At 48.3% G+C, this 133,010-nt stretch overlaps 2 protein-coding genes, 2 non-coding genes and 1 pseudogene across 5 annotated transcripts; 2 read left to right on the forward strand and 3 right to left on the reverse strand.

Moving 5' to 3' along the window:
• Positions 1-3,253: 3,253 nt before the first annotated feature.
• On the reverse strand, positions 3,254-35,001 carry PTCD3 (pentatricopeptide repeat domain 3). 2 transcript variants are annotated; one of them, XM_030837451.2, is made up of 24 exons: positions 34,862-35,001; positions 33,004-33,056; positions 32,858-32,894; positions 28,640-28,685; positions 23,422-23,490; positions 22,823-22,927; positions 21,143-21,266; positions 19,200-19,315; positions 18,605-18,675; positions 17,405-17,492; positions 16,732-16,792; positions 16,400-16,485; positions 15,225-15,369; positions 14,519-14,569; positions 12,316-12,405; positions 12,026-12,054; positions 10,990-11,096; positions 9,988-10,066; positions 9,799-9,889; positions 8,128-8,213; positions 7,511-7,659; positions 5,982-6,023; positions 5,400-5,558; positions 3,254-5,115 (listed from the first exon to the last, which is right to left on the reverse strand). In XM_030837451.2, the coding sequence occupies exons 1-24, from the start codon at positions 34,963-34,965 to the stop codon at positions 5,025-5,027; spliced, it is 2,079 nt and encodes a 692-aa protein (XP_030693311.1). In that variant the 5' UTR covers positions 34,966-35,001; the 3' UTR covers positions 3,254-5,024. The 2 variants fall into 2 exon arrangements, with proteins under 2 accessions (XP_030693311.1, XP_030693317.1); XM_030837457.2 differs by lacking the exon at positions 33,004-33,056 and having other exon boundaries at positions 34,862-34,980.
• On the reverse strand, positions 6,462-6,597 carry LOC115842569 (small nucleolar RNA SNORD94). Its single transcript, XR_004035358.1, has one exon. It is a non-coding gene; the product is annotated as a small nucleolar RNA SNORD94 (small nucleolar RNA).
• Positions 35,002-35,348: 347 nt separating the features above from the next.
• POLR1A (RNA polymerase I subunit A) lies at positions 35,349-111,973 on the forward strand. The gene is made up of 34 exons (XM_030837474.2): positions 35,349-35,511; positions 42,474-42,678; positions 44,023-44,172; positions 45,596-45,703; positions 47,253-47,338; positions 47,731-47,834; positions 53,021-53,107; positions 54,402-54,507; positions 54,792-54,954; positions 57,757-57,927; positions 58,066-58,188; positions 60,833-61,063; positions 67,623-67,877; positions 72,526-72,717; positions 84,631-84,780; positions 85,803-85,986; positions 88,548-88,630; positions 88,735-88,893; positions 90,698-90,796; positions 91,806-91,958; positions 93,233-93,315; positions 95,130-95,295; positions 96,141-96,362; positions 97,247-97,461; positions 98,510-98,677; positions 99,546-99,681; positions 100,196-100,353; positions 105,215-105,341; positions 106,633-106,743; positions 107,317-107,610; positions 108,359-108,559; positions 109,784-109,901; positions 110,389-110,553; positions 110,937-111,973. The coding sequence occupies exons 1-34, from the start codon at positions 35,435-35,437 to the stop codon at positions 111,035-111,037; spliced, it is 5,151 nt and encodes a 1,716-aa protein (XP_030693334.1). The 5' UTR covers positions 35,349-35,434; the 3' UTR covers positions 111,038-111,973.
• Positions 51,673-51,745, reverse strand: TRNAE-CUC (transfer RNA glutamic acid (anticodon CUC)). The gene has a single exon. It is a non-coding gene; the product is annotated as a tRNA-Glu (tRNA).
• Positions 111,974-117,022: 5,049 nt separating the features above from the next.
• On the forward strand, positions 117,023-117,470 carry LOC115842559 (small ribosomal subunit protein eS19-like; annotated as a pseudogene).
• The last annotated feature ends 15,540 nt before the right edge of the window (positions 117,471-133,010 follow it).

Below are 133,010 nucleotides of genomic sequence, written 5' to 3' on the forward strand. Positions count from 1 at the left end.
TTATATGAATGTATACATGAAACGGTTTCTGGAACCATTGCTTCTCCTTTCTACTTGTGATGTACTGTGTTCTGGTCTGTGGCATTAGAAAAATGTTGGTGTCTTCTCTACCCACAAATTAATTCCACAGCCCTCAGAAAAGTTCATGGCTCCCAGTTCTGGAACACTGGTAGTTGACCTTGCTCCTTTCTGGTATGTGGACTGTGAATCTCTCCATTGAAGTGGGGGTGGGGAGCCTGGAATCTTAAAGGGGTTCAATAATTTTGTGGTATATTTGAACTGGATTGCTGTAAAACCCAGAGAACTTGCTTACATAGTTCACTTCTCTGAAGATTAGAACAGTTGCCATATTGGGTAAACATTAACCAGTGTTTCACCTTTCATTTTTTACTTCATGAAGTTACCGTCAACATATTTTTTCAAAATCATGATTTTTTGTTGAGGTTTTTTTTTATATAAATTTATTTATCGTATTTTATTTTTGGCTGCGTTGGGTCTTTGTTGCTGCGCGTGGGCTTTTCTCTAGTTGGGGCGAACGGGGGCTACTCTTTGTTGCAGTGTGCGGGCTTCTCATTGCAGTGGCTTCTCTTGTTGCGGAGCATGGGCTCTAGGTGCGTGGGCTTCGGTAGTTGTGGCACACAGGCTCTAGAGCGCAGGCTCAGTAGTTGTGGCTCACGGGCTCTAGAGCGCAGGCTCAGTAGCTGTGGCGCACGGGCTTAGTTGCTCCACGGCATGTGGGATCTTCCCGGACCAGGGCTCGAACCCATGTCCCCTGCACTGGCAGGTGGATTCTTAACCACTGCGCCACCAGGGAAGTCCTTTTTGTTGAGGTTTGTGTGTTCATAAACAGATTACTGAAGAGGCATTTTTATCTGAGCAGCATATCTGGAAATCATGAGAAAGGGTTGTCTATGTATTTCTGCAGGCCTGTCCCGGCTCCTGATGGTTACATTCAGGTCTGCATGGCGCCCGACGTCCTTTGATTTGGGGACCCAGTGGTTCGTTTGGTGTTATTAACGGTCCTTATGTTCCTCCTAAGTGGATTCTTAATTCAGCACATCTAGTTTCTGACTGGAACACACACTTTGTGTGATGTCCTTAATCTCTGCAGGTAGAGGTACTCTCGGCACCTGTGGGCCATTAAGCTTTGACTGGAAGATAATAAGGCTGTTCTAAATTAAGCCTTTCTTCCCTTTGGAATAGCATGAAATTGTAGAATACATTAACTTGCAAAGCTGACTAACTTGTTTGTCATGTTAGAAGTGTTCATAATTTTTATTTTACTCAGGAAATGTGTAAAACATTACAGATTAGAAGGAAGTAAATTTCTCTAGGAGCCCAGGAATAACTTCCTTCGGATGTGATTATCTGAGCTCACAGGAAGCAAGCAATACTGAGCGGTTTATTTCAGCTCTCTAAATCAAATAACAAAAGCCACTGGCTTTCAGTTTTAGTATTCCTTTAGCAAACCTCCCCAACCCTCACTGCATATTGAGAAACAAGATGATGTTGAAAGGGGACTCTGTTTGTCCAGACCCTGATTTTTCTTCCTCATGCCCAGTAAGAGTCACATCTTCCTGAGCTATCACTCAGCAACCCCTTAGGTGAAAAGGGCCTTCACTTGGGCCTAAAGAGCCTTTACGTGGGTTCTCAGTTCTACCTTCAAGTAGGTGGAATCATTAAAACTCTGATATTTGCCTTAATGTTGTTTAAAGTTTCTAAATCAGCAAAGTAAGTAAAATGTAAATTAGGCAGTCTCTTTTTTTAAGGCACGGTACTTCTGTGTTCCTTAGTATTGACTTAAACCCTCTGCTTTCTTAACAGGTTCTGCATAAAAGCAGTCTCCAAGTCCCAAATTAGTTGTCCCACCACTTTTAAAGTAATCTGAACTCAGTGCAGAAGATAATTTAACATAAACAGGAAATAAAAAGTGATTACATTTCAGGCAAATCACTCATCAGGTCCAGTGGGCAGCATGTACCTGAAGCAGGGCTCGGCTCAGCTCCCCTGGTTTCCTCCCTGCGGATGCATTCAGGGGCTGGGGGACCTGAGAAAGCAGAGGGAGCACTGAGGAGGAGGGGCTTTGCCTGGGCACGCCACCCTTTTCCACAGGGGGTGGTGCCACGGTTTCACAGGTTGGTCCAGGTTAGCTGTACGGACGCTGCCCTGGGGTCTCAGGAAGAAAGAGGAGGGGCTCTGGAGGGACTGGGGGCACAAGCCAGCAAAGGCGCTGCTGTTGTGGGAAAAGATGGTGCTGGTATCGGCAAAGCTTAGGTTTTCCTGGGGATGAGTTCTATTGTGACCTTCACTTCTCTTGGACGTTCTCAGTTTTCAAGAGTAAAGTCTTGCTGAGCTCTGTAAACTTGGGTTTGATCTCCAGTGTTCCTTCTAAAATCTTCTATAAAGTCCACAGCTATGCAGGTCGGCTAGACAACTTTTTTTTTAAAATAAATTTATTTTACTTATTGATTTTTGGCTGCGTTGGGTCTTTGTTGCTGCGTGCGGGCTTTCTCTAGTTGCGGTGAGCGGGGGCTACTCTTCCTTGTGGTGCACGGGCTTCTCATTGCGGTGTCTTCTTGTTGTGGAACATGGGCTCTAGGCGCGTGGGCTTCAGTAGTTGTGGCTTGCGGGGCTCAGTACTTGTGGCACACGGGCCGAGTTGCTCCGAAGCATGTAGGATCTTCCCGGACCAGGGCTGGAACCCATGTCCCCTGTATTGGCAGGCGGATTCTTAACCACTGTGCCACCAGGGAAGTCCAAGGACAATATCTTGATGTTGAAGGTGATCATATGGGTGATGGTTACTTTGTCCAGGAAAGGCCCTAGACAACATTCTTTTACAGGTTAGGCTCCTTCCTGGGCCAGGCTGGAGCCTCCTTCACCCCCACTTTGTGTACCTTACATTTGCTCACTCCATGTCCTAGCACACCGCCTTAATCAACCGAATAAAGTATGCCCATTTCTCGGGTAAACTGCCACTCTACCACTGAGATCTAATCTAAGTGATTCTGTAAACCTTGCCCTGCCCATCCACACTCCTGGTGACTGCCACCTTACAGCGCGTCCTTTTACCAGCAGTAAAATAATTTACATCGCCGTCAGGTACACTTACACGTGTTTATCAATATGCATGTGTCTGTGGTGCTGTAAGAATGTCACACAACTTGAACGTATGCAATGTACTTAATTTTCTAATCCGTTTCATTAAAATATTCTAGTCACCTTCTGCAAAAACTGATTTCAAACCCTGCAGTTTGAAGGATGTAAGACAATCCATTTTATTAAGAGTACTCAAATGTTCTATTGAACCCAAACCAAAATTGATAGGTTATTAACTTTGGCATAGAAAAACAGAACACCTTATACTATTAGAGGGTAAAGAGAGAATGGAGACCAATCCTACAGGCTTTCCTTAATTTTTTTCTGAAAAGCTGGAAGCAGTTGTTTTGCCCACAATAGGAATCTGGAATGTCTGTAGCACAGAGTTAAGACCACATGGCCACAACATCACCCACTTGGAAAGTCCACTACAAATTCACGTGCCATCAGCCCAGATGGACCTTTCCCCCATCAACGCCATAGCTGCAAAGCACGATGCTGAGGACTGTTCTCTGGCAGGATTCCCCGGCAATGTAAGTGTTCTCCATCTGTAAGGATTGCACTGAATGCATACTCGGCCCAGAAGAATCAGCCATTTCCAGGTGCTGATGAACCAGAGGGAAAGGGAGGGGCCAAGTTTACAGAAGCTTCCAGGCAGCCAAGTTCTCTTTGCAGGTTTTAAGGCAAGATCACAGGCTAATCTGCCCTACCTATCCCTTTTGCTCATTTGCTATGTCAAGGGGCTACTGGGGCGATGCACATGAATACTTAAGTAGCTAGTTGCTGTCACTTCCCCTGCCCTCTGTCTCTCACTTAGATGTCTTAAATTCTGGTGATCTAGGAGAAAACATGAGTCAATACTTAGGTTTCTGAGGATGTATGACTGACTGGGTCCTGGCCAGAGGATAGCCAAATGGAGATGGGGACAGGCACATGTTACAGACACATGTACAACACAGTAGCCCATAAATGGCAACCCCGGCAGGGTAAGGATGAAGTTGCTCATCCGAGAACTCCTGGGATGCCTGGGTAGATCTGGCGATCAGATTATGAGCTAAGCAGCCTGCGCTAGAAGCCCTTGTGAAGCTCCTGCAAGCCTCACAAGCTCCTGTTTGCTTCCCATACCACTTGCCAGTCATGAGAGAGGCTGGAGTAGAGGTTCTCGACCTACTCGATTACCAGCAATACACAATTATGTCAAGAAGACACTTCAATCCTCTTGTCATCACATACATTTAGGCCACTTTAAGTACAGCACAACTGAAGGTGCCAGCACACTCACAGAGAGAAAGGGGGAGATGAAACTCTCGTGCAAGCCCCAAGCCTAGTGGGAGGCTGTGGGCTATTCTATAAAAATAATGGAAATGCATACATACGTACCTCAGTTACAGTATTTATTTCCAGTCTGCATCTTCCCAGCTGTGCAGCCTAAACTCCTGATGTTGTTTAATCAGTTCTAAGATTAATAATTTCCCACATATAAATATCCCTGAATTTGGCTACTACTGACCCAGTATCAACTGTGATGTAATTGTACAAAAACTTCCTTTAGACGCTTTCTGAGTCGGAGGAAGTGTCAGGTCATAGCATCAGCCAACAAAGGCTACAGTCCCCAATGGAGGGGACTGGGGGAGGGGCAAACCACACCGACATCAGCTGACAGACACTGCAGTTGTGCGGAGCTTAACATCACAACGTGTGTCCAAAGAAATGAAAACGGCAGTGCCCTTTCTGTTCACGTGGGAACCCTGGCATGGATGGTTTAGTTCAGGAATTAAACGTAAACAAGTGAGCGTTGTTATCAAGATTCACCAAATCTGTATTCTCTTGTTTTCTTCACATTACAATTAAATACTAACATCTCAGTTCTCAAGTGTAATCACAACAGCCACGCTAGGCCACAGTAGCTCCTGATTCGACCACTTTTATTTGCCTTCGCCGACGTCATTGTCACTGTCACTGCTGCTGTCACTGTCGCTGTCACTGGTCAATGCAGTTAGATCTCCCAGGGCTTCCCTGTAAGAAAAATAAATGGGAGGGTTACACTGCAACTCAGGCTTGGGGCTGGGGGACTCTGCAGCTGCACTAAAGCAACAAAGGGAAAGGTTCCAACCAGCAAATAAACCTATAGGCCTCCCTGACTTTTATGACAAACGAAAAATATCGTTAAATCCTGACTTTCTGCAAGGAAAGGAAGTTCAGGGGGTAGAAAGCTACAAACATCTGAATGGGCAGACAGACAAATGGTCTGCTCCATTTTCATAACTTTCCTTGATGGTGATGATACAGGACGCACTTACTTCTGCTCCTGGCTGAGGGTGAAGTCAGCCCTTAGTCTCTGGGTGAGGCTCTCACAAATAGGTAAGCTGAAGGCACCTGCCAGCTTCACTATCTCAATGGCCTGGGCAGGGCTGCCGGATGCTTTTGCACTGTCCATAAACTCATTCAGCAGCTCATTCCTGTGAAAGGCAAAAATGTCAACATTCCCTAACTAAACCCCTCAAAGATTCACATACAAAATCTAGTACCTTACAAAGATCAGTCATAAAATCCTCAACAGTAGCTTTGCAGACAGTTACATGGAGTCTGACTTTAAAGGGCCAAATAAACAATGAACACTGGTTCATTATGCCTTCACTGAGGATCCAGCCAATGTATCCCCAGCGTGCTGTGATCACTGAGCACAGATTGAAAAAAACAGCGCTTGCCTCAGGGTGCCTTAGATGGTAGGAGTGACCGATCACCTACCTGCCTAACAGAAAAGTGCCCAATTGCCATGGCTGAGGTATGTGAGGAAATTCCAACCCCCTTCCCCCAATAAGAGTTAAACGCATGTGGCTAATCCAGGATGTCCCCAGGCAGCCCTGTTAACTTGAACTTACCCAGGGATCTTATTATGTTTCCTGAAAAGCCCCAGCATTTTCCTGTTCAAGATGAGATAGGAAAAAGATTATGAATACTAATAGAACAGAAGGCAACCGAATGACCATAGCTTTTCTCCTGGACTCAGAGACCAAGTGTCCTTCCTGACAAGCAGAGGGGAAGCTCCTGGAGACACGTCTGTGAGCTCCACCAGCTCCCAGCCCTATCTTCCCATCAGAATCACCCCAGGTGCCTCAGCCCCCTCTTCCCAAATTTCATATATGCACATAGCATTACAAATTTCAAAGGCAAATCTGCTTTGTTGCCAGCATTGAGAATTGCTGAGGCATATCCTCCAGAGGATCACTTCTGTCCCCCCAGGGAGGGAATGTATGATATCATGTGGGCAGTGGGAAGAGAGGGACGCAAATACAATTTGATCTCTTTCCTCTTACAATCCAGTGTGAGCTCAGTGTGTCCTAAAACGACGTTATGAAGAGCAGGCTCAGATTAAGGCATCAGTCTCATGTAAGTGCTTGCCGTCATCCTGCCACACGCAGGACAAAGGACAAACACATACACTCAGCTCCCATGATCAGCTGAGGTCCGTACCCCTGCGCCAATCATCACAGCCTGATTCATAACAAGCGTGTGTCAACCTGCCCTAGTCGACAAGTCCAAGCATCAAATGTTTGTCAGCAGCTGTGTAGCCGGCTGTGTGATTTGCCACCAGTTATGATCAGAGGAGGCAGCAAAACCTTTAGCAGCCTTTCGTGGAGAGAGCAAACATCCACACCGTGGACTGACCATCATGTTCAAATTAAGGTCCTCTCTAGTGAACAGCCAGGCACAACAAGCCCTGTCACTGGCTCTTAACACCAACACACGGTTATATCCAAAACAATACACATCGGAACCGCCCCTAGCAAGGACTCTCACTGACTTCTCCACTTTTGGAAAAACGACTATGCATAACGTCTCTATTCACAGTTAAACACCAGAAATTAGTATGTGAGTGAAGTGCTGATGAACACACAGAACTAGAATACAGTGGCACCAACCAAAGACAGGTTCTAGTCAAGGCCAGGTTTAGTAAACTGGTAAAATGCCAGGTTCCGGAAGTCCCAGTACACAGCCCGCATTTTAGGCTGGGGGGTGGGGGGGGCGGAGAAGCACCCATGAGATGAATAAACCAAATGACCAAAACATTTTCAAAATTAAGATTCTCTAATCACTTTGTTCTACTCAAGTGAACGGAGAAGTGACTCGCCCACAAATACAGAAAACAAAAACGGAAAGAGAATGAGCCCACTGAACCACACCTTCTCTTAAACTCATCATGTATACTGGTTCCTCTTCCCCAAGTTTGCTTTTTTAGTTGGTATTTGGAAATTCCTATAGAAAACACAGTACGTAGAAAACTCATTTGTCTCCTGATAAACTACACAGTGTGCAGCCAAATTAGAGAAACTCTAATGACCGGGTAAACGTTCTCTGAGATCCAAGTACAGGTGCTTCCAGTGACATGTGTGGCATGTACTGTACTCACCAGGCTTCCTGGGTTCTCCCAGCCCTTAAGAAGAGGACGGCTATGTGGTTCAGAGAGCTGGCCAGCCAACTGGGAGCCGTCTGTCTGGCATCCTGGCTTTCATAAGTCGATTTGATATCTGCAGCACAGTCAGCAAACGCCACCTGCAGCTGAGACGCTCTGAGAGTCAGCGGAAATGCCCAACTGGTTTTATGAGAATTTAAGTTCGGGAGACTCCATAGGACCATTAAAATTTGTAAGCAATGCATTTTACCGTTGGAACACATCACATGTACAGCACACAGTAATACAGTATTTAAGGAAAAAAAAAAAGCAAAGCACTCTGCCCTGGGGTAATAATGGGATCAGCCACATATTTCAAATCCAACTACGGGTTTTCTTTTTAGAGAGAAATTTACAAGAAGGCAAGCTGCTATTAACTGTCAGGATCGAGAGGATCCATTTTCATGCTGCTTGCTTTGGACTAGAGGAATAAGAGTGACTTTAGATGGCAGAATTCTCCACAATGATAGGTAAAACCATGGAAATGACCCTCACCGGCTGTCAGTATTAGAGGATACACTGGTTAGTATACACCTAATAACGACAGCAAAACCTGAGTGTCAACACAAGCCTACCTCTGGTGGGTGCCGATCCCTTGCCATAAGCATCAGAATCTCTTCTTTTAGGTCACGGCGAAAAGTATGACCATATTCTTTACTATCTAGAAACAAAAAAGAACAGAGTGAGAAGTCACTGGCATGTAAAACCAAGACTCTTTGGCTGACCTTTGTCCACTGTCAGCAGTCACCCATATTTGGTTGGAGGGGTGAACATACATTGCTGACATGTATTCCAGGATTCCAGAAAACTAGCAGGATGATTCATGGTAGGAAAGGACAAATGAGCAGTGAAAGCCAGCACCAGTAACGTGCTCCCAGGCAAGTGTTAGCACGGCACGTGCACCACACTCCAGCAGCCACCAGCTCCACGCAGTTCTACAGCACGTGGGAATCGTCAGTAGTCCTCGTACACTATCATTAGAGCAGCCTTGTAAGGTAGGAGGGCGGGGCTATAGTCTCTGTCTCAAGGCAACCTGAGGCAGACGGAAACTGAGTTTATGATCAGTCACCTAGCGGATGACATACAGCATCTTCTGCAGCCAATTTACACACAACCACACACACAAACCCACAGTCATGGCTGTTTCTTAGAAACCTGAGTATCACTGACTGTTAACTTTTTTTTTTTTAATTTATTTATTTAACTTATTTTAAAATTCTTGGCTGCGTTGGGTCTTCGTTGCTGCATGCGGGCTTTCTCTAGCTGCGGCGAGCGGGGTCTACTCTTCCTTGCGGTGCGTGGGCTTCTCATTGCGGTGGCTTCTCTTGTCGCGGAGCATGGGCTCTAGGTGCTCGGGTGTCAGCAGTTGTGGCACGCGGGCTCTAGAGCGCAGGCTCAACAGTTGTGGCGCACAGGCTTACTTGCTCTGCGACATATGGGCTCTTCCCGGACCAGGGATTGAACCCATGTCCCCTGCACTGGCAGGCGGATTCTTAACCACTGCGCCACCAGAGAAGCCCCTGGTTAGCTACTGAAGCACAGTGATGCAACATGGTATAGAGGAACGAACGGTACAGGCTTCGGGGGTTGATATTTTGGGTGTCCCAGGTAATTAACACTGATGTCACACAACTGCACAAAACCCAGCCTTTTCTTGTCACAAAGGAACCAATTTAGGTCTTTTCCACTACACTGTCACTCACGCAATCCAATATGTAACATGAGCAAATGACCCTGAAGTAGACCTCAACTACTGCATTCAATTTAGTCAAAAATGGAAGTTTTGGGGACTTCCCTGGTGGCACAGTGGTTAAGAATCCGCCTGCCAACATAGGCGACACGGGTTTGAGCCCTGGTCCGGGAAGATCTCACATGCCGCGGAGCAACTAAGCCCATGCGCCACAACTACTGAGCCTGTGCTCTAGAGCCTGCGAGCCACAACTACTGAGCCCACGTACCACAACTACTGAAGCCCGCATGCCTAGAGCCCATGCTCCGCAACAAGAGAAGCCACTGCAATGAGAAGACCGCACACCGCAACGAAGAGCAGCCCCCTCTCGCTGCAACTAGAGAAAGCCCGCGCACAGCAAGGAAGACCCAAACAAAGCCAAAACATAAATAAAGAGTAGTAATAAATTAAAAAAAAAAAAAAAAAGGAAGTTTTCTTCCCTAACAGTGTTAACATGCTTGTTAATCAAAACATAAGACAAAATGAGATGGGTCGGGACACATAAGCTGAAACTGACCTTTCCAGATCTGAGGAATCAATTCTAGCCGATTGGCCACATCTAATGCTTGGAGAAGATCTATCAGTGTTTGGGAATGTGGAAAGAATACCTGATTCAGAAAAATACAAATACATTTTTTAAGTGTTACTCAGCAAAGACAACCACAAACATCTACAATGATAAATGGTAAGTAATGAATCATCTTACTGAAGGTATCAGGTCCTTATACCACTTCAAGGTGACATCAATTTGTTCCATTAGACAAAGCAAACCAAAGAACTTGGAACTGTAATGGAGAAAGAAAGCATGTTTAGTTTAAAATCCGTGCTTATAGGGGAATGACAAAATTACAGCACAGTCATATGATGACGCGTTACACAAAATTTAAAGACAGTAAGTTACACACAATTTCAAGTTACACAGGCCAATGCTGGACCCAGGAGGTGCTGCTAACTGTGCTTTCTGGACTTCCCAGTTAACACCTTCTAATCCTCAACCAGTCACTGATGCCACCTCCTGGTTATACTCTCAGCTCATGGTGAGGAGAGAGCAGATCTCCTATTCATTTTAAAAGCGTTCAACGTAAAGCGAGGATTTGGACCACATAGAAGAGAACCATCACACACCTATAAACAGTCTGCCTCCTTAAGTTCTGGTTTTTCTCTGTTTAAAAGCAAACCCATTTAAGGAGTCTCTTTGGGCTCCAACATGTTCATCTTCAAAAACAAATGAGGCTGCAATGAAATCTTTAGGGACCCACCCTCCTATGAATTCAAAAACATAAAATAGGAGGGTTTACAGGGAAAAGATATATGAATTTAAAGTGTTACAGGGACATCCCTGGCAGTCCAGTGGTTAAGACTCCACGCTTCCACTGCAGGGGTTGTGGGATAGATCCCTGGTCATGGAACTAACATCCTGCACGCTGTGCGGTGAAAAAAACAAACAAAAACAACAACAAAAACCCCCAAAGTGTCACAAATAAAAACAGCTTAAAAGATACACAGCAGACATCTCAGTCTGACAAATCAGTTTTACCACTGCTTGACTCACTGCTTGACTCTTCAAGTGTTCAGTTAACTTACACTGTTACGTCAGGGTCAAGCTGCCTAAAATTAGGCCACCAATAGCCTCCCACTGGCAGAACTGACTACTGGTTGCATACAGGTGCTCCGTTAATGCAGAAGGATACATTTCCAATACACTTACTAGTAGAAATAACGCCGATGATCCGGTCCAATGAATTTCCGGTTGTCTCCAGTGTTTAAAAGGTCATGGACCTGGTAAGCAAGTTCTAGATCTCTGAGAGATGAGCACTGAAAATTTACAAGTAGTAAATAAGCATCATTCTGCGATCCTTATCAGCCCAACAGTGGCTCATTACATAAAGAGCTCATTATATAAAGAAGTACAGTTACCTGCGGAAACATCTATGCTGATTTAACATTATTATTGGTTGACAGCAAATGAATTACAAGAAAATGGGGGGGAGGGAGGAATCAAAACAAATCACCAAGTTCTGTGAAATTTAAAACAAAATAACCTTAATCTAGTAATTATACCTATATTTAGTAACTATATGAAAACACCTGGTTGCCATGCACAAGACAGCTGGAGTGCTCACTCCAGCATCACTATACTGGCAAAAAACCCATGAAGTAACTCCAAAACCCACCCACAGGAGAAGTCCTTCCCTCCTGTGAAATAACTGTACTGCTGTCAACAAACAAGATAACATGGAAATGAGTCTGGACGTGCATGTCTGAATAACCAAAGGAGAAAACCTGGAAGGACACTCACTAAAATGTAAAGCAACTGTCCTTAGGGAATAATATATATATAATAATATATATCCTTAGGGGATAATAGGATATGCTAATTCATTCTGAAACTGCTTGAAAATTTTCCTGTGATTAGTATGATAAGATGAAAAACCAAACTTAAAAACCATCAATTTAAAAAGTTACCAATAGGCAAATATGAAATACTCTGAAACCTTACTTTCAAACCTTACTTTCTGAAGAAAGGTATGAAAAAAGAAAATGTATACAATAAACACAGGGCAGGAATGTTGTGACTTTGTAGAGATTTAAGAGGAATAAAAATTAGAACTAAAGACATGAATATAAGTAAGAGTCAGGAAGTGAAAGAATCAGGGAGAATCCCCCCACCTCCCCAACGATGAATTTAGGAGATGGATAAAAGAAAAAAGGAAAACAAAAGTTAAGCAAGAAATTGTACTTACAACCCTCATGGCTGACTGAAAAAACATATCTGAAAATCAAAGTTCACAAGAGCCTTGGTTACTATGGATAAAACGTTTTCAAGTCAGTAACATTAATAAAAATCCTGGCAACAAAACTGGTAACGTGTAAGACAAACCTAACGGCGTAAAAACTCAGGAGGGGAAGCACAGGAAGCATACAGCTTCCAAGAATCACTAAGCTAAATTAAACCCTGTCCTCACAAGGCTCTAATACCCGGCAGTCAGGAAAACAGGGCTCTCTGTCTTATACAAGCAATTTCTGTACATACCGTCATCCGGGTCCTTTGGAGAAAATTTCTTTCCCGTTAATTCATTCATGATGTCATAGATGATGAGGGACGATCCTTTTGAAGGGTTTTCTGCAGAACAAGAAGGCAACTGGGTTTTCTCATGAGTTCACTTCCTGTACAACCACCGGGTGTGCAGAACTAGTCCTAAGGCCGCATTTCTCCTTCCTCCACCCAAGGCACGGAGCTGGCCGGGCACATCCCTGCTCGAGCAACGAGCGCACCCTCTGCACGGAGTGCAGCTCTCCCCAAGACCTGGGACAGTTACAGGTGCTCCCAACAAAGACTCCACCCTTCCTTCTTAGGCTCCTCACAAGGTCAACTTGCATTGAAACAGGAGACAGACAGACCCTCACTAAGCCTGCATACTTAGAAAACAAACACGTTTTTGCTAATAAACATTTGCGCTCCTTTTAAATATAACCAGGATGGGAGCCAAGAAAAAGAAAACTGTAGAATTAAAATGCAACTATGACATTTCCAGTTAAACATTTCACATTATTAATCCACATCCCTTCCCCACCTTATCCATATGCAAGTGATAATATACTTTCCGTGACAGCACAGATGTACTTTTGAAGTTCCTCAAGCATGTTTTCATTTGTTAGCAATCCTAATTATTCTGTTAGTTTTATAATAACCTATTTTATATGTATCATTTCTTCATTATTTTAGGCTTTCTCCTTTGGGTAAATTCCTAGAAATTATTATTACAGGCAGCCAATTTATATCCCTCAGACACACCAACACTCCTCCCCCCACAGCCCTGGGTATTACTTAGGAAGTACAAGTACCAATGACTTTAGTTAGCAACGGAACCAAAGTGATATGTGATGTTGAGGAGAAATGGAATAGGCTTTGGGGTCAGAAATAATAGTTTCAGCAAAATGACACCAAAGTTGAGTAAAATTTTGGAAGACAGAATTACCATGGAAACTGTTCACCTGTCTTCAAGATAAAGTCAGTTAACTGCCCTTACTTCCCGACAGGTGAGAATGTGAATTTTGTAAAACTAGCCCTCCAAAACAGATAATCGAGGTTTTCTGTTGTTTTCACACATAAAGTCTACCACAGGACAGAAGGACTAGAATTGTCATTTCTGAACCCAGAGGTTCTTTCTCAGGTTGGGGCAAATGGATAGGAACCAACAGACTGTGAGTGCCTACTACCTGCCTTCCAAGCACAGGACAGGACACTGTGCATAATTCATTTCATCATTACACCGTGATGGCATCACTCAGGTAAGGTATCCAGTTCCTTCTGACACAGGTGGTAAATGGTAGAGGTGAAATTTCAACTCAGGTGTGCCTTGCTCCAAAGTCCATTCAATAGAGCACAGCTGACCTAAAACTAGGTGACAGACAGAGCCTCAAGGTTCTCCCATGAGGTTTCAAAAGAAAGTTAAGGTTACTGTGGGGCAGCACCGTCCAGCAGCTTCCTGCAAGGATGGGAATGCCCTGCACCTGCATCGCTGAACATGTAGCCAGCAGCTACAAGCGGCTACTGAGCACTAATGCCATGAAGGAATTTTTAATTTTATTTCATTTTAATTCAATAGCCATGTGTGGCTAAGTAGCTACTGTATTGGACAGCACAGCTCTGGAGAGCAAAAGGAACTCCAGACTAGTTTCTCCTGACCAAAACTGTACACCATCCTTTCTTTTTTTTAAAAAAATAATTATTTCTGGCTGCACTGGGTCTTCGTTGCTGCACACAGGCTTTCTCTACTTGCGGCAAGCGGGTGCTACTCTTCGTTGCGGTGCGTGGGCTTCTCATTGCGGTGGCTTTTCTTGTTGCGGAGCATGGACTCTAGGAGCATGGGTTCAGTAGTTGTAGCTCACGGGCTCTAGAGCGCAGGCTCAGTAGTTGTGGCGCATGGGTCTAGTTGCCCCGTGGTATGTGGGACCTTCCTGGACCAGGGCTTGAACCCGTGTCCCCTGCATTGGCAGGCGGGTTGTTAACCACTGTGCCACCAGGGAAGCCCCACCATCCTTGTTAGTACGTTTAATGACCTCCCTCCCCTCCAGCTCAAGTTTTACATCACAAACAAGATGTTACTCTCCTCAAGAATAACGGTTTGCTCAGGCTGTAGACAATGTTATTTTGTGAACTGTCTAGTCTTAATTCATAAGCAGTGAAGTTAGCCTAATTTCTACATAAATTAGTAGCATAATGACATACATACCATGTTGATAAAACAGCTGAATAATATAGTGATACGTTGCAAGCGAGGGTTCTTATATTACCAGGTACATAGAGGAAAAAAATAAAATAAGTCAAACACAGCTATACAAAATACAGCTCACTGAGGCACACTGATCTAAAAACATATTAATGTTGGTATTTAAGTAAAAGATACATTTCTGTTCCTCTGAACAAAGACATTTGCTAGCTCATATGATCAATGTAAAGATGGAAAGGTGTCAGAGATTGAATCCCTCTTAGAAAGTCCAGACACCTATTACAGCCAATGCACAATGAGTTTCATTTAAGAAAACTAAAGCATACCAAAGTGAATTGATTCCCAAAACATCCTTCAATAAAGTAATTACTGAAAAATATACAACACACTAGCACACAACTGGGTTCAAATACTTAATTATGCTAGAAAATGTCACGAGTTTAAAACCAGCCAACTGTAGGAGAACAATTCTCCCTAGAATTAAGAAAGCCATAAAAAAGTACCTAAAATACTAAAAGAATGTAACTTCCTATAGATGATAAAAGAGTTCCCATCATAATAAATACACGTAATTAAAATGTGCTAGAAAGGAAATTCCCAACATACTATGTAAACAGCAAAAGAGTTTACAGTCTCTTTTTTGCTTGTCTGGACCTGAAACCTCTGGTCAGCACTGTCTTCAGTGAGGGACACTAGGACACATCCTCACCAATTCCAATGGCTTTCATTTCCCGTAAGGTCTGTAAGGCTGGCAATTTTCCAATTGCATGAAATCGTCGGAGACATTTCAGAATAGTATTAAAAGTCTGTAGGTTGGGTTTCACGTTCTGTGCAACCATTTGTTTCAACAGGTCCTAGTTGAATCAAAAGCAGGAAGTATTTTTTATGGCTGGTAGGAAATTTATCCAATAAACTAATGTAACATACTAAAAAAGACTTGGGGTCTCTGCCTATGTTTAAAGTAGATTTATAAATACATCCCCAATTTCAGAACTATCTAGTAACTAGCAGGACAAGTAACTCTGCCCCTTAGAGAAGCCCCTCCATCAGTTACCCTGACAGCATGTGATCAAGGTGTCCCAACTGTCTTTAGCGGCCCAGTGAGTTTGAGACTGAAGCAAGAGAGCAGACTAGAATGGATTGCGTTTTTTCCTTTTTTACATGCGCAGTATGGTATAACACGGTTTCTATTCCTGTCACTTCAATCCAGTGATTTCAATCTTTTTAAAAAATTAATTTATTTTATTTTTCGCTGTATAGGGTCTTTGTTGCTGCTGTGGGCTTTCTTTAGTTTTGGAAAGCAGGGTCTACTCTTCGTTGCAGTGCACGGGCTTCTCATTGCAGTGGCTTCTCTTGTTGTGGAGCACAGGTTCTAGGCACACAGGCTTCAGTAGTTGTGGCACGTGGACTCAGTAGTTGTGGCTCAAGGGTTCTAGAGCACAGGCTCAGTAGTTGTGGCGCACGGGCTTAGTTGCTCTGCGGCATGTGGGATCTTCCTGGACCAGGGCTCGAACCTGTGTCCCCTGCATTGGCAGGCAGATTCTTAACCATTGTGCCACCAGGGAAGCCCCTCAATTTTTTAAATCTTAGCTAATAAATTTTTGCAATAAATGTGTCTCATTTTAATGAAAAAACCATTATGAGAAATAAGTGAATAGAGCAACCCAGGTCTTCCTGGATTCGAGCTGTATGCTTGGGTCACATGTCAGATACACCTACGTAAACTACAGGGTTGCTGGAAGGGTGTGAACAGGTCACCATGAGCTGAGCGCCCAGCACAGTGACTGCCATGAAGATGCTCAGTGAATGCTGTCTCCAACCCACGTACTCCTAGCAAAGAATATTTTAGGCCTATTAGAAGACAAAGTGAGAGTTCCTCCTTACCAGTATATTATTCCATTTTTCTTCTGATTTCTCATTCGCCATGAATGCTGTTGCTTCTATCAATGAATTGAAGGTGTGCACATCAGCTATAAAAGAAGAAAACTACTTTAACAAAATCTGGGGTTGAAGATTAAAGGCAAAGACACACGCACATGTCTACAAAACTAGAAAACTATTCTTTTCTCTGGCTCTGGACTCCTGCTTCAATCACCAATACCACAGGAAAAGATTAAGAATGAACAAATGACTGAGGTAAAATCCTGAGATTTTATAGATGCCTGAGAGAAGGAAAGAAGAGGAAGGACAGAGGGGAATTCTCCAAACACACTTACCACGAAGTCTGTTGTTTAATAATTCAGTGTACAAGTTTAATGCCTGCGTAGGAGCTCGGTGCTGGAAAAGGGAAAGTATGAAAATTAAGGATCATCAAATTTGTTCATTTAAGAAATATGTGCGTATCGACTGCTCTAGGGTTTGGGAACACAGTAGTAAACAGATATGGTCTCATTCTCAAGAAACGTATCCTCCGTGCAGTGGTTCTCTACTGGGGCAACGCTGCTTCCCAGGAGACACTGAATAATGCTTGGAGACATTTTGGCTGTCACAGCTGGGGCGGGAAGGATGCACCACCGGCATGCAGTGGACAGGAGCGGCTCCTCAACGCCCTTCAAGGCGCTGGACAGCTCCACAAGAGCAGATTATCTGGCCCAACGGTGAACAGTTCTGAGGTTGAGAAGTGCTGATTTAGGGGAAGATAAAGATATATAAAACAGAGTTTCCCTGGTGGCACAGTGGTTGAGAGTCCACCTGCCGAGGCAGGGGACGCAGGTTCGTGCCCCGGTTCGGGAAGATCCCACATGCCGCGGAGCGGCTGGGCCCGTGAGCCATGGCCGCTGAGCCTGCGCGTCTGGAGCCTGTGCTCCGCAACGGGAGAGGCCGCAACAGTGAGAGGCCCGCATACCGAAAAAAAAAAAAAAAAAAAAAGATATATGAAACAAACGTTACCTTCACCATTCCTCGGATCATTGTGCAGTAGGAATGTGCATTTTTCTCTGGCATTAGAGCAAAGATTCTCTCAGCATTGTTTTTTGCTCTAGACACAAGAAAGTAAATGTGAACCAGAGGAAACAGGAAAAACCAGTAATAGCCACCAACTTACCATGTTCCAGGCACCGTGCTAAGCATTTTATGTGTATAATTCCAAGTAATTCTTGCCACCCAGAGTGGAAGACATGGTTATCATCATTTTGAAAACAGGAAAAACTGAGGCTCAAAGACCTCAAGTTGTCCAAGGCTTTACAGGCTAAGTGGCAGAACCAGGACTGAAAAGGTGTAATATATACTCAAGGTATTAAACAAAAAGCAAACTGCACAGCAGGGTACATAGTGACGTTTCCCCACCCTCTTTCAATTGGATACAATTCCCCAGAGGCAACCACAGACAAGCGGTGTCTCTAGAATCCTTTGTCCTATTCTAGCCTATCAATGTGCCATGTTATACAAATCATGCTCTACCTTGATTCTCCCTGTTACCAGTATGTCTTGGAAATCAGACAGAACCAGGATTTGGGCCAAAATGGTGCTCCACAGTCAATGCTCTTAACCACTATGAGAAATTATTAATATCTACTGAAAAAAATTAATTTTTGATTCTATTCATTTTATCACTTCAAAAAAGACTTTAGATATTAATGGTAGCTTCCCTTTCTCAGACATCCATATGAAATACCTTTCTTTTATTTAGAGCTTCTACTCAGTTAATTTAATTCTGAAATGTTAAATGATATTCACCTTTTGTTCGGAAGTGAATACTTCTGTTTGCTGGCCACTAGTCTGAACTTAGAACTATGCTCTAGCATGTGTATTCTAACATAATAAAAAACTGTGAATCTTTTAGAATTAGAGGTATATATTGCAGGGTAGGACTACTGATGAAACTACCAAAAGAACCATAACATGAAGGTTGCATGGAGTTAGATGGAAAAAAGAAGTCAGGTGTCAACCTTGTACTGCTGGCTGGAGGCAAAGATCTAATGAAAAACGGTCCAAAATCATATGAAAACCAACTGAGACATTTATACTGCACAATGAAAACAAACTGCATTTTAGAATATTCCAGGATCGTATCTTCTTCGGGGCTGATGGGGAACATTCCACGCACTGTACGGAGCCATAACACAAAGTTCTAATCATGCTGTAACACACCTCCAAGTAACTCCAAGCTGATGACCAGCCTTCCTCTTAGGTTTCTCGTTACTTCCCTCTGTGGCCTCTTCCTGAAATGAACCATCACCAACAGATATAAAACAAAATATGACAATGGAATGCATTCTCTGAGGAAACTTCAGAAAAGCAAAGGAAATACAGATCCAATAGAAGGCAAAAAGGAAACCCAGTGTTTATTAAGAAATATTAATTTCTAAAGTGTAGAGTATGCTCACTCCTCTCTGCCCACCTACGTATGAATTTTTGAGGGGGCTGGAACCAGGGGTTTTTGCCCCCGTCCCTTACACATCATACTATCACTGTAACAACAACAAAGGGGCCTGTCCAAACGTTTCTGGTCAAAGGTTTGCTGCATGTGGCAGGCAAGGTCAAAATATTTTTAAGGAGGGAACCAGGGCAAAACAATTGTTAAAATCCGTCTCCTTCTCCACATTTTTGTCCAGGCTATGTACCATGCCCCACCACACCTCAGAACAAATCTCTTCGACCCTAACACATGGCACAAGAACCTGCCTTACTTTGAGGAGGTGTTGCTACCAAAAGAAACTTTAAAAATCACTGCCAAAGCCATTACCAACTCTTCTGCTTGTTCACGTTGTTGAAAATTATAATTAGTTGAGGGCTCTTGGTTACCATAGTAACATAATAAATCCAAGAGACGGTTAGTTGTTTCCAGAGATACGGTGGTTCCTGTGGGTAGTGAGAAAAAAGGGAAAGAAACCTTGAGGCATCCAAGAACTAGAGCCTACTAGATGAAAATTCTTCACTTTTCCATGAGCTGTGGCCTTCCTGGCCACCTATTCAGTCTCAGCCATCACCTTCTTGAGGGATGCGTGCGCACTCCACATCAGCTTAAACACGCGGAGCGATGCAGACAGGACACAATCTCTAACAGTGCCGTGTGACAGAAAAGAGAAAACACAAGATCAAGTTTGACCCTGTGCTCATTTATTTTATGGACTCATATCCCCAGAGAAATTATCTCACGGTTCTAACTATCATCTTCAAACTGAACCCTCTGCAAATGACTGCCACGTCGTCCCCCGGGGCCAGTTCCATTTTTACAAATGCAAGCAGAACTATTCCACTTGGACCCAGGCCCTCACTGAAATACCTGCCTAGAAATACTAGCATAAATGCCTAATTATAGTAGCCTTTAAAAAATTATTGCTCAAAACATTATGTTCCCATCTTGACTCTTATGAAGGGGGAGAAAAGGGAACAGGAAGAAGTATGAAACATAATTTAGTGCTTTAAAAGAAAACTAACTGCATTTGTCTAAAGAAAATATACTGATAATACAAATGCCCATCAGGAAACTTAAAAGCCCAGAAAAGACAGCATGGCAGAGTGGACGGGACACCGGTGATGGAGTGTAACTTGACTGGCTCTTACCATCTCAAAGCTGTGTAACCCTAAAGATTACCTGTAGTCAGTTTCCTTTATAAAATGGCGAGAAGCACACCAACTCATAAGGTGTATAATTCAATGCCTAGCAAAGCGCATGGCACTTATTAGGGCCTGATAATAAAATTTTGTTTCCTCTCCCAGTATGCTGCCTCATTCCATTACTGTGAATGAGTCGAGTGTTACGGGTTCGACACACTGTCTGTAGTAATGCTTACTGAACATCTGCATGTGCCTACACCACACAGCGTGTAAAACCAAGGAAGACAAGTCTTAGCACTAAGATGTTTATCGTGCTCAACCAGCAGGGGGAAAAGCCTCCCTAAATGATGACCTGCATCAGCAATTCATTTGTACACCCGAAGCTTTAACAGGCTACACACCAAAATTCTCAAATCAAACACAGCTTTCTGCAAATGTTTCTTGTTGTGTTTAAGGCTGTATTGAGTGACTCAGTCCAGTTTCTTGCACGTTTGGCTGATTTTTCTCCTAAATCACTGAACAGCACTCGGGATTCTAAAACTTAATGCTGCTGCCTTCCATGCTACTATAGGTACATTCTCATGACAGCTTACAAGCCCTGGCACCTACATCTACACCCCGGGAGGTTCATCCAGATCAAATTCAGAGCCGCAGGATTTGACAGAAGTGACTTCTTCGAGGCCACAGTGCTAACTGGTGCCAGAACCTATCCAAACCTCTGATCCCGCAGCTTAGCGCTCTTTCCTTTTTAAGTATTTTTTTGCCTGCTTTATGCCTTCCAAACATACTTAAAGAATATAGGAAATGTGAATAGAGTATGTACACACCTGATGTTAAAAACAGAAGCTAAGGAAGAACGGCTGTATAATTTGTCTGCCTCTGATACAGCACAAGAGGACAAGATACTAACAAAGTTGCAACTCTACCCCACCCACGGTTTTAAAATGATGCTCAAGCAGAACAAGAAATATGACTTATTAAACTATAAAGAACACAAACACAGCCACTGAGCAGAGGAAGTAGCACAGCACTTGTAACTTCTACTCGTAACTTATCTGGATCACATACGTAACTGTGGCCCACTGCCAAGCCCATGTTCCCAGAGAGGCTGCAAATGAACTTCGTCACCTGCTTGCAAGAGCTGATCGAACATGTCCACAGAAGCTTTGACTTTTCTGAGCTTGATTCGTTCCTGCAGAGCAGCCTCACTTATATCTTCAATCTGAGGTTCAAAGTACTCAGGCATAAAACACTAGGAAAACAAGATGGCTAAAGTTACTGCAAACAAGGCAATGTCAAAGGTAACCGGGTAGGACAAAATTTTGATCACCAACACACCAAAATAAAACTTCACTGCTCCGATTCATGCTTCATGTACCAGATACTATATTTTTAACAAGAATACCTCTGTAGGGAATATAACTTATTTCAAAAAACCTCTCCAGTCTCCAAAACAAGATTACTTAGCGATCTCCTAGCTTGGGGCGGAGAATTTAAAAGCACCCAAACATAAATATTTAATCCATATCTGAAGAATCTAATTTCCAACCAAACTTCCCAATTTCAAGGTGAACTTATTTTCCCCTTGCTAAAACCATCCTTCCTACTTTCCTCCCAATCTTGGTTAAAAGTGCCACAGGACACCCAGTTTGCAAAGACAGAAACCTTTCATCCTTGATACTTCTTTTACTCTAAACATTTAGTACTACCAAGGTATGCTGATTTTACCTCACTCACCAATTTACCCAAATATTTATTGAAGGCCTACTACTCGATGCCAGGCACTAAGCTAGACACTGGGGATAAACAGACAGAAGTCATTCTCTACCCTCAAGATGCTCACAATCTAACAGAGAAAGCAAATAAGGAATAATTATGATACAGCGTGAATGATAAATGATGTAAGAGGTCTCAGAGGTATGCGAATGCTGCCCGCCATGGGGGCAGGGGATCCACGGACAGCTTTAAGCAGAAGTGAGCTAAACATAGAAGAGTAACTGTTAAGTCAGAAACTTAACGGGGAAAGGATAGCCAACAAATGATCATTCCACTGCTGCCACTGTCTTAGTTCAGGATTCTAATATTTTTATGGACACAATCACACTGACTACCTAATTTGTCCCCAAGAGTCGCTGCTTGAGAAGCACAAGAGGGTGTGTCTGAGTGTGTGTGTGTGTGAGTGCTTCGGAAAGTAGGGAGATGTGAGAGGGAGCAGTTTTAGACATAATGAGTCTGAGTTACTATTTCCACTAATAAACTCAGGAGGGCAGAGCCCATGTTTCGCTCACCACTGTATGACACGCTAAGCACAAGGCCTAACACACAGCAGGCCCTGCACACTCCTCATGACTACAGAACAGAGGTAGCTGGAAATGCAATCTGGACTTCAAAGTAGAGATACCTAGGCCAGATATACAAGAATGCCAAATGGAGTATAAGGGTCACTGAAGCAGGAAGATTCTGAACAGAAAAAAGAGAAAGTGCCTGAGCATGGAACCCTAAGAAAAAGACACCAAGGCTTAAGGAGTAGATAGAAAAGCTAATGAGGGAAACGAAAAAGGAACAGTCACAGAGGTAAAGATCTAAGAGTCTGGTGTCACAGAAACCAAATGGGGAAAAAAAATGGAGAGCAAATACATATAGTTTAATAAAGGTTAGTATTGTAAGCAAAGATAACCATAAACATTAAAAGACTTTTCACCCAAATACTGTAGGCATTCAAATAGCTACTTAAATATGAGCCATAAAAACTTAGTTTAAGTTACAATTACACAGTATTATCTGAAAAGTCCAATTACCTCTCCTTACCGGTATATGAGGTTCAGCTATGTCTTTCTGAAAATATTTGGGATACGAATTAATAATAAACTTTGCTGCATTCTCCCCGGACTTCTTTGCCAACAAAAATGAATGCTATATAAAGAAAAAGATTTAGATATAAATTGATATAACCTCTAATTTAAACTCAAGAGATCAAAGTCACACCCTCAGCAAAAATTATTCTGCCCCCCTTAAAAAAAAAAAGAATACAGATACACAGAATCCCAATTAGAAGTTAAACTACATAATTATTACTTATCTACCTCTGCTGAGTGTGACATAATTTCAGGTCACATCTTATATACAGCTTGAGGTATATAAAAGCAAAGTGCTTAAACCGAGTGGATTGCTCTATAGTGGGAAAGAGCCCTAAGTACTAAAAACCCAAACCAAATACCCTCTCCACAGGCAACCTCTAAAACTTTTTAATAAAAGTAGTAAAAGATTCAGAAAATCTACCAATTTATCTATCAGCACCTGTAAACTTTTCAAAAGTTTTTACAACTAAGCCAAGTTATACATGTACTCTTGTACCCAAACCAACAAGATAAAACATAATACTAGAAAAGTTTCATAAAAATACTCACAGATTCCATAGAGGATGTTGGTATGAGATAAGGATCATCTTGAAATGCGTAAGGGGCAGCTGTAGCATCCTGTGGAGAAGACACAGAAGTCTCTTTAACTAGATTTTTATTAAGAGGACCTTGCAGGTTTTGGTGATGACTAAAAACTCTGTAAAGTGAGTTTAAACTATACATGTATCACAGAAGCAGAAATATGTAAGTTTGCAGACACTAATACCTACACTGTACCCGTGGCTCTGTAGAGTTGTTTGTGATTATGCACAACTTAAAGCAAACAATGGCTCAAACCCCCATGACTGCTTTTTAATTGAAGGCTGCTATCACCAGGGACAATTGCTGTTTTAAACTGAAGGTCAAGAGCTTCTGAATTAACTAGCCTGGGCACCAGCTTCCTGCACTAAGGTTTCCTGCAAATGGAGGAGAGTAGTTACTGGGCCCTCTCTGGAGGCAGGAACTGCAGCTTCTCCCCCGTCCTGTTGCCCAAGGTTCTATACTTCCAGGTAGAACCCTGAGCAAAATTAACTCTCCGGCACCACTAGAGGCTCACTTAGAACAGCCCTCAAGTTACTTCTTCTGGCCTTCTCCTATCCCTTGCAGCCCCCTTCCCTGGGCCTTCTGGCAACTCTGTTCCACAGGAAAATCTCAACTTGCATCCTGAATCTCTTCTGTCCCCCTGATGCCTTGTCTTACTGACCTGGATTCTCCAGGGGAAAGCCTCCCTGCGGCTCTCACCGGAAGGACGCTCATACCTAGGGCGCGGAGGCAGTACTCTTTGGGGTCCTCGCTTCCTGATGCCTGATGCTGTATTCCCTTTATACTCATTTGAGCCTCCTTTCATCTGGTTATACCACTCTCTACCAACATGTGGTGGGTATGTAATGGCAACGCAGAGGAAGCAGTTCTAGGGCAGTTGCCCTGGACTATTACTCCTCGATTACCAACTGCTGCTTGGCTCTGTCCTGTCCACCATCCTCATCAAATACCTGTTTGGGGCCCCTAGTTCTGTGACATGCTGGACTTCCCTTACTAGACTTACTCTTCCTATTTGTTTCCTACATTTTCCTCCCTCAATGATTTCCAAGCCCTTCATGGTTTCTGAGAAACAACTTCTCTACTCTGGGCCTGTAGCTCAGATGCCTCACACTAAATTTATCCTCAACTGAACTTCCCTGACAGAGCTCCTTCTCCCTCCTATCTTCTCTGTCTCAGTGAATGGTACCAAGCACTCTGCAAGCCAAGCCAAAGATCCTCTCCTACTACTTCCACTCAACTAACCTGTCACCAGCTGTGGTCAACTCGAGCTCCTTAACATCCCCTACCTACTCCACCGTCCCTTATCCCCACTGCCACTGCCTTAGTTCAGTACCTTCCTTATTCATTCATTCCATATTTACTGAGCACCTCGAATGTGCCAGGCATTATTCTAGCTACCAAGGAGACAATAAAATCTTATCCCCCACAGAGCTCACAATTTAGTAGGGAAAAAAATCTCCAAACAACAAAAATAAATAAAACATATAATAATTTTAAAGGCAATAACTGCTATGAGAAAGAAAGGAAGGGAGGGAGGGAGGGAGGGAAAACGAACTATCAGAGAAAAGAACCATACATTTATTTATTAATTCTTTTTTTTTTTTTTTTTTTTTTTTTTTTGTGGTACGCGGGCCTCTCACTGTTGCGGCCTCTCCCATTGCGGAGCACAGGCTCCGGATGCGCAGGTTCAGCGGCCATGGCTCACGGGCCCAGCCGCTCCGCGGCATGAACCCGCGTCCCCTGCATCGGCAGGCGGACTCTCAACCACTGCGCCACCAAGGAAGCCCTAATTCTTTTTTTAAATTAATTAATTTATTTATTTTTGGCTGTGCTGGGTCTTCGTTGCTGCGCACAGGCTTTCTCTAGTTGTGGTGAGCAGGAGTTACTCTTAGTTGTGGTGCACGGGCCTCTCATTGCTGTGGCTTCTCTTGGTGCGGAGCACAGACTCTAGGCGCATGGGCTTCAGTAGTTGTGGCACACGGGCTCAGTAGTTGTGGCTTGCAGGCTCTAGAGCGCAGGCTCAGTAGTTGTGGCACACGGGCTTAGCTGCTCTACGGCATGTGGGATCTTCCCGGACCAGGGCTCGAACCCATGTCCCCTGCATTGTCAGGTGGATTCTTAACCACTGTGCCACCAGAAGTCCCCGAAACATACAATTTTAAATGGTGTGGTTGAGGAAGGCCTCAATGAAAAGGCTTAAAGAGATGAAGGAGGAAATTATGTGGATATCTCAGGGAAAAATACTCCAGGCAGAATAAACAGCAAACATTAAAGCCCTGAGGCAGACCCAGGCCTACTAAGAAACTGAGAATTAGCCAGGAGGCCACGTAGAGCAGAGCCATCAAGGAAGACGGCAGGAGATGTGGCAGCGGGGGTGGCGGATGGACACGCAAGGCCTCAGAGGCCCTCGGATGGGCTTCAGCTTTTATTTGAATTATGACAAATGAGAAGCCATTCTATGATAAATGAGAAGACAAATGAACTCTGAGTAGAAGAGGGATGTGATTCAACACTGTAGCAGGTCACTACGGCTGCTTAATTGAGAACAGTCTGTAGGGGGCAGAGGAGGTGAAGAGGACAGAGACTGTTGTGATTAATCCAAGATGGTAAGAGATGATGGTGGCCTGGATGACCAAGGTGATCACGGTGATGACAAGCGCTCAGGATTTGGATGCTGTGCAGGAAGAAAAGTTACCAGGCTTGAAACTGCTATTCTTAGAAAGGCCTGCTTACAAGGCCTGGTGGGCATCTGGGAACTTGGATTTTGGAGGGTTCCCACCATTCCCAGTACTGATCTAAACTGTACTATGTGGTTTATGCTAAACTCCTGCTTTCCTTCTGGGAGTGTGGAATTCTGGTATGTGCCAGACATAGACTCTGGGCACTGAGTCTCTAAAGAGCTTTCCTGGTAGACTTTCCCACGTGTTGTCAACTCTGCTGGAGGAATTACGTGAGTCCTTTGTGACTGCACTGGGAAAGCTCTTGGAAGCTTTCTCCTGGTCTCCTTTGGACTTTACCCCACGTGCCTTCTTCTTTTACTGATTTTGCTTTGTGTCCTTTCGTTGTAATAAAACATAGCTGTAGGACCATATGCTGAGTCCTGTGAATCCTCCTAGCAAACCACTGAACCTTGGCGTGGTCTTTGGGACTCCGTACACAAATATTTTGATGGAAGAAACAGGATTTACTGAAGTGCAGCACATGAAAAAGAGGAGCACCTAGAAGCATGGAGCTGCCATTAATGAGATGGCGAAGAATGTGTGAGTTTTAGAGAGAAAGGGGCTGGGCTTTGGACATGTTAAGATCATTATTATATATTTGAGAGAAAAGGTTTCTCGTATCCACATTGCTGTCTTTCCTAAATTTTTTTTTTTTCCTTTTTGCGGTACGCGGGCCTCTCACCGCTGTGGCCACTCCTGTTGCAGAGCACAGGCTCTGGACGCTCAGGCTCAGCGGCCATGGCTCACGGGCCCAGCCGCTCCGCGGCATGTGGGATCTTCCCGGACTGGGGCACGAACCTGTGTCCCCTGCATCGGCAGGCGGACTCTTAACCACTGTGCCACCAGGGAATCCCCCTAAAATTTGAATGATTATGTCACACCACTGCTTAAAGTCTTTCAGTGGACTTGAATAAAAATCAGAAGACCCTAGCATAGCATTCATGCTCTTGCCTCACCTCTCACTGCTCTACCCCACAAATTCTTGCTTCCCCCATACAACCTACTCATTCTATGCCTTTGTGCCTCTGCTCCTGGTGCTGCCTCTGCTAGGAATGCTCTTCCCACTATCCTGGCTTCTCATCTCCCAAGCATCGATCCGATACCAGCTCTTCTGAAGTCCTTTCCCAGTCTGGGTTATGCACCCTCTCCTCAGGGCTCCTTCAGCCTCCCTCTCTAGAAACCATGCAAGGACTCTGTCTTAATTCCACAACCAGCACAGCGCCTGGTAAGCACAGTTAAGGGCAGAATGTGTGGTTACTGAATGAATGAATGACTATCCCTTGGATTTTAAGTGCCCAAACAGACAAGTCAGACAACTCCACACATAATTCTGTAACTTCTTTGACCTGAAAGGGCCCTGGGCCATTCTCATTAAAAAACTGAGAACAGTCTCAGAGGCCTATTTCAAGAGTTTACATTTCAGGTGCCTATTTATGGATAAGTGAGCTGGAAATCTCAATGTCTTGCTAGTGTGGAGATGCAGTATTTAAAAACCCGTCCTCAGATACTGCTAGGGTCGATCAGTGCATATTTGGCCTGACAGCCTGTAAGTTTAGCATCTACAATAGAAGAAAAATTCTGGAAATCTGTGATAACGGTCTCAGGGAGGGTCAGAATCCACACAGACATTGCAGCAAAAAGAAAGGACTTAATTACTTTAGACATTTCCCCCACAGCTGAAACTGAAAGTACAGTTTGCAGCTAATGAAAAATACAATCAATCAGAAAGTTCCATTTCTAAGGCATTAACCAGGGTTTCAGTTTATCTATCAAGACTACAGACTCTATTCTTGAACTGTCAAGAGAGCAAATTACTCACAAATAAATCACCAAGATAGCTGGAGCAATAAGGAAATAGCTAGCACTTACCGAGCATGTCCTTTGTGTTAGGCACTGTCCAAAACCCTTTCACGTGTACTAACTTATTTAATTCTCACCCAAACCTCAAGGTTTGGTGCTATAATTAAATCCCCATTTTATAGATAAGGAAACAGAAGCATCAAGAGAAAAGGTCACTTTGTGATAAAGATGAAACAAAACATTTGGCTCCAGGACCCAGATTCTTAATCACTGAATTACTTCCAGCATGGTGGGTACACTGTTCCCAAAGTTGGTCTACAGATCACTTGCATTAGAGTATCACACCCAAACCATTCCCCAGGAACATGCATTTCAACAAGCTCTTCAGGAGGTTAAGTTTAAAAATCACTGGCATAGTATAAAAACACTGAATTTGGAGAAAAAAGACATGGTACTAAGTCAGGGTTTTAATATCCTAAGTAGCCCTGGGCCAATCACTTTAAAAGCTTTAGTTTTCTCATTTGTCACATGAAGGGACTGAACTAGATATTTCTAATAAGAAACTCTCTAGATCTACAACAGTTTAATTGTGAATCATGCAGAGATATGAACATAACACTTATTATTAGCTGAGTTAGATACAAAAACCTAAAATTCCTACTTACCCTGTGTACCGTGGATGCAAGTGCCTGAAGAACAGCCACTTTATCCCTAAGAATGAGAATCACAAGTTAACCCTCTGAGGGCTTTTCACACTCACAAAGCGAACAAGTGATCCTACTCTCAGAATGGACTGGCCAACAACAAAGTTCAGGTCTCAAGTAAAGCCAGTTCTGATCTCTCAAGATCACTAGAACAATAAGTTAGAAAATGAGAAAACTGTTTAGTTCTCTTGCCCAAAGGTGGTTAGTACACGTTCCATGCTACGCTCTCTGGCCTGGTCCCTATAACCATCACCCAGGGCTAGCAATTTTCACCCTCATCTCATCAAACTCTCTAACCTGAATCTTTCCTCCTCCTACCCAGTTTCCTATGCATTCTTACTGTAGCTTTCTGTAATATTCTTGCCTTTATTATCCAAACTGGTGGCTCTTAATGCAGCTATATATAAGAATAAATCACAAGCCGCACTCTGGACTGTTGAATCAGGACCCCCAGGTTCTATGGAGAACTGTCACATTCATTCTTACTGAATTCCCAGATGATTCGAGTTTGGAACCTCTCAACTATATAACCTTTATAAGAAGTTCAGGCCAGCCACCCACTATGACTATGGGTAGAGACATTCACTAACTACTGAAAAGAGGTTTCACTGGAAAAATTGACAAACAAAATAATTTGGTTTCAAATGTATTTTTACTTGTGTTAGATTTTGTGTTTCATTTCAAAAAGGGAAATAAGAATAAACTTAATAAACCAAATGTATTTTTTAAATAAAGTTTAAACATACACTCATAATTTAAGTCATTTGAAAAAAAAGAAAACACGTAGGAAATTTTATACTATGTCAAGACTAATTCCCTGACATACACAACATCTACTGGATTTTCTAAAATCACACTTACGTAATTTCAGTGAGAGAAAGATATTCTTTCATCTCTCAGTATTCCCTAACTAAATGCTACGTTAGCATATTTAAGTCGTATCAAGTGAGTACATCTTTACAACATATTGAACAAATGTAAGTGAAAAAATTATGAACATTCAGATCACTCACTAAAAATAACCTCAATGAATACATTATACTTAAAAAAAAAAAAACTAGACTATTATATCTGGTGTCATTTTGCGACCCCCTCCTCCTCTACTGTAAGTTTGGTGTTTATAATTCCAGAACTTTAAAGGGTACTTTTACACACATACCACCATAAAACTAAATCGAAAACATATACTGTCATTCTGGATACGTGCTTCCATAAGTTTGACTGTATTATCCATGCTACGATGTGTAAATCTAATTAATTCCTTAAATGTTATATAGTATAATAACTGCTTTTTATTATCCCCTTACATATGGGCATTTGGGCTATTTCAATTTCTTATTATTCCCAAGTTGTAAAGAACACTGTCATCCATGTCTCTCTGGGCGTATTTGCAGGGGTTCCTCCAGAATGGCTAACCGATAAGGTGTACACATTTTAGGTCGTGGTTCTGCCCACTTTCCCTTCAAAGTGTTGTTCCACTGACTGCCCAAGCAACAACCATATCTGAGCAACCATTTCTCCACATCCTCTTCTGGCCAATCTGGTAAGTTTTAACATCCATTCCTTTAATGAGCCCAGTTACCTATGCACCGATCATAATTGGGCTCCCTGCCCTCTCTACAGTAACTACACCATCCAGATTAGCATGCTCAGAATACTCTATCCTGTCACATTCCTATATGAAAACTCACAGTGACTCTCTACAATTTGTTAGTCTTCTATGGCATCTGTGATTTGGGAAAGATACCTTAAAAGCATCTTAAGAGCCTTAAAAGATGCTTCATCTCTCAAATAAGGCAACAGGAATTTGTAGTCTTTTATGGCTTCTTCTAGGTCTAAAAGCACAAATTCCTGAGCCTGGAAAGCAGAGGCTATCAGAGAGCCTCTATCAATCGCTTTGTCTATAAAGGAACAGACAGTAAGTATTTTCGGCTTTATGGGCCGTGAGGACTGTTGCAACTACCCAGCTCTGCCTTTGGAGCATAAAAGTAGGCACAGATAGTAAGTTAACAAATGAGTGAGGCTGTGTTCCAAAAAAAAATTTAACTGACACTGAAATCTGAATTTCACATAATTTTCACATGTCATGAAATAGTCTTCTTCTTTCAACTATAAAAAATGTAAAAACCATTCTTACCTCATGGGCTGTAAATAAATAGGCCTCAGTTTGCTCTCTACCAACTACCTTATTTCTCCTATTCTAATAGAGCATTTTTCACAGGCCTGCCTGCATGGTCTCCTACTACCACCAGACAGATCATGATCATGTCCCACCCTACCTTACTGTTTCTGTATCTGTGGGGCTTATAGTTTAGGGTTTATAAGAATTACCTGCAGGAATATGTATTTTAAACAAAATTCCCTGGTGATTCTGATGCCAACAAAATCATCTGACCCATTTTAAGGTACAGCTAAACTATGTTTTCAATAAAACTCACCTTGATTACTGCAATACAACCACTCTTCGTTCCATCATATCCTGTGTAGCCCCTAGTCATGTGTAAACAGTTATGTACACATGTAAAGTGGGTGTAAGACATAAAGTATAAAATATGCACACAACTCAACTAGACTTTAGTCCACCTGAACATATCCTCAATACACTCCCTCTCTTGTATTCCCTGTGGTACCTTTGTCAGGGATAGAGGCACAATGAGTTGGTAAAGTGCACTGGGCTGGAATGTCATTCAAGAAATGCCTCATTCACGATATGTATATTCCTACTCTTATCTTGGTTCTGATTCTCAGTCCAGGGAAGACAAAAATGACCCTGAATATAACCATATAATAAAATACTATGTAATCATTCAAAATTTAAAACAGAGTATAGAACGGTACATCTAACAAATCAACTCTGCTAAACTAAATGTATACGTACAACTTCAAATGTTACATTCCAGAACTTTAAAATAATAGGTATCACCTATTGAGATCTGATTCTGTGGCAGGAACTGTTCAAATGCTCATTTAATCCTAAGGCAGGTACTGTATTACCCACATTCTACTATGGCACAGACAGATTAGGTAACTTGCCTCTGAGTACAGTGATTGTTGGTAATTTTATTTCCTTTCTGCATGTTCAATTTATCCCACTGAACAATAACCATTAGTTACCTTGCTAATTAATGGCAATAACCATTAATTACTTTAGTAATTTAAGTTTTTTTTAAGTGAGCCTGAATATTCAGGTCATACTCAAAAAACACCTGGCTTTTTGAAGGATCTTTTTTTTTTTTTTTGCTGTACGCGGGCCTCTCACTGTTGTGGCCTCTCCCGTTGCGGAGCACAGGCTCCGGACGCACAGGCTCAGCGGCCGTGGCTCACGGGCCCAGCCGCTCTGCGGCATGTGGGATCTTCCCGGACCGGGGCACGAACCCGTGTCCCCTGCATCGGCAGGTGGACTCTCAACCACTGCGCCACCAGGGAAGCCCTGAAGGATCTTTAAATGCATTCAATAATATCATTACTACACAAACTTTTGTAAGTTTTAGTTCTTATATATTCAACAAATGTTTACTATATAAGGCAATTTGTTCAAGGATCTATCAAGTGAGTTAAAAAAGCTAAATTTTGCAGTGTGCACCATTTGTTTCATCTTACCTCAGTAAAGACCATAAAAATAATTTTTTTTTTTTTTTGCGGTACGCGGGCCTCTCACCGCCGTGGCCCCTCCCGTTGCGGAGCACAGGCTCCGGACACACAGGCTCAGCGGCCATGGATCACGGGCCCAGCCGCTCTGCGGCATGTGGGATCCTCCCGGACCGGGGCACGAACCCGTGTCCCCTGCATCGGCAGGCAGACTCTCAACCACTGCGCCACCAGGGAAGCCCCCCATAAAGATAATATTTTTTTTAATCTCCCAATAACGTGAAAACTTCCTTAAAAAAAAAAAAATTACTCTAATAATGATGCTCATAATTGACCATCACTACGTAAACACTAACCCAAATTTAGTTCAGGTCTTTTAACTCTTAAGTAAATCTCATTCCCCACTCACACACTACTCTCTACCTTCCTCTTCTATGTTCTTTCAGACCCCTAAGCTTTTCTCTCCTCAATGGTTCCCTCCCCAAGAATGCTCTCCCATTGCTATTCCCACCACTAGCTTCTTACCTAACAATGTTTTGCTCATAATAAGCACTTAACCACTTGCTGAATGAACACTGATGGAATACTCACCAAGTTTTCTTTTTTGGAATGACCACTTCTTCAGTCCCTTAATGTGAAAAATAAAACAAAGTGAATCAGTTTCCTAATACTACTACTATAAATAAGTATAATGCATTAATATAAAAATTGAGTTACTTCAATATATTTTTATATACCTGTTGCACCAGCTCCTTCAACCTCTGGGACGGCTGCACTTCCAGAATAAAATCTACAAAAAAATAAAAGCCCTAAAGCTAATACACATTAATGAACTTCCCAGCTCACCTCCACTTATGTGAAACTCAGCCAAAATTTTCCAATTATCACGGATCAAACCAACTGGATAATTCATGTCAACGTATGCTGAGAAGACGTGGTCTCAATGGCAAGTTCAAAATGATTACAAAATATGTACCAGATATCAACATCATATTGCCAAAAAAATTTTAAATCAGGCCATCTCATTAAATAAAATCAGGGGAAAAAAGGAAAAATTTAGTAGCACTTGAACATTTGAGCAGCTTCTGAAATATAAGGAACTTTCACCTTTGAGAACCCAAAACACTGAGGCTAAAAGGGATGATGTAATGAGCTCCTGATTTTACATGGATGATGCCCTGATGACAATAAAAGATTATCCCACTTAAAGCAATTTTGACAAATTATGAAACTAAGATCACCACAGCCTTTCATTGCACTTCCTTCAACAATCAGGAATGTACCAAATGTACGTGTCCTAATTTAAACTTGGAACAATTTATATTATTTTTTTAACCCAAAATATAGAATCACTGACCCATGAATGAGTTTTAAAACGTTCTGATCATGCTAAAAAATAGAGTCAATATACCACACAGATAATGTACACTACCTTGTAAGTATTTCCTTCCTAAATAGCATTGGTACCATTCAGAAAATTGTCAAGATGTAATTAAATGAAGAATTACTTCCTCTACTAGTATCTGGTCTCGGGCATCATCTTAAAACAATACCTCTCTGCTACGGATCAACTTCAGAAAGGGATCAATTCTTTCAAATCATGCTGTTTCTCGTGACATGTATGTCACATACACCACTCTTGTCTTGTGGGTGAAGACTGAGGGAGAGATGCTGCTGCCAAATCAAAGGAAATGGGTAGAAAAACAACAACACTGGGCACCACCGGGAAAAGGACTGGGATTGAACAGCAGCATTAAGGCTCCTGCACTACCAGGTGGAGCGTCTTCTCTTTTGTGAGGACTGAGGAGGGAAGATGTTACATATAAAATGTATATTGTAAATTACACACCTCACTTATTACTCACAATTTTCTGATGGCTACTACTAGCTCCAGTTTACACATAAGGGAATTTGTCTACTATCACTTCACAAAGGAAATGGCAAACATCGAATCCAAAATTAGGCTATTCCCAAATTTTCACAACAAATTCCCACCTCATACTTCCACAACGCCAGTTTGTACCTAGTGAAAAAAACTACACAAATGACACATGCGCCAAGTTTTAACAATCACAGCAATCCTATCCAGATTGTGTTCAGATCTTTTAGACTTTCTTGTTTTTATAAACACCTGTATAATTTCTTTGGCCAAACATCCCCACAACACCCAGCATACGGTGGAACTCGTAAACTGCCTTTAACTTGGGAAAACCTGATTTTCTCCCCTTTCTCCCGGTGGGTGAAAACGGGTAAGGGCGGATACAATTTTTCTTTTAAAACTTGGGGAGGCGTTGCCAATACCCACACTTACTAGAACGCAAGATCCACAACAGTAGGATCCTGAATTTTGCCAAGAATTCTAACCCCGGGGTAGGCGAGCCCCAGCAATAAATATCCCCCTAACCAGCGCGTTTGGAGCCCTTCTTCAAGTACGCGGACTCCGCGTGCCAGCTTCTCGGGGCACGCAGCCGCGAGCGCACGCGCGCGCCTTCCACTCCACCGTACCTAGTTCCCCAGCTCTCCGGGGGTAAAGGGGATACATATGGCCCAGGTGATCCTGGGGTCTTTCTCATGGATTCTCCAAGCTTCTCTTACCTGCTACTGGGGGCCCGTCCGCAGAGACCTGCCCGTCGACCCGTCAGCGGTAGGCAAAGCCCGCGGCGGACCCTCAACCAGCGAGCCGAATGTACGGCCGCCATCTTTGGCGTCTTCGCACAGCATACGGGGAAAGCATGCCCTCCACCTAAGGCTGTGGGGGAGGGGGGAGGGGGCGTGGAATAGCTCGGCTATTGGCTGAGACGGAACAAGACGAAAGCAATCATAACATAGGAGGTTACAGTCCCATGGTTTGAAAGATTTTGCTTCGGAAGTTAAAGGCTCAGTACACCTCATTTGCCTCAAAGATATTTCCTAAAATATTATTTTAATGTCTTATATGTATTCGATTATTTTCAAAATAAAAGGGCGAGTGAGAGTCGTGAAATTATTTCCTTCCCCCCCTAGATCGGAAATGTTATCGTCCACGTAAATCTTCCCGCGAGCCTTTCTCGCGCGCGCAAGCGCAGTTTAAATCACATGGTGGCTGTGGGCCGGAGGCAGCGTTGAAAAATATACCCGTGGTGACTGGAATTTCTCTCCGGGTGTCAGAGCTCGGAACTGACCTGGAGGATGTTGGGCTCAAAGAACATGCCCTGGCGGCGGCTGCAGGGCATTTCTTTCGGGATGTATTCGGCCGAAGAGCTCAAGTAAGGAGTTGGTGGGAAGCGTGCAGAGCTTCTTGGGGTCGGGGCCACAAACTACCGTTCCCAGAAGGTCTGGCGCCCAATTTCTCCTCAGAGTCCATGGCTGTCTGGCGCATGGCCTGCTGGGACCCGTAGTTCCGGGAACGTCCCTGGCTAGTGAGCACTGCCTAGAACCCAGTGGGGCTAGGGAAGAGTTTGCCCTTGGGAAGGTGGGGGTACCCAGATTGCGGCGTTATCATCCGCCAGTCTCCTCGTTAATTAGCCTGCGTTTGTGTAGTTACTATAATGTCTCTGACGTGGTTTATTAAGCTAATGGTTAGTCTCTTCTTGTCTATAAAATGATGATCGTTCGAGACTCAATTCATGCGACAACTTCTCCTTGCTAGGACCGCTTATATTCTCTGCCTAATTACTAAATCAAAGTGGCCCTCTTCAGTCCTCATTTTGATCACCGTAGCATTTGACAGTCTTTCTCTTTTCCAGCACCTTATTTATTGTTTTCAGGTTCTTTTATTTCTGTGACAAGTACTACTTCTTTCTTCCCTTTATCAACCCACAGACATTTATCCATCATCCAGTTTTTGCCAGGCACTAAGCTAAGCATTCAGGACACATTGGTGAACAAGGTCCTTGCATTCGTGGTTAATATTCGAATTCGTCTCAGGCTCCTTAGCTGATTCCTCTTTTACTTAAATATTGCTGTTCCTTGAGATTCTATTCTGGTCATACATGCTGCTTTTCTTGTCCTAAATGTCCTCCCTAGACAATTTCACCACTTTCCTGAGTGATACTCTCAAAATTTAAATCTCCAGACCAATTTTCGTTTCCTGAGTCTTCAGACTCATTGTTTTCAGCTGCTTTTTGGACATCTCTATTTGAATTTCACACCGAGTTCTTAAACTCCTATACCAAAAACTCAACAACTACTTCCCCTAAAGGGAGAGGGAACTTGCCCCTCCAAAGTGGTGTACCTAGACTAGTGCAAGATGGTCAATATTTTGTGACAGGACAAATATTCTATATCTGTTTCACCTGACATCTCATTTACTTATTGGGCTCTTACTGTGTGTCACTTACATGTCTATTCGTTCTATAATCTCCTTTCAACACTACTGTTACTGTCTTAGATCATACCCTTATCTCTTGTTTGAATTGTCTTTTTCTTCCGCCTCCCCCGCACTTACACCAGTCCAGTGCATGCTCTACATTGCTGTTAAAATTATTCTTCCAAAGTGCAGATGTGATCATGCTACTCTCACCCTTAAAACCCTCCAGAGGCTTTCCATTTCCCAAAGGTAAATGATAGTTTCTTAGCTTAGCCTACAAGTTTACCCATGAGCAGGCCAATGCTGATTTTTGCTAAAGCATCATCCCTTCGCCAGCCCTACTAAACCACTTGCACATTCCATAAAGTGCCATGAGGTTTCAACGTCTGGGCCTTACCTCAAGCTATTTCCTCTGCGTGCATTGTCCTCTCTGCCAGAGGGATCTGCTTCTCTGCTCTTGCCCCCAACCCCCAGCAGACACCTGGAGAGCATCTCTCCCCCTCTTAAGGCTCAGCTCAACCTCCCTCATTTTCTGAGGTCTTTCCACACCTAGTACAGCTGTCTATTATGGTGCCTCAGTTCCTTTTTTGTTTATATTTCCGCCTCTCTCCACTAGCCTTGAGCTTCCTCATTCCTTTCTTTTATCCTCAACTCTGGTCGAATGACTGGATGAATAAACTGAGCTACAACGGTATGCTGGCCCAGAAATGTCAATTATACCATCACTAGCCATACATCCTATTTCATCCAAAAGCAAAAGAATTGAATTTTTACAGGTTAATTGTGGAGTTTTTAGACAGGGAAGTGCATAAGCAAGTTTATACCCATTACTAGCATTGTAGACCTATTTGAGTCTGGGGTTGGCAAATATCAATCATTATGCTGCCTTTTATTGTGTTAAGTTCTAGTAGCTTCCTAGGTCACTTGGAGTAAAAGCCAAGTCCTTAAAATGCCTTGGAAAGGTCATTCTGGCCCTTGCTACTTCTCTGAACTTAGCTCTGTACTCACCCTGGCCTCTTTGCTGTTCCCAGAGCACCATAGTCACACATCCACCTCAGGGCCTTTGCACTCCCTGCTTCTTTCTCCTGTAAAGGTGACCGCATGGCTCACTCCCCCATCTCCTTCAGGCTTTTGTTCAGTATAACCTTCTCAATAGGGGTTCCCCCATCCACTGGCCCACTCTATTGTCCTTCCCCTTTTCTGCTTTACTTTCTTCATAGAATGTTCTGCCATCCAATAGACTGTGTGCTTATTTATCTTGGCTTTTGTCTGCCTGCCTTCAATAGGATGTAAGGCCCATGAGCACAGGGATTCTGATCTGTTTTTCCAGCATCTAAAGGTGTGTCTGGCACATAATAAGCACTCAGTAGATATTTGTTAAGTGCACTCACGGGTGGATGGGGGAGCTATCTGTTCAGTGCTTGGTACTACCAGTCCTTATGCAACCATTCGTGTTGGTGTCTGCAGTTACAGGAGAGGAAATTACTGTCCAGCAAATAAAATGACTCTCTAGGAGGCAGCAAAGGTCATCCTCAAACCCAAGTTTGCTAGTCTTAAACTCTTTTCTCTCCAGTGGACTCCTTGCTCTTCCCATTGCATCCCATTCCTGCAATGATCAGAGGAGTTTTCTCCTCCTCCCCAGCTAGAGAGAGGAACTTTGCTCCTTACCACACAGAAAGACTTAGGATGAAGATAAAAAAAAAAAAAAAAATACATTCAGTTTTGGATGTGAGCTATTTGTGTTGCCTTGACAAGCACAGGACACAGTTCTTCTGCCAGTTGACACAGGTGTGTGCCGGCCCCACCTGCGTACTCTTTTTCCATCACTGTAGGCTCCAGGCAAGGGAAGTGAAGTACCAACTTACAGAACATGATAGAAAGAGGATCTAGTGGTACAAGTCTTTGCACCCAGACCTAATTAATTTGTGTTTGCCTTATGCAATAAATGTTTTCCTTGTTTTTAATTCCAGTTAAGTTTTTTTTTTTTTTTTTTTTGCGGTACGCGGGCCTCTCACTGCTGTGGCCTCTCCCATTGTGGAGCACAGGCTCCGGACGCGCAGGCTCAGCGGCCGTGGCTCACGGGCTGTGGGATCTTCCCGGATCGGGGCACGAACCCGTGTCCCCTGCGTCGGCAGGCGGACTCAACCACTGCGCCACCAGGGAAGCCCCCAATTAAGTTTTAGAGCTTAGTGTAAAATGAATGAGAAGGAAATGTAGATGAATATTTATCCAACTTCGAAGGAGGAAGACTTAGCCCAAAGGTAGTGGAAGAAAGCAGCAGTGAGTTTAACTCATTAAAAAATTTTAAATTATGCAAATAATATCATGAAGAAAGTGAAAAGATGAGTCGGAAGAAATATCTGCAAATCATGTATCTGACAAAGGACTTGTATACTGAATATACAAAGCACTCTTACAACTCAATAATAAAACAGCAAACAACCCAATTACAAAACAGGTGAAGGATTTGAATAGACATCTCTCCAAAGAGGATATATAGATGGCCAATAGGTACACAAAGATGTGCTCAACCTCATTAGTTATCAAAACCACAGTGAGATACTATGTCACACCCACTAGGATGGCTAGAGTCAAAAAGTCAGGTCATAAAATGTGTTGGCAAGAATGTGGAGAAGTTAGAGCCTTGGTGTATTGCTGGTGGGACTGTAAAATGGTGCAGCCGCTTTGGAAAACAGTCTGGCAGTTCCTCAGAAAGTTAAACGTAGAGTTACAATATGACTCAGCACTTTCATTCCTAGGTGTATATCCATGAGAAATGAAAAAAATATATTCACACAAAAACTTGTGTACAGGACTTCCCTGGTGGCGCAGTGGTTAAGAATCCGCCTGCCAGCGCAGGGAACACGGGTTCAAGCCCTGGTCTGGGAAGATCCCACACGCCACGGAGCAACTAAGCCCATGTGCCACAACTACTGAGCCTGCGCTCTAGAGCCTGTGCGCCACAACTACTGAGCCTGTGTTCTAGAGCCAGCGTGCCGCAACTGCTGAGCCTACACGCCACATCTACTGAAGCCTGCGTGCCTAGAGCCCGTGCTCTGCAACAAGAGAAGCCACCGCAGTAAGCCCGCACACTGCAACAAAGAGTAGCCCCTGCTCACCACAACTAGAGGAAACATGCACGCAGAAACGAAGACCCAATGCAGACAAAAATAAAAGTTAATTAATTTTTTAAAAAAAAGAAGAGTACCCAGGAAATTTCCAATGCATTTGTAATTAAAAAAAAAAAAAAACTTGCATGCAAATGTTCCTGTCAGCATTATTTATAGTAGCCAAAGTATAAAACTAACCCAATAAAATATGGTGTATCCATGCAATGGAATATTTTTTGGCTATAAAAAAATGAAATACAGATACAGGCTGCAACATGGATGAACCTTGAAAACATGCGAGGTAAAAGAAGCCTGCTATAAGAGACCACATAGCATATGATTTCATTTATGTGAAATGTCCGGACGGACAAGTCTCTGGAGGCAAAAAGTAGATTAGTCATTGCATAGGACTGTGAGGGAGGTAGAGACGGATGGAGAGCGACTGCTAGGGTTTCCTTTACTGGGGACGAAAATGATATTGTGGTGATGGTTGCACAGCTCTGTGGATATACTAAAAAACACCGAGTGTATACTTCAAATGGACGAATTGTATAGTACGTGAGTTACAGCTCAACAAAGCTGTTCGAAGAATTTATAAACTTTCACCTGTGAAAAATGACAAAAGACATCACAAGCTAGGAAAGTATTTGCCACCAAAAAAGGTTAATGTCCTCATATGTAAGGAGCTCACGTAGACAATAATAAAAAAAGTTAAGATTTTAACTTAAAAATGAGTTCAATTTTATTTTTTTAATTAAGTAAAGGACCAAAATGGCCTTTAAAACAAAACATAATGAAACGATTAATTAACGTGACGGGGAAGGGGGTGGGTGGGTTGCTGATTCACTTCGCCGTACAGCAGAAAGTAATGCAACATTGTAAAGCAACTGTACTCCAATAAAAAATTTTAGGGCTTCCCTTGTGGCGCAGTGGTTGAGAGTCTGCCTGCCGATGCAGGGGACATGGGTTCATGCCCTGGTCCGGGAAGATCCCACATGCCGCGGAGCGGCTGGGCCCGTGAGCCATGGCCGCTGGGCCTGCACATCCGGAGCCTGTGCTCCGCAGCGGGAGAGGCCACAACAGTAAGAGGCCCGCGTACCACAAAAAGAAAAAAAAAAATTTAAAAATTAAAAAAAAAGATATATTCTAATTTCTGTTAAAAAAAATTTAACATCACAGTGGGTAGCATTTTTTCACCTTAAATTTGGAAAGTTTTTCAGTGCTAAGACTCAGTGCTGGTTAGGACAAACAGACAATCTATTGTTAGCCCATGTTTTCTGGAATACACTATGGCAGAATATATCAAGAGCTTCAAAACAGTTCACCCTGGGACTTCCCTGGCAGTCCAGTGGTTAGGACTCCAAGCTTCCACTGCAGGGGCCCTGTGTTCAATTCCTGGTTGGGGAACTAAGATCCTGCAAGCCACGCAGGAGGCCAGAAAACAGAACAGTTCGCCCCCTTTGATTCAAGGATTTCCCTTCACCAAGGAACTAATTATATTTTTAGGAAATAGTTAAAAGTTTGAATTATGCTATACAAAAATCTGTATACAGATAGGTGGCATGAGCTTACTTATAGTGGAGTTTGGCTAAATGAATTATATTAATTGACATATAATGAAAGATTTGGTGATTCTTTATTTTTGGCTGTGTTGGGTCTTCGTTGTGGCGCGCAGGCTTCTCATCGCGTTGGCTTCTCTTGCTACGGAGCTCGGGCTGTAGGCACGCGGGCTTCAGTAGTTGTGGCTCACGGGCTCTAGAGTGCAGGCTCAGTAGTTGTGGCACATGGGCTTAGTTGCCCCGCGGCATGTGGGATCTTCCCGGACCAGGGCTCGAACCCGTGTCCCCTGCATTAGCAGGTGGATTCTTAACCACTCCTCCACCAGGGAAGTCCCTGGTAGTTCTTAATTACAGAATCTTTCCAAAGAATTTTTAGTGACCTGAAAACACTTAATGCTCAATGAAAATGACAAAGGCAATGCTAGAAATGGCAAATGATCCCAGTTACAGTTTTTAAAAATGTATCCATAGAAAGAAGTCTGTTAGCGGTTTTCTCTACATTGTGAGATTTGGATTTCATTATCTTTATTTTCTAATTTACAAAAAAAAGGAAGTTTAAAAGCAAACTTGGCATGAACGTAATTTGGGTAAAAGTAGTTAGGTGTCCTATGGGAGCCTGCTTTCAACCAAACATAAAATACTGCAATGAAACCTTTAGTAAAGCAGGTTATACTTCTCAAAGGTTTGCATATTTATGTTTAACTTTTCTCAATTCACTATTCCTACATACTGGGATTATTCCCTTTCTTGAACTCTGTGGGTTTGGGGTTAGGTCTGGTCCATATCTCACCACACCCCCACCATTCTGGGCTTTGTCACCTGAATTAAATCACTAACCACTCTGAGCCTGTTTCCTCTTCTGAAAAACGCATATAGTGATGCCCATCTCAGAGGGTTCAAGTCAGACTAAACGCTGCATATGATGCGTTTGGCATGTAAGTCGGTACTTCTTTGTATAAAGTCGGCCAGTGTGTTCGGTTAGCGCAAGATTTGCACTAAATCTGGGTTTTGAAGATGTTACCACTCACTGCTCTTCGTTCAGCACGTATTCATTGAGCACCTGTTGAGCGCAGGCTCTGGGCTAAGTGCTGAGCTGCAGTGGGGAGCAAGGCAGACACCGAGTCTGCCCTCTGGAGCCGTCTGCACGTCTGAAGACACAGACATTAAACCATCCCTTTGTAAGTGCTGAAGAGGAAATGTCCTAGAAGTTGGGTAACCTTGTCTCACCTGGTCTTTTTTTATCTCCCTAGGAAATTAAGCGTTAAGTCCATTACAAACCCTCGGTACCTAGATAGCCTGGGGAACCCGTCAGTGAACGGCCTGTACGATCTAGCTCTGGGCCCCGCAGACTCTAAAGAGGTGTGCTCCACCTGCGTGCAGGACTTCAGCAACTGCTCCGGGCACCTGGGCCACATCGAGCTCCCGCTCACTGTGTACAACCCTCTCCTCTTCGAGGTAGGTTCTGGCCTGGGCTACCCTGGCCGCGTGGGTCTCGGTGCAGGTGGGATTTGTGAGTGCCACCCCTCTGCCTGGGGCAGGTGTCTCAGGAGGTCAGCTCCCAACACTTGGAGTGAAAGTGCTCTTTACTTGGCAATTTAAAACCTTGAGGAGTGAAATTCAGTACATTCAGCTTGGCCTCGAGCCCTACCTAAAGGAACTTCAGTTTGATTCCCATTGAGAAGAGCCACGGCTGGATTCTGTTTACACAGGGGGGAAAGTGTTCAGATCCGTCCCTAGACCTTTTGTTCTGAGGGCTTTATGTCTTTCAGAAATGTGGGTGGGGCTTCCCTGGCAATAGAGGACTTTGGAATTCTCCAGGCCTCCCTGAGCCCTTCAGGTGGATTTGTTGGCTCTTGCTTAGTGGCAGGAAGAGCAGAGCTCCAGAAGGCCCAGCACTGAGCTGAGAATGAAGTTACTGTTCAGTCCTACTTTGAACACTTTTGGCTTCTTACATCAGTTAACCCAGCCTCCGGGATTTGTACATGGACATGATTTTTGTCTGTTAATCGTATTAGGGGAAGAGAATTGTCTTAGTTAAATACTAAACATTTGAAACATTATTTTAAATGAAACTTTTTTTTTTTTTTTGCGGTACGCGGGCCTCTCACTGTTGTGGCCTCTCCCGCTGCGGAGCACAGGCTCCGGACGCGCAGACTCAGCGGCTGTGGCTCACGGGCCCAGCCGCTCCGCGGCATGTGGGACCTTCCTGGACCGGGGCACAAACCCGTGTCCCCTGCGTCGGCAGGCGGACTCTCAACCACTGCACCACCAGGGAAGCCCTAAATGAAACATTTTAATTAAACGTTTTCAATATTTAGGACTTCCCCGGTGGTCCAGTGGGTAAGACTCCACATTCCCAATGCAGGGGGCCCCGGTTTGAACCCTGGTCAAGGAACTAGATCACACATGCTGCAACTAAACATGAAGCAGTGAAGATCCCACCTGCCACTAAGACCTGGTGTAGCCTAAATAAATAAATATTTTAAAAAAAGTTTTCAGTGTTTAAATGAGTACTAAATTTGATATTTAAATAAAATAAAGGTAGTTCCCGACCTCAGACCCAAAGTAAATTTCTAGTGTTAATGGATTAAAATGAAACCGTAAGAGAACATATAGAGGAATATTTATCGAGTTCTTAAGGTGAAGAAGGACTTTCCAGGTACATAGGGTGAAGTAGAATTCTTAAAGGAGTAAACTGACAACATAGAAACAAAAATCGTAAGTATTTATTACGTTGAAAATCACTTTGACTGCTATGTCACGTTCTAATATCCTGTCTCTCTTATTCCCTCTCTTCAGAAACTCTACCTGCTGCTCCGGGGTTCCTGTTTAAACTGTCACATGCTGACTTGCCCCCGGGCTGTGATTCACCTGCTGCTCTGCCAGCTGAGAGTTCTGGAAGTCGGGGCCCTACAATCAGTGTACGAGCTGGAGAGAATTCAGTACAGGGTAAGTGGGTAGTGGCTGTCGTGGCAATCAGACAAGCCAGAGTGGTGGGTACAAGAGCTATTTGTGTGTGGCCCCTAAGAATAGTCAGCAGAATGCTTGAGCTTTAAGTCTTGTGACTGGGTACAAATAGCTAGGTGTGAAAACATGAAGCCATAAGAATAATTAAAGGACTTCCCTGGTGGCAGAGTGGTTAAGAATCTGCCTGCCAATGCAGGAGACACGGGTTCGAGCCCTGGTCCGGGAAGATCCCACATGCCGCGGAGCAACTAAGCCCGTGTGCCACAACTACTGCGTCTGCGCTCTAGAGCCCGTGTGCCACCAGTACTGAAGCCCTCATGCCTAGAGCCTGTGCTCTGCAACAAGAGAAGCCACCGCAATGAGAAGCCCACACACCACAGTGAAGAGTAGCCCCCACTGGCCGCAACTAGAGAAAGCCCGCGCGCAGCAGTGAAGACCCAACACAGCCATAAATAAATAAATTTTTTAAAGAAGATATTGTCCTAGTCTCCAGGAACTCCCTCTCTTTATCCTCCTTGTATACTTATTTTTGACAGTTTGTCATTGTACTTAGCAAATTCTTTGTAGGAATAATTTGAGGTCTGGGATGCTGGCTGCCTTCCTCCAGAGAGGGTTCTTATTGCTTTTGCCATATGCTTGGTGACCTGGGACCATCGTCGTCCATGTTCAAGGCTGGACTGCACTGCAGGCTATGGGAAGCCAGGTGGTTCTGTTCCAGGGCTGGTCTAGTTCCCAAGGACATAGCCCTTAGGGTCCCCAGCCTCCTGTGTTTGTGGGGTGCGATATGGCAGGAAGATATCCTGTTAGATTCCTGTCCTTGCACTAACTCTAAGCTTTCATTTCTCTCCGCTTTATCATTTAAGACTTTCAAAATGAAAAGTTCAAAATTTTTGGATTGTAGAATGTTTCCAAGGCCAGGCTAACGTGTTGTGCAGCTCCAGGGAGCATCACAAGTCTGTCAGCATCTTCCCCGGAGGGACACAACTACCCTGAGGGTTGCCCCAGAGCTGTGCAGTGCGGCATCCCCGCCTCAGAGCAGCCCCGGCCCCTCTGCTCTTTGACCTGGATTCCCATTTTCCCTTCAGTTTGGCCTTGGTTATCCCTCACTGTCCTGTCAGTTCTTCGGAGCTTTACATTCTTTTAAATATTTTATCCTGTCTTGGTTCTTTTCGGTTTGATCTGAATAATCCAGCCGACCACTACTGGAAGCAGAATAGTCTAAATTTTTATTTTATTTTTTTAACAGCAGCGTGGCCAAACTTTGGAAAATGCACCACAGCAGCCATGAGGTTTCTTTCTCTCCCCTCAAACGAAACTCTCCTGTCCTTGGAGAGGCTGCCCCCTGCTGCTGCTCATCATACACTTGCTTTACTTTGATCATACAGTTTTTTTCTTTGTTTTCCAGTTTCTGGAAGAAAATGCTGATCCTACTGCCTTTGAAATTCAGGAGGAGTTAGAACGATATACAACCAAAATCCTACAGAACAACCTCCTGGGAGCCCACGGCGCACGTGTGAGTTATCCTATCTCTCTGTTTCCCAAACACTCGGTTTTTAGCATAATTATCCCAGTTGCCTCCGCACTGCACTGTCTTTTGCATATCCTTTAGCTTCCCAAAGTTTGAATCCGAGCGCTGCCTCTCGTGAGGCCTCTGACCTTGTAAGTTACATAACGGTCCCTGAGCCACTGGGTCCTCATCTTTGATGCTTGCCTGCAGGAGAAGGTTAGGTGAAATTAGTGGCTTGGGTACGGCATCCAGTGAGGCTTATGCTCTGGCTTACGGTCTCACCTGGAGAATAAGGCCCACGCCCTGTGCTGCTTTCTCCTTCCAACACTGCTAAATGACTGCTGCCTCCCTGTCCCCCCATCACACCTGCGTAAGTGTTAATTTGTTCAGGGAATGAGTTGTGTAGGTAATCAACCTGCAGGGCTCATCTTGAGATCTGATTCACCTCATGCCCAAGTTTCACACCAGAGATTCTGATTTAATTGGTCTAGGGTACGGCCCCAGGGGAGGGTACAAAAGCCCCCTGGGTGGGTCTCATTTGCAGCCAGTTCAGAACCACTAGTGTAGCTTAACTGTGGATGTGCCTTCCCTCGGAACTTTGAGGTCCATTCAAGGGAGGCAGCAGCTGCATCCAGAGGGGTTTCTTTTTTTCTTTTTAACATTTATGTATTTATTTGGCTGTGCCGGGTCTTAGTTGAGGCATGCGGGATCATCGTAGTGGCATGTGGGATCTTTAGTTGTGGCATGCAGTATCTTTAGTTGCAGCATGCAGAGTCTTAGTTGTGGCATGCAAACTCTTAGTCGCGGCATGTGGGATCTAGATCCCTGGCCAGGAATCGAACCCGGGCCCCCTGCATTGGGAGCGCGGAACCTTAGCCACTGGACCACCAGGGAAGTCCCCAGAGAGGTTTGTTTTATTTATTTATTTATTTTTAATTTATTTATTTTTTACTTTTGGCTGTGTTGGGTCTTCGTTGCTGCACGTGGGCCCCCTCCAGTTGCGGCGAGTGAGGGCCACTCTTCGTTGCGGTGCGTGGGCTTCTCATTGCGGTGGCTTCTCCTGCTGTGGAGCACGGGCTCCAGGCATGCGGGCTCTAGAGCGCAGGCTCAGCAGTTGTGGCGCACGGGCTTAGTTGCTCTGCAGCATGTGGGATCCTCCCGGACCAGGGCTCAAACCTGTGTCCCCTGCACTGGCAGGCAGATTCCCAACCACTGTGTCACCAGGGAAGTCCAGGTTTGTTTTAAATTAAAGTAGCATTTATTGATCCTTGCTGTATTCCAAGCCCCCCGCCTCCACTGCATTCATGATGTCTTTATCTTAGTAACAGCTTGGTAAGGTGGTTATTATTCTCATTCCCATTTTATGAATGAGGAAACTTAAGGAAAGAAGTCGCTCAGTGATTGGTAGAGTTTGGCTATATTAGGGTTCTGTGGGAAATTTTAAGAAAGGGGTGGCTTCCTCTGGCTTTTCAAAAAAAGGTGGAAACCACAAAATGAATACCTACTGGATTGTCTTCAGAATGGCACTCTGAGTTTCCTTGCTTTTTTTTAATAGGTAAAAAATGTCTGTGAGAGCAGAAGCAAACTTATTGCTTTCTTCTGGAAGGCACATATGACTGCTAAGCGATGTCCCCACTGCAAGTGAGTACCTTCCTCTCTGTTGTTTTTTTAAATTTTATTAAAGTATAATTGATTTACAATGCTGTATAAACTTCTATATAGCAAAGTGATTCAGTTATACATATATATATATATATATATTCCTTTTCATATTTTTTCCATTTTGGTTTATCACAGGTTATTGAATATAGTTCCCTGTGCTGTTTACCCGTCCTATACATAATAGTTTGCATCTGCTAATCCCAAACTCCCAATCCTTCCTTCCCCCGCCTGCCATTCCCCTTGGCAACCACAAGCCTGTTCTCTATATCTGTGAGTCTGCTTCTGTTTCACAGATACGTTCATTTGTGTCGTATTTTAGATTTCACATTGTTTGGTTTTTTTTCTCTCCTCAAAACCGTCCTCATGTCCAGAACCGGGCGGTCAGTTGTCCGAAAGGAGCACAACAGCAAACTGACAATCACGTATCCGGCCATGGTGCACAGGAAAGCTGACCAGAAGGACACTGAGCCCCCGGGTAAGCAGGCCGGGCCCCAGGAGGCCCTCGGCATGTCTTTCACGTGTGACCATCAGACGTGTCCCGAGCCTTGGGGATCCCTGGTCCTCCGCACCACGTGTTTCTCAGCTGCGCGTTTGTGGTGGGCCAGCAGATGGTAGGTGTCCAGGCCCTAGGGCCAGTGGGCATCCTGGCGAGCTCCCAGCCCCGGCCTCTCGCGCAGAACTGCCGGCTGGGCTGCAGGGCGAGGCAGCTCCTCGCAGGCTGAATGACGCACCTCTTGCCACAGGTGGTTGGTTTTTTGAAAGATTTTTGAGGAAGAAGTTAAGATATTTACCTGGCAAATATTTCACGCTACTTTGTTGTCAAACAAGTGTGGATTTATTTTGAAGTAAAGTGTAGGTGAATTTTAAAGAAAAGCTGTGAGCAGCCAGAGAATGTTAGCGCCTCCTGCAGGCTGCTTCTGACTGTCCTGTCAGATCCCTGGAGTAGCTCTGCTCTGCCCTTGGGGGTACCTGGGAAGAAACTTGAGAGACTTGGTACTCCTGCTTTTTCATTTTTGTAGTTGTAAGTTTGTTTAAAGATGCTTTTTGTGTTTTCTTTTGAAGTGAAGGTTGAATAAGGTGTTCCATTTGAAGTACTGAGACCAGTGCCTGCTACGTCTTACGTGCTCTGTAGATATTGACCGTTTGTTTTTTGTTATACAGTCAATGTGCCAGGGCGGGAAAAGCATCACCTGTGATGGACACCTCACTCTGCTGCTTATTCTGAGGGGCTTAGAGAAGGTCGCTTCTTGGACCTTGGGTTTCCAACTCTATGTAGTGGCAGCGACAGAACTTCTTGCCCAGAGTTGAGGAAATTTCATGTGCGAAAGTCAGTAGCATATTGTTTCTAAACCTTATTCCAGAGTTCAAGAACACAGAGTAGGCAAGGAAGTAAGTTCTCTTCCTGGAGTTGCATGATCTGTCTTTTGCATCGAGGACTGTGGCAAGGCCTGGAGTAACTGCCTTACCCATTTGGGCCGCTGTAACAAAAGTACCATAAACCAGTGGTGTTTATAAACAACAGACGTGTATTTCTCACAGTTCTGGAGGCTGGGAAGTCCAGGGTTGTGGTGCTGGCACATTCGGTGTCTGGTGAGGGCCCACTTCCTCAATGACAGCCAACTACTCCCTGTAACCTCACATGGTGGAGAGAGGCAGGGGAGCTCTGCTGGGGTCTTTTCATAAGGGCACCAGTCCCAGTCACGAGAGTTCCACCTTCATGACCTAATCACCTCCCAAAGGTCCGACCTCCTAACACACCACCATTTGGGGGGTTAGGATTTCAACACATGAAACTTGAGGGAATACAAACATTGAGACCATAGCAATAGCAAATGTGTTTATTATTACTTTTTTTTTGCGGTACGCGGGCCTCTCACTGTTGTGGCCTCTCCCGCTGTGGAGCACAGGCTCCAGACGCGCAGGCTCAGCGTCCATGGCTCACGGGCCCAGCCGCTCCGCAGCATGTGGGATCTTCCCGGACCGGGGCACGAACCCGTGTCCCTTGCATCAGCAGGCGGACTCTCAACCACTGCGCCACCAGGGAAGCCCTATTATTACTTTTTAAATAAACCTTCTACTTTAGACTAATTTTAGACACATAGAAGGGTTGCAGACATGGTACAGAGAGTTACTGTGTACTCTTTACTCAGTTTGCCCTAACGTAACATCTTAGATGACCATGGTGCATTTGTCAAAACTAAGAAATTAACATTGGTCACTATTAACTGAACTACAGACTTTATCTGAATTTCACCAGTTTATCCAGTAATGCCCTTTTTATGTTCCAGGATCCAATCCAGTATACCACAATGCATTTAGAAAGCCTGTTCAATGGTTAACCGTAAACCACGAGGGTGGATTTTTCTACACTATATATAGCCCTTAAACTAATTTTTAAGGTTGGAAACTGCTGCTCTAGCCCTTAGGGCACCTTAGAAAATGTTCACAGATTGAGAACAAAGATGGTCAGAAATCTAGAGGATACCTGTTTCTTTGGGGCAAATATCTAAAAGTTAGGTAGCCTTTGTCAAATCCATTCTTTGAAGTAATCTTCACTGCAGCTATGAGAATATGATCGTGCCACCCAAAATTCTGTGCATTAGGAACAAGTCAGCCCTAGTCTTCGATAGTTTTTGGATTGGGTTTTTAGTATTTAGCAGACATTTACCTGTTGGGCGCTCAGCCTCGTGCCCAGGACCCAGCCTCTGGCCGAGTCCAGTGCCAAAGTGGAGACCTGACCTTGTGGCCTGTGCTCTTGGGGGAGGCTGTGGATGACGCAGGTCAGTAACCCCAGGGGGAGGTGATGTGGAGGCAGGTGAGCATTAAGACAGGGGTCTGGCCACGTTCCTGGTATCGAAGGGGGCCAAGCAGCGAGGCCTGTGCCTCAGTGATCTCCACGCACTGGTGATCCCATGAGGGGCGCCATAAGCTTGTGAAATACACGTTCACTCCAGAGTGTTCCTCAAGCCCCAAGATGATAGCATTTTCAAATGAGAATTCTTAAAGCCGGGTACTCCACCCACTGTGATCTTGTCTTCCCCAAGTTATTTGACTTCCCGACATTTGTTTTTGACATGGCAGCTCTTAGAGCTAAACGAAACACACATTAGGGCCGTTCTGAGGTCCCATCGAGGCAGATTTCATTTTTTGCAGGCTGCAAAAGTGTCCCGTTAGGAAGGGTGCGGTCCGTGTGAGGAGGTGGCATCCCACAGGTCTCTTCTGACTCCAACCCAATGAGGGAACAACGCCAGTCTGCTTTAGTCTGTGACTGAACTGGTGGGGTCACTTCCTGCACTGGCAGCTCTGGGTCAGGAGCTGGAGAGCACTGCCAGATGCAGCTCATCTTCCTCAGCTCATCAAGCCAGTTTAGTAAGAGCGGGGTTCTTTCCAGAAGTGCCCGCAAGGGCTTCCCTGGTGGCGCAGTGGTTGAGAGTCCGCCTACCGATGCGGGGGACACGGGTTCGCGCCCCGGTCCGGGAAGATCCCACATGCTGCGCAAAGGCTGGGCCCGTGAGCCATGGCCGCTGAGCCTGCGCGTCCGGAGCCTGTGCTCCGCCAACGGGAGAGGCCACAACAGTGAGAGGCCCGCGTACAGCAAAAAAATAAAATAAAAAAATAAACATTCATAATCTTAAAAAAAAAAAAAAAAGTGCCTGCAAAATGGTTCTTTAGGTTAATGGGGTCTTTTCTCTCCACTGAACGCACATAGCTTTCTAACTCTGTGGTTTATCCCTGAAGGTCAGAGCCTCTCTTCATTGCATTCCCCACATTTCCTTCAGTTGCATTAATGAGTTGAAATGTTTTGCTTTTATAGGAATCAAAATTTTAGACGTGTAAACTCTTGACCTAGCAATTCCACTTTAATGATTTTATCCTAAGAATTAGGCATGCCCACAGTATTAAGTCGTTTAAAATTGGAAATGACTTCAGTGCCTCTTAATGGAGAGTAATTAAATTATGGTACATCTATTAATTGTTCTCCAAGTTACAGATTTCTCTAAAAACTTTCAGTGACGTGTCTTCTGCAGTTGGTAAAGAAACCAAGTAGAGAATTGGAGGTGGAATGAAGCTGGATTTTACAAACGTGGAAAAAAGCAGAAGAGTAGGGTTTTTTAAATACAGTTTATCTTACGATATTTCGAACATGTATATTCAAGCCAGTGAAAATTTAGTATCTGCTGGGTCCTAGATACTGTTAGGTGTTAGGAACACAGACAAGTCACAGTTCCTGCCCTGATAAGTACATAAAAAAAGAATACTGAGCAATTAAAAAAAATTTTTTTGGCCACCCTGTGCAGGTTGTGGGATCTTAGTTCCCTGACCAGGGATCGAACCTGGGCCCTCAGCAGTGAGAGTGCGGAGTCCTAACCACTGGACCTCCAGGGAATTCCCAAGCAATATTTAATTTCAGTGAATGTATTCCAAAAGAAGTTGATAGTTTTGAACCTAGACTGTCACATTACTTACTTATCTTTGTTAATCATCTCAGTGCTTGGGGCCACACCTCCTGAATGGCAGCCCCAAGTGTGATTTTTCTGTCTTACTCTGGGTATAGCTGATAAACATTATCCCAGAGTGATCTTGCTTAATCTGAGAGACCAAAATGAAACTACTTCTTACGCACCAGCAAGATATTTGTAAGAAGAAATTGAATATACGTTTACCCATAAAAATATTCATCCTCATTTATCCATAATTCTGCTGTGAAGCTTTCTGGTAAAAGCCATGTGCATAAAGCTATTTATCACAGTGTAACTTATAGTAGTAAAAAGATTGGGATCAACTCAGATATCCAACTATCGCAGTGTGGTTCAGTCACTCGGGAAACATCCTTTCCGAGGGATATCATGCAGCCATTAAAGATGATGGTGATTGGCCTGACTAGTGCCCTGGGCCAGAGCTTCATCTTCATGACAGTTGTGTATTTTGGTCCCCTGACCTGCTCCATGATCACCACAACTCGAAAGTTCTTCACCATTTTGGCCTCTGTTATCCTCTTCGCCAACCCCATCAGCCCCATGCCGTGGGTGGGCACTGTGCTCGTGTTCTTGGGTCTCGGTCTCAATGCCAAGTTTGGGAAAGGAGCCAAGAAGACATCCCAGTAGGAAGAGAGAGACTACCTCCACTCCAAGGATATTTAAGTTATTTTCTGGAACAGTGACATCTCTTGGGAAAATAGACAAAATAGAGACAAAGGACTAGGTTTCAGTCTGGGTTAAAAAAAAAAAATGATGGTGAGACTATAGGGCAAAAGCTATAGGGCAACATGCAGAAATGCTCACAAGATGACAGTAAATGAACAAAGTAGTACAAAATAAATCCACACCTGAGATTATAATGATCTAAAACTGTATAAACCAAAGGACCAGAAAAGAATATATAAAAGTGGTAATCGTGTTAACGTGATGAAATCGTGGGTGATTTTTTTTCCCCTTTGGCTCTACTTTTTTAGATTTCATACACTAGTTATATGGTTTTCATTACTTTAGAAATTAGATTAAAGGAGAAAAAATTCAGAGCAGAGAGTATGCTGTCCTAGAGATTGATTTTTGTGGTTAGATTGCAGGCTTGGCAGGGTGGGGAAAAGACTTGATAAATCCCATTAAGGAGGGAGTGCCTGTAATTAACTTACTGTGCTCTGATTCCCCTCTTCGGCTCCAGGAATTGAGGAAGCTCAGATGGGAAAACGAGGATACTTGACACCCACCAGCGCTCAAGAACATCTCACGGCTCTTTGGAATAATGAAGGTGCTGTACCAGCCTAAAGAAATAGCCCTTTGCTTTCCTGGACTCATTTACCCTGCCTTTTTATTTTTATGCTTTCACAATTGTGATTCTTGTGGCTCTCTCCTGAAATCGAACAGTAGATTTGGGGCAGGCTTCAGGGTACATTGTTGTTGATGCCTTATAGTGTGGGGAAGGCATGAACTTGACAGTGACTGTAACTGAGCCTGGTCATTAAATGACAGCTGCAGGTGGGCATCGCCTAATACAGTTTGACATGTGTCTCGAAGGTTCAGTGTGACTCACTTTATTTTAAATGCCCATAAATAAAAGTTGTTGTTTTTTTTTTTAAGGTTTCTATGGGAATTCCTTCTGTGAATCAAAAAAATGAACTCTGTTTTTATTAAATTAGGATTCTCATACATTTTAATTCCCTACAAGTAGGAAAGTCTTCCATTAGTCTTTGAATTTATAAGCAAAGCCCACATATCACCCACCCTCTGAGAGTGTGTTCTGGAACACTGAATGTAGCTGCTGTGTAATGACAAGCACTTAAAAATGAAAATCTTGCTAAGGGGATAAGTGATGTCAGAAAAAAGATAGCACTCAAGTTAGTATGAGTGTTGTTGGCCCTGACATGTCCTATTCATTCTCTCTGTAGCTTTTTTTTGGGTTACCAGACACCTGAAACACAGCTTTGATCCATAGACGATCTTGGTAGCATCTACGTGGAGGGTTTTTTATTTTGTTTCTTTTTGTTGTTATTATTTTTTTAATTGGGGTATAGTTGCTTTACAATGTTGTGTTAGTTTCTGCTGTACAATGAATTGAAACAGCTATATGTGTACATATATCCCCTCCCTCTTGGACCTACCCCCCCATCCCACCCATCTTAAGAAGACTAACTATTTTTTGATTTGATTTTTGTTTGTTTATTTCAAATACATTTTCTTATAAATACCAAAGTAATAAGTGTGTCGTGTGCACGCGTGCGCGTGAGTCTAATGATCCAGGAACGTAACCCGAAGCACGTGAAAGTTTTTGTTTCCCATCCTTGTCCATCGCAGCCCCTGGGCTAAGCACTGTCATCCCTGTAGCACCCGTCTTTAAACCCATCATCTCCCCTGTGTGTAGGCTCACAGCACCCAGAGACTGTTTTTTTGCTCATTAGTTTTTATAAAGACAAGTGTGATCTTACTCTACATATTGTCCTACATTCTGGGATTTTTTTTTTTCCACTCAGTAAAATTTCCGTGGTCATCCTTCCATGCTCTTACATATAGATTTAAATGATCCTTTTGGTTTATTTCAAACACAGGATTCTTTCTGAATTACCTTTTTCTGGGACTGGAAGATGTTGGCGTGGAGTCCGGATTCAATCCCAGTATGTTCTTTCTGGATTTCTTGGTGGTGCCGCCCTCAAGGTAATGCCCTTTCGTTGGCTTTATTTCACCTGACAAAGGCTTCTGGGACAATTGAATAATGACCTCTGGGAGAGGATGATGGAAGGGTCACGGGCACTGAGAACTAGCGCATCTGTTCCACTCCCAGGTGGCAGGTGGTAGGAGCATTTTCCTTTCCATTCTTCCTGAGTGCAGGAAGAATGTGGGTTTCTTTCTGAGTGTGGTGGTGAAGTAGGGGTGGGTGAGAGGCTGAGGAACACGCCCTTCATGCTGCGCACCCACCGATGCCATGCGTCCTCCTACAGGTATCGCCCCGTCAGCCGCCTCGGGGACCAGATGTTCACCAACGGCCAGACGGTGAACCTGCAGGCTGTCATGAAGGATGTGGTTCTGATCCGAAAGCTTCTGGCCTTGATGGCCCAAGAACAGGAGCTGCCAAGAGAGGTGGCAGCACCCGCCGCAGATGAGGTCAGGGGAGCTGATGTCGTAGTTCTGACTCCCTACGCTCTGGGTCCTGGGAGATGCCTGTTAGCAGTTCTCTACAGCTGTGTGTGAGCCGTGGGTTTGGGAGGACCAGGCGAGGTCTGGGGGAAAGCATGGGTCTGAGCGTGGCCCCAGCGATCACGCCCGGGGTGACCTTGGTTGAGTTGCTTTAACTTCTTGGTCTTGTCTCCACTATAAAACGCGTGTGGTCTGGGGTGGGATTTTATATGTGGTGTGTTCTGGGCCGCCTGCTCTCCCTGGCAGCTCTAGAAAGACCAGTCTGCTGCCCTCAGCTCTAAGAATGTCCCTCCTGCGTTATGGTACCAGAGCCCATGCCACCCAGCTCCGGTTTTGGCTCAGGAAGGTCTCCAGCACTGGGGTCAGGAAGGCAGTGTTGTCATTTGTAGGAATTTCCCAGAATAGGACTGTCAGATTTGGGGCCTCAGCTTCCTCTCCAGTAAACGGTGGAGCTGAATTTCTGTTTCAGCAGACATTTCCCGAGCCCCTTCAGTGGGCCAGGTCCTCGGTGGGTATGAAGATGAGTCAGGGGCTTCCCTGGTGGCGCAGTGGTTGAGAGTCCGCCTGCCGATGCAGGGGACATGGGTTCGTGCCCCGGTCCAGGAAGATCCCACATGCCGCGGAGCGGCTGGGCCCGTGAGCCATGGCCGCTGAGCCTGCGCGTCCGGAGCCTGTGCTCCACAACGGGAGAGGCCACAACAGTGAGAGGCCCACATACCGCAAAAAAAAAAAAAAAAAAAGATGAGTCAGGCGCTCAGGAAGTTTGCTGAGATCACTGACATCCTTCCCATCTCTAAGATGCTCTCTGGATGCAAATGGGAAGGACCCTCTCAGCCTTGAGTAGATAGTCAGGGCTTCCAGGCTCCCTTCCTCTGCTGGGACAGGCCTGTCGCCAGGTGGCGCCACTGTCTGTCCCGGACGCCCACGCTCTGGGTTACTCGGCCCTTCTGCTTGGGGTTTCTTTGGTTTTGCTTAAGTTTTCTGATCTGCTGGGGCAAATGTGCTTTTAAAAATCCTCAGTATTAGAGAAATCTGCCATCTGCAGGTCCTAGTTCAGTTTCAGAGGTAAGGCCTTAGGATGGCCGGCTCCAGTGACCAGGGCTAAGGATTTTGCGTTGACATCCCTTGAAACTAGGGCAGCCTTTTGTCCAAGAGAAAAAGCTAAATCTCTGCAGAAATGAACAGTGTCCTCTGTGATTCCTGAGGTCCGTTTGCTACCTGAAGTCCCAGTGCCCTCCTGCCATCTGATTAACAGGGTGTGTGGTTTCTTCCCACGCTTGCGCCCAACATCCCATTCCCATGGCGGCCCTCTCACGAATCGTGAATGCCTTGTGTGGGTGGGCTAGCACCGCTCCAGGCACCGAGAATATACAAGGTGAGACAGGGTCTCACTCATTTCACAAGTAGTCACATGGCCCTGAGTCAGGTGACGTCATAAGAAGTGAGTTAGTCTGACAGGGCCTCTGTCATCACGTAGGTGACCATCTCTCCCTGTGAGGCTCCTTCTGCCAGAACAGAAAATAGGCCTGTCCTCCCTGTAACTGAGAAGACCCTGCTGTTCCTCAGGATTGAGGACAAGCCCACTTTATCACTAATGGGTTCCAAGACATCCTCATTTACTGGGTCTTCCCCACCCTCCGCTTTCCCTCCTCAGTGCTGGCAGCTTTCTTCTCTCATCTGACCCACCCTGGGACAAAGGACCATGTGTCTCTCTCCTGTGCCGTACCCAGCCCCATGAGACCAGACAGTGTCAGTAGGTGGTGCTCTAGGGCCGTTTACTGCCTTGAGGCCTGTCACCTGGGCGGGTGTGGGAGAAGAGGAAGAGGCAGAGCCAGGGACAGAAATATTGAAAGGATTGGTTAAATATTTCACTGAGGCCTGGAGATCAGCCAGTAACTTGACATAGCCTTTATCTCAGTTGATGGCGAAGGAAATCATAAGGCAAGCACTTTTCCTTTTAAGAAATTACTTCACCTGCATCTTTATGAGTGCTTTGGATTAAGTTTTTCCAAAACCATAAATAAAGCTGAAACTCCATACGAGAATCAGTTATCTCGCAGGATAACAGAGCTACATAAGAAGAGTATTGACATGGGAAGAATTTCTAGCGTTGCCTTAAGAATTAGATACCAAGGGACTTCAGCTGCTGCTAGCAGATACATCCATTACCTTCTTGGCCTGCATACTTTGAGGGAATAAGCTACCATGTTGGAGAAGCCCATGCAGCAAATAATTGAAGGTGGCTTCTGGCCAACAGCCAACTAGAAACTGAGGCCCTTGGTCCAGCAGTCCTCAAGGAACTGAATGCTGCCAACAGCCGTGTCAGCTTAGAAGTGGGTCCTCCCCCAGTTGAACCTTCAGATGAGACCCTAGCCCTGGCTGACTCCTTTATTGTGGCCTGGGGGAGACTCTGAAGCAGAGAACCCAGTTAAACTGTGCCCAGATTTCTGACTCTCAGAAACTGTGAGATAATAATTGTGTGTCAATTTAAAAGGAAAGGCAGGAGACTTCTTAGAAATTTGAGTTCATTTTACTCCCAGAAAGAGACGGGCTGGTAAATAGGTAGTGGGGCTGATGTTTTGTTGATGCATGTGGACAAGAGAGATTTAGGACTACTTTTGCCACTGATCTGTCAAGTTCAAAAGACGTAAAGGCAAACTCCAGAGCTCATCATTTGTCAGAGCTCTAGTAAGAAAGAAAAATGGAACCAGGCCTGGCCTTTTTGAGGTTCTTCCGTCACGCCTGTTTTCTTGGTTGTGTCTTGGCCAGGAAAAAGACCCTTCGATCGCTATGGACCGGTCCTTTCTGAGTCTACTTCCAGGCCAGTCCCTCACAGACAAACTTTACAACATTTGGATTCGCCTTCAGAGCCACGTCAATATTGTGTTTGATAGTGAGATGGACAAATTAATGATGGAGAAGTACCCTGGCATTAGACAGGTGAGCAGTGAGTTGGATCCCCATTGCTAGCCAAAGGGGCTAAATAGTAAACATGTTTGTCTTGAAGGAAGAAAATGATAAACATATTTGATTTTTTTTTTTTTTTAATGCTTTCTGTGGACTTTTTCCCCCATAAAGATCCTGGAGAAGAAGGATGGTTTATTCCGGAAGCACATGATGGGAAAGCGAGTAGACTATGCAGCCCGCTCAGTCATCTGCCCAGACATGTACATCAACACCAATGAAATTGGAATTCCCATGGTATGTGCTGTTAGGTGGCGATGGGAGTGGCGAGGAGGGCTGGGGAGAAGGCACGTGGCCGACTGCAGTGGCTTGGGTGGGGACAGCCTCTGCCTCTTCCCAGACGAGCTGTTCGGAGGGGACCCTGAGGCCATGGGGTAGCGTTGCTCTCAATCCCTGCCTGGTCTCCAAATACCCTCTACCCACCGGGAAGACTCACCTCCCGGGCCACCAGGAAGCAGACGGCAGGGTGCACATCCCTCCCGCCTAGCTTCTTCCTGCCTGTCTTGGCCTAATCTTTAAGCCTTCCTAGTGAGATTGAATACATGACAGAGATGAGGGGGAGGGAAGGGGGGGGTGTCTCCGTCCCGTGTACTTGCCGGCATCAGGAGTCAGGCCGCGGAGGAGCCCCAGAGAGCAGGCATCGCCCATCCTCCCAGATCCGCAGGGGTAGGCGGTTTGCCCCATCCACCCATTAGTGTTTCCTCAAGGAGCCAGCCTCCTTTTCTCATTCCCCACCACGACAAGCTGTGGTGCTCATTAGCAGCGGCCCCTTAATCGGCTTCCTCCTTAATGGGCCTTGATGTCAGTAATAGAAGATGGTTTAATTCCCTCCACGGAGAGGCTCACTTCCTTGTGCACGGTCCCCCTGCTGCTCTCCTGGGAGGACTGGTGAGCAGCAGAGAGCAGAGCTCAAGTGTTCCGATGGACTCCCACCTGCTGCCGCCTCCTCCCTCGGGCACACATGGGCTTCCTGGGCAAGGGCTCTTGTGGGAGGGGACAAGAGTCAGAGAACGCCCAGTCCGGTGCCCATGGCCTCCTGGGAACCCAGGGATCTTTGCATCTGGAAGCTGGGTCAGGTGGCAGGGAAAGGCATTGGGAAGTTCCTGAGGCCAAGGCCCTGGAAGGACACCTGTTCGTTGGTCTCTTTGGACAGAGGGCAGGGGCTGCCCCTTTTGGCTTTGGCCTCATGGTGCCTCCAGGGTCCCCGGCTGTGGGAGGGACCTTTAGTGTTGCTCCTTTTTCCACCTTCAAAGGTCCTCTCTTTCTTGGATCCGGGTTCATTTGGTAATGGAGGGACTCTGAATTTCCCCCTCTGCCTATCTCCAGCCTGCCCCAAGCCTCAGGGCCATGGTGGCCTGGGGTATTACTCGCAGGATAGCCGCGAGGAGCAGAGTGTGTGAACTGCCTCTTGGTTCCTTGTGGCACGCCCTTCTCATCTAGCGTTGTGGACAGGTGTTAACAGAAGCAGAGGAGGCAAAGTCTGGGAAGTAAGCTAGAGACCCAGCAGGGAACCAGACTTAGCATGTCCCCCGTGAGGCTTACATTACAGCAGTGGAGACGTATCAACAGATACACAAGTATAGATCTTCCTCAACTTATGATGGGGTTATATCCCTGTAAACCCCATCGTAAGTTGAAAATGCCATGGGTCGAAAATGCATTTAATGGACCTAACCTACTGAACAGCATAGCTTAGGTCTAACCTACCTTAAATGTGCTCAGAACACTTACGTTAGCCTACAGTTGGGCAAAATCAGCTAATGCAAAGCCTATTTTATAATGTTCAATAAAGTGTGGAATGTCCCTTGTTAAGTTACTGAATACTGTCCTGAAAGTGAACAGCAGGATGGCTCTGAGTGTGTGGGTTATTCACCCTCGTGATCACGGGGCTGACTGCCAGCTGCGGCCTGCTGCCCCGCCCTGCTTCAGGAGAGTGTCATACAACGTGTCAGTAGCCCAGGAAGAGACCTAAGTTCAAAATGGGGAATACAATTTCTACTGAACACGTGTTGCTTTTGCACCATCGTAAAGCCCCCAAAATCCTAAGTCGGGCCCAGTCTGTACATGTACACTCTGTCAGGCAGTGGTCAGTGCATTGGCAGAAGTGGAGTGGGCCACGGGGCGGGGAGGGCCTCTCACACAGAGCCACTCACGTCGAGACCTGGCCAGCATTTAGCACGTTCCTTTACCTGGGACTTCTCAGAGTTGCCCATGTACTTATATGTGCCTTCTGAAGCATCAAAGGGTTTTAATATTCAGTAGCTCAGAACTCGCTTAACCAGGGAATTCATTTTTCTTGGAGTGTGGTGCAGGTCCGGTGTGTCAAATGGAGCACTGAGTTTTCTCATGTATCAGGAGACCAAATCAGTTTCATCTCAGGGCAAGTAAAGAGATTTGAATGGCATGTCTGGGCTCAGGGCATGGGCCACCTTCAATTAGAGATGGCTGCTGGAGGCGTGGGGGAAGTGTTGGCGGGAGAAAATGGTACTTGAGGGTGAGTATCTGCTGTCTCTCTCAAGCTAGCGTTCCATGCTATTTTCTCTCTTTTGGGACTAAATGAGTGTTATTGGCAGACCAGGAAATGGTGAAATTTTTAAATGGGTTAAAAAAAATTCTGTGTAAGCTGCAACATTCAGATTACTCTCTTCGAGCAGACTCTGCTAGAAAAGGAGACCCAATCTCTTTCCTTAAGGGAGCGGGTCTGGAAAGATGTGGAAAAGACAGGGAGGATGCTGCTTTACTTGCTGAAGGACGACCTTCTTGGCTCAGAGAGTACCTTTGCATCTTAGGGAAAAAGTAACACAGCCTGTTGAGTTGGATCTGGGGGTCCATGTAACCTTTCTGCCCACCCTGAATTTTCACATCCACTCCTTGTTTCCAGGTGTTTGCCACAAAGCTGACCTACCCTCAGCCAGTCACCCCCTGGAACGTTCAGGAACTGAGGCAGGCGGTCATCAACGGCCCCAGTGTGCACCCAGGAGCCTCCATGGTCATCAACGAGGATGGCAGCCGCACGGCCCTGAGTGCCTCGAACCTAACCCAGCGGGAGGCCGTGGCCAAACAGCTCCTGACGCCAGCCATGGGGGCACCTAAGCCCCAGGGGACAAAAATTGTGAGTAATGGGCAGATTTGGTCAGGGGCTCGGCCACCTGCTGTTGGCTCCCCATGACTGCCGGCTGTCAGCTGTGGCCTCAGTGAGTGCAGATGCAGGAATGCTGTGAGAGCAGTTGCTGCCTCCCCTTCCCTCTCCCCGCCCCCCCCCACCCCCAGGGGAAGCTGCCCCCAGACGTGGGTGTTCCCTAGGGCCTGAACACCATGAATAAAACTCCATTTGGCCATCCCATGCATGCAGCGCAATTCTGGGTACATGTCGGGCCTTGAAAAACGCTCTTGAATTATAACGCTGTTGTGATTTGCTGCCCTTGAGCAGGGCTGCTCAAAGGGTGGTCCTCAGAGCAACAGCATCCCTGGGGCTGGTAGGAAATGCACATTCGTTCCTTCCCCTCTCCCTCCCCCCCACCCCTGAATTAGTCTCTCTGGGAATGGAACCTAGGAATCTGTATATTAAGAAGCTCTGCAGAGGGTTCCTCTGCGTGCTAAAGTTTGAGAACTGCCCTAAAGGAAGGGAACATTCTGTGTCTGATAACTGAAAACTGACAGGTTTCATCTGATACTTCACTTCCGGGGGACTGCTAGTTCTTGCCTGTAGTACTGGGTTAAGGGATCCTGAGGCTTTATCTGGGCTTCACCGGAAAGAGTATATGATGGATTAGCAATGTCTGCTGAGGACAGATGGGTGGGTGACATCACTTGTGTCTGTGTCAAATAATAACCATTCCTGCTGGGAGGGGTATAGCAAATAACGGCTAACCAGGCAACAGTGGCGGAAGTTGCTAGAGTGAAATGGACTGGATTTGGGATTAATTTATGGTGACTGCCCAGAGTCAGGGGATAACTGAGTGTGTCTCCCGCACCCACTTGCACGCTTGTTAGACCTCCTCTTGCCCTCTGATACATCCAGACCCAGTGGCCGACTAGGTCTTCTCTTTAGTGGGTTTGAGCTCTACAGAGGACCACTGGTCCTTGAAGGAACTTTGGTTGGAGGACAGAGGGGGAGAGGAAGCCTCGTCACGGTGACCATTGGTCCCCGCTGCTCTTCACCGCGTCCTGTCCTCTTGCTTCCTCTCCATCTCACCGCTGTCCTGCGGTCAAGCAGGAACAGACCATGCGTTTTCTGGTTTGGTGGCAGGGGGCACATGCAGACGCAAATCTAATCACCTGTTTTGTTTTTTTTCTCGTGCATTAAGTGAGGTTTGTGTTCAGGCTCACGGGACTATTCTGCCATTTTTAAGTGCCTAGTGTTTTGCTAGGAGCTGTGAGAAAGATGCAGGAGAAATCAAGGTGTGTTTTTCGTAATTTATGGTGAAGCAAGGCAAACACTGGTAATCTTCCTACTAACTCAAGTCGAGCATGTGAAACAGTCTCTCAGTAGGACATTTTGAGAAAAAAATTGAGAGAAGAGAGCAGAGTGGGGTCAGGTACTCTGCCAGGCACCGTGGATGAGATCCTGCTGTCTCGGGGTGGACGGCCTGGTAGGGGCACCCCCAGGGAATGAGACCATAAATGTGTCACCGCTACTGAGTGGCGTGGTGGACACAAGGGAACAGCGACGGGGGACGGTGACTTTACCCGCATGAAGCTGGAGAAGCAAAGAGGGCTGTGGGCAGGGTGGGCATGCAGGGCGAGTTTGGAGTCACCAGGGGGCAGTTGAGGGCCAGCCCGGGGGCTGCAGGGGAACCGAGGGTGAAAGCAGGGTGTGTTTCAAGGGGACCTTGAAGTAGGGGGGCTTGGCTGTAGGCTGGGTGTCAGGGCTGTAAAAGAGAGAAGGTGAGAAGGAAGCGTGGTTTCCAGTGTCCTGGAAGGAGGTGTGTCTGGGTCCTTCTGAACTGAGGTCATGGTGGAGAATCTAAGGGCAAGCTAGTCTCCCGTAAAAGGTAGAAATGTGGCACTTAGGTTAGGGGGGCATAGAGTTAAGAAATGAAATCATCAGGAATTCCCTGCCAGTCCAGGGGTTAGGACTCCGAGCTTCTACTGCAGGGGGGCACGGGTTCCATCCCTAGTCGGGAAACTAAGATGCCGCAAGTCACGTGGTGCAGTCAAAAAAAAAAAAAGAAAGAAAGAAAGAAATGAAATTATCCGAGTTAAACTCTTTGAGCACAAAGTACAACAGAGAGAAAATGCAGTGGGGGCACCTGTGGAAGCAGGAGGCAGGTAGGGGAGGACGCCGAGGGAGAGAGGGCTCGCTCTCGGTATCTGCATCTGTCTCCCACCTGCGCTGGGGGGGTTCTTCCCGGTCAAGACCAGCCCCAGAGTATGTTTGCATCTCCCAGAGGCACTTAGTAGGTGTTTGTGGAGTTAAATATGAAGTTTAAGAAGAGTGAGGAAACGGAAGGAAGATGCAGATTTGTCCACATGAAGGTCACGTGTGACCCAGGAGAGCCGTTGGAACAAAGTGTGGGGAGCTGGGCTTCAGGGCCTTTGTGATGAGGCAGCGAAGCAGTAGCTTCATCTATGACTGGAGCAAAAGCAAAAGGATACGGGGGTTTCTGACATTAGTGGGGAGTGAGGATGGGCAGACGCGCAGGGGAGCTTCCTTCCCGTGGCCTTGTTACGTCTGTGGGGCTGGGGGTGGGCTTAGGAGAGGGCAGGTTGGCCTCACTGCACACTCAGGTCAGCTCGTGGGAAGCGACGGAAATGAGTTCTCAGCAGCCGGGAGATTGAGTGAGGTTGGCCCAGTGGCCTGTCCCCCAGCCTAAGTTCACATCCCAAGCACACTGTCCCTGCCTTGTCTCCCAGCCCCACCTCTCGACGTCCCATCGATGTGGGCCTCTTTCTCCCCTTCAGGCCTTGAACTTGCCGTCCCTGCCGGGAATACTCTGTCCTCCCCGACACTCCCCAGCCATGGCCCACTCGTCCTTCTGCAAAGCCTTCGTTCCTCTAGGGCAGGGGTCCACAGCCTTTTTCAACCAAGGGCCAGATAGTAAATATCTTAGGCTTTGCGGGCCACACGGTCTCTGTTGCAGCTGCTCAGCCCCGCCTATGTAGCGTGAAAGCCGCCACGGCAGTACAAAGTCAATGGGGACGGCTGTGTTCCAAAAAACTCTAGTTGCAAAAGCAGGTGGCCTGCAGTTTGCCACTTTTACAACATGAATGGGGTCCCCCCCCACGGTGTGTCCCACCTCACCCCCCCAACCCTCATTGCGTTATGTTGTCACTCCAGGTACCCCCATCTGACTGACCTCGAGTTCCTAAACCCCGTGAGGACAGGGCAGGGTGTTCGGCCCTCCACTGTCCCCAGCACCCAGCATGTAGGAGGTACTTGGGAAACCCCTGTGGACTGGACGGGTCCAGGATGAGATGCAGGAGGCTCTGAGGTGTGAGGGCCACATTTGACCTGAGGATGTGGCCCTGGGGCAAAGACAGGAAGGGAACTTATGAAACAAAAGTGGTGCTTATGTTGGGACCTGGGGTCTAAAGGTGATTATCTTTAGTTTCCAAGAATCTCAATGATGTCACATGTAAGGTTTATATATGTAGTCGATATGTGTGCATTTACAATTCATTTGTCATTTGTAAAGTAATTTTTTGGTTACTGTGTTCCTGTGGAACACATTAGATCAGGACCTGGGCCAAAGGGCCAGGTGACGTGACTGGGAGGGACAGACCCAGGTCCAGGAAAGGACAAACTGCAGGTTAGATGAGAAGGGGGAGGGGGGAGTGGAAGAAGCCATTTCCCCTGGGAGGGGTAGTCTCTGCCCCTTCTCCTGGGCCTGGTAAATGGAGTAGAAAGTGGGCAGGGCGGCCAAGCCTCATTTCCCGGCCCAGCAGTCAGCCAGGAGCAGCTCTTTGGCTCCGGCTCTGCCCCTGGGAACTCTGACCCGGGCACTGGGGCACACTAATTTTCGCTGCGGTATTTATTTAGAGACAAGAGAAAGGAAGGGCCTCAGGTTTGGGTTGGCGAGGGGAGCACCCTGTGCTCCAGGGCTTCTGTTTGGATTGGCTGGTGCCTGCTGGCCGGGCCTGCGAGCCTTCCCAGCTGTGGGGTTTGCTTACGCTGGAGGATGTCTCGAATTTTCGAGACTCAGATCCGAGGCGAGCCCGGGGTTTGGGACCCAAGCCACAGGTCCCGGCAGTTTCTTCCTTGAGAAGCTAAAGAAATAGACCTTGAAAGTCAGTTCAGGCTCCGTGACGTGCCCTAGGCAGCCACTCCTGGGAATCCTCAGAATCCAGGTCTCCTTGGAAACAGGGACATGGGGGTGGGAGGAGGAAGGGTTTGAATTCCTTGGGAGCAGAGAGACTGCCTCCCCTCTAGCTGCTTTTAGGACTGCCTTTTAGAATTTGAGGGGTGTGCTCCCTGCTTCCCTGAGTTGAAGGACACTGTCAGCCCAGCCAAACGGATGCGGGGAGGTGGGTGGGGAGCATCTCTTGTTGACCTCTAGCCTCTTTCTGCAGCCAGCTTTCTGATACAACTTCATAATGTGGACGACATAAGAAGAAACCAGACTTGGAGTAATTTGTATCCCCCCAACCGGTTATCTGCTGGATAATTTAGGGGAGACTTGGGATGGGGGGAGGCCTCACTGAGTCTCCACAATTCCTCTGGGCTGCTAAGGGCAGCCTGCAGAATGATTGGGGTAGCAGTTGCCTCATGCATTTGTTTTTTTATTTTTATTTTATTATTTAAAAAATTTTTTTGGCCGTGCCGCAAGGCTTGTGGGGTCTTAGTTCCCCGACCAGGGCTTGAACCCAGACCCCCGCAGTGAGAGCATGGAGTCCTAACCACTGGACCGCCAGGGAATTCCAATGCATTTGTTTTTTTTTGTTTGTTTTTTTGGGGTTTTTTTGCGGTATGCGGGCCTCTCACTGTTGTGGCCTCTCCCGTTGCGGAGCACAGACTCCGGACACGCAGGCTCAGCGGCCATGGCTCACGGGCCCAGCTGCTCTGCGGCATGTGGGATCTTCCCAGACCGGGGCACGAACCCATGTCTCCTGCATCGGCAGGCAGACTCTCAGCCACTGTGCCACCAGGGAACCCTGCATTTGTTTTTTAAAGTGGCGTCTCTGTTCATCATTTGGGAAGCCCAGTAATTAATATAGCATAAGATTAAGGGCCTTATACTAAAGTCAGCTTTGTGGGAGGAGGTGTTCTGTCAGGAGGACGTGACCAGTGGCATATTGATATTGGTAAGGAACAAAAAAGCGTGAGCGTTGGTTGTCTTTAAGGAGTAAAGTTACTTGTGGTTTTCATTCTCTTCTTTAAGTTTGTCTGTATTTTCTGTGCTTTCCCCCACAGTAAGCATCACTTGTGCAGTTTTTCTTGCTTTCTTTAGAAATAGTTGAAGATCTTTTAAAGAAATTTCATAGAAGTAGTACACGCTCGTTGTAACATGAACATCACTAAGACATATAAAGGTAAAGGTGATGATCTGTGCCTTACTCTTCCTCCCGTGTGTCCCTGCCTCAAGGAGAGCATAGAAACAGCTCAGTGAGGATCTAAGTGCCCTTTTCCCTCGTGTATATAAGCCCGTAGAGTTGGGTTGGGTTTTATTTATTTATTTTTTGGCCGTGCTGCGTGGCATGTGGGATCTTAGTTCTCTAAGAACCCACGCACCCTGCACCGAAAGCCTGGAGTCTTTTAACCACTGGACCGCCAGGGGAGGCCCCTGGGTTGGGTTTTAAATTGCCTCATCCTATCACCTTAGATGGCACCTGGATTGTTTTTCTTTTACCGGAATACATTATTGCCATCGCTTTAGGACTATTATAGGGTTAAGTCATCCTTTTTCATCATTACATAATATTCCATAGTACATACCATGATTTAGCCACCAATGCCCATTCTGTGGGGCAGCCAGGTTTTTCCCAGTTCTTGCCACTGTTAACACTGCTGCATAAACATGCACATTCTTAGAACCTTGCGTTGACAAAAGGAAATAAGTTTTAAAGGTTTTAAAATCTATTGTGAAATTGCTTTCCCAGAAGACCATGCAATTTAAACTTATTATTAATTTTTAAGTGCAATAAAACATTTGCAGAGAGCATTGAACTGGGAATCAGGAACCCTGTGTTTCAGTCCTGGCTCTGCTGGATGAGGTTGGGCAAGTATTTCTAAAACGTGGAATTCACGTTTCGAATAACGTACTCAGATGTGGCCCTGGCGGGGATTCTAGAGGTCTGTCAGATCCTTCTAGATCTGGCAGACCAGGAGTTTTATGGTTATATGTAGATATGCTGTATTCAGATGTGTCTCTTTCTTTCTTCAGATTAATTCGCAGAGGAATTCAAACTCCGGAAAGGTTATGCATCTCTGAAGAAGACAGAGATTACTGGGCAGGAGCCTGTAGCCTCATTGGCATATGCCTCTGTGCCCAGAGCCAGGACAGGACTCTGCTGGGCTAGCGGCTATTTCTCAGAGTACCAAAGGGGCTTAGTAGCTATTTCTCAAAGATTTCTAGGGTTTCAGTCCAGACTAAAAGTTCTCCTTTTATTTAGTTGAATAAAACCTGAGACAGACAGAAGGCACACTCAGCCCAGGCCAAGGTGAGCCCTTGGAATAGTAGCGATGTTGCCGAAGTCGCTGCTGCTCACCCTGTTCTCTCCTGTGCCCCCAGGTATGCCGGCACGTGAAGAATGGGGACATTCTCCTCCTGAACCGACAGCCCACCCTGCACAGGCCCTCCATCCAGGCGCATCGCGCCCGCATCCTGCCCGAGGAGAAAGTCCTGCGGCTCCACTATGCCAACTGCAAGGCCTACAACGCCGACTTTGATGGAGACGAGATGAACGCCCACTTCCCTCAGAGTGAACTGGGCCGGGCCGAGGCCTACGTCCTGGCCTGCACGGATCAGCAGTACCTTGTTCCCAAGGTAGGTCTGACCTTGAGGCGGTTCCATGGTCATCGCCAGCACAACTTGGCAGTCCAGGTCCGGGCCCTTGCCAGCTCCTGGAGTCAGTGGGTGGCTCTAGGGCAGGGGCATGGGGAACAGAAGGTCTTGGCTTCTTCCGGGTGGGGTCTTCAGCTCTCTAGTGGCTAGAGGCAGGGAAAGGGTTCTCTCTTGCTGCCCCTTAAGGTGGCAGGAAAGAAGTTGTAACAGTCACCCCAGAACGCTGAGGTTAGTAGCTGCATAATAGGTCTTGTCTTCCAGTCTGTTTGGATTCGACAACTTATTAGCCTCTGGCAAGCATTAGCATCCCAGCTGTGAGGGTCCCCGAGGTCCACAGATGACTCTGATCCTTTGAGTCTGGACAAGCAGGAGTTTTAAGAGACAACGTAACCCCAAGGGTCTAGATGAAATTCCCCTCCAGCCCCTGAGGAGTCTCCTCTGTGAATCCCTTCCTTTATGAGCCGTTTGCGTCACAGTGTTTCACAATGATACATCGTTCATTTGGGCTGCAGTGTGGAGTAGTAATAATAATAAAGAACTATGGCTACCGTTTGCCAAACACTTTTTCAGTGTCAGACACTACAAAGCACGTTGGAGGCCTCTCCCTTCTTCCTCCCCACACTCCTTGGGGTAGGTACTACTAACGTCCACATTTACACGTGAAGAAACGGTGTAGGGACTTCCCTGTCGGTCCAGTGGTTAAGACTCCTTGCTTGCATTGCAAGAGGCGCAGCTTGCATCTCTGGTCGGGGAACTAAGATCCCACATGCAGCGCGGTGCAGCAAAAAAAAAAAAAAAAAAAAGTGGTGTAACTTACCGAAGGGCACAGAGCTGAGGAGGAGGAAGGGCCAGGAACTCCCAGATCCTTGTGGCTTGTTCTTCTTGGCTGTGCGGGCCCTGCTGCCCTTCCACAGAAGAGAGGGAGACCTCTGCACCCAGGAAGCACCAGAGGCTGCTCGGAGATGTCCCTCATCGATTAGTAACCTCTCCTCCTGGGAATTTCTCTTCCCCTGTCAAGTCCCACCTGGGGAATCAGGCAGGTGGCCAGGGTCCGAGCGTCCCAGCCTCGCTGCCTACCAGACACACCACTGTGGCTTCATCCTGGACTCAGTTATTTGAATATAACTTTCTTTCCCTTCTCCACCCACCTTAGCTGGCTGTTGGTGAGTGAAGGGGCTGACAATAGGCAGGAGGGGTTTAGGGGCCCACTCAGGTCCCCCAGAAATTAGAAGAAATAATTTGGTTAATTTTTACTAATAATTTTACTAGTAATTCGTAATGATTTTACTAATAATTAGAAGAAAAAGAAGAAATAATTAGAAGGAAATAATTTGAGTAATTTGAAAATTGGCTTTTTGTCTTTTTATGTAAATCATATCCATGGTAGCTATGACGGTGGTGGCTTTGCCACCGTCTGCTGAGCGCTCCCTGTGCCTCAGGCACTGCTCTGAGCAGTTGGCAAACATTCTCACTTAGTCCTCACGACAGCCTCAGGAGGTGGGTGCAATTTTCAGATGAGGAAACCCCGGTGAGTGACTTGCCAGCCAGTGACGAAGCTGGGACTTGAACCCAGCACAGTTGGCCCCCCAAGCCTGTGTGCTCAGCCTCGTGTGTGATTAGCCCCGCTGACAGGCGAGGCTGGGCCTGGCTGAGGTCACGTGGCAGTGAGGGGTTCCCAGGACTGAACCGGCTGTCCGGCTCTCTAAAGGGAGTGTCACATTTCACCACAGGGGATACTACCAGCGAGCAGCAGGTGGTTCATCTTTTTGCCGGCAGAGTGACCTCTGGACTTTAGCCGCATGGGGAGTTGGGGTGCTCCGAAGTTCTCAGGCCAATGAATTTGTAAGTGCTATACTTGATTTTGATTGAATAAGGTAGAATAGGCGACCTCATTGCTTACGGCATGTCCTGCGCAGGGCTGGACTATGTAAAATCCAGATGTGCCTCATCACATGCTCACCTGCCTATGAGTTTTAGTTCAGGAGACAGGGAGAACACAGATCAATAAGCTTACATCAGTAAACGAAATTCTTAAAGAGTAAAAACAAAAAACAACACTTCTAGGGGATGACCTGAGGGTTCACTTTACTTTCAGATAAATTTTTTTTTTTTGGCCATTCTGTGCGGTGTGCTGGGATCTTAGTTCCCCAACCAGGGATTGAACCCGCGTCCTCAGCAGTGAAAATGCAGAGTCCTAACCACCGGACCGCCAGGGAATTCCCTCAGACAATTTCTTTTGTCAGAGGTAAAGAGCTTTTGATTCTTGATAAATTTTGTTTAGTCCTCAGTGTGAATGCCGCGGTGGAATCGTTATTTTTTTGCTAATGGTTATAAAAATGAAACATGTACTTTGTTGGCAAAGTCCTAAAAGGACAAGAGCTGGTTTTCCTAAGCCATTTTTGGGTAATTTTTCTTGGCGTGTCTTTATTTCCCTTTGTTTCTGTTTCCCTTTGTTCATTATTCTGTTTCTTCTCTATTTCTAGGTTCTCTTCCTTGACTAACCATAGTCCCCGATTTAAGTTCATTTTATTGTTGGTTATATGTGTTTAACAGGGTTGGAGGTTGTCTTCTTACTTAAAATAGGAGAGGAATGGAACTTCAGCTGTTTCTGTTCCAGGAAAACAGTTACACTTTTCATTTACATGTTTCTGTGTGGATTCTATTTTTTTCTTCTGTTTGTTGTCTCTATTGAGGGCCAATGCTTCATGGCAGTTTTTTTAACAAGGCTTGAGACATAGTTTCCAGACTTTGACTTAGCTACGAAATTCAAGTCACAGAATACCCTAATTCTCAAAGCATCCTGACCAAAGACATCAATTTTAATGTCATTTTGCTGTGATATTAGGTGGAATAGGATAGCTGACAATTACCTGGGTTTTTGATTCAGAGATGGTCTTTCTGATCCTAAGCAGATTTAGGAAATTCAGAATTATAAGTAGACCCTTAGTAAATTGCTTTAATCAGTATTCCTCCCTAGAATTCATGATTATTGCATTGAAAGCAATTTAGCCATTAAGGTAATTTTTTTAGTCATGGAAAAGTCTGGATGGAGAGAGAAGGCACTGACTAGATCCCATAACTTATAATTATGTTCTTTAAAGGAAAAAAGCAAAAGGGAAAATCTATATCTGCCCCCAAAGACTGTGGGATGAGTCAAATGCCTAATACTGTTTTGGGTTTTTCCTCTAAGCAAAATAAGACCTTGTCTTTGGAACAAGACACAGAGTGTAATTTTTTATTCATGTTCATAACTCAGAGCCTTCGTAAGAAGGGCCGCGTGCCCCGTCTGATCTTGCCTTGCGTCTGCACCACCTATTCAGCTCATCTGTAGTAATTATCTTTGAGTTTACGTAAAGCCCGTTGCCACAGTATTGAGACTGTTTAACAAGCATCCTTTTTAGCCTTTGAACTAGTGCATGTGGTTAAATTCCTGGCACTTCTCCACGGCTGCATTTGTGAGTTCCTTAGTTATGAAACATGGACATAATATTGGACAGTATTTAACCAATAAGCAAATGATAACAATCTGTAGATCCAAGGCACAGATATTTCTCACGTTCCCATAAACATTGAAAAGGTTGCAAAAACTACTTCTTAGAGCATGTCAGTGGGCACAGCTATGTTTACTTTAGTGTGCCTTATGTTGCCATGAATGCACACCTGCAGATAGGGTGCAGGAGGCTGGGGATCAGAAAGGCTGTGGAAAGATGAAGGTACCCACCCAACCGGGGCTTTTATAAAGGCCCTTGTTTTGACATCTGGTAAATAACAGCCTGCCATGAATACGTGCTACAGTATGAAGAGACGCTGACAGCAGGCATTCTTTCCTTCTGCATTCACACACGTCAAAGCCCTCCACAACCCTCTTGAGGAACCTCTGCCCGAACCCCACCCTCCCTGCGCTGGCCCACTCCAAGTCACTCCTCAGGCCAAGCTGCAGTACTGCCCCTCAGAGAGACCATTTCTGACCAACCTCCTCACCCCAAATCTATGCGATGACCCATCCTGTTATTTTCCTCCCATATTTAAAACTCTTTGTGATAATGTATCTGTCCAGTCATTTGTTTACTGTCTAGCTCTTTCTCATCATGAAGGATCGTGTCTGCTTGGGCCACTGGAGTAGATTAAAGGTCTAACCCAGTGCCTAGGCATACAGTAGGCTCTCAATAAATATTTGTTGAATGGATGACTGATTTAGAGGAGAACCAGGCCAGAAATGTGTGAAAAATACCAAAGCGTAAAACCAAAATATAAAAACAAGGACACAGCTAACAGCAGCCAGACCAAATGTATGCATAAATGCCAGAAATATGCTGGAGTAACTAGAAACAGATAGGATTATGGAGAGAAGGCTGGGGGCCTGGATGAATTTGCAGCAGTTTTGATACAGAACAGTGGGCAAAAGGCAAAGGTGGGAGCTGGTCAGGAAGCCCTGGTCATGTGCTTATGGTAGGCAGTTTGCTCTCAAGATGGGAAGCCCAAGCACCGGCCTGGTGCGGCTCAGAGACGGGGCAGTACGGGGATGTGAAGGAGGGCTGTTGCTAGCGGGCAACTCCCAAGCACAGGATTAGGCATTAGAATGCGACTTCAGTTTTTTCTTTGTTCTCCTCTTATCTGTTTTGGTTTGTAGGATGGCCAACCATTGGCAGGGCTGATCCAAGATCACATGGTTTCGGGTGCAAACATGACCATTCGAGGCTGCTTTTTCAGCCGGGAGCAGTATATGGAGCTGGTGTACCGAGGACTCACAGACAGAGTGGGGCGTGTGAAGCTCTTTCCTCCTGCCATCCTGAAGCCCTGTCCGCTGTGGACAGGAAAGCAGGTAATTGGGAGAAAACAAACGGTGGCTATAAAACAAGGAGACAGGCCACTCGGTAAAGAGGTTTTGGTTCCCAGGAGAGCCCAGGCCAGAAACAGAAATGGCAAATCAAACAATAGTCTGACTCTCTCTTTGATGGGGTTTTTGGGTGTAGATGGTTTCAAGGGAGTGTCTGCTAAGCGTAAGCTGCATAGTTTCTGTCCTTTGCTTCTAACTTAAACTCCGTGTCCTCAGAATCCAGATATGGTGGTAATAGGCAGTGGTGCTGATGGTAGCAGTAGTTAAGGTTTGTTGGGAGTGCTTCAAATATGTTATCTTACTTAACCCTCACAACCAACCTGCGATGCAGAAGCCATCATTATCACCATTTAGCAGATGAGGATAATGAAGTTTGGAGAAGCTGTTACATGCCCAAGTCCATAGGAGCCAGAGTTGGGATTCAAACCCAGGACTTTCTAACACCCAGGCCATCATACTATACTTAATCAGTTATGTGACCTTGGCTCTGTCAGCCTCAGCTCTTCATTTATAAAACAAAAGGGTTCAGGTTGACGAGCCCTAAGGTCTCTCCCAGCTCTGCAGTTCTTTAAATCTGTGGACCTGGGACTTGACTGCTTTTTAGTTACTGAGCCAACTTGTATTCCTGAGATAAACCTTACTTGGTTATGAGGTAGTGTTTGCTAAACTTTTGTGTAGAATTTTTTGCCTCTGTGTACATGAGGGATTTTGATAGGTGGTTTTCTTGTCATATGTTTGCCTGGTTTTGGTATCAGGGTAACATTGGCTTCATAGGATGAGTTGGGAAGTATTTACTCTTCTTCCGTTTTCTGTAAGAGTTTGTATAGTATTTTTTTTTAAATAAATTTATTTATTTATTTTTGACTGTGTTGGGTCTTCACTGCTGCGCACGGGCTTTCTCTAGTTGCGGCTATCGAGGGCTACTCTTTGTTGTGGTGAGTGGGCTTCTCATTGCAGTGGCTTCTCTTGCTGCGGAGCACAGGCTCTAGGCACGTGGGCTTCGGTAGCTGTGGCACGTAGGCTCAGTAGTTGTGGCTTGCGGGCTCTAGAGTGCAGGCTCAGTAGTTGTGGCTTGCGGGCTTAGTTGCTTCACAGCATGTGGGACCTTCCTGGACCAGGGCTCGAACCCGTGTACCCTACATTGGCAGGCGGATTCTTAACTACTGTGCCACCAGGGAAGTCCCCAGAGTTTGTGTAGTACTGATATTATTTTTTCGTTAAATGTTTGGTGGAATTCACCAGTGGAGCCATCTGGACCTGGAGTTTTCTCTTTAGGAAGATTTGTTTAACTAAAATTTCTATTTCTCTAATACATATAGGGCTATTTAGGTTATCTCTTTCTTCTTGGAGGAACTTCACTGCTTTGTTTTTTCAAGGAATTTCATCTAAGTTATTGAATTTATAGGCGTAAAGTTATTCATCATATTCCTTTATTTTCCTTTTCTATTTGTAGAGTCTGAAGGTGGGTCCCCTGTCTCATTTCTGATAGTGGTAATTTGTGTCTTCTCTCTTCTTCCTGCTCAGTTTGCTTAGAGGTCTGTCAGTTTTATTGTTCACAGAGAACCAGCTATTATTGACTTTCTCTATTTTTCTGTTTTCTGTTTCATTGATTTCACTTTGATCTTTATTTCCTTTCTTCTGTTTACTTTGGGTTTGATTTGCTTTTTTTTTTAGTTACTTAAGGTTGAAACAGAAGTCACTGATTTGAAACTTTTTTCCTTTTTTTAATATTGGCATTTTATATATAAAATTTCCCCTAAGCATGTTGTATTTTCATTTACGTTCACTTCAGAATACTTGCTAATTTCTCTTTTTTTGACCCCTGAGTTATTTAGAAGTATATGATTTAGTTTCCAAATATTGAGGGGTTTTCCAGATGTCTGTATTACTGATTGCAAATTTAATTCCACTGTGGCCAGAGAACATACCTTGGATAACTTGAGTCCTTTTCAATTTATTGAGATTTGTTTTATGACTTCAAATACAGTCTGTCTTGGTAAATGATCCGTGTGTCCTTAAAAATAATATGTATTCCGCTGTTGTTGGATGGCGTGCTCTGTAAATGTCAGTCAGGTTCAGGTGATAGATAGTTCAAGTGTACTATATCCTTGCTGATCCCTGTCCTTCACTTCCTAAGGTCACTGTATCGAAAACCTTTGTTTTATATTCATGTTTCATGTTCATGTCTGCTTTTGTTGTTATTGTTTTTGTTTCTAGTGGTTGTGAAATCAGGTCACCATTTTTCTATCCTGGCCAGAAACAGAAGTTGATTTAACAGAATAGATGGGGAATTTTGCAGTTAAGTTTAGTTCAGGGATTGGTGAGCTTTTTCTGTAAAATCCAGAGAGAAAATATTTTAGGCTTTGTTGGTCATCCAGTCTCTGAGTTACAACTACTCAGCTCTGCCATTGTCACGTGAAAGCAGACATAGACAAGGCTTAAATGCATGAGCATGACTGCGATTCAATTTAACTTTATTTACAAAAACAGATGGTGGGCCAGATTTGGCCTATAGGCTGTAGTTTGCTAGCCCCCAGTTCAGCTGGTTATACGTATTTGTCCACTTATATTCTTTTTATTATTTCGTTTTTATGTGTCTTTATTTTATAAGTCATCTCAAGTTATCTTGGACCTAAAGGGATTTTAATTCTTAAGTAAGTGTCCAGAATTTATTAGGATTTTGTTTTAACATAAGCAGTGAGTTCAAAATAGAACCAAATAGTTGACAAAGACTGTATATCTAGAGCTACGAATATGTTCATTCCCTTCAATCTGAGAATCCAGCCTAAGGAAATCATCTGAAGTATAGTAAAATAACTTGAAAAATGCAGTCCATGACATTGTGGTTTATAGTGGTGGAAATTAGAAAAACCTAGATACCCAGCACTGGGGCTAAGTAAATTGTGGGACATCCATTTGTTAAGATATTATGTAGTTGTTTAAAATAGTGGTTTTAAAAAGTTATGTAACCGTCTGGAAAATTCTCTGACATAATGTTGAAAGAAGAAATAGACTACACAGTTCTATGTGTAATCACAGTTGGAACGTGTTAAAAATGTATATGAGCAAAAACTTTGACATAAAAAAGATCAAAGTGATAGAGTAATTTGGTTTGTGTTAGGAATAATTTCTTTTTCACTGTTTAACATGTCTGGCCTATGCTTATTTTATAATGAAATCGAATTGGAAAACAGGCCCAGGTTTTATTTCTGTTGCAGTTGAGATTTTTCAGTGTTTTTTGAGAGGTTGGTACAGGCTGTTATTTCTTTGCAAATAGATGAAAGGGGGAAGAGTGACTGTACTGCACAAGAATTTGTTAGTGACTCAGTCTGATTCTACAGAGAAAAGCCATGTTTTGAATCAGGAAATAAGCAACTTAGCTTGGGAAATTTATTTGTACTGCCCTAGAAAATTAAGTGTTAGGCTATTTCTCCAGGGCATTTTATACAGCCTCTCGAGTGGTTTTCTTTCCACCTAAGAATCGGAGGTCTCTCACCATTTGTTGAAAATGAGAGAGCATGTAAAGGAAGAAGCTTTGCCCGTCACTGCAGATCTCGAGCATATAGAGCTCAATGAGTGTTCCCAAAGTGAATACGTAAGTCGTCACCTAGATCAGAAAGTAGAATATCACCAACACCCCCAGAAGACCCTTCCAGGCCCCTCTCAATTTCTGCCCCTCCCCAAAGGTAGCCACTCACCTGACTTCTAGCACTACAGGTAAGTTTTGTCTTTTCTTGAACTTTACAAAAATGGGATCATAGAGTAAATCATATCTTTGTGTGAGTCACTCATGTCATCACATATGGTGGTAGTTTATTCACTTTTGTTGATGTGTGGTATTATATTATATGAATATACCGTTGTATATTTGTCCATTTTACCGTTGATGGACATTTGGGTTGTCTTCGATCGTCTTCATTTGGCTATTACAAATAGGGCTACGATGACATTCTTGTACATGTCTTTTGCTGAGCATATATATGCATTCTGATGACTAAATGCCAAGGAATCAAATTGCTGAGTCATAAGATCTACCTTCAACTTTAATAAATAGTTTAATAAACAGGTTTCCAAAGTGCTTGTAGCAATTTACACCTCTACCAGCAGGGCATGAGAGTTCCAGTTACTCCTTATTCTCAGCAGAACTTCATATTATTGTTCCATTTCGTTTGGGTGTCTTTTATTTTTTGTTTTTACCCTCATCTGTAAATTTAGCCATTGAAATGGGTGTGGAGTGGTGTCTTATTGTGGTTTTAATTTACATTTCCTAATGACAAGTGAGGTTGAGCACCTCTTCATATGCTTATGGCCACTGGGATCTCATCTTTTGTGAAGTGCCTGTTCAAGTCTTTTGCCTTTTTTTTAGTCTATGCCATTCTCTTATTACTAGGTAAGAGTTTTAGAAATATATTCTAGTGTAAGTCCATTGCCAGATATGTGTATTACAGATACCTTCTGCTTGATGGCTGGCCTTTTTGCCCTTTCACTTAATGCTGTTTTCTAATGATCAGAAGTTCTTTATGTAATATAATTCACCAGGCTTTGCCTTTTATGGCTAATCCTGTATAAAAACTACTTGGCTGCCCCAGGGTCATTAAGGTATTTCCTTGTATCATTGGTAAGCAGCTTTATTGTTTGCCCATTCATGCTTAGGTCTACTGTCTGCCTGGAGTTGAATTTTGTGGATGTTGTTGATGTGAGGAAGGGGTCAGGATTCATTTCCTTCCCATAGGAGTATCCAGTTGATACAACATCGTTGATGAAAAGACCATTGTTTTTCCTCAGCTCTTTAGTATCTCCTGTGTTGTAAATCAACTAATTGTATATGTGTAGTTGTACTCCTGGACTCATTTCAGTTCCATTGATTAGTTTGATCCCATTGCACCAATACCACACTGTCTTAATTATTGTAGCTTTATAGTAAGTTTTGATTTTCGATAGTAAAAGTTTCCAGCTTTGTTCTTCTTCATGACTATCTTGAATATTCTTGGCCCTGTGAATTTCCATATAAATTTCAAAGTCATCTTGTATATTTCTGCAAAAAAGTACCTGCCAGGAGTTCTTTTGAGATTACATTCCAGGGTTGAATCTTCCAAATTATGAACACAGTATGTGTTTCAGTGACATAAAAGTCTTGTTCATCTTTCATTAGATCCATTCCTAGGTTTTGCTATTACAGATGATATTATGGGGGGTTTTTTGTGGGTTTTTTTTTTTTTTTTTTTTTTTTTTTTTGCGGTACGCGGGCCTCTCACTGTTGTGGCCTCTCCCGTTGCGGAGCACAGGCTCTGGACGCACAGGCTCAGTGGCCATGGCTCACGGACCTAGGCCGCTCCGCGGCATGTGGGATCTTCCTGGACCGAGGCACGATCCCGTGTTCCCTGCATCGGCAGGCGGACTCTCAACCACCGCGCCACCAGGGAAGCCCAATATTATGTTTTAAATTTCCTAATTGTTTATGGTTGGTATATAGAAATACAGTTAATTTTTGTATATTGTCCTTCATTCAGCAACCTTGCTGAGTTCATTTATTAGATCTCTGCCCTTTAAATTCTTTCTAACTATAGAAGTAACGTAAGTTTTTCGTTAAATAAAGAGACAGTAGGGCTTCCTTGGTGGAGCAGTGGTTAAGAATCCACCTGCCAATGCAGGGGACACAGCTTCGAGCCCTGGTCCGGGAAGATCCCACACGCCGCGGAGCAGCTAAGCCCGTTTGCCACAACTACTGAGCCTGTGCTCTAGAGCCGGCGAGCCACAGCTACTGAAGCCCACGCGCCTAGAGCCCGTGCTCCGCAACAAGAGAAGCCACTGCAATGAGAAGCCCGCACGCCACAACAAAGGGTAGCCCCCGCTCTCCACAACCAGAGAAAGCCCGCAGCAGCAACGAAGACCCAATGCAACCAAAAATAATAAATAAAATAAATAAATTTATAAAAATAAATAAAGAGACAGTAATATGAAAGGAAAAAGGAAAAATTTCCTCTCTGTCCGATCCCATTCTTCATGTATGTGCATACTCTCATAGAGAAGAAATAAAAATGGAATCATATTATACCTACTCAGGAGAACCATGAACCATGATTAAATTTGACATTCAATTTTGAGCTTGTATTTAAGACCACTTCTTTATCCATGATATTCTGGTGCCTGAGGCATGCACTTACCTCATCCTCAGGCACGTCAACCTCAATTTTAACTGGTCTGTAAGAGAGCTTACTTTAATTGAGCCACCAGGTCCTCCAAAGGGAATCTCATTATTTCAGGCAGTTTGTATTTTTAATTTGAACCACCCTAACACACTCCAAATATAGCATGAAGTTTATTTAACTGTTTTCATGTGCTAGGTTGACAGAACCTTTCTTGTAATTGCTTTGTGACATATTTAGTTCACTTAATGATGTATCATGGGGTTCATTCTGTGTCTGTACATGTACACTGACTTCATTCTTCTTAACCCATTCTGTGTTGTACCCAACAATATGGATATATATAATTGATTTAACTGTCTCTCTATTGGCAGACATTTAATGAGTGTCCAGTTTTTTTGTTGTGGTGATTTTTTCGTTTTGTTTTGTTTTTGGCCACGCTGAGTGGCTTGTGGGATCTTAGTTCCCTGACCAGGGATCGAATCCAGGGCCCTGGCAGTGAGAGCGCTGAGTCCTAACCTCTGGACCGCCAGGGAATTTCCTATTGGCAGACATGTAGATCGTCGCCTGGTTTTTTACTATTCTGAACAGTGCTGTGGTGGACACCCACTTATATCTATACTAGTGTACTTTTCGTTGGTATATATTTTAAATGAATTCCTAGAATTGTGATTGCTGGCTTAAAGGGTATACACATTTCAAAACATTTTTTAAAAAGAAGTCCATTTAATTTTTAGAACATTTTTTAAAGTTCAATACAGGCTTCATATAAATAATTTAAATAATAAATAATTATAATTCTTGTAGATTTTGCCTCCCTTCACAGTTTAAAAGAATGTTGCAGGTATGATCTTTCCTCCCTAGCATAGTTTATGACCAGAAAGTAAATTATGCGCTTCTAGAATATTAGTGTAGGTAAGGACCTCGAATCATCTTGTCCGGAATCCTTGTTTTTTTTATTGAAATGTAATTCATACTTACCAGAAAAGTTACCATTTTTGGTATATAATTCAGTATATATAATATAATACAGTGATTTTTTTTTCGGTGTATTCTTTATGTTGTACAATCATCACCACTAATTCCAGAACAATTCCATAACCCCCAAAAGAAACTCAGTACCTATTGGCAGTCAGCCCTGATTCCTCCTTCCCCCATTCCCTGGTAATCACTTTCTGTCTCTGTTGATTTGCCTGTTTTGGACATTTCATATACATGGTATCATACAAGTTAGGTATGCTTTTGTGGCTTGTTACTTTTACTTAACATAATGTCTTCAAGATTCATCCATGTCATAGCATGAACAGTACCTCATTCCTTTTCATGGCTGAATAGTATTCCATTGTATGGTTATACCACATTTTGTTTATTCATTTGTCAGTTGATAAATGGAATATTTGGCTCGTTTCCACTTTTCGGCTGTTATAAATAAGGCTGCATTGAGTATTCGTGCACCAGTTTTTTATGAATGTGTACTTTCAATTCTCTTGAATATATAGCTATGAGTGAAATTTCTGGGTCATATGGTAATTCTATGTTTAACATTTTTGAGGAACTACCAAACGTTTTTCCAAAGCAGCTATACAATTTTACATTTCCACCAGCAATGTATGAAGGTTCCAATTTCTCCACATCCACACTAGCACTTATTTGTCTTTTGTTTTTTCAATGGCCATCTTAGTGGGTGCAAAGTGGTGTTTCGTTGTGGTTTTCATTTACCTTTCCCTAATGATTAAAAATATTGAGCATCTTTTCATATGCTTACTGGCCATTTATAATATCTTCTTTGAGACATGTCTATTCAAGCTCTCTGCCCATTTATTAATTGGGTTGTTCGTCTTTTTAATTGTTGAGTTCTAACAGTTCTTTATATATTGTTGCTCTTAGATCTGTATCACATATATGACACAAATATTTTGTACCATTATATGGGTTGTTTTTTCACTTTCTTGATAGTGCCCTTCAACACACAAATATTAATTTTGATGAAGTCCTATTTATTGACTTTTTCTTTTGTTGCCTGTGCTTTTGGTGTCACATCTGAGAATCTGTTGCCTAATCCAAGGGTACACAGATTTACAGCTGTGTTTCCATCTAAGAGTTTTATGGTTTTAGCCCTTACATGTAGGTCTTTGATCCATTTTGAGTTAATTTTTCTATGTGGTGTGAGGTAGGGGTCCAGCTTCATTCTTTTGCCAGTAGATAACACAGTTGTCTCGGCACCATTTGTTGACAAGACTATTCTTTCTCCATTGAATGTTCTTAGCACCCTTGTTAAAAATCAGTTAACCACAGGTGTATGGATTTATTTTTAGACTCTCAATTCTAGTCTATTAATCAGTATGTCTATTTTTATGCCAATATCATGTCCTGATTACTGTAGCTTTGAAATAAGTTTTAAAATCTGGAAATGTGAGTCCTCCAGCTTTGTTCTTTTTCGAGATTGTTTTAGCTATTTGGGGTGCCTTGCATTTCCATATGAATTGTAGGGTCAGCTTGTCACTTGTGTAAAACTGGCAGTTGGAATTTTAATAGGGATTGCATTGATCTGTAGATCAATTTGGGGAGTGTTGCCATCTTAACAATATGAAGTCTTCCAATCCATGATGTTTCCATTTACTTAGATCTTCTTTAATTTCTTTAAATAGTATGTTATTGTTTTCCACTTACAAGTTTTGGATTTCTTTGGTTAAATTTATTCCTGAGTATTTTATTCTTCGTGAGGTTATTGTACATGGAATTGTTTTCCTAATTTCATTTTCAGATTGTTCATTGTTAATGTGTAGAAATATGGTTGATTTTTTAAAAAACATTTATTTGTTTATTTATTTATGGCTGAGTTGGGTCTTTGTTGCTGCACACAGGCTTCCTCTAGTTGCAGCGAGCGGGGGCTACTCTTCGTTGCTGTGCGCGGGCTTCACATTGCAGTGGCTTCTCTTGTTGCAGAGCACGGGCTCTAGGCATGCAGGCTTCAGTAGTTGTGGCACGCAGGCTCAGTAGTTGTGGCTCGCGGGTTCTAGAGCACAGGCTCAGTAGTTGTGGCACACGGGCTTAGATGCTCTGTGGCATGTGGGATCTTCCCGGACCAGGGCTCGAACCCATGTCCCCTGCATTGGCAGGCGGATTCTTAACCACTGCACCACCAGAGAAGCCCTACGGTTGATTTTTGAATGTTGATCTTAAATCCTTTAGCTTTGCTAAGTCATTTAGTAGCTCTAATAATTTTTTGTGGATTCCTTTGGGTTCTCTCTACATAAGGTTATGTCATCTGCAAGTAGAGGTAGTTTTCATTCTTACTCTCCAATCTGAAAGCAGCTTTATTCTTTCCATGCCTGATTGCCCTGGCTAGAACCTCTGTTGAATAGAGTGGCGGGAGCACACATTCTTTTCTTGTTCCTGATCTTAGGCAGAAAGCGTCGTCTTTGCTCGCTGAGAATGGTAGCTGTAGGGTTTTCATTGACGCCTCCCCTTTATTAGGTCGATGATGTTCCTTCCTGTTCCTAGTCTGTTGAGTGTTTTTATCATGAAAGGGTATTGAGATTGTGAAATGCTTTTACTGCCCCCTTGATTTTACAGATAAGGTGGCAGGTCACATCTCCCTGTCCTTAGATGGTTGGATACATATGTTACCTTTCTCTCAGACTTTCCATCCTGACTGTGCCCAGCTGGCGGTCCCAACTGGGCATGTGACACTGCGGTTGAAGTGCAGCTTGTGGTCAGCATCCCAGGGAAGTCACCCTCCTGCCTTTACTCCTCACCCCCTCTCCTGGCGGTGCCAGCCTTGTGAAGCACGGGGGCCATGACCTTCCTGGTCATTTTCTGAGGGATAACAAGGGCTGTTGTCTGCTTTCTTTCACGATGCTGTTGCCAGCTGTCGCTGGTTCCCGGAGCCCATGCGTGAAAAGACAGCTGCTCCCGTAGCTGCCCCGACCCCACTGTGCACATATAGACACTTCCTTGTAGGGCACAGGCACACAGAGAGCCGTTGATGCCAGCCGGCGGCTCCCAGCCCCTCCGCAGCCCTGGGCCTGTCTGACCGGTCTGCCTGCCCCCAGCCTGCCGTGTCTTTGGGAATGCGTGCCCTTGGCCTCTGTGGAGCTGACCCGTGGTCATCCCCAGGAACGGCTGCCCCCATGTGGCTTCTCTGTGGAGCAGCTGTTTGTGAAATCGCCTCTCTCGGCCTCCTGCTGGCAGTCGTGTATTGAGTGGACGGCCATACCGATGGGCCCAATTGGGCAGAGGAAGGACTCCCCGGCCTTTCAGTAGCCATGATTAGTCCCAGTCAAATAAATGTATTTCTGGTATTAGCTACGTAGAAGTGAATTGTGTGGGAGCCATGGGGTGGCCCAGCAGTCACATCACCAGCGCGCCCTGTGACAGACCTCACGCAGAGACAGCGTCCCACGTGCTCCCCACTCAGGACGCCTTAATAACTGCTTCCAAAGTGCCAATCCTTCTTGTCAGTGTCACTTGGGAGGCATATTCTTTGCAGCATTTATTTAGCTTCAAGGTCCAGACCAGGAATGTATTTGGAACAGGTGATCCTGCTAAAAGTTATATCCGAGCACGTCGCTCCTTTGATCGAAACTTTCCGATTACCTTTCCTTCTCACTCAAACGAAAAGCCTTCTGCCCAAAACGCATGCTCTGACCTCTGCAGGGCTCCCTTCTCCTCCGTGGTGAGGCTTTCCTTGCCTGTCTTGTGTAAAATCCCAGGTACTCTCTCTGCCTGCCCTACTCTGGGTCCTCCTTCCCCACTTTATTTTCCTCCAAAGCGTGGATCCCCTCGGGATTGGAGGCTCCACTGAGGGCAGACTGTTTTATTCATGACTCCCCCAGCGCCTGGCTCAGAGTAAGCCCTCGATGTATAATTGCTGAATGAATAAACGGATCTCATCTCTATGCTACACACGAGCAATGCTAAGGCTAAGAGAACGTAACCCTTTGCCCCCCAGCCCACGACCAGTCAGTGATGGAGTGGACCCTGGGACACCCCGTTATCCCCGAAGCTCCACCGCAGCCTGCTTCTCAGTCACATACCTCGGGCCTCCTCTGTGAAGCTCTTCAGAGGGAAGACTCTGGATTCTTAGTCTGTATATCCTTTCCTCCTTGGTGCCCCCCAGAAAGTCAGCACTGTTCTGTGGGAGGACATCACTAACTGTATGTGATAATTGTCATCTCTTTTGATGTGGCTGGAAAATGAGAGAAGGATGCCTCTGACGGGGTTCTTGGACCTTTGCCTCAGTCCTGGGGCTCACGTGTCAGAGCTGCCTTTCCCTGGCAGAGGGCGGTGTTACGAGCCCCACCATCTCTCTCAACCCTGCTGTCTGTTTTCCTTTTTTTTGTTTTTGTTTTTAACCACATACAAATTTAAATCTTTCTCTACTGTGATCCCACAGCAGTTTATTTTCCTTTTCTTCCTTTGGTCTATTCAGGAAGTTGATTTCAAGTCTAGGGGATTCTTCACTCTAAGAAGAAGTGAAGTTCTTAGTGGTATGTGTTTGTTTCCAGTCCTAAACTCCCTCCCTCCTAAGTCACGTAAGCAGAAAAGTAAAAACTGAGATCTTGTCCCACAGACAAGAAACTGTCCCTTTTTTGTTGGTGGTGTTTTTTTGTTTGTTGTTTTCTGCTTCACCTGCAGCTCATCAGAATGGAGCTGTCTGCCTTTCAGGATGAAGAGGGACAGGGGGCCCTAAAAGGGAACGTCTCAGCTTTTCTTCCCTCCATCAGCTTTGTCTTCTTTTTCTTTCCAGGTTGTGTCCACGCTGCTCATCAACATAATCCCAGAGGATCACGTCCCACTGAACTTGTCAGGAAAGGCGAAGATTGGCGGGAAGGCCTGGGTGAAGGAGTCTCCTCGGCCCGTTCCCGGCTTTAACCCCGACTCCATGTGCGAGTCCCAGGTATGGCTGCCCAGCTGTGTGGGTTGGAGTCTCCCAGTCCTGGGTTTAGGCAGCTTGATTTAAAATCAAGACAGAGAAATGGAGGCACGTGCACAGAAAGAGGAGTCGTGCCTGAAGGGAAGAAGTTGTACCCAAACTGTGTCGACTTCGGTTTTGGAAAGAGTAAGAGTTGACCATTAGCATTTGACTCTCAGTATAAAACTCATAACCAGCATGGAAAGGCTTCTCTGGCAGAAGGCCTCTGAACTTGACTCAGCAAAGCTTGGAAATGCAGACCCTGTGTTTTCCCCTGAGACCCCTGAGAGGCTGAAGATCATTATGCTGCTGTGAGGTTTCACACCTCCCAGCTCTGTGCTCAGGAACCAGGCCTTGGGGGCAGCCCCAGGGCAGCCAGACCCGGGGGGCACGGTGCTGCTGCAGGAGAGCGACACACTAAAGACTGCCAAGGCCTCTGTGTGCTCTTGGTGGGGGAGTATCCCCACGGCCCCAGCTCACAAGTGCTTTGTCACAGGGTCTAACACACATCGCATTTGGAACCCAAGCTGCCCCTCTTCTTTCCCTTCCTAGATTATATACTTAATGTGTGTGGCACCGTGCAACTAGAAGTCCTTCCTTGAATTAGCTGCTAATGCTTGAAACCAACTTTATGGAAGTACAAATTCAGGTCTTAAATGATATCAAAAAGGTTGTGTTTTTCTTATTACCAGGGTACAAGGAAGGAAGTACCTAGGCCAAGGTCACGGTTATGAACTTTAGACGCTAGGTTTTCTCATTTCCAGTCACAAGGTTTTTGTCAAGGATCCTTGACTTTAAGTCAGTACGGATGGGTGGAGGGAGCACGGGGCATAAGAACACACTGAAATATCTCTGTGTGTGTGTGTGTGTGTGTGTGTAGTCTTCTTTGCATCAAGGGCTTGAGGCAGGTTACAATAAGGTTAACAAGACACGAGATGGGGTGGGGTTGGGGGCCTCACACAGGAGGCGCTGCCTCCAACCCAGCGTTGGTGGCCGTCCCTCTGCAGGTGATCATCAGGGAAGGGGAGCTGCTCTGCGGGGTGCTGGACAAGGCACATTACGGGAGCTCCGCCTACGGCCTGGTCCACTGCTGCTACGAGATCTATGGCGGGGAGACCAGCGGCAAGGTTCTCACCTGCCTGGCCCGCCTCTTCACCGCCTACCTGCAGCTCTACAGAGGCTTCACTTTGGGTGAGTGTGGGCAGGTGGCCCTGGGGCCCCCTCCCCTGGCCAGCACGCACACCAGCATGTCTCCCCGGCTCTCCTGGCAGCCTCCAGGGGAACAGCCGGGCTCCTTCGACAAAGGCATCCTCACTTGGCCACCAGCCACACTTCACAGCCTTGCTCCTTCTCAGTGCTTCCCCTGCCCCCCAATCCCATGTTTCTTCACATAGCACAGAATGACACCCCCCTGTACCCTCATCTCTATTTCCATTCTGTCCCTTTCTCAACCCCACCCTTTCTGGTTTTCGGTCCCTGAGACCGATGTTTTCACACTCACACTCACCTCCATTCTCTCTTGCAAGTGCCCTTCCAGAATCCTCCAGTGCAGAATCCTCCGCACTCCATCTAGGGCCCTCCCTGTTGTCAGAGCTGCCTACACCTCCCGACGCAGCAGGTGAGGTTGGAAACACCACGTTGGGGCAGACCTGTCAGGTGATCCTAAGATAAGAAGAGGAACTCTCTGGTTTCCTCCCTGGAAATGAGAGCCCGCTGTTCAGGAAGTTGGCTTTGTAAAGAAAACACGTGTGCAGATACCTTTTGTGCCCCGAGCTCATTCAGGGCAGCGTGTCTCCAGGTGCGCAGAGCGGAGTCCGAGCCCTCCGGCAGTTTCCTGTGAGGAGTGGGTGACGGGCTGCGTGCTGAACAGGAGCCCCAGTGAGCGTGGGAATCGTCCAGCCGACAAGACCAGCAGCGGTGGGACTGAGTCCCCGTGTCCGTGTAGACGTGGGGCCGGTGGGCCTGCCGCAGCTGGAGTTGGCTCGTTGGCCTGCAGCGGGGCCTGCGTAATTGTATAATTTATATTAATCGTGGACAAGTCAAAATAATGTAGTACAGGTGTGAAAATAATTTAAAATCACCCAGCATTCAACTGCCAGGGATAACCACCAATGTCGATTTGATGTGTGTCTTTCTAGACTTGCCAAGTGCAAACACATTCAGAAAAAAGGGGATCCTACACGACCTAGTGTTTTGTAATCTGCTCCCCTCCCTCCAGGTGCAGATGTGTTTTGTTTTGTTTTTTTTTGCGGTATGCGGGCTTCTCACTGTTGTGGCCTCTCCCGTTGCGGAGCACAGGCTCCGGACGCGCAGGCTCAGCGGCCATGGCTCTCGGGCCCAGCCGCTCCACAGCACGTGGGATCTTCCCGGACCAGGGCACGAACCCGCGTCCCCTGCATCGGCAGGCAGACTCTCAACCACTGTGCCACCAGGGAAGCCCGCAGATGTGTTTTATAAATGTCCTCTTGGGTGAGCAAATATAAACCGACATCCTCAGGTCTGCGGCTACAGACTCTTCTACTTGTGTAGATGTACCGTAGCTTATTTAACCAGTTCCTGTTATTAGACGTTTAAGCTCTTTCCTGGTTGTCACGATATTGCTGGGATGAACACCCTTGAGCAAATATCTTTCAAAGCGAAAAGTAGAGGAAGATCCCACACCCAGACAGTGACGAGGATCAAACCTAACAGGCAGCTCTGCTCAGCACATGGTACGAGGAGAAGTTGGCCAAGGTGCAAAGACCATCTGGTGCCGAGAGACTGGGAGGGCGCAGGGCCAAGCTGGGCGTCGAGCTCGGAGGGGAGGCCGGGCTAGCCGTGGTGCCTTCTAGCCCTCGCAGCCGGAGGCCGCTGGAGGGACGGCAAGGCGGTCTGGAGCTGACCCCATGGAAGGGCCCACTTTCATGGTTGTGGCTTCCTCGCAGAGGGACAGTTTCTTTCCCCTCCTGCTCACACAAGTTCTTTAAAGGCTCTCAAGCTTCCAGGACTTTGCATGTGGGAGTCCCAGCCACCTTAGCCCCGCTTTGGAACAGTGCAGCCTTTGTCTCCCTTCCCACTCAGACCTTGGCCGAGGGACTTTGGAGTCCAGTAGCTCTCAGATGTAGACAGAAGGTAGTTCATTGAAAGAGAAAGTGGGAAGACTTCTTGCCCAAGGTGAGGAATTCCTCAGCCCTTTGAAGCCAGAAGGACAGGCTTAACTGAAGTGACCCAGGCTCTCCTCCTTCCAGTGCAATGACGGGGACCCTGCGGTGGTGGTCCCTGTCCCCCAGGCTCGAGCACGTCTGTGTGTGTGCCTGCACACGCGTTCTCACAACCACATAGGCTGGGCCCTACGCAGTGTGACTCCTGGGAGTCAAAACTAGGATGTCCTCTCCCTCCCTCTCTTCTTTCCTCAAACTCAGTCTTTCACCCAAAACGTCATCTTCACTTCTAGCCCATCCATCCAACATGTTTTTATTGAATGGAGGGAGTATAGCTGGTGGCTAAGGCACAAGTTTGGGACGTGGGCTTGGATTTACTCTCTGCCACTGTAACTCTGGGCTCAAGTTCGAGCCTTAAGTTTTGTCCTTTGTAAAATGGTAAGCCCGTAAGAGATGGTAGCAGTCTCTTAATGGTGATATGAATGTCACCATCATTGTCCAAGTGTTTCCTGCATGCGTGGCACCATGCTCCATGCCCTGACCTCACCAAGTTCACAGCCTGGTGAGAAGTCAGGCCCGGTCGCATCCAGGCTTGTCTGTTTCACTTCACAGGCGTGGAAGACATTCTGGTCAAGCCAAAGGCAGATGTCAGGAGACACAGGATCATTGAGGAGTCCACCCACTGTGGGCCCCGGGTGAGGAGGGCCTGGGTGGCTACTGCCTGCCGCAGAGGGTTGGCTGGGCTCCACACCCTCCTCACTTGGCTGCAGCCCTCGATGTTGTCCTTTTCTCATTCTAGGCTGTCAGGGCTGCGTTAAACCTTCCAGAAGTGGCATCGTGTGATGAGGTCCGAGGGAAGTGGCAGGATGCCCATCTGGGCAAAGACCAGAGGGATTTTAACATGATTGATCTGAAGTTCAAGGAGGAAGTGAATCATTACAGCAATGAAATTAACAAGGTTAGTCCAGCAGTGTGTGCACTTACCACCACCATTTTGAATGCTGGTGTTTTAAAAAATTACATTTTGATTCTCGCTCTGGGCTCTTTGGAGCAATTTGGCTGTTTAATAGCTGACTAGGTGAGACGTGAGGTGGGGCGAGTAGAATTGATCGTTTTGAAAAGCCAAGGGCTTCATTCCCTCACCCCGTTGGGGTCTGGAGAGGTCTTTGACGAATGCTGAGAAAGAAGACATTGCACTATTTTTCTTTTTTCCTTTTTTTTTTTTGACCACGCACAGCTTGTAGGATCTTAGTTACCCGACCAGGGATTGAACCCAGGTCCTTGGCAGTGAAAACACCGAGTCCTAACTACTGGACCACCAGGGAATTCCCCACTATTTTTCATTTTAAATGTTTGTATTTTGGGGTAACTGCATTAAAGGGGACGGAAGGAAATCTTTCCCAGGGGCCACTGCAGGGTGGAGGGGCAGAATGAAGGATCAAAACCACCAGTGCTGCTTATATGGGGGACCCAGGGGTGAAGGCCTGGGTTCGCATCCTGGCTCTGCCGTGGACTTGCTGTGAGATCTCGGGCCTTGTGTGATGTGAGCGGTCTGAGCCAGGTGTCCTCCCCCAGGGGGTTGGGGATGGGAAGAGCACCTGCCTCGTGGGCTTGCAGGGAGGATTTAGGAGCTAATCTGCACAGTGCCCTGGGTGAGGTGAGCGCCCTGCCAGTCCTCCAGAGCCCCTTCCTGCGCAGCTGAGAAAGGAGAGGGACGTCCCCGCACGAGCCAGGCTGGCAGACCCCGTTCTCTCGCCTTCTCAGCCCAGAGCTGGCGCTCCCAGTCCTGCGGCTTGAAGGAGCCCACCTGGCCCTCATCCTGCCTCCTGGGCCTTGAGGCCCCACCTGAGGAGGAGGGAGGGAGGCGTGGCCAGTGCCCAGCAGAAGTCAGTGTTTGCTCGTGGAGTCCTCTGACTGGCTGTCAGCATCCCCTCAGCGGCCAAGAATGCAGACCTTTTGGTTCAGTTCCGTCCTTGAGAGTCGTGGTTCAGAGGAGCCCTCCAGTACCGCGTGAAAACAAGGAGGCTCAGCTTCCAGGGCTGACTGGGGACGCTGCAGGTGGGGCGTTGTCTCAGAAGCATCTTAGGATTATCTCTTGTTCCTCCATCTCTTTCCACCCACTCTGCCTCTCCTGTGTGGGGCTGGGTCTCTGCAACCCTAGGCAGAAGCTTAGATAGACTCAGAGCTCCCCCCACCTCAGCATCTCCCTGGTCCCCCTGGGGGCTTTGCTAGCTTCCGCTGGCCCAGGAGCCAAGGTGAGCCTCCTGCTTGGTATTTGGGCAGCATGTTGGGAAACGTGAATGTGACACAGACATTGGTCATCATTGCTACTGTCCAGGGCCAGGCCATGCTCTGCTGGACAGGTTCCCAAGGGCACCACCTTAGGTTTTATTTTTAACCAGCTGCTTTTCAGAATCACGAACTGGAGATGCTGGCCCCTCTGCATCTCCTTTCCGGCTTCCTGGCAGAGGTGTCAAGAGAACGCAGCACCCTGGGCCATCCTCTTTTTTTTAGTTGTTATTGGAGTATAGTTGATTTAAAATGCTGTGTAAGTTTCTGCTGTACTGGGCCATCCTGTAGACTTCTCTCCAGGGCTTCTAGCCAAAGGGTTGATGCCGGGTGAGACTTCTTAGCTCGCGTGGGACCTGGCGCTTCTCTCTAGATAAATAGTCTGTGTTGGCTTCTGCATCCTGGATTTACCTTCTGAACCTGGGATTCCCAAGAGGGTGAGTCACTGACCAGTGCGTGTGTTCCATCTGCAGGCATGCATGCCTTTCGGCCTGCACAGACAGTTCCCAGAGAACAACTTGCAGATGATGGTGCAGTCTGGAGCCAAAGGTTCAACTGTGAATACCATGCAGGTGTGAGCCGAGGCGGGTGCTGGCTGGTTTGCAGAAGGGTGGGGTAGTTGCAGGAGGCACTTCTCAGATTTGTTTCTATTTTTGAAAGGATCCACATTCCATTCGAAATGTGGCAAGTACTGAAAAATACAAAAGTATGTCGAAATCAGTGCAGGCGCTAACCACCGTTAAGTGTTATAGACAGATACCGACACAAGTATCCAGATACTGACGTGTACCAAACAGATCCATGTTGTAAACTTACACACTGTATTATTATACATAGTCACATTATATATAAACACGGTGTGTGTGTATTTATAATCTTAGCTGAGATCCTGAAATGTTGCACGATCTGCGCTTTTCATTCAGTGTTACATTATAGGCATTGTCCTAGAGGTTTCTTAACCTTTAATTTTTGGCTCGTTATGGGGGACCAATTACTGCAGTGCTATCACAGCATTTTCACAAATTTTAGCAACTTTTAAAAAATATCTTGATGACCTTGAGAGGGTCTCAAGGACCATCTCATTATCTGGTGAGTAGAGAGCAACAGGAATGGGCTTAAAAGGCTGGAGGCCATCGGGAAGCCCTTGCGACTAAATAAAATCCAGACCTGCTGCTCTTCTCCCCACAAGAACATTAATAGTCAGTTTTATTCTCTTTTGACCTGAGAATGTTAAAGATCGCAGTTAAACTACTTTTTCTGCTAGTCTCAGTTTCCCCGTTAGGACCTGGGGGTCCTGTCCAAGTATAACACGCGATGCTTCTGAAACATGGCTGCCTTTACAAACACCGTCCGTTTCAACTGAGTCCAAATGCGAAAATTGCCGTCATGGAAAGGAAGACATAGTTATCTTCCTGGAAGGTCAGCTTTCTGGGCTCGTTTAGCAATCTAGGCTGGCCTTCAGGAGCTTGGATCCCATGCAGTGTTTCTGGAAGAGCAGGCCCCCCCCATCCCCTGCTGGGACGGAGCATCATTTAACGAGCATGTGGGTCTTCAGCTGCCTTTGGGTTTCCTTTCTCCCAGATCTCGTGCCTGCTGGGCCAGATCGAACTGGAAGGCCGGAGACCCCCGCTGATGGCATCTGGCAAGTCACTGCCCTGCTTCGAGCCGTATGAGTTCACCCCCAGGGCTGGCGGCTTCGTCACTGGCAGATTCCTCACCGGCATCAAGCCTCCTGTATGTAGTTTGGGTTTTCCTTTGGGCTGTTCTCCTCATCTCTTAAGCTCAACAGTAAGAGGCCTGTGACTTTCACCAGCAGCTTTAAGCAAAGACAGCCAAGTAATAAGTGCTAGGCTATCCCTGCTTACCCACTAGACCCTGGGGCCTGCAAGGACCAAGAGGACACAGCCATGTCGTGTTCACCATCATAATGCCAGAGCCCAGCACGGTGCCTAGCGCATTGTGGGTGCTCGGGAGGGATTGCTGATGAATGGGAAGATGAATAAGACCAATCCCAGCTCTGCCTCTTCCTGCTCTGCGCCCTTTCTCCACCGGTTCTTCCCTGCATCTGAGGGCAGCTGGGGACGGCGAGGCCCCTCACCAGGGTGCTCTCTGTGGCCAAAAGGAGCATCACAGAGACTTATTTCACAAAGCTTCCCTAAGAGAACCTCCCTGGCTCCTCCTTGACCTTGGGAAAATTGACCAGCGGTAGCAAATGTCTAGTTTTTCCTCAGTCAGCAACAAAACTCTCCCTTAAGAGAAAGGTTTTCTCCTCACACTTGGCAGAAATGGCTTTTCGACTGTGAGTACCTTCTGTTCCCTGGTCTAGCGCGTCTCTGCAAGGACGCCTCTTGTCAGACAGCTAAGTCCAGGTTGTGAACGGGACCGACCCTTTGTGTCAGGGCCACCAGCTGCTCCCAGGGCTCCTCCCTCAGTCCCACACGGACTCTCCAGTGGCCATCCGTGGCCCCTGGCGAAGGGTGGTGGAAAGCTGACGCAGACCAGAGAGTTCTGTACTCTGGTTGCGACCCCTTCGTGCATCATGAAACGATTGACTTCATGGAATGAAACAGAGGAGTGGTAAAGGCAGCATCAGAGTGGGGGATGGGGTCATTTCATAGAGTTTTAGCTCGAGTCACGTTATCTTTTATCGGCACGTGTGTGTGTGTATGTATGTACATGTTTGCTGATTACTGTTATAAACCCATGTCTCGTTGTGGAATTTTGGAAAACCCTACATGATGAGGCACCAGTGCCGTTTCTGTTTGGAAAATGGGATGCGTGTGGGGTGTGGGACATGGCACTGAGGACAGACTCCTGGGAACGGGAGCTGGAACATTTGTCCCTCTGTGCTCGGGCAGAATGAGACAGAGGCAACCCCAGGGGAGGGCAGGAGTCCCTGGGGCCGTGGGAGACGTCAGAGCTGCCAGGGGCACTGGCTTGAGCCACCCTTAGGAAGCACACCGTCCTCACTGCCACCCCTGGGACCTGGGTCCCCGCTTCTCCCACAGGAGTTCTTCTTCCACTGCATGGCCGGGCGAGAGGGTCTGGTGGACACGGCTGTGAAGACCAGCCGCTCCGGCTACCTCCAAAGGTAAAGAGCACCTGCTCTGCCACCTTTAGGTGGCATCAGCGTCTCAGGTCCATTCACCTCTGTCATTTTTTTCACATTTTCATTGACAATTCACTTAAGATCCCTTTGGATGAAAAAACTTCTAGAAAAAAATGTCCACGGGTGGCCCAAGACAGAAAATAGCCGATATCCTACCCCTCCTAGAGGATCGGTAAAGTGTGAGCTCAGAGGTTTATAGGAAGGGCCCGTGCGTCAGCGTGTGCGCCTTTCCCTGGGAGGAAGGTCCTGGGTGGTGATGCACTGGTCCTGCCCCCCGGGAGGGCTCTGCGGTTGGGGCAGAGAGGATTCCAGGCCCCTTGGGTCCGGCACTCGGAGCCAGGCTGGTCTCAGTTTTAAGCTTCAACCTCCCACCTGCCCAAACAGGCCAGCCAGAGAAGCTCCGTGTTCCCTTTCCTCCCAGAGAGGAGGTTAAACAAGCAGGTCTGGGCTGGTGCGCCCTGAGTTCCTGCATCCGGCGTGGATTACAGGGCCAGATCCACCTGTGAGCAGGGGTTACGCCCCACCTCCATCCTCTTAAATCATTCAGGGATACCTGTGGAGTGTAGAAAAAGCTAGGAATCGAGTGATCGCCTGAGTCTGGGGGTGGGGGATCTGTGTCGGGGGCCATCTGAATGCAGAGCAGGGAAGAGGAGGGTGTTGGGGATCCGGGCTGGCATGAAGAGCGGCAGCCACTGGGGCAAAGGGCACAGCGGTCCGCAGGACCCCTCTGCCGGTGGAGGGTCACGGCAGGAAGGGCGAGTGCCTTCCTTCAGACAGGAGGGGCCGTAGGTTGGAAGGCTGCCTCTTGTGGGTGGCGATGGAAAGGGAGAATCCGACGCGGCGAAGACGTGGAGCAACCGGCTGAAATGAACAAGAGGCAGGAGGCGTTAGGCCTGAGTGGCAGCACAGTGGCACGGTGGACAGAAAGCAAGACGCTGCAGAGGGGAGAGAGAAAGTTGTGGCTGGCGTGAGGGGGCAGCAGCAGGATAAGCAAGGGGATTGTTCCAGGGAGGGGGCCTGAAGCTCGGGAGAGGCCTGGAGATGCAGCCTCCAGGGCTGTGGCTGCTGCCGAGAGCTGCAGCCCTGCGAGGTGCCTGGTACCTCAGCATCTGCAGCAAAGGGGACAAGGATGCTCAGCTCCAGCCTCGCCAGGCCCCGGGCTGGGTGCCGAGAAGATAGTGCCGAGCTCTGTCCTTGGAGCTCAGGGGAACAGTGGCTCCTAGGAGACCCCCTCTGAAGGTGGCAGGAGGAGAAACCAAGGCAGGGTGGCCAGAGAAGTAAGCTAAGGCCAGCACCAGGGCAGCAGAGGGGGGCAGGTTGAGGGCGGCAGCTGACCGCTGGGAGCACTGAGGAAAAAAGGCACCGGGTTAGGGCTGTCACGTCAGCATTTAGTTCCTAAGGTCCCCTTTGTCCCTGACAGTCTCTGGACTAATGGCGTGAGAGAAGCATTGGATGGGGCGACAGCCCCGCTGCTTTGCCTGCCTCCTGGGTCTAAGGACACTGGTCCCTGGGGAGCCCTGCCATGTCAGGGAGCAACGGAGCAGGCAGTGGTCCCAGCAGCTGGGGCTGGAGCTGGGAGTCGGGGTCGAGCGGGGCAGCCAACCTCCTCAGGACACGTGGCTGCAGCCCCTGGCCACGAGGTGCTGTAGCTCAGAGCCTGGGGCACGGGAGCCAGCCTGTCCTGGGGGCTTGCCTGGCTGCAGGACAGCAGTCCCCTTTTCTGCCCTCCATCCGCTCCATCAGAGGCTGCCCTGGGAGGTGGCCCGGTGGGCGCTGAGCCAGTGGTCCCTGTACAGGTGCATCATCAAGCACCTGGAGGGGCTGGTCGTCCAGTACGACCTGACAGTCCGCGACAGCGACGGCAGCGTGGTGCAGTTCCTGTATGGGGAGGACGGCCTGGACATCCCCAAGACACAGTTCCTGCAGCCCAAGCAGTTCCCCTTCCTCGCCAGCAACTGTGAGGTAGTGTGCCGGTCCCCCGCGCCTGTGGGTCGTGGGGCGGGGGCCGTGCAGTGGGCCTCCCGCCCTGAGCTTTGCCACTCAGAGTGGCCGCTGAAAACTAGGGTGGGAAGAGTTCAAAAGCACCAGGCGATGCCTTGGAACGCCTGACCTTGTCAGAGCCCCTCCCTCTGTGTGCTTCATCCCGTGAGATGGCAGAGAGGCACGCACACGTCTAGAAAAACTGCACCGTGTGGGGCATTTGCCTTGTGCCGGGCCCTAAACTAGAGCGCACCATGGCTGCTGTCTCCCTTCCTCCTCCCTGCAGCCTGGGGACGCAGGTGGCCCTCTGCCCATTTTACAGCCAAGGTAGCTGAGTGGCAGGGTTTCAGGGACGAGCTGGTGAGTGGCAGGGCTTGTGTCTGCACCCAGGCCCTCTGACACACAAGCCCGCGGTTTTCCTACCACACCTTACCGCCCCGAGAGCGATCGTCACCGTTGGCCCAGCAGTCACCCTGTTTTACAGTTTGGGAAACTGAAACTGACATGGCCTGTCCAAGGTCATGAAGCAGGTGGTCGAATTGAAGGTTGTACTCCGGGGTTGGCTCCTTCCCATCTTGGTGGCGCCATGTTCTGGAGGGACTCTGAGTGTCACGGTCTCTCCCCCGTGACCTCAGCTCCTGAGACCGCCAGCTCCCAAGTCTGACTGGCACAGAGTGAGGGCCCTGGTTAGCAGTGGGTGCTCAGACCCCCCCAGGGGCATCGTGAGGGCTCCACACGGGCCACCTCCGTCCTGTGAAGTTGTGTGACGTGGCCCTTGTGTTACGCCCTCATCTCTTTGGTTTTGTCTGTGTGGTCTGTTTGTTTAGGTGATAATGAAATCGAAGCACCTCCATGAAGTTTTATCCAGAGCAGATCCCCAGAAAGCTCTCCGCCACTTCAAAGCCATCAAAAAATGGCAAAGCAAGCATTCCAACACCCTGCTGAGAAAAGGCGCCTTCTTGAATTATTCCCAGAAAATTCAAGCAGCTGTGAAAGCCTTGAACCTCGAGGGCGCAAACCAGAACGGCCGCAGCCCCGAGACTCACCAGGTAATGCTGGGGTTCGGTGGGGGGCGGGGGTGGGCGATCAGTCAGGGGTTGAGGGGATGAGGGAAGGAGTTGTTTTCCCGGTGGAAGGTACAGTCATGAAATCTGGCTTCATTCAGTGCTGGTCAGGAAACATGGCACTCAAATAGGGATTTAAGGAAGGGAATCTTTACAGAGGTGTGGACAGGGTTCCAGGAAACTAGGGCTGGTAAGTTGGGTTCCCACCCGCCCCCCACAGGCAGGAACAGTCACCAGGAGTGGAGAGGGTGGCCGTGGGCAGAGGCCACCTGACAGGAGCCCTCAGTAGAGTTCTGGGCTCCGAGATCCATTAGAGAGGGCGGGGGATGAATGCCCAGCCTCGCTCTCCTCCCACATGCCCTTCTGCTTCTGGGACCTCCCGTCAGCCAAGCACAGCTGGGAGCCAGGAGGCAGGGGAGCGCTTTGGGGCACCGAGCGTGGGAAAGCCTGGGTGGGGGACAGACAGGGATCCAGCACAGTCACCTGGCTTGTGGTGACTGTGTCCTTGTTGACCTGAGACAGCCCTGGCTTTGCCTCTCATCCCAGTATTATTATTAATAGTGCCCCGTTTTACGCTACAAGACACTCAGTTTGGACAGTAACTTAACGTGGTCACCCTGCCTGTGCTTGAAGGGCCAGGACGAATCGCTTGTAGAGTCGTGGTAAAGCAGTGCGCCCTGGGATGGATTCGGTTTCTCCGCGTTTCAGATGTCAAGATGGCCTTCTCATTGCCGTCAGGTTTCTGTCTCTTTCCCCTGTTCTCATTTGAAGCCAGTGCCTCTGATACGCCTTATCTTACTGGGCGTCCCAGGAAGAGAAGCCTATTCCTGGTGTCCTCCAGCATAGCTGAGGCCCATCCTTCCTTTCAGATGTTGAGGATGTGGGCTGAGTTAGATGAGCAAAGCCGGAGGAAATACCAGAAGAAGGCGTCTCCTTGTCCTGACCCCAGTCTGTCTGTCTGGCGCCCAGACATCTACTTTGCGTCAGTGTCGGAAACATTTGAAAAGAAGGTGGATGACTACAGTCGCGAGTGGGCAGCTCAAGCAGAGAGGAGTTACGAGAAATCGGAGCTCTCTCTGGACCGGTAATGACATTGATTTATTGCACAGCACACACACAGGGAGAATCTGCTTCTCAGGCCCTTCCCCGCCCACTCTGGCAGCCTCCTGGGTTCAAGGCCCCAGCAAGAAGGAGGGAAGTGAAACAGAGGGTGCCTTGCAGGCCCTGAGGCCTGTGGGACGGATGAGAGCAGGTAGGCAGGAGTGCACCCCCCATCTGGGCCACGACGGAGAAGAGCGCTCTTTGGGGACAGAGCCCTGCACAGGTGGCCCCTCTCTTGAGTGTGGTGTGGTGGGCACGGTTATGTGAGAATCAGGGAATCTGGTCAGAAGCTGCCAACCCTTCACTGGTTTGAAGTAGCAGGGAGAGAAGACACATCAGGTCAGCAGAAAGTCTGACTTTTGAAAAGAACTTGCGTAGAAACGTAGTTCTGTTACCTTCCTCTGTGTTCAGACGTAATGTCCCATTTAGTCGCTGTTTGTTGAGCCGCTTCCTTGTCCTACGTTCCGGGGTAATACAGTGTTCCTTGGCTGTTCTAAAAGGGCCGGCATCCGTAGGAAGAAGGGTTAGTGAATTATAAAGTTGTGGAGCGCGCACACTTCCGATGTGGCCTGTAGCCATTTGCACTAATTAAGAAAGTAAGCACCCCCTTCCCGCCTCCCCCCCATATCCCCATAATTGCTCAGTGAACCTCTTCCTAGTTTGTACAGAGGGAGGTTTAAGCCCTCTCCAAGCCGTCACAACTACTGGGCAAAAAAAGAATTAACAAAGGGACACGTGAATAGTGAGCTCACTAGTTCCGGGACGTTCTCAGGGTGAACGTGAACAGTCCGAGCCTGGACATCTAGAGCTTCAGCTACCCAGCTGGGCTCTGTGCTGTGTCATTTAGGACATTTCAGGGTCACTGGCCGGAATTTAAGGCTTAGAAGGACCATTTGCTTAGGAAAAAACAAGCCCAGAAAGAGGGAGAGGTAACAGGTCCATGTGCCCTGCTTGTGGGTGGCATTGACAGCTCCTGACAGGCAGGTAGTGTCTGTGCCCCTGACTCCTGCTGTCCCCTGCCCCACCTCCAGGTTGAGGACTCTTCTGCAGCTGAAGTGGCAGCGCTCGCTGTGTGACCCGGGAGAGGCCGTGGGCCTGTTGGCCGCACAGAGCATCGGGGAGCCCTCCACGCAGATGACCCTGAACACCTTCCACTTTGCCGGCAGAGGCGAGATGAATGTCACCCTGGGCATTCCCAGGTGGGGGACTGCGAGGGTGCAGGGGCTGGGTCTGTCCTAGCCCACTCCTGGGGAGGAAGTCATTTCATTAGAGAGAGAGAGAGAGAGACGGTGTCATCAAAGCAGGGGTCAGGGTTGGAATTTCCAGAGCCCAATGGGCTTCTGTGGTTGGATCCATGCCCAGGCCTCTTAGCATCTCCATTTATCTCTCCACCAACTCCTGTATCCAAGTTACCTGAGATGCTTGTGAAACTACATACTCCCGGGGTCAGGCCGTCTGGTTGCCCAACTTCGGGGGCGCCACTCACCTAGAACATGACCCAAAGGGGCCCTGGCCCTTCAGGTAAAAGTACACACCTGGCAGGCTGGTGGTCGCTGGGTGAGAGGAAAGAAAAGAGATCAGGCTCGCCTGCCTGGCCCGGCTACTTTTTAGCAGAGTGACACAGGCTCCCCAGCTTCCTGTGGGAGGGAGGAGGGCGGGGTGCACCATGCAGTCGGGCCGTGCAGGCTGACTGAGCCATGGCCGAGGTCTAGCCGTGGTCCCTGTGCCCAGTGGGAGCGCTGCAGACGCTGCTTCCCTTCCCTGCATCTCTTATTCGTTCAGTAAGCACCCACGCTGTATTGCGAGGCACAGGTGATAGGAAACAGGAAGAAGACACAGCCCTGTCCTTGAGGAGCTCGTGCTCCAGCGGAGGAAGCTGACAGAAGAGTCCCTTGCTGTCACACGCGGGGCCAGAGCTGGGACTCCCTGATCAGCATATCTCCCCCACGAGATCCTGTGGTCTCTCGCAGATCCTCAAAGAACTGTGACATCTTTATGAGAAAGGCCTCGCAAAAGTAAAGAATCGGGGTACCTCTTACGGCCAGATGTGCCCTTGTTCTGTGACAGGTTGAGGGAGATTCTCATGGTGGCCAGCGCCAACATCAAGACGCCCATGATGCGCGTGCCTGTGTTCAACACCAAGAAAGCGCTGAAGAAAGTGAAAAGCCTGAAGAAGCAGCTCACCAGGGTGTGCCTCGGGGAGGTAATTGTCTCCCTGGGACCCAGGGCTGCAGGCTGGCTGCAGGCGTTTTCCTGCATCCTCCCATCCGTCCTCCCAACTCTTCTCCCATCCGGGCAGAACAGCCTTTGCCAGCTGTTCAGACGCTGGCTTAGACTCCACCCAGTGAGAGGGAGGCTTTCTCTGCCAGGTGCTAAGCAGGGATGGATCAGGAAGCTTTAAAGGTAATCACTGGTCTGCAGCATTCTTCGTGCCTTAAGAATCAGGACATCTTCTGGGTCAGCTCACCAGCCCCGCTGGAGCCTGCCCCCTCCAGCCTCAGGCCGTTCTCTGGAGGTGTGCCTACAGGGTGTGGGGGCGTCTCTCTCCCCACCCACCGAGGGATCTACACCAGCAGAGCTTGTTGGAGTTTCTCTGGGATTTTGGCCTGTGGTCCCAGCCCCTGTCCCTGCAAACTCTCAGTTTTCCCATAACCCACTTGTAATACTCAGTCCCAGGCTTTGGGCAAATTGGTTTCTGTCTGTCAATCTGGTTCTAGGTGTTGGAGAAAATTGATGTCCAGGAGTCCTTCTCTATGGGGGAGAAACAGAACAAGTTCCGGGTGTACGAGCTGCGGTTTCAGTTCCTGCCACACGCGTACTACCAGCAGGAAAAGTGCCTGAGACCCGGGGACATCCTGCATTTCATGGAAACAAGGTCAGGACTCAGGCCGTGCTTATTGCTTGACTTTGTCGTGGACCTTGAGGGCTTCTGGCCACAGGACTCCCAGAGACCGGGTGCTTTTGCGCAAATGATTCCTTCAAAGGAGGTGTTTAGAAAAGGAACAGGTCCTGCAGCCTCATGTGGCTTGTGGGTATGACTGCATTAACCACATTCCCATCTCTGCCCCCTGTTTTTCTCTCTGGCCCATGAGTCTCGGGTACTCGGGTTTTGTAGGCTTTAAGATGGAGGAGGTCATGTACCATAAAGAGAGCAGAGCCCCGTCGCAGTGGTGCTGCTGTGACGTCAGACCAGCACGTGGTGTTAATTTCTGTCATGATGCGGTTCCTGATACACCTACATTCTGCTAGGAAGGAGCAGTGTGCTGACGGCACGCTGCTCTTGAACACAGGTCTATAACTGGGGTTACCTTCAGCTTCTTAGAGCAATTCTGGTTCCCTTCTGGTGGGGAGAAGGAACATCCATTTTCTCTCCGGTTCAAGTCACTGTTGGCCATTGGAAAGCACGGGCCACAGTGCTGAGTGCGCAGGAGTAGGATGGGGGTCATACTGGGGCTGGGGGAGCCAGGAGGAGCCAGCGAAGCACTTCCGACTGGCCACCTGACCCTGGATTGCAGTGCGCAGACTCAGATGGCTGCGGGGCCAGCAGGTGAGAAGGCCGGTGAGGCAGGTTGGGGGCCTCCGTCCGGCTGGAGAGCGCGTCACCGGCCTCAAGCGGGCAGGGATGTGGGCCAGGGTGGCCAGACCTTCTGATGCAGAAAAATAAGAAGAAAACCGCCTCTCCTTTTTCTTTCTTTGGCTGTTTGCTTGCTTTTACTTTTTCTAGATAAATCTTCTCTAATTTGTAAGCATTGGCAACTAATTCATATCTTTTTAAAAGCCTGGTGAGGGGACTTCCTGGTGGTCCAGTGGTTAAGACTCTCCGCTTCCAATGCAGGGGACACAGGTTCGATCCCTGGTCAGGGAACTAAGATCCCACATGCCACGCAGCACAGCCAAAAAACTAACTAACTAACTAAATTAATTAATTAAAAAAAAAAAAAAAGCCTGGTGAGGCTGAAATAGATCCCATATGTCAGCAGGATTTGGCCACGGACCACTAACCACTGTCTTGAGTCTAGAACAGCCCTCAGGTTTTCCGGAGCTGCTTGGAAGTAGAGAACTGATGGCAGAGTTGAGGCAGGACGTCTGTGCACTCAGTCATCCCACAAATATTTACTGAGTGATGCCCACTCACAGGCTAGGCCCCAGGGCAGTGTGGCTGGGAGGGAGTGACTGTCCTGCCATGGGCCCTGTTCTGCCCTCACCTGAAGATGTGGACTGGCTGCAGCCTGGCCCCCGAAGCAGGTGGCACGTAGGATGGCGGGTGTTGTGGTAGATGAGCTTGGATGTGAACTCCGCCCTTTTTACGGGGGAGCTTGCTGGGCCTCGGAAGCACCTATGTCGCTCTTCGCCTGGGTGGAGGAGGCTCATCTTATCAGGCAGGCCCAGTGCTCTCGGGGTGCTGGGTCACGGCGCAGGAGACCTGTCTGTGCCCCAGCTGCCGGCTCATTAATTAACCGGGAGGAACACCACTCCCAGGCGTGCCGCTGTCTGTGCCGGCCAGGCGGCCCTTCCCTGAGAAATCGGAATTCGGATCACGTGGCCTCCTGAGAATTACCAGGAGCAGGCGGAGTCTGCGATCTGCCCCATTTCTCTGCATCTCAGATGTGGGCCTGCCAAGCAGGTAGGTCACAGGAGGCGTGCCCCAGGCTGTGCTCAGAGTTCTTTCTCTTTACGTTGCCTTGGGGAATTGAAAATTCATCACTTTTTTAAAAGTTCTTCTTGGTAAGGAGGAGCCCTGGCTTCTTCCCAGTGGTGACAGACTTAGTCAGCTCCTTCTTTGTATTTGGCTCGTGCGCTTGCAAGGCTGTGATGAACAAAGCCATGTGCAGTCACGCCTGGTGGAGCTGCCCTGTGACTTGGGCAGGGGGGCCAGAGGGAGCAGCACGTGGAAGGGGCTGTGGTTGGGCTGCCTTTGCCAGGCCTGGGCAGTGAAGCAGCCTCATGCAGGCCCCCTGGAGACCACACGGGGATGGGGGTGTGCCTTCAGAAAAGCCCCCCCCCCCCCGCCGGGAGCATTTTCTTTTTCCTTTCTCCCTTCCTCTTCTCTCTCTTCCCTCCTTCTGTCCCAGCTGTGGGATCTTGAGACTCTTTTGACACAGATTGGAGAAAAAAAATAGAGACACAGAGGCGCTTCCCTAGATGGAGGTGTAGAAGCCGTGAAGCTCCCCTCAGTATCTGTCCTGGCGCCCACCCCTTTGGACGTGTGTAAATGATCTGGAAGGTGGGCCGGGGTGGTGAGGTGGCAGGAGTACCGAGCTAGGTGGCAGGGGTGTGTGAGTTCCACGGCCTGCGGTCCCCAGCCGTGTAACACAGAGCCGGCAGTCTGCGGTGAGAGCTTCTGTGGGTCTGACTCTGCAAACAGCAGGTGGTGGAGCTGTTGGCAGGCACTTTCGGAAACAGCCGAGGGTCATGTTCCCTGCTGGTAATTATTTATGTGGGACGGAGGTTTCTGTGCAGCTGCCCCCCTCCGGTTCCCCCTCGGTTGCCACATTCTGACATACAGCACGACCTTCACAGAGCAGTCACTGTGGGCCTCCGGTTTCCCGGCTCTGGGCAGAATCACAGAAGGGCAGACTCTCTGTACCCCCGGGAGAACTTCTGGCACACAGGTGACATGCCTGCCACTTACCGTTCAGGGGGTTATTCTCCTTTCTCACCTTCTGTCACGTTCTGCACTGGTCCTGTTCACCAGAAGAGGCAGGCAGGGTAGAGAGGATTTGCACCGGGGGGGGGGTTAGGGAAGGTCTCTTGGGGGGTTCCATCTGTGCTTAGACCCCCACCGTGGGCCTGGGCGCGGCTCCAGCAGGTCGATGGGAGGCTGGGGAAATTGATGGCGGCGCACATGGCCCGCACAGACGCCCGACGATGCACGTGCAGGGGGCGGGAGCAGGTGGGGGATTGGGGTTGAGGCCAGTTGCGAGGATTGAAGTGCTGGCAAGGGAGCCTCAGAGGGGTGATGTCACCTGAAGGGACAGGCCAGGGCGGCAGCCTCACAGCAGAGGGAGGCGACAAGCAGCTTCTGTGTGCGGAGGCAGCCCAGCTTCACACCCCGTCCGTGTCATTTCGCGCCCTGCAGTCTGCGCTGCAGGCTCAGGCGTGGGGCAGGGGCGGTCCCAACACTTACAGACGGAGTCAAGGCCCTCGTCTGTCTCTGTCTCCAGGCTCTGGCAGAACAGAGACTTGAACCAGAGCCTGTCCTTTCGGAAACGTCTCTTCCGCCCCTTCCTCCCGGGTGGCCCGTATCTTTCTAAAGTCAAGCCGGGCTTCTCCCCTGTCTGGCCCTCTGGTCTCCGTCCACAGCACCTGGTGACCAGGCTCTTCCTTGGGTCGGTGGTGAGGAGGCTTTTTTCTGCCAAGGGTAGAAGCTCAGCCAAAACCCTGTACAGCTTTAAAACGTTGGGGAAAAAAAATAGTGGGGAGGGAGAGGAGCAGTCTTTTGTTTTGTTTTGTTTTGTTTTTTTAGCGGTACGCGGGCCTCTCACTGTTGTGGCCTCTCCCGTTGCGGAGCACAAGCTCTGGACGCGCAGGCCCAGTGGCCATGGCTCACGGGCCCAGCCGCTCCGCGGCATGTGGGATCTTCCCGGACTGGGGCACGAACCCGTGTCCCCTGCATCGGCAGGCGGACTCTCAACCACTGCGCCACCAGGGAAGCCCCAGTCTTTTGTTTTTAATGAACAAAATAGTAAACATCTGACCTGCCTGCTTCTCCAGTTAAAGCTCTAAGTGCCTGTCTTTTCATCCTTCCTTTGCCCTCAGGGCTGGTACATAGTGGGCCCATCATAGGCGCTCGGAGAACACAGGAAGGCTGGCTGGGCAGATGAGGAACTGATACTTTATATAATTAAAAGAAGGCTGTTTGATGTGCTGCTATGGCCTGATGCAGAAGGTGGGCAAGAGGTTATATGAAGAAAGGAGCAGGGGGCGGGAGACAGGGTGAGGCCCAGAGGAAGCAAGAAATAGATAACTCAGGAGGGAAGGACCCAGGGGCCAGGAAAGGTCCTCTGGGCTCTGCCTCAAGTTGGTCCTTTTAAATTGGTTTCATTCTAACCTGTCGACATGATTTACTGCCACAAATTAAGTTATCACCGACTTGGAGATCCCGATAAGCTCTTCCACGTCTTAGTTCTCTCATCAAATTGTCGGGGGTCCCACACCAAGGAGACAGGAATTGCCAGCCCCGAGCAGTGCCACTTCCTGGAGATGCGGTAGGCGGCGGGCTGGGGGCGGCCCTCGTCCCGGCCTGGACTCCCCTCTCCCGCTGCAGGCCCTGCCACCCTAGTTAGACGGCCACCACACAGCACCAAGAACTGTCACTTGCTGAGCAGCCAGCCTGCCAGGCCCCATGACAGGTATCGGATGTGGGGTTGTTTCTAATCCCTAAAGCAAGACTGCATGGTATCTATTAATACCTGCGTTTTCCAGACGAGAGAGGTAAAGCTCAGGAGGCCATCTGTGGTGATCGAGGCCACGCACCCTGGGAGTGGCAGGGCACGTATTCAGTCCAGGCCTGTTGGGTGTGGAGCAGTGTTCCTTCCGATGCGCCATATACCACCCAGAAACAGCAGGAGGGGGAAAAGTGAGCTGACGGGAGAGGCAGGGTCTCCGTCTCCTGTAGAAGTCCCCAACGTCACCTTAGGCGGGTGTGAGATCCTTAGAGCGTCCTGTCCCCACAGTGAGGGGAGAATGGAGGTGCTGGTCCTGAACGGGGCTGCGTGGCTTTCATCTCGTTTCAGATTCTTTAAAATTCTGATGGAATCCATCAGAAAGAAGAATAGTAAAGCATCGGCTTTCAGAAGCGTAAACACGCGGAGAGCTACCCAGCGGGATCTAGACAACGAAGGCCAGTCGGAGAGGAGTCGGGTGAGCGAGTCCCCTGAGGGCCCCTTGGGGAGGGGGAGGGTCCAGGGCTGGGGAGCACATTGGATGGCGGCTCACTGAGTCGGTTCTCCTAGGACGGCTCTGCGACCATGCTCGGCGCCCCTTGAGCCCCTTCCTGCTGTCGGCCCATCTCTCCACCTACCTTAGCGTTTATCCACTGTTCTGAGAGAGCCGGAAAGCAACACTTTCTTCTTGAGTGTGGCGGGCCACGTCGGGCAGCATAGTCTGCCTGGCCCTGGGTGAGGGCCCCAGGTCTTCCATCTCTCTGCTCTCAGGGACCCCTCTGTCGGTGGTTTTTTTTCTCCTGAGGTTAGACTCAAAGTAATGGTACCCACTGAGGTCTTGGAAGTTCTTTTTCTGGTTCCATTCACTCTGCCTTTGACTTACCTAGGCCAGATGAATTGAGGCCCACGGAGTACTAGGCAAGGACCAGAGAGGCATTTTGAAGCCGGGAAGTTGGGCTACAGTGACGAAAAAGGATAGAGCCAGGGAAAAACCCGTGGAGGCAAAACAGTCCAGGACTGATGGTACCTCATCCGCCAAGAGGCCCAGGAGCGGCGTGGGGCAGGTCCCTGGGTGTCGTCTGAGCCGGCGGTTGGTAGGGCTGTGCTGTGCTTGGACAGGGCCACAACGAAGACCGGTCCCATCCCTTCCCGGCTCGGTGACCTCAGCTATGTCACCTCCTCTCTCTGGGCCTGTCTCCTCATCCCTAAAATGAGGGCGTGGCCTACCTAGAGAGAGAGAGTGCCAGGTCTCCTGCCCCGGGGTCTACCAGTTGGCTAGCTCAAGCACAGATGGGCATGGGATGTCTTTGAAAGGCTGCCTGGTCTTAATTCTCAGATCACCCAGAAGGAGACTACAGGGAACTAGGAACTAAGGCCAGGAGAAAGGTATAAATATTTGGCTTTTAAAATACCAAGACAACTCTTTCCCTTCATCTCCACCCATAACAAAAATACTTGGAATAACACCTTCTTTTCATGACGTGAAAAGCCTCGGCACTTCCTTTCTTTGGTTTCTTTTTTTTAAATGCAGGATTTTGCGAGTGGTGCGTGTAGAGATGTAGGGTGCAGAGAAGGAAGCGTGGAGTCCAGGGGTGGGTAGGGGGGTGGAAGGTAGGTAGATGGATAGTTGGCAAGGTGATAGGTGGCTGAACGATGATGAGCGGATGGGTGGGTGTGCAGGTGGGTGGCTGGGTGAGTGTGGTGGGTGGAGAGATGGATTCACCAGGGTATTAGAGCTCATCTTTCTCTTTCTTGTCCCCACACCCCAGGGAGAGCAGGAAGGCGACGAGGAAGAGGAGGGGCACATCGTGGACGCCGAAGCTGAGGAGGGAGACGCTGATGCCTCGGACGCCAAACGCAAGGAGAAACAAGAGGAGGAGGTGAGGGGACCCCTTTGTCACAGATGAGGGCTCGCCTCCTGGTGCATGAGGCCACGCCTGTGCGTCATGCTGGAACCATCAGGAGCCTTGCAGCAAGGCGGGCTGCCCAGCGCACCAGTGGACTGAGAAGGTGGTGCTCATGGGGTGGCGGGTGGGCAGGGGCTGGCCGTCCCTGCGTCTGAATCAGATTCGAGGACCCAGAGGCCTTTGGCAGGGGGAGGAAGTCGGGCTGCCTCCTGTCTTTGCCGTGAAAATTCTTCCTTCTCCTGCCCGTTACTGGTCCTCCACTGCCCTGGTTGCTGCCAGGACAGAGGGCGGTGTGGCAGGGCTGAGCGGCTCCACGGGTGCGAGAGCTAGAGGCGCGGGGCGGGGTTCAGCTCAGAGGAGGGGGCCCAGGGGCTGAGGGGCTGGCATCCCCAGGGGAAGCAAGGAGGACGGCGGCCGGGCCGACGGAGCAGGCGGGGCCGGGGTCAGCCAGCAGCTGAGGCCTCTGCAGGGGCACCTGTTGGGCAGGCCAAGTCCAAACGGCTGGTGGGGCCCGAGTGACGTGGCCTGTGCTCCGCCCCCCGCCAGGTCGACTACGAGAGTGAGGACGAGGAGGATGGCGAGGACGGCGAGGACCTGCAGGAGGAAGGGACCGTCCTCGGGGAAGGCACTCCCCGGGCCCAGGCGCAGGAGGAGGAGGGGGGCTCAGGCCCCGAGGAGGACTCGCTCCCCGCTGCCCCACTGGCGCAGCCGTGGAAGCCCACCCGCAGCCGGGAGCCCCAGGACGCCGAGGCGGTGGAGCGCCGGGTGCAGGCCGTGCGCGAGTGCCACCCGTTCATCGAGGACTACCAGTACGACACCCAGGACGGCCTGTGGTGCCAGGTCAGTGCCGGGGCGGCCACCGGCTGCTCTCGTCTCCACCCCGGGTCCCTTAAAGAGGCTGGTGACAGCCGTGCACCTGCTACCCCCGGTCATGGCCTCGCACATTTGATTCTCACACCCTCGTGGGCCAGTCCTCTCTCTGCACGGGGATCTGAGCCACCAGACCCTACGGGTGCTTTCACGTTGTGCTTCAGGCCTCAGCACAACACGTGTGTTGACGTGTATCGGTTGTCATAGAGACGGGCAGAGACACTTCACTCCTCGCACCGCCTTTGTTCCTGGTCCCCAGCTTCAGCACTGCAGTGTTGCCTGAGAGACTCGGTGGCTTGGATGCCTGGACGTCTGTACACGCAGACTGGCGTTCTAGTCCTTTCCTTCGATCCGATTCATTGGTTCCTAAGTGGTAACGTGGGTACGGAGCCTTGACCGGGATTGCACCCGTGAAAGGACACGTGTTGTGCTTTGTGGTGATTGAAAGGATATCAAGGGTGGTGTGAGTGGATGTGATTTTCACCGTTCTCACCGACATCTGTGAAAACGTTGCTCTGCTCTTTCCTCCTCAGCGGACTGGAGGTGGCTGCCGTGTGGCCGCAAAGGCACCCAGCATTCACAGGCCCGGCCCGCCACCCGCTCACCCCAGCAGGGCCGCGGTGTTCCCTAGTGGGGCTCCGGAGGCGTCTCCCGGGGAGCCCGGGCAGTGGGTCTGGGGCGGCCCTCTCCCCGGCCCCAGCTCTCCCTCCTCTTGCAGGTGATGGTGAAACTCCCTCTCATCAAGGTCAACTTTGACATGAGCTCCCTGGTAGTGTCCCTGGCCCAAGGCGCCATCGTCTACGCAACCAAGGGCATCACGAGGTGCCTCCTGAACGAAACCACCAACAGTAAGAACGAGAAGGAGCTCGTCTTAAACACAGAAGGCATCAACCTCCCGGAGCTGTTCAAGTACGCCGAGGTGCGTGGCCCCACTCCCTCCTGGGCTGTTCGCGCTCCCAGCCCAGGGTCCCCGAACCGAGTCTGCACCTCCCGGCCCACCTCCCGGGGACCCCTGATGCACATGAGCCTGGTAAGGCTTGCAGTACGGAACCGGCTTAACTTTACAGAACCCAGAGTTTCCCAAATCACTTTGAGTACAGTTTCTTCTCCTTGAAATTAAAACCTTCCCGAAGTAGACTCGTAAGAAGTAGTTTTCTGAGTCGCTGGCCTGGGGGCTGCTCACTTTACCGGGTGAAGGAGGCCCTGGGTGCAGAGGGGCCCCGCTCCGCCCCCCACGCCCAGCAGAGGCCTGTGCGCCCTGTTCCGCCTGCTCCCCCACCCTTTCCTCTGGGCTCTCTCCTGCTTCCCCTCAGCTTCACGGAGCCTCCCAGAACCTTCCGAGGTGCTCTCGACCCGTGGGCGCGAGTTTTCCCCACAGAATTCTGAGTTGCCGGGACCAGCTCACTCTTCCCTGGTCCGCGCGCACCAAGCTGGCGAGGCTCTCCGGCCTCACACGCACCCCCCCCGCCCCGCACCCCCCTGCCCCACTAAGGCCCCTTCTGCCCCGGAGCCTCTCACAGGCTGCTTTCCCGGAGGACGCAGCAGGCAGAGCTCATGCCTCCCGAGAGCCGGCCACTGACAGGCCGAGCTCCGCGTCGTGCTCGTGGGATTTGTCCAGACGAGGCCAGGCAGGCCACCAGGGTCTCTGCTGTTGCCTCTGGGGTGACCTGCCACAGTGCAGAGCCACCGTGGGCCCCCCGGGGCAGCCGACCTGGAGCCCCAGGCCCCTGATAGGGCCCGGCTGACCCCCATGCAGCAGGCCCAGCCCTGCTCCCCATGCCTGGGGGAGGCGTTTGGGTCTCTGCTGAGGAACTTGCCTCGCCTACCAGGGGAAGCCTCTATCCTAGGAAACAGGTCTCTCCATTAAATAGACAAACACCATTCTTCCTGTTGACTGTAAAGCAGGTACCAAGTCATCCTCTAGCCCTGCTGATGATGAGACAGACCTTGGGGCCTGGCCAGCGTGCTGTTGGCAGCTCTGCCTACACTGTTTCCTTTCGCTAGTCCTGGGCCACCTCGCAACCACTTTGTCATCAGCTGTGCTTGAGTGCCAGCCAGGCGGGGGGGTCGGCCTGGGGGGGTGTGTCCGCAGGAAGGGGCAGAAGGCCAGGCCCTCCAAACCAACCTCTCCCTCCTCCCCCAGGTCCTGGATTTGCGTCGCCTCTATTCCAATGACATCCATGCCATGGCCAGCACCTACGGCATCGAGGCCGCGCTGCGGGTGATCGAGAAGGAGATCAAGGATGTGTTCGCCGTGTACGGTAAGAGGGGCTGCGGGCGGCGCTCGGGAGGTCCTGGGGTGTCAGTCCAGCTCCGCAGGGAACTGAAATAGGGGCACGGTGAGCATGGAGCCCGTCGGGGATCCTCAGAACCACTGTGGAGAGGGAGTCCCTTGTGGGTCAGTCTTGTCAGTCCTGTCCCCGAGGCCTCCTAGCGTGTTTCTCGTCTGCTGGCCTCTGAGGGAGAGTCTGCTTCCTCATCCTGCCTTCAGGGTTTCAGTTCCCAAGTGCAAACAGTGATTTAGGGTCTTGTGTCCTGCAAGGCTGCTTTCCGTGCTGCTGGATGGAAGTGGAGAGAGATGTAGTAATGGTGACCGGGGAGGGAGGGCTGCCCGCCGAGGTCGGGGGTTAGGGAGCTGAGTGAGTAGGTGACGGAGCTGGAGGGGGGCGCCCTCGTGTCAGGTGATGCGGCTGCCATCGTCCCCTCATCACTGCTTAACCCTCCCTTCGGTTGCCGCCCGTGTGACAGGCATCGCCGTTGACCCCCGCCACCTCTCCCTGGTCGCTGACTACATGTGCTTCGAGGGTGTTTACAAGCCGCTGAACCGCTTTGGGATCCGGTCGAACTCCTCCCCGCTGCAGCAGATGACGTTTGAGACCAGCTTCCAGTTTCTGAAGCAGGCCACCATGATGGGTCAGTCGTGGGCAGGTGCCCTTGGCCTCCCCTCTCCTGAGTCTGCTCTGGGCAGATGGGCTCGTCCCTCGGGCACCTCTCCACACGCCTCGCACGCAGGGGAGATCTTGGCATCTCACTGCGGGAAGCAGCTGGCAGGGGCGGGCAGCAGATGGGAGAGCTGCCTCTGCCTTTTGGAGAAGAAGGAGAGGGTCTTCCTCTCTTCGAAATGCAGGAGCAGCGCGGCCTCGTTCCCGTCAGACCCTGAGCCTCAGCACCACCCCTCGTGGCCTCGGAGGTGCCCCACCCGCCCAGCCTCAGTGCTGAGTGCCGCCCCCCCTCGCCTTCCACCGCCCCCGGCTTCTCCCTCAGCCAACTAACGAGCACTCTGGTGTCTCTCCCAGGATCCCACGATGAGCTGAGGTCACCGTCAGCCTGCCTCGTGGTTGGGAAGGTCGTCAAGGGCGGGACAGGCCTCTTCGAGCTCAAGCAGCCCCTGAGATAGCAGCCCCTGCGCACTGGCCGCCTGGCCTGCCCGTCACAGGAGAGGACCGGGAGACCGGAGTCCCGGGCAGTTCATGGTGACGGTGCAGAGCCCGGCAGTGACTTTGGGGGGTCCAAAAAGCAGCCGGCCTCTGGGCTGGACTGGCTTCACCTGGAAAGTGGCTACATTGCTCATCCCTGCCCCTCCCCATCTCACGATGCACACGAGGTCCACCAAGTCCCCCGAGCCCCTCCGAGGCGGCCGGACCTCCCCCTGTGCTGCAGGAGGCCTTGGAGGTGGAACCCCTGGCCGCCCCCAGGGTAGGGGCGCGAGGTCTCAGTGCTGTGAGCAGCCAGTGACTGCAGGCAGGCTTGCTGCGGGCTCACGACGAGCGGGGCCCCTGCTGCTGCGTGGCCTGCCCCTTCTGGCCGCACCAGCCCCTGGGGACAGAGTTCCCAAAGAGGCCCCCGCTAAGGTTCTTTCTCTGGAACAAGCACAGGATGGTGGAGACCTCTACCCACCCAGCTTCCGTGCCTGGGGCAGAGCCCTGGCCCTGCTGGCATGTGGCTACGTGTCCTTCTGAACCAGATCAGCCCTGAGTCCGGGGCTGGTCTCTTCGGGGCCCCAGCGGCTCACCCCCAGACATAAAACCCTGGATCCCCAGCCGGGCTGTACCGCTTGAGCAAGTTGCCCGGCTGTCTCCCTAGCTCTGCTCTCAAGCCAGCACTGAGGCCTGCGTCCCTGTGCAGGCTCTGCTCCATCCGGGGTCATCCGGGCTCCCTTGACCTTTGGTACCAGCAGCAGGCGGCCCTGACATGGACAGAAAAATCAGAGGACTTGTGCCGAGGCTTTGTAAAACCAGACGCTGTTTCTATTTTTGTCTAATGTTATTCCAACTCAGGCTGAGTAATAAACATCACTGGAACTAGCTGTTGGGAGGAAAAAAGTCTAAAAGACTGCGGGCTTTTTGGTTTTGTTCTTTGCTCTTTGGTTTGTGGTTTCTACATCTGTGACTTGAGAGCCTGGGACTGGAATTACTCAGCGCAGTCACATCTCAGATTCCTCTTCCTGTTTTTTTGGCAGAGGACGTGGAGGGAGAGCTCAGCCCTGGCAGCCTCCCACTCTGACCCCTGCCTGGCCCTGTGGTGTCCCCCTTCCACAGCCAGCTTCTGGCCCTGAGGCCAGGAGAGCAGAAGCCAGTGGGAAGGAGGTAGCTATGTGTGTCTGGGCTGGGAAGGGAGGCCTCGCCTGGGGAGAGTCGCCATGCTGCTCCCTCCAAGGTACGTGATGACAGAACCCAGCCTGTGTGTCCTGTGCCCACACTGGAGAAAACCTGGCAGAAACAGGGTTCACCTGGGACTTCCCTAGCGGGCCAGTGGTTAGGACTCTGCGCTTCCACTGCAGGGGGCGCAGGTTCGCTCCCTGGTTGGGGAACTAAGATTCTGCATGCTGCACAGCGCGGCCAGAAAAAACAAAAACAAAAAGAAGAAATAGGGTTCAACCAGGGCTTGGGTACAGAGGATTATGGACAGCTTCTGAGGGGCGTAGGAAGAAGGGTCAGGATGGAATCCACACCGCAGGTGAAGATGTGCTCTCTGGGTGTTAAAGGACCAATTTATAACCTGATAATTTCCACTCCTACTGGACTGTCGGAGAGGGTCTTCAGGAGGTCACAAGGTGCCCATTGGACAAATAAGCATGTGGTTACCTGGCCCTAGGGCTCGGCGTAAGCACTTGAGTGTCATGGCTCAGCCCCACCTGGGAACTGAGGGTGCGGAGGTGAAGAAGCGAGCCCCAGACGTGGGCAGGGCCGACGTGCTTACTGAAATCAGACCCCTGACCTGCGTTGGGAGGGGGGTGGTGGCCCCCTGCCCTTCCTGCCCGGCCATCCATGCGTGTCCTGGGCAGCTCCATTCTACGCGTGTTTCTCTCCTGGAGACCTACTCCTGGTTTGTAAGCAGACGTTCCAGGCTTGCACATCTTGGCCGACCAGGACTCCCTTTCTCCTCTATGGGATTTACACGCTCCCTTCAGTGCCACTCTTTGTTCAGCAATCTCTGGGGGTGGGGGGTGGCCTCTTTTGCCATTTAAGATGGCATGTCCTTTGGAATATTCTCAGTATTGTAAAGGCTCCTCTCTGAGGGCAAAGTTGATTTTTGGAGAGAGCCACAAGTAAGTCCAAGTCAAATCTGATGAAGAGAATAGGTCAAGCTGCATGATTTTTTTTTTTTAATATTTACCAACTTCATTTCTTTATTTTTATTATTTTTTTAATTTTTTTTATTATTTTGACTGTGCCACGCGTCTTATGGGATCTTAGTTTCACACCCAGGGATTGCACCCACACCTTCAGCGGTGAAAGCACAGAGTCCTAACCACTGGCCCGCCAAGGAATTCCCCTGAATGATCTTTTTTTTTTTTTTAATCAAAGTGGAATGGATTGTGATTGGTGGGGTTCCCAAACTTCACAGAAGCTACGAGTTCTCGCAGAACCCCAAGGTGCTGGACCAGACACTGCTCCTGGATGTACACTCCCCCTACCCTGTCCCTTCGCGTATCAGTTCCTACCTACTTGCTTGCTTCTAACAACACTTAAATTTTTAAAAAATCTCCCCTCTCTAGGTTCTCATCAAAAACACTACCAGCATTCCCACAGGTACCCCAGTGAGTCTTTGAGACATTTTCTACCTGAATCGAGAAGAAAACCAAGGAATGGATAAAGCCCCCTGTCCCATTCCCAGTCTGTCCCCTTCCCCCAAAATACAGGAGCCACAACATATGTAGGTTCCCCTGGGCCTCCCTGGTCCTTTCAGGGCTGTTACAGGCCATTACTCTGATAAACCACTTCTGGTGAAAATGTGGGTTCCTTCATGTGTGCCCACCCCAGAACTAGGCTGTGGGGTTTTGTTTTTGTGTTTTAACTTTGGTAAAAAATAACATAAAATTTACCATCTTAACCATTTTTAAGTGTGCAGTGCAGTGACATTAAGTAGTTTCATTGTTGCGTAATCATCACAGTTACCTCCGTTGCAAAACTAAAACTGTACCCATTCAATAACTCCCCATTCCTTCCTCCCACCAGCCCTTGATAACCGCCATCCTACTTTCTGTCTCTGAATTTGACCACTGCCTGCTATAGGTGGCATGATAAGAGTATTTGTCCTTCTGTGATTGGCTTACTTAACAGCCACAACATTCATCTACATTGTAGCATGTGTCAGAATTTCCCTCTTTTTAAGGCTAATACTCCATTGTATGTATGTACCATATTTTGTTTATCCATTTACCTGTCAGTGGACTTTGGGGTTGCCTCCACCTTTTGGCTCTTATGAATGATGCTGCTATGAACATAGGTGTACAAGTATCTGTTAAAGTACCTGCTTTCAATTATTTTGGGTTTAGACCCAGAAGCAGAATTGCTGAATCACACAGCAATTCTATTCTAATGTTTTGAGAGTTGCCATACTATTTTCCACAGTGACTGAACCATTTCACATTCCTACCAACAGTGCACAAGGGTTCTCCACACCCTTGCCAATACTTGTTATTTCCTGTTTTGTTTTATATGTCTTATATACATAATAAAATCCATGATGAAATACCATATATATATATATATATATACACACATATATATAGGCCATCCCGATGGGTGTGAGGTGGCGTTTCATCGTGGATTTGATTTGGGTTGCGGGACCCAATCAGATGCTGGGGCCCTTAGGGGGTCTGCACCTACAGAGAGTTAGGAACCACTTAAGAAGTGTCTCTTTGTTGCTTGCCAACCCTAAAATTTTGAGTTTACGATTGATTTGGGGGCTGTAGGAGTCCAGAGAATGCTCTTGAAATAGGAAAGACCGGTCCTCAAAAGCTGGCTAGGTGACAAGTCGTCCATCAGCGACTTCTCTGTGACTTCACCCACTCGTGAGTGGGTGGCACTGGACCGCAGCATGAGCGAACCAGCTGCCGCTCGTGTTTGGGGCCATGCAGTTCAGGTGATGGTTTTGCTGGACTCTGCAGGTATCCCAAACCTGGTGTGATTTTCCTTCTCCTGCCTCGCTTACATAGGGCTCTTAGTTCGGTCACAAGCGCCGAAATAGCTACAGTCTAAAATTTCAATATTTCTACACCGTCAAGCCCCCTTTTGCCAAAGTCCACTTAGAACAGAGGTCCTCAACTCTGTGCATTGGAAACACCTGGAGAGCTTATAAAACCTGTGATTACAGGACCACTGTCCCAGAGATTCTGATTTAATGAGCCTGCGGCGTGAGTCTAATGTGAGCAGGGTTGAGAATCGCCGACTTAGAATAAGCCCTAAGCTGTGCCGAGTCACAGCCACCCACCGTCCCCTCCTATTAGTGTGTTGACTTCTCGACAAGTGAGTCATGGACACCAGGTTTCTCCACAAAGCTCTTAAGGTCTGATCCCTGTCTTCAGAAAGCAGGAGTGCATGTGTGTGATAAAGTTCTCATGGTGCCAAGAATACAGTGGGGTTCAAAGGATGCCTTGATCAGCTCTACCTGGGGGCTCAGCAAAGAAAGAGGTTGTGATGCTGCTTCCCAGCCCAGCACATCAGGACAACTGCTTTTTCAACTTACATGTTCCTACCAGCAGGGGACCTGCAGGGACAGGAGGAGGGGACACAACCAGCAAGTGTTTCTAGAAGCAGCTCCAAGAGAAGTTTCCGTTTAAAAAGCTAAGCTTGAATTATTGAATGAGGATCATGCCTCAAGTTCTTTAAGCAGCTCTTCTCTCCTCCCAGGAGAGGTAATCAGGAGCTCTGTTCAGCTGAAAACTCACAGCCATGCTTTGTTCACAGATCCAGCGAAAGGCCAGAACCTAGTCCCAGGGGACAGAGCTGAGCACCTCAGCTCACCAGGGCTGGGCTTGGGTGTCACTGGAGCTTCTCAGCCCTTGAGCAACTGCCCCTCTCCCACCTCCTTCCCTCATCCTGCACCCACCCAATCTTGATGCCCACCAGGCTCTGCCTTCACAGAGCTCATGGTCTAGGGCCCCAAACAGATGAGCCAACAGGAAATTCAGCCCATTGTGACCTGGCCAAAGGTTGAGGAAGCCACCAGGCATCACGTGAACATACGCCCGCCCACCTCCCCTGCCGTTCCGGGTAGGGCTGTTGCCCACCCAGCTGGCTGTAGCGGGGCTTTGGGGAGAGGGCAGTGTGGGGACAGTGAGTGCGACAGTGAGTGGGGAGGGAGGCACTTGGGTGCCCAGAGGCCAGGAGGGAGGGAAATGAGAAAGAATCAGGAGTCCAGTCATCACCACCCTCCTCATGCACCTGCCCCCATCCAAGCGCCTCCACCTTCCCCCCCCCGCCCCCACCCCGTGGTTCAGCCTCTAGGCCTTTCTTTGCAAATGGTGGTCAGCCCTGCTCAGAGGTCAGGCGGCCCTGCTGGCTGATGCTTTTTGGACTGGCCGCCCAGCACTGTCATCTCAGGGAGCCAAGCCAGCCCTGGGGCTGTGGCCTCATACGTGACAGTTTCAGACACCACAGGCCTGGGCTCCCCTTCCCTGGCCCGTGGTTCTTGCCTGGAAACGTGAATCTGAAGTCCCGGTACATTCAACCAGTCAAACCTCAAAAATGTAATTGAGCAGTGCGGCTGCATTTCAGGTAAGAAACTGAGCTATGAAATCAGACTCCTCTTGGAATCTCGGGTCCTCAGCTGACAGTTACTTGGCCTCTGTGTGCCTCAGTTTCCTTATCTGTAAAATAGTGATTAAAATTAAGTAAGCGTTCATTACAGCATACGCAGCTGTCAACGTTTAGCTATATACCGAGTGGTTTTCAAGCAGAGGTGGGGGACAGTTTTGCCCCCTGAACATTTGGCAGTGTCATCCTTGGTCATCACAACTGGGGAGCGGGGGGTGTGCTACTGTCATCCAGTGGGTAGAGGCCAGAGGTGCTGCTACAGACCCTACAATACAAGGACAGCCCCTGCCATCAAGAATTGCCCCCTCCTTTCCCCTGGCTGGCAGTGCAGAGGCCCCACGATGCCTGGAGTTACTGTAAAAGACGTGAACCAGTGGGAGTTCGTCAGAGCCCTGGCAGCCTTCCTCAGCAAGTCCGGGAAGCTTGAAAGGCCCTGAATGGGTGGACACTGTCAAGCTGGCCAAACACAAAGAGCTCACGCCCTGTGATCCTACACGCGAGCTGCTCCCACAGCACTGCACCTGTACCTCCGGCGTGGCGCTGGGACAGCTCCAGGACCAAGATCTCTGGGGGGGACGGCAGAGAAAGTGTCCTGCCCAGCCATTTCAGCACAGGCTCCAAAAGCGGGGCCCGCCGGGTCCTCTGAGCCCCAGAGGGGCTGAAGGTGGTGGGAAAGGACCAAGATGGGGGCTGCAAACTCACATGTTCGGGACAGAGAGATCTGGACAGAATCGCTGGACAGGTGGCGGCTGCCAACAAGAAGCATTACAACAAATGATGCTGGGTTAATAAGCTGCCTTATTCATTAAGAAAAAAAAAAAAAAAGAATCATCTGGCCCGAAATGTCAGTTGTGCCGGAGTTGAGAAAACCCTGCCACATACACATCTATGCGGGCCGGGGGGGGGGGGGGGGGGGGGGGCCTGGGGGGGAGGGGGAGGGGGGAGGAACATTGTCTCTTTTACAAAATGGAATCATTGAAATTTTAGCCACTCTGAGAGATAACAACGCCTCTCATTGTTACTTTAATTTGCAATTCCCTATTCATAATTCTGAGCCTCTTTTCAGACATGTATTGGCTAGTCTGATTTGCACTTAAACGAGAATTGTCTACTTGTATCCTTTACCCATTTTCTATTGGTTGGTTTCTATTGACCTTTACTGTCAATTTTGAAGAACTCTTATTTCTTACAGACATAGATAACCTTTTGTCATCTGCATTAAATACTTCCACCCCTTCCCAAGTCAAATGAGATAATACAGGCCAAAAATTCAGTGCAGAGCTCACACTGGGCATCTTCTGATGTACGGAGATTGATTGACAAAGCAAGCTCCCCCTTGTGAGGGACCAACAGGAGGTCTGCACACAGCATCTCCATAGTGATGGAGGGACCGTGCCAACAGCAGAAAGTTCCCGAAGTCAGGAGCAGAGCACGGAGAGGAGCTCTCCGCTCCTGCATGGCTGTTCTTAGCTGGGTCCCAGGTGCGGACACCCACCCTCCCCTGCCGCTCACCCAGGGCAGTGAGGGATACGGTTACGCTCCTCCTTCCCTGGGAACACGTGGACACAGTCAACATGTGGGGCCACTGAGGATCTGCAGCCCGACTGTGGGCTCCAGAGCCTGGGCTCCCAGTCTCCACACTGTGCCCACCCCCTCCGCTCAGACCCCAAGGAAGGGGTTTTCGCATCAGAAGCTGTCTACATGGAGTGTGGCTGGCAGACGGGAGGGTATCAGATGCCTCCCCCCGCCAGAGAGCACCCCTTCTGAGTGCGCCTTGCAGAGGTACAGACGGGACAGCCAGGTGCGGGGAGGGGGTCCTGTGCTTTGCCTGGCTGGGGAGCTGGCAGCTCACGAGATGAAACTGGAACAAATGAACAGCAAGCAGACACCTTAAGGAACTAAGAAGCCCAACCTATGGCCCCAATCAAAGCGGAGGTAAATTTTGAAGAGTTTGAGAAATATGTCATGTGTGTTACCAGAAGGAATCTCAGAACCTGGGATCCAGCCCTTAGCTGCAGAGGAGAGAGGTACCGGTTACCCAGGATTCCCGTGATACTAGCTGGTACGATCCCCACAGCCCTTCGGCACTCGTCCTATTGGCCCCATTTCTTGATTGAAGGAATAGGTCTGGAGAAGGTGAAAGCAATGCCCTGGGGTCAGATCAAATTCCAGGGAAGACGCCCAGGTTTGGTGTCCCTTTTGGAGCTGAGCCTCTGCAGTTCATCTCCTGGCGCTTTTCTTGGGTTCTGATGATGGACACAGGGGACCATATTAGGTTCCATTGATCGGATTGGTTTGTGATCTCCTTTGAAAATAGAAAAGGAGGCCCTGAGGAATGAGGCCCTGGTCCGTGAGGGAGGAGAGGGAAGGTCCAGGGAAGCCTGTTGGATGAGTCTCTGGGAAGGTGGACTGCAGGGTCCACCATGGGTCACGGGGTGGGACACAAGGACGCTGGAGTCTTCAAAGAAAAATGTCACAACCTGGCCATCTAAGGGCCAAGGGCTGGCTGCCCCAGTGCCCGTGGAGCTCTGCCCCTACTCACTGAACCTCTCAGCCTGCCTGCCAGCCCTCAATCTGCGGGATCTTAGTTCCCCAGCCAGGGATTGAACCTGTGCCCCTGCAGTGGAAGCATGGACTCCTAACCACTGGACCACCAGGGAATTCCTCCGGCCCTGCCTCGGAAGGCCTAGCCTGGTAAGCGCCTTAGGGCTGGGCTGCGGGGCCTGGCACGGCACCGTATCAGATGCCTCTCCCAAGACCAGCTCCCCACCCAGTGTCCTGCTGTGTGGGTACCACCTGACCCCGGAGGAAGGCTGCCCCGGCCTTGCACAGTGCCCTGGGCTCTTGCAGGGCCTGGAAGGCTGCCTGGCCCCTCGCCCAGAACATGGTATTTTCCCTCCCCCCAGCAGCCTGACTTACGCAGACTCCTCTGCATCCGGTCACAAGCACAGGCCTCGGGCCCTGGGCAGCCAAGGACCATCTGGTCAACCCAGGCCAGACTCTGTGCTCTAATAATAAATGTTGGACAAAAGAGGAAGGAAAGAAACAAGAAAGGGAGGGGAGAGGAAAGGAGGGATGGAGGGAACTCATGTGTCCGTGGTCTTCAAAATAAGCATCTTTTTTCCTCCATTTTCTAGAGCCGTGATTCTCGGAATGCGGTCCCCAGATCAGCTGCCTCAGAACTTGGAGGAGAGCAGATTCCTGGGGCCCACCCTAGCCTCCCCGAGTCAGAAGCTCTGGGGTGGGTCCGTTCTCTGTGTTAACAAGCCCTCTGGGGGATTCTCAGTCCTGTTCTAATTTGCAAACCACTGCCCCAGAACTGTCTTGAGGAAGTGATCTTACTGAGCTGTCCTCTTTTTAGCTATTTCAGCCCCGGGGGCTCTTCCGGCCTTGTGGAAGCAGCCTCAGCCTTTGCAGACCGTCACCCCGGCAGTGCGCCTGTGTGACCCACCAAGAGGGGTGCGTGGAAGGCAGCCCGGGAGCGGGGGGTGGGTCTCCAGCAGGAAGCAGCATCTCCGTGTCCCTCACGTCCATTAGTTTATTTGAACCTCCCGACAATCTGTGAGGTAGGCGGGCCAATACCAGCACCTCAGTTTTATAGCCAGGAAAAGAGAGGCTTAGAGAGGAGAAGGGCTGTTCTCCCTGGAGAAATTCCCAGCTCCAGGGGGGCAAGATCTATGCCTGATAAACAGTTAAATAACCGGGCAGAGAGACTTGCTGCAGCTGGGTGGTGGGTCCGGGCTCCCGCAGCCCCACCTCCCCCCGCAGCAGGTGAGGGGTGCCTAACCAGGACATCCTGGGGGGGGAGCGGGGAGCAGTGAGGAACCTGGGGGGTCTTGGGCCTCCTCCTACAGTGCTGGTGGGCAGCATTTTCCCCTGGACCCCAACGAAGCCCACCAGCACCTCTGACCCACATAAAGTCCTTTATGTTAAAAATTCCTCCGGACACAGCAGTCCCACTTCTGGGTATATACACAAAAGAATTCAGAGCAGGGACTCCAAGAGATATTTGCATACCCATGTTCATAGCAGCATCAGTCGCAATAGCCAAAAGGTGGAGACGACCCAAAGGTCCATCAATGGATGAATGAATAAACAAAATGGGGTCCGTGCATGCAATGGAGTATTATTGAGCTCTACAAGGAATGATGTTTCAATACATGGTACAACATGGATGAACAGTGAAGACATTAGGCTAAGTGAGATAAGCCAGACACACAAGGACAAATACCGTATGATCCCCCTTATACGGAATAGAGCCGTCAGCGTCATAGAGACAGAAAGTAGCACGGTGGTTGCCAGAGGCTGGTGGGAGGGGGATTGGGGAGTTTCTGTTTAATGGGTACAGAGTTTCGGTTTTGCAAGACGAGAAATCTCTGGAGATGGATGGTGGTGATGGTGCCCAACAATGTGAACGTACTTAAGGCCACTGAACTGTACACTTAAAAGTGGTAAATTTCATGTCATGTATATTTAACCACAATAAAAATTGCTATCCGTTAATGAGTCCCACTGCCCCCACCCCCCAAATCCTCTGGAGGTTGGAGCCAATTTCCAGGAAACAGCAGCACACAGATCATTCTGCAAATCTCCTACACAGCCATACAACCTCCCTGACACCACAGTGACAAGGGTAAGAAAGCCCTGGACATTGGGTTCAAGTTCCTGGGCTCCCATGTTCCGGCGCTGTGACCTGATCTCAAACTCGCAGTCTCCTCTTTCATGAAAGGGACCAATACTATCTCGGTGGTCTTGTGACGGCTCAGAAGGAAGCGATCTGAAAGCTTCTAGCACATAATCAGTGCTCCATCAATGGTAGTTAATTGATGGTGTTTCCTCAGCCTGGAATGTTCTCCCCCTTCTCTGCAGGGTAAGCTCCTGTTCATCCTTCAAAGCCCAGCCAGCTCAAATCCCACTGCTTCTATGAAGCCTGGGGTAGCCCAAAGGATCATTCACCAAAACAGCTCTTCCTCCCTGTCTGACATCTGATATCGGGCACAGCCATGCAACTCGGAGGAGCCAGAAGGTGCTTTGCGGTGACTTCTCTCCCTCTGCTCTGGCCACCTGGTTCCTGGGAGCAAAGCCCCAGCAACTCACAGTGGACAGGTCACGTGAGTAAGAAACAAGACTTTGTCACTTAAGCTTCTGAGATTTGGGAGTTGCCTGTTTCCTCAGTGTAACCCAGCTCAGGGCCACTCAAAGCGTGGTTTCGCATCCGCAGCCTTGACATCCCCTGGGCGCTGGTTAGAGATGCAAATTCTTGGGCCCCACCCTCGACCTACTGAACCAAATTCTGTGTAAAGCACTAAGCATGGCTTCTCTCCCATAAAGGTGTTCAGTGGTTGTTATTCCCCCCACCCCCACCCCCCTGAGACTTCCACAGAAGACTCTGCTAGTGGCCTACTCAAAGCCGTGCTCCCCTTCTCCCTACCTGAGAATTCAGGTTTTTGAGGGGATGACAATGTGTGCAGGTGAGAACATTCAGTTTCCCAGACTCCCTTGCAGCTAAGGGTGTTTACGTGACCTGATTCTTTTCTGGCCCAGAGGAAGTCAGAGCAGGGCTTCAGGGAGAGCTCGTCAAAGGCCACAGGCCCAGGTGGCAGGTGCCTCTGGCTTTGGGCCTTGTCCTTCCCCTTCCTTCCTGCCTGTTACTTGGATGTGGTGGAAGATTGTTACCCAGTGGCTCCGAGGGATCACACCTCCCTATATTCACACTCTTGGGCAATCCCCACCCACATTGAATGTGGGCTGGCCTGAGCCTGACTCTGACCAATAGCATGTGGCTGCAGTGACTTCTGCTCTCAACCTGCGGCCTGCCTACAGGAGATCTCCCCACAGGAGATCACATTCCTGTCAAAGGGAGGGACATGCATCCAACCCATTGTCCAAACCTGAAACCCGGGACTCACCTCACCTCTTCCTCTTAATCTGCAGCCAGTTGGTCACCAAGCCTGTCCTCTCACGTGGCTCAGGTCCATCCCAGGCTTGATCCGCGGGGCAGCTACCTACTGACCTCCTGCCTCTATCCCCGCCTGCCTGCTGTCAAGCCTGCACATAGACGGGTTGTTGTCACATTGATTTCTTTTTTTTTTAATTAATTAATTAATTTTTGGCTGTGTTGGGTCTTCGTTGCTACGTGCGGGCTTTCTCTAGTTGCGGCGAGCAGGGGCTACTCTTTGTTGCGGTGCGCAGGCTTCTCATTGCGGTCGCTTCTCTTGTTGCAGAGCACGGGCTCTAGGCACACGGGTTTCAGTAGTTGCAGCATGCAGGCTCAGTAGTTGTGGCTCGCAGGCTTAGCTACTCCGTGGCACGTGGAACCCCCCCCAGACTAGGGAACGAACTCGTGTCCCCTGCATTGGCAGGCGGATTCCCAACCACTGCGCCACCAGGGAAGTCCCAGATTGATCTTTCTAAATGTGGACCTGAAGATCATTCCCCAATGCTTTTAGAGTAAGTCCCAAGGCCCTGGCATGGCCTACACATCCACATGTACTACGGTGGCTGCCTCGCTCTCCAGTCCCATCTCTGTCCACTCCCCTCTCTAAACATCATGGGCCCTGGACATACCATGCTGCTCCCTGTTTCTGATACCAACTTCGCCTATCAGTACCTCCATGTCTTTGCCCCAGGAATGACAAACATCATCCTTCATGTTGACTCAGTGTCTTGGTCTGCTCAGGCTGCTATAACAGAATACCACAGACTGGGTAGTTTGAACAACAGAAATTTATTTTCACAGTTCTGGAGGCTGGAAGTCCAAGATCAAGGTGCCTACAAGGTAGGTTTCATCCTGAGGCTTCTTTTCTTGGCTTGCAGGCAGCTGCTATCTTGCTATGTGCTCACATGATGTGTGAGGACAGGGAGAGAGGGAATGAGCTCTCTGGCATCTCTTCCTATAAGGACACTAATCCTATAAGATCAGGACCCCACCCTTAAGACTGCATTTAATCATAATTGTTCCGTAGGGGCCTAATCTCTAAATACAGCCACCCTGGAGGTTAGGGCTTCAACATATGAATTTGGGAGGGAAAAAAATATTCAATCCATAACACTCAATTAGGAGTAGCTGCCTAGAGAACTGTATTGAGAAGAATTCTGAGGTCCTTTCCAGGTGCTGTGATAAAGAGAGCTATGCTTGATTAGTCATGTCTGCCTGCGGCTTAGAAAGGAGGGATTGTGGTGGCTCATGTACTGTTTATTTTCTTTCTCTGTTTTATGTGTTTATCTTTTCTACGCTCTCTCTTGGCTCAAGCACAATGCCTGACACATTCTAGGCTCTCAACACATTTTCGATGAATGAGTCAACGAGTGAGTAGTTGTCTCAAAGCACATTTCACATCCATGATCTCATTGAAGTTTCACAGCCAACTGCGAGGTAGGTCGGAACGATCAAAGATGCTTGGGAATCTCCTTGAAAGTGTTCACCCTTCTCTCTCTTACCCCATACTGGAGACGCTACATCTCTACTGGAGATGCTGCATTTTTCCTAGAGGCTACATGGCTGCCTGGACCAGGGTCTGTCCAGATCACAAGGTGGCTCTTGCTGCCAAGGTGGCTCCTAGAGCTGCTGAGGCCTTTGCCCTTCCTGCTGCCCCACCACCCCTGCACCTCTACTTATCCCAGCACTGCCAACCCCATCCTCTGGCTGACGTCACTATGAATGAGAGGCAAATACATTCTGTGGCCTCCAAGCCCGGTAGAGCAAGGGAGGGATTGATTTGTCTTCTGATGGGAGACAAGGGGCATGTGTTAGCATATTAGCAATGTTAGTCACATTGCTGTGACACAGGAAATCGAGAGCAGGTAAGGGTGTATGTGATGGGGAGAGGGTGCCACGGTTAAAGGGGAAATGGATTCAAGTCTCCAGTATACCTGTTAGAACGTAGCTCATGTAATTGTGAGCATGTGTCAGTGTGTGTGTGTTGGTGGGCTGCCTCTCCCCTGCCTGTCACCCCTGTTCCCAGGCTCAGCTGTGCTGTCCCTGCCATGTGCCACGTGCTTGAGCCCCTTGAGGGCTGCAGATGGACCCACTGCCCTGGCCCTGCTCCTGCTCTGTCCGCTGTGGCCTCTCCCCACTGAGCATTAGTTCTCAGCTAGCACCGTGCTTAGCCCTGTGAAACGTGCTCCAGCCCATGAGGAGCTCGTGGCCTGCGTCAGCAGCAGGACCACCCTGGGCCATGTGTTGGGAAGGCCAGAGGCCGTGCCCCCATCTCATTGGCTGGGGAAGGCAGGTGAGCCGGCGCAGGGCGGGGTGGGCGTGTTTAGGCCAGTGCATCCCCCTGTTTGCCTGCAGTCGAAGCGGGGGGCACGGGGCTGAGGAGAGGAGACCACATCAGGAGGGACTGCTGGAGCCACACCAGACAGCAAAGAGCTAGCACCAGTGCCTGCTCTCTGGGCCTCACAGCCTCGAGAACAAAGCCAGGACTTCCTGCAGCTGGTTCACTCTGGGTTCTGTCTCCTCACCGTGGCCACTGTCTCATGTAGTTACTGCTGGGAGAGAAGGAAGCCGAGCCCAGCTCTTCTTAGAGCCCAAGGGGGGCCCAGGACCCAGCTCTCAACCAGGACCTGGCCTCCAGTGAGTTTCCCAAGGCTGGATAAAGCCTGTGATCATTTCCCAGGCCCCTCACAGGCCTTCCTAGGAGACCCACCCAGAGGGCACTGGCCTTTCCACTTCCTCAGCATCTTCCTGGAGGTCCCACGAGTCCAGCCAAGAAGGCAGTTGAGTCCCTGGGGGTGGAGTCACAGGGAGAAGGTGAGGCCTCTGTGCTCTGGGGGAGCGACCTCCCTGCTAAGTGCTTGGCGCCCTCAGAAGCGCTTTGAGAAGGTCTCTGTTCGAAGCCCGCCTGTGGACAAACCCGTCTCATGACAAGAATCCCGGGTGGCTCACTCTCTACGAGGCTCCTGACTCCCCAGCAAAGTTGTCTGATGTTTATTGCATCGTAAAAATGGAATCTTTTCACAGCCATTTTCTGCGCGTTTTGTGTCTTCTACTGTGGACCCCCAGAAGGGGGCCAGGGCTGTGTACCCTCGGCCCCTGCTTCCCTTACTAAGAGAGCCCCACTTTCAACCAGGCTGCAGTACACCCAGCCTCTGATTAGTCTAAGCCAAGAGTAACCCCACTCCCTTTGCTCTGGCCGACAATGACAAGTAAGTGGCTTCTGGGAAGATCCATGTTTTCCATAGACGGAGGAGGGCTGTCCTTGTCCTTCCCTTCCTGCTGTGCACGGTCCTGCCAGGGTGCAGAGCTGAGGCAGATGTTCTGCTGCCACTGGGAAGACCAGGGAACCCCTGGGAAGTGGCCAGAGGGCCACTTCCGGCTGACGTGGCAGAGTCTGTTGTCGTGACCAAGCAGGACCCTATTGGGCCTTCCTGGGACAGACCCCTCCCCCATATCCTCTACTGTAGCTCCTCTCTGAAGTTCCTAGATAATAGTATCTGATGCACATTTTCAGAGTTGCTTTACAGATACTAAAACCCCAATCAAATGGAAGAAATTAACTAATTGATGACCATGAGCACGTAGGCCCGGACCTACTAGTGCCTAAGGTTTGATAATGTTAACCCCTGTGACACCACCCTGTTACCTCACCATCAACCAATCAGAGAGTTGTGCACGAGCTGATCACAGACCCTGGGAGGCCCCTCCCTCACCTGGCCTTTACAAATGCTTTGCTGAAACCCTTCAGGGAGTTTAGGGTTTTTGAGCATGAGCCACCCATTCTCCTTGCTTGACACCTTACAATAAACGCTACACTTTCCTTCACCACAACCTGGTGTCAGTAGATTGACTTTACTACATGAGGGCGAGTGGACCCAAGTTTGGTTCAGTAACACTGTGACCAATTTCAATTCTGCATTGTATTTTAAATTTCATCTATTGTCATCAGTCTTACATTTTACAAAGAGGACCATGCGTTTCACTGTTTTCCTAATTTTAAGAAAATCTGAACAGTCTTCCTATGTAAGTTGAGTAAATGAGAATGAGATCAATGAGGTCAAGGGAAGTTCACTGTCACCTGGACCAGTGGATAAGATCAAAGGCCTATTCAAATAGAATTTGCAACCATATGTGAACAAACTCAGTTTTCTACAACAAACATCCTGGTAAATGTTACTGGAACAGACATATTCTGGTCTCAAGGTTTTTTTGTTTTTTAATTTTAATTAATTAATTTGCCTGGTCGGGTCTTAGTTGCAGCACACGGGAGCTTTTGTTGCAGAGCGTGGGCTCTCAACCTTTGGCCCGAGTGGGCTCAGTAGTTGCAGCACATGGGCATAGTTGCCCCGCGGCATGTGGGATCTTAGTTCCCCTACCAGGGATTGAACCTGCGTCCCTTGCGTTGGAAGGCGGATTCTTAACCACTGGACCACCAGGGAAGTCCCTGGTCTCATGGTTTTGTAAGTCAATGACTCTTAGAACTATGATAGCAAACTTTCACTATTTCAGGAAAACTCTTTGTCCTTTTTATTAAGAAGTGAATAGGCAGAAACTGAATTTTATGATGAAATTATACCAAAAAAGTATAGTTTTAACTTACATTGTATGGTAATAGGTATTTAAATATTTTCTTTCTCTTTCTTTTTTTTTTTTTTTTGTGGTACGCAGGCCTCTCACTGTTGTGGCCTCTCCTGTTATGGAGCACAGGCTCTGGACGCGCAGGCTCAGTGGCCATGGCTCACGGGCCCAGCCGCTCCGCAGCATGTGGGATCCTCCCGGACCGGTGCACGAACCCATGTGCCCTGCATTGGCAGGCGGACTCTCAACCACTGTGCCACCAGGGAAGCCCGCCCCCCTCACCGTTTCTTGATTACAGGAAATAGGCTTCATTCAGCCTCCATACCCTCCCTGAGTTTCTTGAGCAGGTTCAAATAGTTGCTAATTAGGGAAGGGAGGGAATGCAGAGACAGGGGAGGAACAATAGTGCAGCCTTGGGGCAACGTCCTGGTTCCCCATCAAGGGTTACAGACAACAATATCTTTGAGCTGTTTTGCAGATACTGAACCTCACCAGGTGGGAGAACTTAAAGGTTAATGATGGTACGCTGCCCACAAGCACTAGACACCAGACCAGCTGGAACCAGAAGGTTGATGATGCTGACTCCCACTTACCTCACCACCAACCAATCAAAAGAATGGGGCCCTAGCCCTCTGTGGCCCCCTTTGCCTGGCAAAGCAATAAAGCTATTCTTTTCTACTTCACCCAAAACTCTGTCTCCAAGATTTAATTCGGTGTCGGGATACAGAGGCCGGATTCGGCTCCATTATGTAAGAGGAGGAGACATAGATAGAATCTTTGTGCACAGCGCTAATGACCATCCCAGCTGCTACGAGGGGCTTCATTATTTGCCCGTGGAAACCAATACAGTTCACCTAGCATTCTCTGATTCATCTCTTTAGGAGTTCTCTCACCTATCAGCCTAGTGACTCTACAAAGAAAGAATATGAAATTAGTTTGGCACGACTTATTCCTAGGAAATTTACACTGGCTTATGGGACTTCCCTGGTGGTCCAGTAGTTAAGATGCCGTGCTTCCAATGCAGGGGGTGCAGGTTCAAACCCCGGTTGGGGAACAAAGATCCCACATGGTGCGTGGCCAAAAAAAAAAAAAGAAGAAAAGCTCACACTGGCTCCAAGGACCAGTATTTTCTCTACCTTTTTTTTTAAACTTAAAAAATATTCCAATTTTGGGGCTTCCCTGGTGGTGCAGTGGTTGAGAGTCTGCCTGCCGATGCAGGGGACACGGGTTCGTGCCCCGGTCCGGAAGGATCCCGCGCGCCGCGGAGCGGCTAGGCCCGTGAGCCATGGCCGCTGAGCCTGCGCGTCCGGAGCCTGTGCTCTGCAACGGGAGAGGCCCCAACAGTGAGAGGCCCGCGTACCGCAAAAAAAAAAAAAAAATTTAAAAAAAAAAATTCCAATTTAAATTCTTTTTTTTTTTGGATGATATAAATTATTTATTCCTGCTTAATTTTCATCTTTATCCTGAATATGTTGTTTTGAAGATCACAGATCTAGGATTGTTAATGCCTGGTGATGACACGAGACCACTAATGAATGAGCATAATGCTCTTAAAAAAAGCTAATGCACAATGTCACCAGGATAAGGACATAGGCGGCTCCTGAATTTCCCTGCTCTCATGGACACGCCGAATATACAGCTACACGTGGAGCAATTCCCTGTAACGAAAATCCAGAAACTGTCAACTTGTCTTCCAAAGTGTTGTACGTTTTGCATTCCCCCCAGTGATGAATGAGAACTGCTGCTGCTCCACATCCTCACCAGCATTTGGCATTGTCTTGTTCTGTATTTTGGCCATTCTAATAGGTGAGTAGTGGTGATATTTAAATTCTTTTTGTTTCCAATCTACATTCTAAGTCAGCCATCCCCAGCTTTTCTGGCACCAGGGACTGGTTGCGTGGAAGACAATATTTCCACGGATGGGGTGGTGGAAGTTGGTTCAGGCAGTAATGCGAGCGACGGGGAGCCACGGGGAGCGGCAGATGAAGCTTCGCTCGCTCTCCCGCCACTCACCTCCTGCTGTGCACCCCGGTTCCGAACAGGCTGCAGACCCTGTTCTAAGTGATGACAATCTAATGTGTAGCTAATTGTTCTGGCATTCTCTCAGGGATAAATGAAACTCACAAATCTATGGTTTCTTAAGTCATGCATAATCAATTGCCGAAAAAGTAATTGCATGCTATTCATTGTTACAGTGTTGTAAAGGCCTTTTTTTATATAGTCAAGGCAATTACAAAGTCTGGAATGAATGATCAAAAGTATTATGGATACTCGAAGCTCTGTGTGTGTGTAACCAAAGATGGTTGAAACCAACCGAGGCTTAACCTCAAATGCAACAGAAGACTTGGGTTTTCTAAGAAGACATGGGGTGTCCTGGCGTTGACAGGCCAGGTTGGGACACCCCATCTGAAGATAAGTAGAATGTACCGTGAATGCACCTCCCGGGGAAGCCCTTCCTGGTACTTGCTTAAGATTCCCAGTGAGCTAAGAGCAGCCCAGTGTCCAGGAATCCACAAGACTCTGATGTAACCTTTGACCCAAGCATTTAAATGAGACAACCAGGGGTCCCAGGCCTGTCTGTGAAGAGAGAGGCAACTAGCACCACCATGTGATGAAACCAGAGTGAAATCAGAGCATGGAGAGGCCTGAAGAGGAGATGACACCAAAGGGTCGTCCCCTCAGCTCCTCTGGGATGGAGTTAGCTCAAGGGGAGGCATGCACAAGGTCCCCTGAGTGACCACGAGTGATATCCAGGGGGGCAAGCATGGACTCTTTAACTGGCCCGAACTCAGCTATCCTTCCCCCAACCCTTCCTCCTGGACTCTCCGCAGTCCTCTTCGGAACGTAGGAGTTTAACGTGAGCGGCCGCCTGTGGCTGAGAGGGCAGGGCAGGCCTTACCTGGAAGTGGGAGTTGGACTGCACGTTTATTATTATTATTTTATTATTACCTTTGGCTGCATCGGGTCTTTAGTTGCGGCACGTGGGCCCTTCTTTGTGGAGCACGGGCGTCTCTCTCGTTGTGGCGTGCAGGTTTTTTTTTTATTCTCTCTCTAGTTGTGGCACGCAGTCTCCAGAGTGCGTGGGCTCTGTAGTTGGTGGCACGCACGGGCTTAGTTGCCCCGCGGCATGTGGGATCTTAGTTCCCCGACCAGGGATCCAATTGGCGTCCCCTGCACTGTAAGGCGGATTCTTTACCACCGGACCAGCAGGGAAGTCCCTGGACTGCACATTGATGAAAAGATGGAGCGGGTGGGGAACGAGGATTGGCAGGTCAGTGTGGAACCTGATTCATCAGGAGAGGGAAGTTCCTGGAAGGGGAGTTAGGCCAGAAAGTTGAGTTGGGGACCAACGGCAGAGGTCTTGAATGTCGTCGGGCTGAAGCTTTCAGATGTTTCACCAGGAAGCCGTGGAATGCTTCTGATGTGGGACTCGACATGCACAGGCCTGTGTGAAGCCAAGACAAAGCTGACAGTGAGCTGTGGAACAGACTGGGCAAGAGAGACTGCAGACAGGGAGGTCTGACCTCGGCTACGGTCATGGTCAAAGCCCCAAGTGAGATGTGCATGGGCCAAACTGAAAAAGGAAAGGAAAAGACAGAGATTCTGGTGACCAAGCCAATGAACTTGCGAGTGAAAAATACAGAGAAGTTGACAATTTAAAAATACCCTGTGTTCAAAACCTGTATTATGCTCGTTTATAGACAGCTGTGTCCTAGGAAAGAGAGAGGGCCCTAACTGAATTGGTGGCATATTCCTATTTCCAACTCTTTTATGTGGGTCACACTCTCCCAGGAAAATGGAGAGTTCCTTTCAAAAGAAGTAACTCCCCCCCACCAGTGCACATGTATTATTTTTTCCTGCCAAAAGAATCCCGGCTATCTTCTTGGTTCTGGGTATCTTATTTATAATTTTTATCTCAAAGGCCTTCTAGCTCTTTATCTACTTCCTGCGGGAGCCAGAGTGGGAAGTGGAGCAGGGAGACAAACTTCTCCCTTGATCTCATTGAATCACCAGAGTCCCAGCAGGAGAGAGATGGCAACAAAGTTACAGCCTCGTTCCCAGAGAGAACATAATAAATGCACGATGTGTAGAGACTTTTACAGAGATGTGGACAAGATGAAAGGAAACCAACCAAGATGGCAGAGCACCTCCGGGATAGTAACGTGGAGAGCCGTCAGCACAGCCAGCTTGAAGGGACCGGGAGAGGAAGTGGTTACGAGAGCCCAGAGAGGCCTGTAGCTGAAGGATGGGGTCGCTGGAAAGCTGCTGTGGCCTTCAGTGTAGGAACCAGACACACAGCTGCCAGCCCAACCCCACTGGCAAGGCGCTAGAACAATCAACGCCCTGCAGGCTCTTTCCTCCTGCCCTCCTATTTCCTGCTGGTGTCTACTATGGGCTGAAGTCAGCCAGAACCCAGAAGGGGAGGGAGCTCCAGGAACAGTTCACACAGGTCGGCGCCTGGGGACAGAGCAAGGTGGAGGAGAAAGGGGTGCAGATCTGGAGGGACGAACGGAATACTCAGCAAGTTAATACTGACATACACAACAAAGCAACACAGTAGAAACTGGCCTATCTTTTACGGAGCACAAACTATGGACCCAGCTTGAGGAAATCATGGGAAGCCAAGGCTTTGCTTGGTGAGCTTCTCTTTGGAAGCTGGTCTGCAGGGAGAGGAGATGAGCTGAGGCCCCAAGAAGCAGGCACCCAAGAGCACGTGGAGACAGGACGGGATGAGGGACACTGCAAATCCCTTTTCAGGGTCCTGGTTTCAGTTTTCTGAGAGGACTGGTGGCCTGTTTTCATGAAAGTCCCTTAATTCCATAGAAAAAATTCCCCTTTTACAAAGAACAGCTTGAGGAAGTTTCTGTGTGTTACAACCAAAGAACTTGAGGTCCGCTTCATCTGAAACAAAGGAACCTTGAGCACACGACTTCATTTAATCCACGTAACAGCCCTGATGGGAGGTAGGTCCCCTTATCTCCATTCTATTTTATTTTATTTTTATTATTACTACTTCTATGGCCACGCGGCTTGCGGGATCTTAGTTCCCAGACCAGGGACTGAACCCGGGCCCTGGCGGTGAAAGTGCGGAGTCCTAACCACCGGACCGCCAGGGAAGTCCTCCCTTATCCCCATTTTAAAGATGAGGCTATTCAAGGTCTGAGTCAGATCAGGCAATCTTTGTCTAGGTGTCTGGGACTCACACACTGGGGTCTGCCTCCAACGCTCTGGAATTTTCAAGGACTCCGCAAGCTGGCAAGCAGGGCCAAAAGCAATTTCCAAAACCAGAAGGGAACTCCGCCTTTGCCCCAGGCACCCCGTGGGGACGCTGGCCTCTCCTGTCAGTTTGCCAGCTAAAGCAACTGGAATGCTGGGAGGAGCCAGCAGGCACGGCCACCCGGCTCCTAAATGTTTGAAAGGGACCAACCTTGGACTTGGAAAACTGCCGCCGAGTTCTTTTTCAAGTGCTCCTGGGAAAGCAGCGTATTTGCAAATGCCGTGATTCCTCAGCTAAATACCAAGGATGGGGTTGACTGCATGTGGGAACATCCCCGCATCCCCCAATTCCAGACCCCCCAGCCCCAGAGGTAGACCGAGTTGTTGGAGGAAGGCGGCCTGCTCACTCCGGCCCCCAGGAGCCCGGGGTGGGGCTCTCTCAGCCCCCCCTCTCATCCCACCCCCAGGCCCACTCCCTGTCAGCTGCCCCGCCTCAGAGCCCGAAGGTGAAGTGAGGTAATGTCTCCACAGACCAGCGGTGGCCAGGAGATGAAAAGAATCTCAGAAACACTGCGTTAAATTTAAAGCAGACCCAC

The sequence above is a fragment of the Globicephala melas genome, chromosome 12 (assembly GCF_963455315.2).
Source record: "Globicephala melas chromosome 12, mGloMel1.2, whole genome shotgun sequence".
NCBI lineage: Eukaryota > Metazoa > Chordata > Mammalia > Artiodactyla > Delphinidae > Globicephala > Globicephala melas.

What these genes read in the sequence shown, in the direction of transcription:
- PTCD3 (XM_030837451.2), bottom strand. Translation starts at nt 34,965, where the DNA reads ATGGCGGCCGTACATTCGGCTCGCTGGTTGAGGGTCCGCCGCGGGCTT. An exon ending in ATTCCAAAAAAGAAAACTTG is followed by an intron (nt 28,686 to 32,857) that starts GTGAGTATTCCA and finishes TCTCATTCTTAG; the next exon opens with GGATAAAGTGGCTGTTCTTC. An exon ending in TAGCTGAACCTCATATACCG is followed by an intron (nt 21,267 to 22,822) that starts GTAAGGAGAGGT and finishes TTGTTTTCCTAG; the next exon opens with TGTTTTATGCCTGAGTACTT.
- POLR1A (XM_030837474.2), top strand. Translation starts at nt 35,435, where the DNA reads ATGTTGGGCTCAAAGAACATGCCCTGGCGGCGGCTGCAGGGCATTTCT. An exon ending in GTCACCCTGGGCATTCCCAG is followed by an intron (nt 98,678 to 99,545) that starts GTGGGGGACTGC and finishes GTTCTGTGACAG; the next exon opens with GTTGAGGGAGATTCTCATGG. An exon ending in GGATGTGTTCGCCGTGTACG is followed by an intron (nt 109,902 to 110,388) that starts GTAAGAGGGGCT and finishes CCCGTGTGACAG; the next exon opens with GCATCGCCGTTGACCCCCGC.